Source organism: Pseudophryne corroboree, chromosome 3, assembly GCF_028390025.1.
Source record: "Pseudophryne corroboree isolate aPseCor3 chromosome 3, aPseCor3.hap2, whole genome shotgun sequence".
NCBI classification, from domain to species: domain Eukaryota; kingdom Metazoa; phylum Chordata; class Amphibia; order Anura; family Myobatrachidae; genus Pseudophryne; species Pseudophryne corroboree.
The window spans coordinates 178,643,095-178,787,273 of NC_086446.1; the positions used below are offsets into that span (position 1 = coordinate 178,643,095).

General features: G+C 45.8%; 1 protein-coding gene across 5 annotated transcripts; it reads right to left on the reverse strand.

The window, feature by feature from the left end:
• Positions 1-6,840: 6,840 nt before the first annotated feature.
• On the reverse strand, positions 6,841-73,171 carry ERLIN1 (ER lipid raft associated 1). Of its 5 annotated transcripts, none has more exons than XM_063958637.1 (13): positions 72,962-73,167; positions 69,993-70,092; positions 37,347-37,460; positions 37,047-37,128; positions 35,844-35,890; positions 34,536-34,597; positions 30,618-30,743; positions 30,332-30,405; positions 30,188-30,246; positions 28,916-29,007; positions 12,816-12,905; positions 10,192-10,271; positions 6,841-9,593 (listed from the first exon to the last, which is right to left on the reverse strand). In XM_063958637.1, exons 3-13 carry the CDS (start codon positions 37,457-37,459, stop codon positions 9,399-9,401), a joined length of 1,020 nt encoding a protein of 339 aa, XP_063814707.1. In that variant the 5' UTR covers position 37,460; positions 69,993-70,092; positions 72,962-73,167; the 3' UTR covers positions 6,841-9,398. The 5 variants fall into 5 exon arrangements, with proteins under 5 accessions (XP_063814707.1, XP_063814708.1, XP_063814706.1 ...); XM_063958638.1 differs by lacking the exon at positions 72,962-73,167 and adding an exon at positions 72,925-72,941; XM_063958636.1 differs by lacking the exon at positions 69,993-70,092 and having other exon boundaries at positions 72,962-73,171.
• Positions 73,172-144,179: the final 71,008 nt, after the last annotated feature.

The following is a 144,179-nucleotide window of genomic DNA, read 5'->3' on the forward strand; positions in this document are numbered from 1 at the left end:
ACTGTGCCCGGACGAGCGTACACAATAAGGAAGGATCTTGAATCCCGGGTAAGACTCATACCAGCCACACCAATCACACCGTACAACTTGTGATCTGAACCCAGTTAACAGTATGATAACACAAACGAAGTAGCCTCTGAACAGATGGCTCACAACAACAGTAATAACCCGATTTTTGTAACAATAACTATGTACAAGCATTGCAGACAATCCGCACTTGGGATGGGCGCCCAGCATCCACTACGGACTATGAGAAATAGAATTATCGGTAAGTAAATTCTTATTTTCTCTAACGTCCTAGTGGATGCTGGGACTCCGTCAGGACCATGGGGATTATACCAAAGCTCCCAAACGGGCGGGAGAGTGCGGATGACTCTGCAGCACCGAATGAGAGAACTCCAGGTCCTCTTTAGCCAGAGTATCAAATTTGTAAAATTTTACAAACGTGTTCTCCCCTGACCACGTAGCTGCTCGGCAAAGTTGTAATGCCGAGACTCCTCGGGCAGCCGCCCAGGATGAGCCCACTTTCCTTGTGGAATGGGCCTTTACAGATTTAGGCTGTGGCAGGCCTGCCACAGAATGTGCAAGTTGGATTGTACTACATATCCAACGTGCAATCGTCTGTTTAGACGCAGGAGCACCCAACTTGTTGGGTGCATACAATGTAAACAACGAGTCAGATTTTCTGACTCCAGCTGTCCTTGAAATATATATTTTTAATGCTCTGACAACGTCCAGTAACTTGGAGTCCTCCAAGTCGCTAGTAGCCGCAGGCACCACAATAGGCTGGTTCAAGTGAAATGCCGAAACCACCTTAGGGAGAAATTGAGGACGTGTCCTCAATTCTGCCCTGTCCGAATGGAATATCAGATATGGGCTTTTGTATGACAAAGCTGCCAACTCCGAAACTCTCCTGGCTGAAGCCAGGGCCAACAGCATGGTTACCTTCCATGTAAGGTATTTTAAATCTACCGATTTTAAAGGCTCAAACCAATGAGATTTGAGAAAATTTAGAACCACGTTCAAATCCCACGGTGCCACTGGAGGCACTATTGGGGGTTGTATATGTAGTACACCTTTGACAAAAGTTTGTACTTCAGGCACTGACGCCAATTCCTTCTGGAAGAAAATTGATAAGGCCGAAATTTGAACTTTAATGGACCCCAATTTGAGGCCCATAGACAATCCTGCTTGCAGGAAATGTAAGAATCGACCCAATTGAAATTCTTCCGTTGGAGCCTTCTTGGCCTCACACCACGCAACATATTTTCTCCAAATGCGGTGATAATGTTGTGCGGTCACTTCTTTCCTGGCTTTAATTAAAGTAGGAATAACTTCCTCAGGAATGCCCTTCTCTTTTAGAATCCGGCGTTCAACCGCCATGCCGTCAAACGCAGCCGCGGTAAGTCTTGGAACATACAAGGTCCCTGCTGAAGCAGATCCCTTCTTAGAGGTAGAGGCCACGGATCCTCCGTGAGCATCTCTTGAAGTTCTGGATACCAAGTTCTTCTTGGCCAGTCCGGAGCTACCAGTATTGTTCTTACTCCTCTTTTCCGTATAATTCTCAGTACCTTTGGTATGAGAGGCAGAGGAGGGAACACATACACTGACTGGTACACCCACGGTGTTACCAGAGCGTCCACAGCTATTGCCTGAGGGTCTCTTGACCTGGCGCAATACCTGTCCAATTTTTTGTTGAGGCGAGACGCCATCATGTCCACCTTTGGTTTTTCCCAACGGTTCACAATCATGTGGAAAACTTCTGGATGAAGTCCCCACTCTCCCGGGTGAAGGTCGTGTCTGCTGAGGAAATCTGCTTCCCAGTTGTCCACTCCCGGGATGAACACTGCTGACAGTGCTACGACATGATTCTCCGCCCAGCGCAGAATCCTTGCAGCTTCTGCCATTGCACTCCTGCTTCTCGTGCCGCCTTGTCGGTTTACGTGGGCGACTGCCGTGATGTTGTCGGACTGGATCAACACCGGCTGACCCTGAAGCAGCGATTTTGCCAGGCTTAGAGCATTGTAGATCGCTCTTAGCTCCAGTATATTTATGTGAAGAGACTTCTCCAGGTTTGACCACACGCCCTGGAAGTTTCTTCCCTTTGTGACTGCTCCCCAACCTCGTAGGCTGGCATCCGTAGTCACCAGGACCCAGTCCTGTATGCCGAATCTGCGGCCCACTAACAGATGGGCAGTCTGCAACCACCACAGGAGAGACAACCTTGTTCTCGGTGACAGTGTTATCCGCTGATGCATGTGCAGATGCGATCCGGACCATTTGTCCAGCAGATCCCACTGAAATGTTCGTGCATGGAATCTGCCGAATGGAATCGCTTCGTACGAAGCCACCATCTTTCCCAGGACTCTTGTGCATTGATGTACTGACACAGTTCCTGGTTTTAGGAGGTTCTTGACAAGTTCGGATAACTCCCTTGCTTTCTCTTCCGGGAGAAATACCTTTTTCTGAACCGTGTCCAGAATCATGCCCAGGAACAGCAGATGTGTTGTCGGGGTCAATTGAGATTTTGGAAGATTTAGAATCCACCCGTGTTGCTGAAGCACTACTTGTGTTAGCGCTACACCGACTTCCAGCTGTTCTCTGGACTTTGCCCTTATCAGGAGATCGTCCAAGTAAGGGATAATTAATACGCCTTTTCTTCGTAGAAGAACCATCATTTCGGTCATTACCTTGGTAAAGACCCGAGGGGCCGTGGACAACCCAAACGGCAGCGTTTGAAACTGATAATGACAGTCTTGTATCACGAACCTGAGATACCCTTGGTGTGAGGGGTAAATCGGGACATGTAGATAAGCATCTTTTATGTCCAAGGACACCATGAAGTCTCCTTCTTCCAGATTCGCTATCACTGCTCTGAGTGACTCCATCTTGAACTTGAATTTCTTTATGTACAGGTTCAAGGATTTCAGATTTAGAATAGGCCTTACCGAACCGTCCGGTTTCGGTACCACAAATAGTGTGGAATAGTACCCCTTTCCCTGTTGTAGGAGGGGTACCTTGACTATCACCTGCTGAGAATACAGCTTGTGAATGGCTTCCAAAACCGACGTCCTTTCTGAGGGAGACGTTGGTAAAGCAGACTTTAGGAACCGGCGAGGGGGAGACCTTTCGAACTCCAGCATGTAACCCTGAGATACTATCTGCAGGACCCACGGGTCCACTTGTGAGTGAACCCATTGATTGCTGAAAATCTTGAGTCGACCCCCCACCGTTCCTGAGTCCGCTTGTAAAGCCCCAGCGTCATGCTGATGGCTTTGTAGAAGCCGGGGCGGGCTTCTGTTCCTGGGCAGGGGCTGCTTGCTGCCCTTTCTTACCCTTTCCTCTGCCTCGCGGCAGATAAGACTGTCCTTTTGGTCGCTTTTTATAGGAGCGAAAGGACTGCGGCTGAAAAGACGGTGTCTTTTTCTGTTGGGAGGGGGTCTGAGGTAAAAAAGTGGATTTGCCGGCAGTTGCCGTGGCCACCAGGTCCGAAAGACCGACCCCAAACAATTCCTCTCCTTTATATGGCAATACTTCCATATGCCTCTTGGAATCCGCATCACCTTGACCACTGTCGCGTCCATAAACTTCTTCTGGCAGATATGGACATCGCGCTTACTCTTGATGCTAGAGTACAAACATCCCTCTGAGCATCTCGCATATAAAGGAAAGCATCCTTTAATTGCTCTAGAGTCAATAAAATACTGTCCCTATCCAGGGTATCAATATTTTCAGTCAGAGAATCCAACCACACTACCCCAGCACTGCACATCCAGGCTGAGGCTATTGCCGGTCGCAGTAGAACACCAGTATGTGTGTATATACTCTTCAGTGTAGTTTCCAGCCTCCTATCTGCTGGATCCTTGAGGGCGGCCGTATCAGGAGACGGCAACGCCACTTGCTTTGATAAACGTGTGAGCGCCTTATCCACCCTAGGGGGTGTTTCCCAGCGCGCCCTAACCTCTGGTGGGAAAGGGTATAATGCCAATAACTTCTTGGAAATTAGCAGTTTTCTATCGGGGTTAACCCACGCTTCATCACACACGTCATTCAATTCCTCTGATTCTGGAAAAAATACAGGTAGTTTTTTCACCCCCCACATAATACCCCTTTTTGAGGTACCAGCAGTATCAGAGATCTGCAAAGCCTCCTTCATTGCCGTGATCATATAACGTGTGGCCCTATTGGAAAATACGTTTGTTTCTTCACCGTCGACACTAGATTCATCTGTGTCGGTACCCGTGTCGACTGACTGAGGTAAAGGACGTTTTACAGCCCCTGACGGTGTCTGAGACGCCTGAACCGGTACTAACTGGTTTGCCGGGCGTCTTATTTCGTCAACTGACTTTTGTAATGTGCTGACATTATCACGTAATTCCATAACTAAAGCCATCCATTCCGGTGTCGACTCCCTAGGGGGTGACATTACCATCATCGGCAATTGCTCTGCCTCCACACCAACATCGTCCTCATACATGTCGACACACACGTACCGACACACAGCAGCCACACAGGGAATGCTCTAATCGAAGACAGGACCCCCTAGCCCTTTGGGGAGACAGAGGGAGAGTTTGCCAGCACACACCAAAAGCGCTATAATTGTATATAAACAACCCTAGAAGGTGTTGTTTACTATATATGCGCTCTTAATATATAAATATCGCCAATTTATGCCCCCCTTCTCTTTGTTACCCTGTTTCTGTAGTGCAGTGCAGGGGAGAGACCTGGGAGCCTTCCTCACCAGCGGAGCTGTGCAGGAAAATGGCGCTGAGTGCTGAGGAGAATAAGCTCCGCCCCTTTTTCGGCGGGCTTTTCCCTGGTTTTTAAGAAACTGGCCTGGGTTAAAATACATACATATAGCCTTAATGGCTATATGTGATGTATTTATTTTGCCACTAAAGGTAATTATATTGCTGCCCAGGGCGCCCCCAGCAGCGCCCTGCACCCTCCGTGACTGAGTCAGTGAGCCGTGTGACAACAATGGCGCACAGCTGCCGTGCTGTGCGCTACCTTCAAGAAGACTGAGGAGTCTTCTGCCGCCTGCTTTCCGGACCTCCGTTCTGCCGTCTCTTCAGCGTCTGTAAGGGGGATCGGCGGCGCGGCTCCGGGACGAACCCCAGGCTGACCTGTGTTCCGACTCCCTCTGGAGCTAAGTGTCCAGTAGCCTAAGACTCCAATCCATCCTGCACGCAGGTGAGTTGGAAATCTCTCCCCTAAGTCCCTCGATGCAGTGATCCTGTTGCCAGCAGGAATCACTGAGATTGAAACCTAAAAAAAAACTTTTCTAAACAGCTCTTTAGGAGAGCCACCTAGATTGCACCCTCTCGGACGGGCACAAAAACCTAACTGAGGCTTGGAGGAGGGTCATAGGGGGAGGAGCCAGTACGCACCATGTGACCTAAAAGCTTTTTTAGATGTGCCCTGTCTCCTGCGGAGCCCGCTATTCCCCATGGTCCTGACGGAGTCCCAGCATCCACTAGGACGTTAGAGAAACTTTGTTTTCAGAGTTTGATGATTGAAAGTCCCCATACTACGAGTGTTATGGGGACTGCAGGCAGCAGAGGGGCTGCACAATAAGCAGGAGATAGCAGTTATAGCTCCTGCATTACCTATGTAACAATTATAAAAAAAAAACCCTGGCTTCTGAAAAAACTTTCTCTGCTTCCTGCACAAGAATGCACTGTGGGAAGAAAAGAGCACCCAGAGGGAACCCATAGAAAAATGGTGACAACATATAAACCACAGAGATAGTGCTATTGTCGGAATGAAACCCAAGATCCCAGAGCTGAGAGGCAGCAATACGTATCACTGTTCCACTGCCTGTTTTTGCCGATTAGTATACAAAAAAAAACCTTTTGGTGGTCAGTTAGAACTCCATTGTGGATGCTTGTGCTTACTTTAATGCAACGCAGTTTACTGTATATATGCGTATTTAAGGTATGCATTTAGCATGTCAACCAGGAGATAGATGGGACTATGTTGGCGGCACTATGTCGACAAGATTGAAATGCAACTTAAAGAATTTTAACACTGTCTGCAATATAACTGTAAACAGGTTGAATTACCAGTAGCTTTACAGTTATAGTGCCGACACCATTAAAATACTCTTAAACTTGCATTTTAACCTTGTCTTCATATTCCCACCTATCTCTCAATTGTTAAAATAATGTATAGTATGTATTCTAGATCTACACCTAATAAAAACACGCTGCCAACATCAGTTTTGCACATGTACACATACATGTACATCAGTGTACATGTATGTTCTTCCAAAAGTGTGACTAGTTTCAACATTCATTTTTTTTTCACATTTCTTTTTTTATACATCTTTCTTTTAAAGAATTAATGCATTTTACGCCCTCCCCCCATTTTTAACCATTCTTTAATACACCCCACACACACGTACCCGCATTGACAATACATATCATGTAGAGGGCACCATCCCCAACTCAAGGATACTGCATTTCCGAGACCCTGCAGAGACTTTGGATGGCCACAGCTGTTTCTCACAGGGTTTGTATTTGTTACTAGGAGGAAGGAGTGTAGTATGTTGGGTAACTCTATGCTACCCGCTGCTGGTGTAATATTTTATATAGAGCCACTTCACTCCTAATCCTTCACCTTCCTCACTCTTGTGATGCTGTTTGGTGTTGTTACACTTGAGCTTAATAGAACTGCTGTAAAACTGTATCTACCTTAGGTGTCCTGACTGAAACTGGTTACAAAACAAATCAAAAAAGGATAATTACATTTTTAATTTCTACACTCCTACAAAAAAAAAAAAAAAAAAAAGGAACTACATTATATAGGAAATCTATGATTACATGAAAAGACTCCATATTGGGTACCAAAATAATTACTTTATTTTCTAAGTCCAAAAATATTGGTTGCATATAAGTATCCTTCCCAATACATAAATGTCATAGAACTGTAATAAAAAATATGGTGGCACATACTGAAAATGGATGTTATTAGAGATCTATGGCAAGGCAGGCAGCGGATATTGCAGCCAGCTGTTTGGAAACAAGTAATGTTGTGACACCAGCCGCTTTACTGCAATACCGTGTAACAGAAACACAATCACATATATGCAATACAATTGCAATATGGACAAAAATCTCTTAATGAGAAATTCCACCATAAACATTTAGTTGCTTTGACTGTATAAAACAGGCGAGCAGTTACAGAACGCAGGAGCATGACGTAGCACTGCTTGGGTCACCGGAAACCATGGTAAATCAAGCACACCAAATGTAATCATTTTCTAGTAACTATTATTGTATTGGAACCATAACCATATTTTTAGTTTTGGGTGGATTTATCGGTTAATTAAATGAACAACAGATTAATAGAGTACGGCTGCCACAGACATACACAGAGTTAATAAACATCCAGAGCTTGTAATGTAATCCTTCTCCTGCACAACACTTTGGTATGGATTTAACACTAGTGATGCTAAGCCTGGACAAGTGACTGTCTTCACTTGTGGTAAAAGAGTGAGGTGGTCTTTATCAAAGTAATCAGTCAGAACACTGTGTCAACATTAATGCATTAATTAATACCCCCATAGGTAGCAATCATTATATTTGTACATACCAGTGGTAGGCAAGTTGTGGCAATCTAGATGATGTAGAACTACACATCCCAGCATTATATGACATAGTTTTACTGTTAGGGCAAGCTAAACCTATGTCAGGGCATGCTGGGATGTGTAGTTCGACAGCAGTTGGAGTGCCACAAGTTGCCTACCCCTGGTATATACTATTGGAATTATGGATTTACTTTGTCCATTCCATGTGTACAGCATATTTAACAAGAGGACATATACGTATATTTATCCTCCTCAAATAGCCACAGTCATAACCGGTGTGTGTTTCATATGACTGGAAAGGCCAGAATCTAGAAGTATAAATGCTGAATGCTGTAAGGATTGTTACATTCCTCATTCACTGCTAAGAGAGCATTACAGGCAGGTATTATTTCGTCTGAGACAAAACTGTTACTTACGTTTGCATAACACCGTTACTTCCCCAGTCATGTAATACAACAGTAATCTTACAATACTTCAAATTCACAGAAGAAAGCTTCTACTACCATCTTTTGAAGTTTTATACCACCAATTCCATCAATGTGTATTTAAGCCCGGCCTAAATAGTTTACCAAAAGAGTAGCAATTAAAAAAGTGATAATTAAAAAAAAAAAAAAAAAAAAAATCCTGAATACTAATCCCAAAGCAGTCACACCATATCTGTAATTGATCCTTAGACACCTCAGACACAGAAATATACATCAGTAAGTGGGTTCCTCTAAATGATAGATGCTTTATGCCACATACAATGTAGTGCTATATATGGTACAACAATGATGGGACTTCTCAAATAACTGCTGTTACTCTTTTTGGTAAGAGTTTTTCTGTATTTCTTTTAGAGTGAACGAGAGTACAGATTAACAACAAGTAGTAGGCTGGACACAGTAGAAATGTTCTTAAATCAAAATAGGTAAAAGGTTATTTACTGGGGGACAAGCACCAAAAGGTTTGTAGGATACTCAGAGTAGGTAAGAATTTTGATTAACAGAAGAAAAAACATTCAAGATAATTTGTGGCCAAACAATCAGCACAGACCAGGAACTTTTGCTGAACATCCATTCAGAAAAGCGGCTCTAGAAGACTTGACGCCAGAAACCTTTCACAACGTTCCCAATAAGGTTAGGCCAGTTTACAATTAGAAAAGTCAGTTCATGTGATCTTTCTGGCAGACATCACATATAAGTCATTAGTTAAGATCTAGGGTTGTATCACCTTTTTTTTTTTTTCCAGAGAGACTATCTTTCAGTCACGTAATCTCTGAAGAGATGAAAAGGTCAATGTAGTGCAGTGGTATTGTGCAACATTTTAGCTTCTGATCCATCTGGTTATATTTGAATGCGGTCTTTTTTCTTCCTTTAACTAACAGAAAACAGTATTTATTACCCCTCTATATGCAGCAATAGCAGGGAGCCTTTGACAATAAATCCCTGGATCCCCGAAAACGCATGTTAAAAAATATAAAGAGTATTAGAACAAGAGCCAGTGCCTGCTTCCAATGAAACTGCTCACGGAACTCGGCACAGAGCAACAGATTTCAACATGTTGGCTTCATCTATATCCACGATCAAGAATGCTGAAGTTCATGTTTCTCAACCGGAAAATGAAAAAACTACTGGAAGCACAAATCAAAAGGCCTGAGGAAACTTCTAAAGAAAAACATAAAAAGGGGGTAGGGGAAAGAGGAGCATATTGAGTGGCAGTTGATGCTTTATGGTTGCTCTCCAGAAAACTCTTGTGCTTGTTCGGGATACATCCCCACAGCTTCTGTTTCTGGTCCAGGAGACTGTACATATGTTCATTAATCAGAACTTCATACTTTCCTGTCGCTTTTCTTTTGAGATGTATCTTCGCTGTCTGCCAGGCGTGCATCCTGCTGCATGAGCGGCACTTTAAGAGAGGGGGAATCCAAAAACATACTAGGGATGTCACTTCCAAAATAGATCTTATTATTCGCTGATATAGCCTGAAACTTCATGAGTTCCAGATACTGTGGTGTCAACTTTATCTGCAAAGGAATGTGTGAAAAGGGCAAATTAAAAGAAGCTTACTTCATGTGAATATGAATATTTAAAAATAAAAAGTGTACATTTTTAGACATCCATTAGTACATAAATGTGTATAGTAGATCCCTGCCCTATCCCTATATTCAACATTTGGTTAAATACATTCTCTGAGGGCATCTAATAGGTACCTTAATGCAGGAATCTCCAACTTCAGGATTTAAAGGAGTGATCAAATTCTGAAAGTTTGTGAAATGAATCACAAATCATGCAATAAGAGGTACATACTAGATTTCTATCCACAGAAAGCTGGTAGATGCCATGTCAATAGGAACTCGCCATTGTAGGAAGAGAACTGTATAAGCCCCCTTCCCAAACATGGAAACAATGTACTAATTTCAGAGTACAAACACAAGTCCAGGCAGGTCAAAATCCCTAAAGGTTAAGTTAAAAATTGTTTTTTAAACTTCTTCCAAATTAATTTTGTTTACCACTTTCATATACAAATGTTAAAGTATTTTATGTATCCATTAAACAATAACCAGTGATGTGGATAAAGTAGTTATGTAGGAATGTTGCCACCTAATATATTCCAGTACGCACCTTATTAGATTCTGCAAACTTCTGAGCTGTGTAATATTCAGCATCAGCTCTGGCTCTTTCCCGGGCAAGGTAAGCTGAATCTGAGGCCAAAACACAAAAGTCAGTGTATAGTTAAGATTAGTTCAATGCATGGCAAATGTACATCCCTGAGTGTTCAGTGTGGGCACAGATGGACATCAAGGACTTCAGCTGATTCCAGTAGGTGCTGAAAGCCTACATACAGTGCATCTGGAAAGTATTCACAGCGCTTCACTTTATCCACATTTTGTTATGTTACAGCCTTATTTCAAAATGGAATAAATTATTTTTTTTCCTCAAAATTCTACACACAATACCCCATAATGACAATGTGAAAAAAGTGAGATTTTTGCAAATTTATTAAAAATAAAAAACTAAGTATTCACAGCCTTTGATCAATACTTTGTTGATGCACCTTTGGCAGCAATTACAGCCTCAAGTCTTCTTGAATATGATGCCACAAGCTTGGCACACCTATCTTGGGCAGTTTCCTCTTTGCAGCACCTCTCAAGCTCCATCAGGTTGGATGGGAAGCGTCGGTGCACAGCCATTTTCAGATCTCTCCAGAGATGTTCAATCGGATTCAAGTCTGGGCTCTAGCTGGGCCACTCAAGGACATTCACAGAGTTGTCCTGAAGCCACTCTTGGCTGTGTGCTTAGGGTCATTGTCCTGCTGAAAGATAAACCGTCGCCTCAGTCTGAGGTCAAGAGCGCTCTGGAGCAGGTTTTCATCCAGGATGTCTGTACATTTCTGCATTCATCTTTCCCTCTTTCCTGACTAGCCTACCAGTTCCTGCTGCTGAAAAACATCCCCACAGCATGATGCTGCTACCACCATGCTTCACTGTAGGGATGGTATTGGCCTGGTGATGAGCGGTGGCTGGTTTCCTCCAAACATGACACCTGGCATTCACGTTCAATCTTTGTCTCATCACACCAGATAATTTTGTTTCTCATGGTCTGAGTCGCCTTCAGGTGAAATTTGGCAAACTCCAGACGGGCTGCCATGTGCTTTTTACTAAGGAGTGGCTTCCGTCTGGCCACTCTACCATACAGGCCTGATTGGTGGATTGCTGCAGATATGATTGTCCTTCTGGAAGGTTCTCCTCTCTCCACAGAGGAATGCTGTAGCTCTGACAGAGTGACCATTGGGTTCTTGATCACCTCCCTGACTAGGGCCCTTCTCCCCCAATCGCTCAGTTTAGACGGCCGGCCAGCACTAGGATCAGTCCTGGTGGTTCCAAACTTCTTCCATTTACGGATGATGGAAGCCACTGTGCTCATTGGAGCCTTCAAAGCAGCAGATATTTTTCTGTACTCTTCCCCAGATTTGTGCCTCGAGACAACCATGTTTCGGAGGTCTACAGACAACTACTTTGACCTCACGCTTGGTTTGTGCTGAGACATGCACTGTCAAGTGTGGGACCTTATACAGACAGGAGTGTGCCTTTGCAAATCATGTCCAATCAACTGAATTTACCACAGGTGGACTCCAATTAAGCTGAAGGAACATCAAGGATAATCAGTGGAAACAGGATGCAAATGAGCTCAATTTTGAGCTTCATGGCAAAGGCTGAGAATACTTAAGGGCCCTACACATTTAAAGATCCGCCGCCGAGCTGCCCGACGGCGGATACGACCGACCCGGCGGCGGGGGGCAGTGACAGGGGGAGTGAAGTTTCTTCACTCCCCCCATCACTTGGCTCCATAGAAGTGCAAGCAAATATGGACGAGATCATCCATACTGGCCTGCATGCACAGCCGACAGGGCACCAGCGATGAACGAGCGCGGGGCCGCGTATCGTTCATCGCTGGAGCCTCCACACTCAAAGATATGAACGGTATCTCGTTCATTAATGAACGAGATCGTTCATATCTTTGACGATTATCGGCCAGTGTGTAGGGCCTATTATGTACATTTGATTTCTTAGTTTAAAAAAAAAAAATTTTTTTGCAAAAAACTCTCAAAAAAACTTTTTATACGTTGTCATTATGGGGTATTGTGTGTAGAATTTTGAGGGAAAATTTTAATTTATTCCATTTTGGAATAAAGCTGTAACATAAAATGTGGAAAAAGTGAAGCGCTGTGAATACTTTCCGGATGCACTGTAAAGAGTAGAAGTGGTCATGGCTTTCTGCTTGAATTTCCATACCACTTCCATTTATTAAGGAAATGTCATCTTCTCCCACTTTACTGGATGGTTTGGTCTTTCAATAATGGTCAGAGCATAAAAATAATACCCCTTTCACACAGAAAATTAAAATTCCCGAGTGAAGAAGTTCTACCCTGTAATTTGCAGAAAAACACGGGTTCTTTTTCTCTATGAAAGGGTCAACTCGGGTTGAAAGACACGGGACTTTGACCTAGGAATTAACCAGGGTTGAAGACCCGGGAATTTGAACCTGGGTTGACCTTTTCATACATACAAAATACCCAGTTTGATCCACAAATTACAGGGTAGAAATTCTTGACCTGGTAATTTGCTTCTCTGTGTGAAGGAAGGAGGAGGGGGTGTCAGGCAGAGACCAGCAAAACGACCTGGCACTGAAATGCCGGGTAATTGCCGGGATTTCTGTCTGAAAAGGGTATATGTGACGATACTGACCTTCAATCTCAGAGATACGTTTCTCAGTCTCTTTCTCCATGACTTTTTGCTGGTACTGGATTTTGGCCACTTGTGCCACTTTTTCTGCCTCTGTCAATTAGGAATAAAACATCACTATCTGCAAATTGTATAATCAATACGCACCGATCAACAAGTTCATTTTTCCAGAAGTAGATCATCTGACCAACACAAATTCTTTTAAATAAGTAGCACATAAAACTATTCACACTGGACAGTTCACATCGGACATTGGGGGCACTGCAGTGGGAGAGGAGTACATACAGATTAGTAAATGTTGATAGTTTTGTTACTGTATATAAAAAAATACACATACAAATGATTTAGCCGTAATTCCAATGTGTTGCTCCAGGTGGTGCTATATGCTTTGCCAAGTAAAGATGGGTCCACATCTAAAGATATCTCCCAATACTTTCTGGTGGAACAAAAATCTGGTAATATATAGGAGCTAATGACAAGACCATTTGCTTCCAAACACTGGAAAACAGACAATTGTCTTTCAGACAAATTGGTTATATCAGTTTGATTTAACAAATTTATCTGAACCATCATTTTTGTTGGTTTTCCAGTATTTGGGAGCAAATGGTTGATTGCCATTTGCTCCCATACATTATGAGATTTTTGTTACCACCAGGCAGATTGGAAAGAAAAATCTTTAGATGTGTATAAAGCTGGGTACACACCAAACAGACATGCTGGTGGACCCACCATCGCACCGACAGAGCGGCCAATTCAGGTAAGTATCCACACTTAACGATCGCCCATTCGATGTGTCAGTCAGGACTTCCAGCTCTGGGCGGGATTTTAAATTTGCCTGCCGTGCTGTGACGTCAGCCATGCATCAAGTGTACGGGTGGTCAGACGATAATTGTTTTAACCTGGAAACGGCATAAGAAAGTGATAAGTGCAAGGTGATAAACGCACCAGCCAATCAGCTCCAATATGCAAATTGACAGTTAGGAGCTGACTGGCTCGTGCGTTTATCACCTTGCACTTATCACTGGTTTATCACTTCCTTATGCCGTCTCCAGGTTAATACATCTGCCCCAATATATCTTTGAACAACATCGTTAACAGAGACATCATGTGTACTCACGCACCAACAGTCTTGCAATATATCAACCATTTGCTCGAACAGCCGATATATCACCTAGTGTGTACCCATCTTAAGGAACAGTGCAAGACTAAAACATTTGGACACCCTTTCTCATTAGTGTGTTTGGCCACAGCAGCCACATTGCTAAAAACCAAACATATGGCCATGCAATCTCTAAAGTCAAGCTTTAGTAGTAGAAAGGGTTGTGGTGACTCAATGACTTGGCACTGTTATGTTTCCAACAAGTGAGATTGCAAAAATGTAATAAAAATCTGTACTTGGTTGCAACACTAAGGGCAGTATTCAAATGATACATCACGCCCAATCTCCTTTCTAAAGTGATCCCGGATATCACATATATCGCGCCCATAGTAATCAAGTTTAGCTGCGTAAAGGGTTGGGCGCCCTCGCTACCCCGGGGGTAGCAAGCTGAAATTATTATACCATGCCCGTCAGCAGAAACAGAACGGGTGTGAAAGGGGGTGAAAAAATAAGAATTTACTTACCGATAATTCTATTTCTCGTAGTCCGTAGTGGATGCTGGGAACTCCGTAAGGACCATGGGGAATAGCGGCTCCGCAGGAGTCTGGGCACATCTAAAGAAAGCTTTAGGATCACCTGGTGTGCACTGGCTCCTCCCCCTATGACCCTCCTTCAAGCCTCAGTTAGGATACTGTGCCCGGACGAGCGTACACAATAAGGAAGGATTTTGAATCCCGGGTAAGACTCATACCAGCCACACCAATCACACTGTACAACTTGTGATCTGAACCCAGTTAACAGCATGATAATAGAGGAGCCTCTAGAAAAGATGGCTCACTGCAGCAATAACCCAAATTTTTTGGTAACAATAATTATGTACCAGTATTGCAGACAATCCGCACTTGGGATGGGCGCCCAGCATCCACTACGGACTACGAGAAATAGAATTATCGGTAAGTAAATTCTTATTTTCTCTGACGTCCTAGTGGATGCTGGGAACTCCGTAAGGACCATGGGGATTATACCAAAGCTCCCAAATGGGCGGGAGAGTGCGGATGACTCTGCAGCACCCAATGAGAGAACTCCCGGTCCTCCTCAGCCAGGGTATCAAATTTGTAGAATTTTACAAACGTATTTGCTCCTGACCAAGTAACTGCTCGGCAAAGTTGTAAAGCCGAGACCCCTCGGGCAGCTGCTCAAGATGAGCCCACCTTCCTTGTGGAGTGGGCATTTACAGATTTTTTGGCTGTGGCAGGCCTGCCACAGAATGTGCAAGCTGAATTGTACTACAAATCCAACGAGCAATAGTCTGCTTAGAAGCAGGAGCACCCAGCTAGTTGGGTGCATACAGGATAAACAGCGAGTCAGATTTCCTGACTCCAGCCGTCCTGGAAACATATATTTTCCGGGTCCTGACAACGTCTAGCAACTTGGAGTCCTCCAAGTCCCTAGTAGCCGCAGGCACCACAATAGGTTTGGTTCAGGTGAACGCTGAAACCACCTTAGGGAGAAACTGAGGACGAGTCCTCAATTCCGCCCTGTCCGAATGGAAAATCAGATAAGGGCTTTTACAGGATAAAGCCACCAATTCTGACACGCGCCTGGCCCAGGCCAGAGCCAACAGCATGACCACTTTTTTTGTGAGATATTTTAACTCCACAGATTTAAGTGGGTCAAACCAATGTGACTTTTGGAACCCAAAAACCACCTTGAGATCCCAAAGTGCCACTGAAGGCACAAAAGGAGGCTGTATATGCAGTACCCCTTTAACAAACGTCTGAACTTCAGGGACTGAAGCTAGTTCTTTTTTGGAAGAAAATCGACAGAGCCGAAATTTGAACCTTAATGGACCCCAATTTCAGGCCCATAGATACTCCTGTTTTCAGGAAATGTAGGAATCGACCCAGTTGAATTTCCTCCGTCGAGCCTTACTGGCCTCGCACCACGCAACATATTTTCGCCAAATGCGGTGATAATATTTTGCGGTTACATCCTTCCCGGCCTTGATCAGGATAGGGATGACTTCATCCGGAATGCCTTTTTCCTTCAGGATCCGGCGTTCAACCGCCATGCCGTCAACGCAGCCGCGGCAAGTCTTTGAACAGACAAGGTCCCCGCTGAAGCAGGTCCCTTCTTAGAGGTAGAGGCCACGGATCCTCCGTGAGCATCTCTTGAAGTTCCGGTTACCAAGTCCTTCTTGGCCAATCCGGAGCCACTAATATAGTGCTTACTCCTCTCCATCTTATCAATCTCAGTACCTTGGGTATGAGAGGCAGAAGAGGGAACCCATACACTGATTGGTACACCCACAGTGTTACCAGAGCATCTACAGCTATTGCCTGAGGGTCCCTTGACCTGGCGCAATACCTGTCGAGTTTTTCCCAACGGTTTATAATCATGTGGAAGACTTCTGGGTGAAGTCCCTACTCTCCCGGGTGGAGGTCGTGCTGAGGAAATCTGCTTCCCAGTTGTCCACTCCCGGAATGAAAACTGCTGACAGTGCTATCACATGGTTTTTCGCCCAGCGAAGAATCCTTGCAGCTTCTGCCATTGCCCTCCTGCTTCTTGTGGCACCCTGTCTGTTTACGTGGGTGACTGCCGTAATGTTGTCCGACTGGATCAACACCGGCTGACCTTGAAGCAGAGGTCTTGCTAAGCTTAGAGCATTGTAAATGGCCCTTAGCTTCAGGATATTTATGTGAAGTGATGTCTCCAGGCTTGACCATAAGCCCTGGATATTCCTTCCCTGTGTGACTGCTCCCCAGCCTCGCAGGCTGGCATCCGTGGTCACCAGGACCCAGTCCTGAATGCCGAATCTGCGGCCCTCTAGAAGATGAGCACTCTGCAACCACCACAGGAGGGATACCCTTGTCCCTGGTGACAGGGTTATCCGCTGATGCATCTGAAGATGCGACCCGGACCATTTGTCCAGTAGGTTCCACTGGAAAGTCTTGCGTGGAATCTGCCGAATGGGATTGCTTCGTAGGAAGCCACCATTTTTACCCAGAACCCTTGTGCATTGATGCACTGAGACTTGGTTCGGTTTTAGGAGGTTCCTGACTAGCTCGGATAACTCCCTGGCTTTCTCCTCCGGGAGAAACACCTTCTTTCTGGACTGTGTCCAGGATCATCCCTAGGAACAGAAGACAAGTCGTCGGAACCAGCTGCGATTTTGGAATATTGAGAATCCAATCGTGCTGCCGCAACACTACCTGAGATAGTGCTACACCGATCTCCAACTGTTCCCTGGATCTTACCCTTATCAGGGAATCGTCCAAGTAAAGGATAACTAAAATTCCCTTCCTTCGAAGGAATATCATCATTTCGGTCATTACTTCAGTAAAGACCCGGGGTGCCGTGGACCATCCCTACGGCAGCGTCTGAACTGATAGTGACAGTTCTGTACCATAACCTGAGATACCCTTGGTGAGAAGGGTAAATTTTGACATGAAGGTAAGCATCCTTGATGTCCCGAGACATCATGTAGTCCCCTTCTTCCAGGTTTGCAATCACTGCTCTGAGTGACTCAATTTTGAATTTGAACCTCTGTATGTAAGTGTTCAAAGATTTTAGATTTTAAAATCAGTCTCACCGAGCCGTCTGGCTTCGGTACCACAATAGTGTGGAATAATACCCCGTTCCCTGTTGCAGGAGGGGTACCTTAATTATCACCTGCTGGGAATACAGCTTGTGAATGGCTTCCAAAACTGCCTCCCTGTCAGCGGGAGACGTCGGTAAAACTGACTTTTGGAAACGGCGAGGGGAATACGTCTCGAATTCCAATTTGTACCCCTGAAAATATTACCTGAAGGATCCAGGGGTCTACTTGCGAGTGAGCCCACTGCGCACTGAAATTCATTGAGAACGGGCCCCCACCGTGCCTGAACTTGTAAAGCCCTAGCGTCATACTGAGGGCTTGGCAGAGGCAGAAAAGGGTTTCTGTTCCTGGGAACTGGCTGATCTCTGCAGCCATTTTCCTCTCCCTCTGTCACGTGCAGAAAAGAGGAACCCTTTTGTTCGCTTGCCAACCAGGACTGCGCCTGATAATACGGCGTCTTATTTTGAGAGGCGACCAGGGGTACATCCCCTTTTTTTTAAGGCAATACTTCCAAATGCCGTTTGGAATCCGCATCACCTGACCACTTTACTGGTAGAATTGGACAACGCACTTATACTTGATGCCAGTCGGCAAATATTCCGCTGTGCATCATGCATATATAGAAATGCATCTTTTAATTGCTCTATAGGCAATAATATACTGTCCTTATCTAGGATATCAATATTTCCAGTCAGGGAATCCGACCACGCCAACCCAGCACTGCACATCCAGGCTGAGGCGATTGCTGGTCGCAGTATAACACCAGTATGTGTGTAAATACATTTTAGGATACCCTCCTGCTTTCTATCAGCAGGATCCTTAAGGGCGGCCATCTCAGGAGAGGATAGAGCCCTTGTTCTTACAAGCGTGTGAGCGCCTTATCCCCCCTAGGGGGTGTTTCCCAACGCACCCTAACCTCTGGCGGGAAAAGGTATACTGCCAATAACTTTTTAGAAATTATCAATTGTTATCGGGGGGAAACCCACGCATCATCACACACCTCATTTTATTTCTGAGATTCAGGAAAACTACAGGAAGTTTTTCCTCACCAAACATAATACCCCTTTTTTTGGTGGTATTCATATTATCATAAAAGTGTAAACATTTTCCATTGCCTCAATCATGCAATGTGTGGCCCTATTGGAAATCACGGTTGTCTCTTCACCGTCGACACAGGAGTCAGTATCCGTGTCGGCGTCTGTATCTGAGGTAACGGGCGCTTTAGAGCCCCTGTATGAGACATCTGGACATGCACAAGCTGAGTAGCCGGCTGTCTCATGTCAACCACTGTCTTTAATACAAAGTTGACACTGTCACGCAATTTCAACAGTACATCCACTCAGGTGTCGACCCCCTAGGGGGTGACAACACTATTACAGACACTCTACTCCGTCTCCACATCATTTTTCTCCTCATACATGTCGACACAAACGTACCGACACACAGCACACACACAGGGAATGCTCTGACAGAGGACAGGACCCCACTAGCCCTTTGGGGAGACAGAGGGAGAGTTTGCCAGCACACACCAGAGCGCTATATATATATACAGGGATAACCTTATATAAGTGTTTTTCCCTTTATAGCTGCTGTATTGTTTATACTGCGCCTAATTTGTGCCCCCCTCTCTTTTTTAACCCCTTTCTGTAGTGTAGTGACTGCAGGGGAGAGCCAGGGAGCTTCCCTCCAACTGAGCTGTGAGGGAAAATGGCGCCAGTGTGCTGAGGAGATAGGCTCCGCCCCTTTCTCGGCGTCCTTATCATCCGTTTTTCTGTATGTTTTGGCAGGGGTTAAATGCATCCATATAGCCCAGGAGTTATATGTGATGCATTTATTTTAGCCATATAAGGTTTTTATCGATTTATTGCGTCTCAGGGCGCTGCCCCCCCAGCGCCCTGCACCCTCAGTGACCGGAGTGTGAAGTGTGCTGAGAGCAATGGCGCACAGCTGCGGTGCTGTGCGCTACCTTATCTGAAGACAGGATCGTCTTCTGCCGCCGATTTTCCGGACCTCTTCGCTCTTCTGGCTCTGTAAGGGGGCCGGCGGCGCGGCTCCGGGACCCATCCAGGCTGAACCTGTGATCGTCCCTCTGGAGCTAATGTCCAGTAGCCAAGAAGCCCAATCCACTCTGCACGCAGGTGAGTTCGCTTCTTCTCCCCTTAGTCCCTCGATGCAGTGAGCCTGTTGCCAGCAGGTCTCACTGAAAATAATAAACCTAAACTAAAACTTTCACAAAGAGCTCAGGAGAGCCCCTAGTGTGCACCCTTCTCGTTCGGGCACAGAGATCTAACTGAGGCTTGGAGGAGGGTCATAGGGGGAGGAGCCAGTGCACACCAGGTGATCCTAAAGCTTTCTTTAGATGTGCCCAGACTCCTGCGGAGCCGCTATTCCCCATGGTCCTTACGGAGTTCCCAGCATCCACTAGGACGTCAGAGAAATAATAGAAAACCGCCCTAACCGTCATAACTCGACGCCATGTCAGGGTGTACTTTTTGCCAGCCTGTTTCTGCATTCTGTATGCAAGTCCAGGATGCAGGATATAACAGAGTTTTACTCCTACAGCCCACTGCCTGCATTCTCAATGGAGGTGTGTATCCCATACTAATGTGGACATTAACAGGACAGTATATTGTATAGCCTGGTGACTCCCTCATGCTATATAAGTGTTTGTGCCTGTCAGGTAATATATGTCCTCCCCTGATAGGTTTCCTACAAAATGCCTATGACATGTATATGTGTGATTGTACTGTATTGCACTAATGGGTGTAAGGGCTTGTTGTCAAGTGTGTGCCCAGCCAGGTAAGCTGTTCTAGGACATCTGGCTGTGTGATGTACAGGAGGTCCAAGCTGACAACCCACACAGCCCCCCTCTCTACTCCCTCACAGGAAACCCTGAATTGCCTCTGACATCACACATGGGTTAAAATTGACTCCGGTTATGGCCCCAGGGCAGTCAACCTTCTTATCTCCATAATTAGTGCCTGGATGGCCTTTCAGCAGACGACCTGGCAGCATCCCCACGGGGGGTCCACTGGTGTCCCTGGACACGTTTAAATATTAGGAATGAAAATCTCACCAATCCCAGAGGTAGAGGTGTGCCCTATCTCAGGCAGAGGTTTTATAAAGTGATGTGCAAAGATTTTGGGAGAGAGTGGAGTGAAGCTCCTGCCTTGTGAGCAGGTTTGGAACGAGGCTGTTGTCAGGAGTCGGGAGATCCTGTCAACCCGTTTATCTGGAGACCTGGCTATGCTAAGAGGGTCAAGTATACGCAGCTAAGCGTTTGCTCCATCAGGTGCTGGCACAGTCGTGTGGCTGTTGTACCGGCTGGAGCCAGGTGATTAGTCAGCACGCCCTACCTTTGGCAGGTGGAGGACCATCAGGCCAAAAGTGGTCGGGATCAGCAAATCATGCAGATCGCCCAGCGGAGCCTAATAGCCGTGCAAAGGATCATGCTCAAGTGTCCTGAGAGGTGACTATTTACTGCTTAGGTCGGTGGAGGGTCCCTTTGTGTGGTTTTTCTCTTATATAATCTTAACTGTAATTGTTATTAATGCTACCTGTATATATTGTACATATTGTGGTTACAGTTTTATGTGTATGTTTAGCGTGTATAAAATAAAGGTGCTCTTGTACCTTGCTATTGCGTGCTTACTGCTGTGATCTCAGAACCCATAGCTACCCCGGGCCCATGCAGAGCTGTGAAAGCTGCCTTTCTCAAGGCGGAGATGAGCGATAGGCGAAAACAATGCCCATATAAACCCGGGGTCCTCACACTAACAGCCAGGGTACAAACTGACTCCAGAATGCTATAACAAGAGTCATGAAAGGTTCACGTTTCACCATATAGGTGGTTTTGGAATCTCGGTTAGGGCTACATTTCATAGTTTGACCAGATCCATTTAGCTCCAGTGATGATACATCACAATGCTACAGCATAAAATTGCATACAGAATTGTGGACTTCCAATTTTAAGGCATAAATTTGGGAAGGCCCTCTCCTGTTTCAGCACGAGAGTAGACCCTTGCACAAAACACTATCAAAAAATGGTTTGCCCAGTTTGGTGTGGAAACAATTGACTGGCCTGCACAGTCTAGCCTCTACCCAATTGAACAGCTTTGGGATGAACTGGAATGCAGAGTGTCAGTCAGGCCTTCCATAATCAGTGCCGACCCAACTAATGCTCTTGTGGTTGAATGGATGCAAATTCCCACAGCCATTTTCTGGCACCTACTGGACAGCCTTCCCAGAAAAGTGAAGGCTGTTACAGCAGCAAATGAGAGACCAACTTCATAAAGATGCAATGGTTTTATTTATTAACAGTTTCTTATATAGCACAGCAAATTCCGTTGCGCTTTAAAATGGTTTTGGAATAAGATGTTTAAGATGCACACGGCTGTCCACATAGCTTTGGTCATGTCGTGTAGCTTTGTAGCAAAAACTATTAAGGAAATCACTGTATACTCCATAAGAAAAAGATTAGCAGAAACTTTTACAAATAACTAAATTAAAAACATAACCATTACTGTTTTTTAATGACCCATTACCTTTTCATCTACCCAACCTCTTGTAATATATTAAACAAAAAGATTGTGGTTACAAAACGCACCCCCCCCCCCCCCCCCCACACCCAAAAAAAACAAAAACTCTGAACTGCAGTGAAAATAAAGCAAAACTGGCAAGACAACAGACTCCTCCATTGAATATTTTATAAATCCCATCGAGTGATTACAAAGTTACTCTACATTACACACTCAAATTACCCTTCTCCTTAATAGCTCCTAGACCACTAAAGGAGGTATCACTTTTTGGAACAGGTTTATCCTCTTATCCAAACCAGAAAAATTCTTAACACAAAATACAATGGAAAAAGAAGATCAAATGTTATAAATGGCATGTCTACAGTACTGTACTAGATGCTGGAAAGGTTTACCTCTCAAACTGCTTTTTTATTACTTAAACCAGATGTGCATTTACCTTTTGCTCCTTTGCCAGATGGAAATCCATTACTATAAGAAAGTGATTATGACATGCCTCATTTTTGTCTTCCTTTTAAACTATTATTGCCTCTGCAACCCCGATTTGTGTCTTCTTGTGTTGTGCTACAATTGTTATAAATGTTCTTTTTATCATAACCTATGTTTCATATCTTACATATCTTCTATCCTTTCCCTCTATTCAATATCTTTTTTCTAATACAGAAAACAAAACAAAGTAAGTGTTTGTGCATGCCCTCTTCTCTGTATCCAGACTTTCCCTTCCGTTTCTGTGATGGTAACAGATGCATTAAAAAGAAAAAAATAGGACTTCCGGTTCCGGCTCCCATGTGATCGGGAGCCTGGCGTGAGAGCTCCGTTGCTACCCCGGCCAGCACAGCAAGCAGAGCCGCGCTCGCGGACACATACCCGGCGGTTCCCGCAGCCTCAGTGAGGGGAAGGTCTCCTCCACCATATGGAGAAGTTTCTCACCTCTTCCATGCCGGCAAAGCAGCAAAGATCCCGCTCTGAGCGGCGCCGGGCAGAATCCAATATGGCCGCCGCACCGGACACACAGGATGGTCCGCAGCTGGATGATGGGTCTCGGCCTGCCTCTCCCGACCCTGCAGCCCTAGTCTCATATGAGGATGTCGTCAAAACTATCAAGGTAACGATGGGGCCCCTCATTGACACACACGCTGCTAAGTTAACGCAGGTGGCACAGGACATTAAGTCTCAGATGAAACAGCTGTCCTAGAGGGTATTAGTCACGGAGCAGAGATTGGGGGAAGTGTTCCAAGATGTAGCAGAATTGAAAACGAACGCTGACACTATGCAGAAATCTTATTACCAAGTTATGAATAAATTAGACGACCTGGAGAACAGATCGAGGAGGAATAACCTCAGGGTCATGGGCCTAGCAGAATCTCTTAAAGGGCCAGACCTATACCGGTTTCTACAGGAGTCTCTTCCGGAGTTGCTGGACATTGAGGATACATGTGCAGACATGGTAGTGGAGAGGGCCCATCGTCTCGGACCGCCCAGGACGGGTCAGAAAGCGAGGACACGCGTGGTAATTTTTTGTTGTTTAAACTTTCTGCATAAAGAAGCTATTTGGTCTGCTTCCAGGAGACATAGGAGCTCTGGCATGGGATGGTAGGGACATTCGTCTCTTTCAGGATTACTCCGCAGAAGTCTCCCGAGCCCGCAAGGATTTCTCCCAGATTTGTTCCCGCCTGGTCCAGGAGGGCAAGAAATTTGCACTGCTGTACCCTGCACGATTACGGCTCTTTGAAGGGGATTCATTTCGTGACTTTTCTAATGCGGCTGACGCAGCTGGCTCCCTGTCTGAAGGAAGAAAGTCGAAACACTCATCCTCTCCTGCTTCTCCACGTTCCGCATCATGGGCCCTGTGCTGAGAGATTCACGCGTCACTTGATGAAAGGCCTGGAGGTTCCGGATGGGACTGCTTGCATGCCTGCTATTTGTATGGTATCCATATGCGGGGAAAAAATTGCTTAAGTGATATTCATCCAGTTTACAAGTACTAAACACCCTCTTTTCCTTAATCTCTGTTTAGTTTGCTCAGTTGGGCTGGGGGGAAGCTGGGAGTTTCATTTTTTCATTGAAGGTTGCTATTGACCGGGGTGTGCTAGGGGTAAGCACGCCATGTTTGAAGTTAACCTTACGGATTTCTAAATGGCTGGAAGTCCTTATTTCTTGGATGATGGTGGCGAGTTGCAGCCTCCTGCCCTGTTCTGCTTTTTTGTTTCTATATGTTGTTACCCTCTTTGTGTCTTGTCTAGTCCCCCCTGTATGTTTGCTCAAGTAGCGTGGTGGGTGGAACAGCGGTGGCTGGACCGCCATTGCCTTTATGTGCTCGTCATTACTTCACTGGGTCTATTTAGATTGGCTGCATGTCGTTTTTAACGATTAGCACATGGAACGTGGGGGGTATTAACTCCCCGGCTAAGAGGAAAAAAATTCTTATGTATATGAACAAGCTCCGTATGGATATAGCTTTCCTGCAGGAAACGCATCTCCTTCCTCTAGAGATGGCCAAACTTAACACACTTCAGTGGTCAGTGTTGGCCTCGATCCCATACTCCTCTAAGGCACGGGGGGTAGCCATATTGATTAGACAGTCTCTTTCTTATACTGTTCATTCTGTAAAGGTGGACCCGCAGGGTCGGTATATTATTGCAGACGTCACAGTAGACTGCACACGCCTATTGCAATGTAACATATATGTTCCGAATAATCGCCCCAAAGGGTTTTTTCTAGAAATGCTGAACAAACTGTATGGTCATATAGATTCCAACATTGTGTTAGGGGGGGATTTCAATGTGGTTTCGTCTCATGTTATGGATAGGAATGTGGCTTCCAGTCGAGGGCTTAGTGACCCTAAAGTGGGTGTTAACTATATAACCCGCCGGCTGCGGGTGGTGGATGTGTGGAGGGCGTGCTATCCGCTAGAACGGGATTATACTTGCCCGTCAGCTGCATATGGTACGCTTTCCCGCATTGATTACTTGCTGTTGTCAGAACATATGTTCCCTAAGGTTATGGATGCTGGGATCGAAGCTATAAGTATCTCGGATCATGCCTTATGTTGGATTAAGCTGGCGGTGCAGGTGGATAAGGGTCCGATGCGGCAGTGGCGGCTCCCGCCACATCTGGCTAATTCATTGAAATTTTGTAACATGTTGGAGGCGGCGTGGCTAGATTATAAGAGTAATAACGCAAGTTATGAGTCCGAGAAGCCTGACATTCTGGCAGGCATCTAAACCCGTCATGAGAGGGGTAATTATGTCTTACTGCGCACACAGGGATAGGCAATTAGACGGCTCATACTTGGAAGCCCAGGCAAACTTAACGACTTCCTTTCAGAGGTTTAAGCATTCACCTACTCCAACTAATAGGGCTGATTATAATAACAAAAAGGCAGTTTTTGATAATATTCTGAATCACTTAGAAGCCAAGCACACTTTCTATAGGTCTGCTTCTTTTCACAGATATGCTAATAAACCGGGGAAATTAATGTCCTTCTTATTGAAAGGGCGCCATTCTTCCTCAGTAATTAAATCCCTCCGCACTAGTGATGGTACTACGGTCAGGTCTAATGCCAAAATAACGGAGGTGCAGAGTTCTTTTTATGCCCAACTGTATTCTCAGTCTCCTAGTAATCTGCCCAATAAAGAGGCCTTTTGGGCTAATATGAGTTTACCTCAGATGTCTGACAGCCAGGCCTCATCCCTTATGACACCCATCTCGGGGGAGGAGGTGGAGAGGGTGATTAAGGCACTGAAGACTGGAAAGGCACCGGGACCGGACGGCCTCTCCAATGATTATTATAAAATCCTAATGCCCCATATCCGGGACACATTGCAGGTATCTTTTAATGAATTACTCTCCGGTCGGGCCCTGCCTGGTTTCTTTAACTCAGCGTTCCTCAGGGTGTTGCCGAAGCCTGGCAGGGATCCGGAACTCCCGGAATCTTATAGGCCTATTTCCCTGCTTAATACGGACTAGAAGCTGTTTACCAAGATATTGTCTGACAGGTTAAAACTCGTATTGCTCTCCATTGTCCACCCAGATCAGTCGGGATTCATTTGGGGCCGCCAGGCGGTGGTTAATATAAGAAAAGTCTTAACAGTAATGCAGAGGTTACAGTCTTCCTCAGATACGGGCACCAATGTAATTTTATCACTTGACGCCGAAAAGGCATTTGATATGGTGACTTGGGACCATTTATTTGATACCCTACATAGGTTCGGGGCCCCGTCAGCCTTTGTAGAAATGTTGGTCCGCCTATACACAGACCCGGCCACGCAAGTATTAGGCAATGGCTATATTTCTTCCCCCTTCTACATCCAGAGAGGCACCCGTCAGGGCTGTCCTCTATCCCCTCTACTATTCGCCCTGGAGCCACTGGCGATATCCCTCCGTGGCGCGTCTTCCTTTAGAGGCATTTTGGTGGGCAGGCTGGAGGTTAAGATAGCGTTGTTTGCTGACGATATGTTGCTATTTATCGCTGACCCCAGCAGGTCGATAGGACCTATAGTCTCCATCATTGATAGCTTTGGATCCTTTGCGGGTTACAAGGTTAATCTTTCCAAATCAGAACTCATGCCTCTATCGGGAGATGCGTCCTTCTTTAATAGGCACCTGATATTGTCCCAGTTCCCTAGGATCCAGAGGGCTCTTAAGTATTTGGGGATAATGATACCCACATCACTGGAAATGTTGTATACAGTTAACGTTGCCCCGGTCCTGACAGCTGTCCGGGCTCTCCTAGACGGGTCGGTTAATTTGCCCTTGTCCTTGCTGGGAAGGGCCACGGTCCTTAAAAGTGTAGTGTTCCCGAAACTCTCATATATTTTGCAGATGCTGCCATTACGCCTTACAAAAAAAAGACTGTAGGTCTGTAAATTCCATGTTCTCTAAATTCTTATGGGGGGGAGGAAACCAAGGATTTCTTATGCTAAACTTCAGATGCCAAGGGCGGAGGGGGGGCTGGGGATTCCAGACTTGGAAGCGTTTAGTAGAGCGGTGATGTTCCGCTATGTCACAGACTGGTTATGGCAGCGTTCTTGTTTTACCAATTATACATTGGAGGAGGAACTGTTTGCCCCCTTCTCTCCCAGCGCCCTCCTTCACACCCCAAGGAACAAGCTGCCGGCATCACTCAAGGCGAATATTATCCTTTCAGATACTCATGGAGCCTGGCACTATTCCAACTCAAAATTACATAGAAACCCGGCCTCCTCCCGTTACACAACTTTCTGGGGGAATCCCTGCTTCAGTCCTGGGCTGGAAAATGCTAACTTTAAGCAGTGGCGGGAGCGGGGAATTTCGTCTATTAGAGACGTATTTGACCCTGGGGGAAGGCATATGCTCTCCTTTGAGGAATTAAAGTCCAAATATGGTATAGCAAACTCAAATTTCTATATGTACCTGCAAGCCCGACATTTTGTCATTACTATGGCTGTCCCTATGACCTCGCCAGACAAACAGGATCCGATAGCCACTCTCCTCACTCTCACGAATGCCTCGGCTTATCGTTTATCTTATTATTATGACCATTTACGGGTGATACAGACGGAAAAGCTATGGAAACGTACGGTTTCTAATTGGGAGGGGTATGTACCGGACTTCCCGGCGCAACCAATTCTACTGAAATCCTGTCAGTATACATTTAAATATCTACACTCGGCTCAGCTTCAGGAAGTGTACTTTAAGTTATTACACAGGGCTTACATAGCCCCGGCCCAAAGAGTGCATATGATCCCGGATGGGAATAGTGAATGTTTAAAATGCCACATGTCAAGGGCCTCCTTTTTTCATTGTTTTTGGACATGTAGGAAGATTGCCACGTTTTGGAACAAAGTTATTGTATTCATTAATAGAACTCTCTCATTGAGGGTCGCCAGAGACCCCATAGCTTGTTTATGCAACTGTTTTGAGGGTTGGCCTCTTGGCCCGGATAGGAAGAGAGTTACGCCCATTCTCACGGTCATCCTCACGGTGGCTAATAAGGTTATTTTGAACCATTGGACGAAGAAGTCATCTCCCTCTTTGGGGGAATTAAAAAAAATTCTTTTACGGGTTCTCTATTTCGAGCGCCAAGCCACCTTGCCACACATTGAGAGGGGAGTCGCTCGCTTTTACTCGAAATGGGAGCCTTACATTGACAGTCTAGACATTGATACACAGGGCCACATTGAAAAGCTCTTTGAAAATACCTCCTGGGTTCTTCACAAACATGTAGATGCTAATTGATATGAGTTAATACCTTGCTATATTGAGGTTGATGGGCACATGGAATGGGGTAATGTATGTATGTATGTATGCCACGCGACTAAGGAGTGAACTGTCTTGTCTTGTCCCCCCCCCCTTCCCTTTTCCCTTCTTGTGTTCTCCCTTATTATTTTATGATGTTTATAAGTGGGTGATGACAGTTTACAGTGTATAAGTATAGGATATGCGAAATTAAGTGGCACGAGTTGCAAGGCACAGAGACACTCGCAGTACTATTAATGCTGAAATGTATGTATGTATCTTGGCCACTCCTATCTTTTTTCATTTTGACTCACCACTGTATGTAAAATTTTATATTATAAAAATGAGAAAATAAAAACAGTTTTACAAAAAGAAAAAAAAAAAAGAAAAAAAATAGTCTGATAGATTGTTCTTTAAATGCATATGGATGTTTTGGACATTTTTCTCTTGTTTTCTTTTCTCCACAAAGTCACTACAATTGCAGGTTACATGGGCAGGAAAACATTGATAATCTTTGCTTGCACTCCATAAAGGTGCGATCAAAAATGAGCAAGGTTTTCCCTGGAGTAATTACTGTGCTGCTGACTGAATTCCCCAATGTAACATGGTGTCTGTGTTCTCTTTTTGCTGTATTATATAAAGACTTAATTACCTATTACAGCTTTTTTCCTCTCAGTCTCGGCTTCCTTCTCCACCACTTTTTGTGTCTGTGCAGCAATCAAGAGCTTGGTCTTCTCACCCTCCCTATGAAGCAGATGAAATATGTAGATATGTAATCTTGGTTAAATTAACATTTTATTTAGGTTATACACATTGGTTATCCAAATATTTACCGCATGTCACAGTGTAATCCACAGGCGTTTCTATAATGGGTGCAGCGTGTGCCACACTGCACCCATATAGTATACTTACCCCTACAGAGAACCGAGGTGGCAGCCCTACAGTACGGGCACAAATCACTTGGAAATTGTCTGCCGCATTATGCAAGAGTCTACTAGCTGCCAGAGAGGAGGCAGCATGCGGGTCCCCTCCTCTCTTATAACGCCCCTGGTGTAATCATTAATGTTGCAGCAGCTTTCCCAAAGTTTTTCGATTAGAATCCACTAGCTCCAATGCATTCTTCCATGTTCACATTATAGAAAATGGAGAGAGAGCCTTTGTTGTAAACTACTACACAGATAAAGCTTTAGCAAACGGTTCACATTCTCAGCTATTTCATGCCATTTGAAACTCCAAAATATCAAGGCATGAAGAAACTTGCTTCTGTTCAGTGGCTGACAAAAAAACATAACTAAATAGAGAAACTGATGAATTGACAAAGTCCCTCTAAATCAAGGAATTGTAAACTATGGCCCTGCTGCAATCCGGCCTCCATGTTCTAGCAGGGCACCCATTGTGTGAGCTGTGGAAAGTACCCTGTGCAGGTTGTCATGCTGAGCTCTGGGAGTTATTAGAGCCAAGGACTACAATAGACTTGTGCTGTACCACCTACTGTACTCTGGTGAGACACTGGGGGGTTGGGCTCTTCCACCCATCTGTGCACTCTGTAGAATCTCAGTAATCTGCACGACTCCACAACAACCTGGTCTTACATGTGTTATGACATTGGGGATACTCCTGTGTAGCATATTTTGAATTGGGGACACTGCTCTGATGCCCATTATCAATTGTAGACGTTACTGTGTGGCATATTATCAATTTGGGGCAAAGTAGCGAGTCACATAAGTAATGGGAGCACTTGAGGCATATTAATAATTGGGGGCACTTCTGTGTGGCATTATCAGTTGAGTGCACTACATGAAAGAAAAAAAGCTTGGCCTCCCCTACTCTAAATTATACACAACAGACAACTGTGCAAGTTCTTTTGCCACGTTCTAAAGACACCATAGTCACAATAATTCTCCGGTACAACTACGTTACTTACATTAGCTCAAAGTTTCTTCGAATAGCTTCTGGGATTTTTGGCTTTGTAACACGTACTGCCTTGAGGACAAATAGAAGTCTTAGTGTCAGTTTACCTAATTTGGTCTCATAAATATCAAGGAACAATTTGGAAAGCAGGACTTACTTGTATGGTGAGTCCCGGAGCCATGAAATTCAGCTCCATCTGTAGTGATAGTTTTAGGTTCTCATCTATTTGATCTATATAGACAAACATTGGGAATGTACTTAATACATTTTTTAAGTTTTATAAAGCCGGGATTGCTTTATTGGCTTTGAGAATTCCAAATACATTACATGGGATTTTAATGGATAACTAAAACCTACTGCATTTTTTCTGTTCTTGGAATGATGAAATTGAAATAACTTTTCTTCACATGACAGAAATATGTACTCTAGTTCATGACACTCACCAAACAATTCGATGTATACTTCCTGCAAGGTGTGTGAACTGCAGAACTGATTCAGCTCATGGTGAATCTTGTTAAAGATTAACGTTTTGTCATAATCTGCTGTGTAGTTCCGTACAACATCATACACTGTAAAATTCAACAAGAAAGCGGTGTAAGTTGGGTCACCAGGCAGACCGAGACCTCACAGTGTATGAAGCCCTAGCAGAGACGGCCATTGGGGACTAACCAAAAGTGTACCCACAAGTAGGATGATTTTATGAATTTTACACACTCTAATAATTGGATCATTTGCTCACAAGCAGAACAAACTAAAGCTAATAAACCTAATATTTGGAAATATCTTATGACAAGGTGCTGGCTCCACATACACATAAATCATAATTGGAATATCCTATCAAATATGAGAAACCACTGTTGTATAAGGGGTATAAGATTTGTAGAATGGTCTTCATGTAGAGAAGTTTTAAGCAAATTGCAGTTGTTCAGCTTTTGCAGAACATGCTAGGAAATGTAGTTACTGCACACCAATACGTCGTCTTCCTCAGATACAGGATGTAGAAGCTGCCAAAGTGAGTATCAAGGTGGCGGGGTCTATCAGCAACACGTGTTTGTGAGGAGTTAACTGCACCTTATTGCAAAAGCAGTTATTATCATTCATAGAAAGTCAATGTTTTTGTCCCTTTCTGTGAAGTAATATTTCCCCTGAACCTCCAGTTTCAGTGCATGTCCTCATGTTCTAATACTCCTTGTTAAAACACTTGGTATATTTGAAAGTTTCTATCGTGGCCGCTCTTTCCATTCTCAACTATACATATTAAGATATTTTAGTATTTCCTGATAAGTTTTGGGATGTAGGCAATGTACCATTTTAGTTGGCCTTCTTTGTACAGCCTCTAGTGTATTTCTATCCTTTTGGAGAAAAGGTCTCCAGAACTGTAACCAGTATTCTAGATGAGGCCATACTAATGACTTATACAATGGCTTTTTTACTTTTTTTTCACCGCTACTGATTCCTCTCCCTATGCAACCAAGTATCCGACTTGCCTTCCTCATTGCTCTGTTACACTGTTTACCTGCCTTCAAGTCATCTGAAATGGTGACTCCTAAATTCCTTTCCTCCTCAGTAGTTACCATTATAATGCCCTTTATACTATATTTAGCCTTTGGGTTTTTGAGAACCAAGTGCATAATTTTGCATTGTTTGACATTAAACTGTAGTTGCCACGCTCTTGCCCATTCCTCTCGTCTACATAGATCCTTAATCATTTGTTTTACCACTACTGGTGTGCCTACCCTGTGTCATCTGCAAACAGGAATACTATCCCTTCAATACCATTTGCAATGTCACAGACAACTGTGGATTAAAAGATCTAGCGTAAATTGGTCTACAGTCATTAGGTCGACCTCGTATGTTGACGTGCATAAGGTTGACAGGGTCAAAAGATCGACAAGTGGTATTTTTGTGTATTGAACCATATGTGACCCCAATTAGTGGAAACGTGTATGCTCGCCATGCTTTGGCCAAGGTGGCTCGCTCCATTACCACTGCGCTCGCCACAGGTTACTATTCCCAACTACGGTACATGTGGATAGTAAATAAAGCCAAAATTGTAAAACCATGAAAAAAGTGTCTACCTTTGACCCGGTCAACCTTTTTTACCGTTTACCTTTTACACGTCAACCTTTTGAACCTGTCGGCCATATGGTATCGACCTATCAACCGGATATAGTCACCAACAAAGATATTAAAAAGCACTAGTGCACGTACAGGTCCCTGTGGTACTCCACTGGGGATGCGGTCTGGATGCAGCTGGTCAAAATCTCAACATACGGCTAAAAATGCTGGAGCCAAAACTCCAACATCACTTGGAATGCAGACCCAGAATCCTGACCGCCGACATCCAGAATCTAAGTATGCTGAGGTCTACTAGGTTTTAGCCGCCGACATCCCGTATTACATTTCTCCACTGGTAATCTTTCCTCCTGTGAATGCACTCCATTTACTACAACTCTCTGTTTCCTAACCTGCAACCAAGATCTTATCCAATCAGCCATCTTAGAATCCAACCCCAAGCTTTCCAGTTTATTTAGCAGTCTGTGATATGGGGCCTTGTCACATGCTTTACTGAAGTCTAGATAAGCTATATGTATGGCTCCCCTTTGAGCTATTATTTTAGTCACCCAGTCAAAAAAAGTCAGTAAAATCTGTTTGACATGATCTCCCCCCAGAGTAAATCCATGCTGTTTGGGATACTGTAAATTGCTGGATTTGATATATTCCACAACTCTTTCTTTTAAGAGTGTTTGTTTCCATTATTTTACCTACTACTGATGTAAGGCTCACTAGTCGGTAGTTACTTGCCTCTTTATTGCTTCCCCTTTTGTGCAGTGGGATTACATTTGCTCTTTTCCAGTCCTCTGGAATTAGTGCTGTAGCTAGCAACTGACTGAATAATTATATTTTTGGTGTTATCAAAACCCCTTTAAGCTCTTTTTGTATCCTTAGATGTAGCCCATCTGGCTCCATTGATTTCTCCACTTTCAGTTTTGAAAGTTCTGTAAAGGTCCATACACACTTAACGATATAATGAGCGACGTCGCTCATTTTCCCCCTCCTTGAGCGACGTCGCTCATTATATCGTTAAGTGTGTATGCCGCCAGCGACGATCGATGTGCGGCCCCGCGGGTCGGCAACGATCGTCGCTGTCAGTAGGGCATGCATGAAGGATGTGGACTGTCGTCCACGACCTTCATGCAGGGCTGGCGGGGGCGTGACGTCACTGAGCGATATGAGCGGTCATATCGCTCAGTGCGTACAGGCGGCCGCCGACCGGCCGGCCCGGGAGGGGGAAACGTTAGACGATGTCGCTCACAGAGCGACATCGTCTAATGTGTATGGGCCTTTATGACCTTCTCACCATGTTAACTCTGTCTAAGATTTGAGAAGACCATGGCAAACCTGTAGCAACATTAGGCTAATTTCATCTGGATTTAATCTTTTTTAAAGTCCAATTCTTATTCTGAAAAGCAATCCTTCCACTCCAATGTAGGAAGCCAGAAATTATACAATGAGTGAGCTGAAGGCAGGCTTGACCCTCTACTTTAGAACCAAACACTCCATCTTAGGGGTACAAATTTCATCATATTCTCCATTTCGTAGAAGAAGTGGCTGCCCTAGAAGGGACCCTACAAACTCCTACAAAGGGGAGCAAAGTGGGCCGTTTTTTTTTGTTTTGTTTACATTCTAAATAAAAAGGTGAAATGCCACTTAAAGCTTTGAAACACATTTCTCAGACAAATCTAATATGGTGAGGAGATGGAGATAAACCACAAAACACTAGACAATTTCTATAAATAAAACATCTCTCTCTCATCACAAAGGTTTAAGCTGGTTTTCCTCTCCGTGACGATAAGATCTATTTCAAATGAAGAAACATTTTACAAAAAGAAAGAATACATATAAAAAAAATATTAACCTACCAGAATTACTGATGTCACAATAGGTAAAGAGAGATAAAATGTACCGGCCAATTAGCTTCTAACTGTCATTTTACAGGCTGTACGAAGCTGATTGGCTGGAAATGTACAGTATCTCTCCAAGGTTTGATCCATCTACCCCTATATCTTTAAACCGTGTGTGCCCAAAATCTCCTTAATGGGTTATTTTTCACCATGTTCAACCAATAAATGGAAACCTCTAAAACATCTCTCTATGATTTTCAAAATGAATTTTTCCGCCGATACCCTAACTGGAAAAACGTGTGGCTGTTGTCTAATGGAGCTTATAGGAAATTTATGCTGGCACTGCCCAATTTTTCAGAGCCTCTAGCAGACACCATAAAAACTAGTACATGCCACCAATCAATTTTCAGGAGTTGCTTTGCCCACAATTTCTCAATATTAGAAAGTAACACTGACCTGCAGAAGGGAGCAACATATTAACAACCTCAATCCGGTCAAAGTAAATCATAACACCCCCACTGAAACACAGAAAACAAAGATTTGCAAAAGTTACAAAGTTAGCATACATTAATGCAGCAAATGTTACTCTTTAAAAATATATATATAGCATGTGGTCTCCATTGTGTGTAATGGAGAGCAGAACTACATGTACTACTGTATATATTCAGAATACTAGACTGCGAGGCAGCAAGGCCAGTCACAGAGAATCAATAATAAAAAAAATAATAATAATAAACGTAATATTTAAATGGGTCTTTGTTTCAATATTCATGACCAAATATGGTTAGTTTCTGAAGATAAAGCATCACTGAATTATAATGAAACATAGAGCAATGTGGAGTGATGGTGGTTATTTTGTATTAACTTTCTCTTACATCCATTGCAAGATGTGAGATTCATATTAGTGTCTACACATATATATGTCCTTCTATAAATATATGCAAAATATCAGCTTTTCTGCTAACAGCTCACTGGGTACATGGACAGGCAGTTACTGCTGATCATTAAATTTACAGAAGATTCCTGTATGAAGTTGTATTGGGAAGGTCCAGCAGTAATCGTAGTGAATACTTTTGGTTCTTTCAAATACAATTTCAGGTGTATTTTAGGACTCACAAGGAAAACACCAACAGGACTCTATTTGGGCATAGTTTGCCTATGCTGACATATTCTGGTTTCCCATTATGTACATCAGTATATTCTCTCCCTCTATAGCTAGCTATATATATATATATATATATATATATACACACACACACACACACATATATATATATATATATATATATATATATATATATGTACACACATACATACACACACACATATCTCCTGTGCAGGAAACTGCTGCTTTTATTACAAAATATTCCCTGTATGGTCAGGTAGATTGTTGGGGAGTTAATTTAGATCCAGCTACATTGGGGAGTTCATTTAGATCCAGCTACGTTGGAGCTACACATTCCAGCATGCCTTGCCACAGTTTTAGCATGCCCTAATAGCAAACTGTGGCAGTGCATGCTGGGATGTGTAGTTTGACGGCAGCTGGAGGGACACTTGTGTAATACCCCTGCTATAACCTGTCCTCTGATGTGCTGTGCTATTTACTCTTTAAAACAGGTTGCCTACTGATCGTCTATACACATTGTGATTTCATATATTGCACTGAGATTTTCTGTGCAATTCTACAGTACTGGCCTAAGAATATGATTAAACCAGGGAGACTTAGGATAAATTGTTACTCTAGTATATGATTAACAGACATACCTGGTACCACAGGGTACATTTTTCACTTCATCCGTTTGCAATGTTGTCTTTAAAAAAATAAAAATAAAATCACACACAAATAGCAGTTAGGCACATTGTTGATGAACAAACTCTTGCTTAAAGGAGGCCTTTCATTTTTATAAATGTTTAAGATTTTCCTTATCACGGAGTATTTAATTTGGCCTTTTTTTGCATCTTACTGTGGACTTCAGTCCTGCATCCTACTACAGATTTGTTTGTTTTTAAACTCTCTTTAATATATTAAATCTTATTATCCTCTTATTCACATCCAGACACGCATAACTCAATCAACAATCGCTATGTCATAGCCCTTCTCTGTCCTAGAGCTAGTGGGGGAGGGCTAAGGAAGAAATGTATTATCCAGCCAACTCCATTTCCTGATTTACTAGTAAAGCATGATATTACTGGCTTCTTGTAGGATAAAGGTGTACTAAGCAGTGTGAATGCAAATTTATCACTGAACCTTGAGACATTATAAACCAGTATACTGCATCTCCTCCGCTACAGTACAAGATCTACCCTGTGTTCCAGATAATCTGACTTAACCCAACTACCCCTGGCAGTTTTCCTATTACACTGTATTCATAGATACAGTCTAACTGCTACTATAAACGTACCCCGCTGTAACAGAATAATATACAGGCAAGCCTATGTTATTATATACATCTCACAGTGGCCACTTTGTACCACACATAAAGCTATTACTTGCTGAGTAATAATCACTTTTTGCTTCCTCATCTTTACAGAGAAGACGTTTTAGGTAAAACAAAAGCTTTTTTTCCCTGGTAGACACAGCTAGAATGCCTACCATTTTGAGATCATTGATCGCTATGGTAAATGCTATTTCCATACTCAAAAATTCTGTTAAGGACACACCACATATTATACACTGTATTTCAGGAGCATCCTACTATACATATGTATAGAAGACTCAATTATTAATTCATTTCCTTGATGGCTGATTCTCTAGCTGCATCTACCAGATGTAGCTCACTGCACTTGATTACTCAGTAGGTAAAAGGCATGTGTGTACGCTTTATCCAGTGTCTCCAAAATGTTCTTCAGCTGATTACTTAGAACATTAAAATACAACATTTAAATGTTGCCATGATGGCTTATCTGCATTTAAATACACAAAACACACTTTTATAGTAATTAGTATATGAAGTCAGTGCCACTTACCTGCACCGATCGAAAGGAAGTGATGAAAGGGAACATGATATGGTACCCAGGTCCGCTGGGAGTACTTAGTAATGCTCCCCCTCTAGGAAACAAAGCAAACAGAATGCTTAAAATAACCCGGAGCTAAGAGCACATGTGATGAGAAAAGCAAGGGACACAAATACTTCATTTAAGAACAACTTAAATAACACAAAAGAAAAAACAAACAATGAAATTATATACTATAAAAATAATTGTCATGTCTGGAACTAACTGGGGTCACCATTTCTGAGTCACCAAGTTCCATGTGTTAGGAATTACCTGTAATACACAGCCAGGTGACCTTCTTCCACCATATGTATGGATGAATGTAAAAGCAGAGCAACCAGGACAGTCACCACTCCTACCACCACTCCCAACTGTGCCATGGTCATGCTGGAGAGAACAAAGGAGTTATGTATTAGGACACACAACACCACTGCAATATAATGGCCTTGTAATCATTTGCAGGAATGTTTTAAACAACTATTTACTCAATATGCTAATTTCCCCCATCAGTACAAATAAAACGCATCACATACATGAATATTTCCGTAAGTAAAAACAGCAGGTTACAAGTACAACTTAATTTCCTAGAAAGGGGTGTTACAGGTAGTTTACATGCAGCAGTGTGCCATATCTGCCTGATCTCTATTCACCATAAGGTCAATGCAGGACAGACTGCACTGTATATAGGAATAATTCATTTCTAGCAGTGCAAATAAACAGAAGTGTACAAACTGTATGCTGAGGGACATGTCACTTTGCTTTGTTACTGTCCCACGTGTATCAGCCCTTAATGGGAGGTTCCAACAGGTTCCAAAGTGGAGAAGGGACGAGTAAGCGCTTGCTGGAGGACTCATGAGAACGGGATGTAGTGGGGACATAGACATTCAACTTATCGACCGCATACCTAACCCATGAAAACATCAAAGTGACACACATGCTTCTGATATACAGTTCACGCTCTCACAAGGAGTGTTTCACTAAAATGTGTAACATGTCCCATGCAGGCACCGTTCTAAGTTGAAGCACGGACAACAGACTCCTTGACAAAAAAAAAAAATACACATTTGTAGAAAATAGAAGACTTATCTAGTTCACTGGTTCCAAACCTGCTGCCTATTTAGCGGCTTCCCTTCGCCTGTAGTTTTAAACCTCATTTAGATTGGTCATTTGGTCTCCGAAGAAGCCACAGTATGGAGCGGATAAGGGGAAAAAATATACTTTCTGAAGTACTTCAGTTGAGCTTGTAGTCAATGAGCATATGTACAGAGAGAATATGAAGCTGTTATGCAGAGCTGGAAATGCGATTAACTATTGTCCTTTGGCAAAAGCCTGATGTGAGTTAGCACTGCCAAGTGTGCATTCCATATTATTTTTAATGTTCCTTTAGTGTTCTAATCATTTCCTTGTCAAAGCATGTAAAGCTTTGCCAAATCCTGTACCCAAACCAATAATAGCACATAACTGAAAATAATTCAAACTTGACCACACACAATTTGTTGGTTACTTCTAGTTACAACTACATCCTCATAATATTTACAATATTACCCTTAATTTGCATACACACGGTGCGATTTTCCGGGCGCTATGGACTATATAGTCTATATCGCATGGAAACATAGTGCATATCGCACCGTGTGTAAGCACTTGCGATGCCAATGCGCAGTCCCGCGGTATCAGCATTGCAAGAAAATATAGTGTGTGCAGGCGGGGCCGATACGGACTACATGCCTCCGGGCACAATATGGTCTGTATCGGCCATTAGCCTGCATCTGTGCATGTGTACACACCTTTACTGTAAAATAAACCATATTTCCACTCACATGGAGAGGGCATGGCCATATAGTTGTGTCACATATTATGTGGTGCACTAATAAGTTTCAAGAAACACAAGGACGGAAACACATTTGTTTTATTTTGCCCTATGTGCAGTCTTTTTACTCTTTAAGAAGCCCCACACGGGCCAATGGCATACATACGTATTCCTGGCGGTTGGGATGCCGGCTGTCAGTATCACGACGGCAGCATCCCAGCGGTCAGAATGCAGGCAGTGGGGTGAGTGCAAAGAGTCCCCTTGTGGGCTCAGCGGCTCGCTGCACTAGCCACAGGCTCTCTTCCCACTCTATGGTGTTGTGGACACCCACGAGTGGGAACAGCCCCGATGCGCCGGGATTCCGGCTGTCGGCATTGTTGGCTGGCGGGATTCCAGTGTTTGAATCCTGGCCGCCAGGATCCCGACAGCCGGCAAATAAACTGCATCTCGGGCCAACATCCTGCACAATAGCTGTAAACTTAGGCAAATAGCCTGGACAATATAAAGCTGCACAACGAACGGATCAAATTCATTTGAACTATTATTATTAATTCCAATTGGGGAATAACTGGTTAATGGCTTGCCTTGTATACAAGGAAGTTTATCATGGAAGCTGTAAAATAGGATGATGCAACCTAGCCCTTTGAACACACACACAGTTTTGGGCGTTTCTGAAAAATCATCCAAGCTATGTAAGCAAGTAAATTTATTTTCAGACTACTGCTTTCTCAAATCGCAATACTGCTCATTCAAGCTCTCCATTACAGCATGCACCTTTTCTAACAGGTCTTATCAAATATGCAAAGTACGGTTACTGCACATTGTTAGTCAGATGAGAAAATTGGGCTCCACAGTAATACTGCATGCACAAACGACTATTAAGCCCAGTACCCACGGGCCGATGCAGGAGAGATGTGTGCTGAGCGAACCGCTCAGCACACATCTCTCCTGCCGCTCAGCACAGCGCGATCTGTGCTGAGCGTGTGGGGGGAGACGGGGGGGGGGCCGCTCACTTCACCCAGCGGGTGAAGTGAGCGACCCGCTAGATTGGCCTGCATGCAGGCCAATCTAGCAGCAGCGATAGCGATGTGCGGGGCCGCGCATCGCTATCGCCGACGGGGCTACACATGGAGCGATCATGCTGATATTCTAAGCAATCTAGTCAGATTGCTTAGAATATCGCTCCGTGAGTACCCCCCTTTACTGTACCACATCAGACAGTTTGGCAGATCAGAAGTAAAGCAAACACTGCTCCTATTTGTTTACATTCTTCTTAACTGTTTGTGTATGTGGATTACAAGATAAATGCTTAAAAAAAAGCAGATATGGAAGAAAGAGGGTTGGCTGGTTTAAAAAAATAAAATAAATCCCCACTGTTTTTATTATGCTGTGACTTTCAGCACGGCGCCGTGACATAAAAAGCCTATTATACTAAAAACTACAGTAGTGTTTATATTCAATGGGGGAGATGCAAATGTTTGAAAGGTCAGTTGGGAGTCTTTTTTTCCCTATCTAATAGACAGGAAAAAACAGACACCCAACCGACTTTTCAAACATTTGAATTCCCCTCAAAATGTTTAATGCAAGTGGCATGCCCAGAGCTAATGCTTAACGTACGTACGTACGTACGTACGTACGTACGTACGTACGTACGTGTGTTTTCTCTGAAAAAGTGCTTTTGCATTTTTCATTTTGTATTACTATTCAAATTAATTTAATTGTAATAAGTAGGACTGATGCTTAACAAAATCTTGTTCTTTTCAATTTCATCTATCTCTGAATATACTTTGTATGTATTAATGTGTTTAGTCTAGCTACATATATTCAGATGTAAAAGGAACAATTAAGCTGTTAAAAATTAACATTAATATTAGAAAGTCTTAAAACATGGTTGATCAAGGTTTCTAATACATGATTCCATTTTGTTTTCATTAAAAAATAAAAAAACTAGCTGTTCTACCTGTTTTTCGCATGGGAGTTCGACTTGTAAATCTAAATGAGTGTTAAAAAATTGGGTAAATCTATAGAGCTGTAAAATTTGAGACGTCTTAATGTAAGTAAATAATAATCCATGGTTCTTGGTGCTACCTGAGGAGCACCCATAGCAGATACGGTAAAAAGTGACAAGGCCATCTTTGTAGTTTATTAAATTCCACACACTTGAAGTACAATCCAAATTTTGATCCAACTGTCCATTTGGACGTTATCGTTCACGCAACGCAAGCCATGCATGATGCATCGGTAATGACGTCATTATGTCAACCCCCTTTTCATCCCCTTAGGATGAAAGTCAGTCAGTGAGTGAGTGAGGGCTTTCGTATATATATATATATATATATATATATATATATATATATATATATATATATATATATATATATATATTGATATATATATATATATATTGATATATATATATTGATATATAGATATACTGCAACAAAAGCTTGGCACTCTGGATAACGTGAACATAAATGTGGTGCCCTCCCCACATGCATAGATAGTCACAAGGTTCTTATAAATAAGAATTCAGGGCGGCACTCCAGTTTTTTCCATATAAATAAGTTTTTAGTGAAAATTCATATATAATGGTCGTCAACGTTTCAAGGCCTCCCGGCCTTTTCGTCAGGACGCAATCACAAAAAGTGCAATGTGGTGAATATACAGCATTGTATAGTAGTAGCTAAACCCTACCTCTATGAACTATTTGCCGCTGGAACCCTACCTCTATGAACTATATGCCACTGGAAATCAATCATTTTTACCCGTAACCCTTTCTGAGGATAGGAGCATCCACATTTAGAAATAAGGACATTTGAGAATTGTGGATTTAAGGAACTTCACACATTGGACTATATTATTCATTGTTGTATGGTATTTTCTTTTTTGGATAAGCACAGAAAAGGTTGTATATTTTGTTCATGTTTGATATTCCCCTTGGAGATAGAGTGACATCTCCTTATATATACCCTTTGCAGCTATCCAGGAGCGCAGCTCTTCTTCCCTTCCCCCTTTTTTCAAAATCTTAAGGAAAGTTAGTGCAGATCTCAAGGTGTTAGGCAGCTTGCGATACCGAGTCGATCCCCATGCGCACTCCCGTGGGGTCGGTATCGTAAGGCTAGATAGACTGTGCAGGCAAGTCAATCTTGACTATCTAGTACAAAGTATAGTCAAAATTGGCACTTATTCAAAATCATACATAGACAAAATCTCAAGCACAGATAGTCAAAATCTGTACTATCTGTGCTATCTGGGCTCTGGGGGAGTTCAAAGGGAAATCGCATAGTCAAAATCGGGGATAGCAAGGATCTCACTGTGTGTGTGTATGGACCTTTAGAACCCTCAAAATACATAGTGTAAACTAATGCTGAGCAGGCGGATTTTTTAACCGCAGCACAGGTATAGTACGAGGGGTGATTGATAAGTACCCGCGTTTGAAGACAGATGGTGCCACCAACGTCAAACCTGTATATCGTTTAGTGTCATCTGTCAAACGATAAATTCATTGTGTACTTTTGTTTTGGTAGCTGTTGGAAGTGAGCAAGTTTGAGTTTTTTCTAACGATAAAGTGCAGTACCGATTGGTGATTAGATTCTGGTTTTTGGATGGGAAGACGTGTGAGGAAATCAAAGAAAAGTTGGAAGCCGTTTATGGGGACCTTTCACCTTTGACGACCATCAAATATTGGTTCAATGAATTTAAGCGTGGTCGTACATCCGTCCTCGATGAAGAGCGTCCAGGTCGCCCAATTGAGGTGACTACTGGTGAAATGGTCAATAACATCCATGATATTGTATTGGCAGACCAGCGAGTGAAGATCAGAGAGATTGTTGAGATCGTAGGCATCTCATTTGAACTTGTGCAGAATATCCTGCATGAACATTTGAGCATGACAAAGCTATCGGCAAGATGGTTTGGTCACTGTGGACAACAAGCGGAATCGAATGACCACTTCGAAGCAGTGTTTGGACCTGTTTAAGCGCAATTCGAAGTAGTTTCTGCACCGTTTCGTACTGTTGATGAAACATGGATCCATCACTCCATGCCAGAAATGAAGGGACAGTCAAAACAGTGGACTTCACCCGGCAAACGTGCACCAAAGGCGGCGAAGACGGTTCCATCGGCCGGAAAGGTCATGGCCACCATTTTCTGGGAATCGAAAGGCATAACCTTCATTGACTATCTGGAAAAGGGAAGAACAATCACAGCGCAGTATTATGCTCAATTATTGGGCAGATTCTACGATGCATTAAAGAGAAAATGACCCCACTTGGCGAAGAAAAAAGTGCTGTTCCACCACGACAATGCACCGGCACACTCGACCCATGTCGCCACAGCGAAATTGGTGGAATTGGGCTACGAATTGCTGCCACATTCTCCAGATTTGGCCCCATGTGACTTCTTCTTGTTTCCAAACATCAAATAATGGGTAATTCAATTCTGCGCCATGAACACACAAGTTTTTCCTAGCACCACAGGGCTTAAATCCAGCACCACAGGGCTTAAATCCAGCACATGGATGTATTGCTGAAACAACATGCTCCCAGGGCTGCACAACTCCTAGGAGTAAGGAAGCTAATACAAATCTGAAAAGAAAAAAATACTACATTGTAAATACTAAAATAAAATAAAATAATTTCTTTATGTCAAAAATAAAAAAAATTAGCTGAGCTATGTAGTAGGAAAAGTACAAGGCGAACATAGTGATTTTTTTTTCTTTGCAACTGGTAGGTCATAGGCCCTCATTCCGAGTTGATCGCTCGCTAGCTGCTTTTAGCAGCAGTGCACACGCTAAGCCGCCACCCTCTGGGAGTGTATCTTAGCTTAGCAGAAGTGCGATCGAAAGAGTAGCAGAATTGCTACTAAAAAATTTCATGCCGTTTCTGAGTAGCTCCAGACCTACTCTTGACAGCAGTCTGTTCAGTTCCTGGTCTGACGTCACAAACACGCCCTGCGTTCGGCCAGCCACTCCCCCGTTTCTCCAGCCACTCCTGCGTTTTTATCTGGCACGCTTGCATTTTTTAGCACACTCCCTGAAAACGCCATGTTGCCGCCCAGAAACACCCACTTCCTGTCAATCGTACTACGAACACTCGAGCGATTGAAAAACGTCGCTCGAGCTTCTGTAAAACTGAAACTTTTGTGTGAAAGTACTTAGCGCATGCGCGCTGCGTACCATGCGCATAAATGCTGATTTTTCACCTGATCGCTGCGCTGCGAAAAACGGCAACTCGGAATGAGGGCCATAAGCTTTGACACAACTCAACAATGGGCCAATTACAATCCTGCTTTACCAATACTAGTCAAGCCTGTCTCACAACTAGAAAGAACCCACACCGTGGCTGTCAGGATTTCGACGTCGGAAATGAAACGGATCCCCCCCACACCCATCCTAATAGGCCCTACACACATGCCGATTTTTTTGAAAGATATGAACGATCTCGTTCATAAATGAACGAGAACTCGTTCATATCTTTCAGTGTGGAGGCTCCAGCGATGAACGATGCGCGGCCCCGCGCTCGTTCATCGCTGGTCCCCCGTCGGCTGTGCATGCAGGCCAATATGGACGATCTCGTCCATATATGCCTGCACTTCAATGGAGCCGCGTGACGGGAGGAGTGAAGAAACTTCACTCCCCCCGTCACTGCCCCCCCCCCGCCGCCGGGTCGCTCGTCGGCCGTATCCGCCGTCGGGCAGCTCGGCATGTCTGTAGGGCCCATAAGAGCCTTCCCCTCTGACCATCTACTGCAATTTCAAAGATGGCCCTTTTTGCATTTTATAAAATTCAAATTTCTATTATTATTATTATTATTATTATTATTATTATTATACTTAAATACAGAAACATCCAAATTTTTTACTCAACAGTGTGTCCTTTTTGCTTGATCTCAGTCCATGGAAACATTTTCAAGATGACTTTTAATAGCGTGAAAATCAAATAACAATGTTAGTTATCCATTGCCATTTCCACAAGATGAGGCACAACATGTTTTGTAGTGCACGCATACACTACAACTAGAGGGCGAATTCAATTAGCCGTGGGCTCCGTAGTGTGACTTCCCACATTACATTAATAATGCACACTTCACAGGATATTGTTAACCTGCGCAATTTACTTAAACGGCAAATAGTGACATCACAGCAACGACAGGTGGTAATTCTGCAGTGTATGACCTATGTGAAGTAAATAAAAGTGTGGGGATATTATCGAGAACCCCCAAAAATGTGGAAAATAAGATAGCAGGGCATTGTAGAAGGCTGTTAGGGGCCGTACGCAAAGTATTGGAAGTAGTTAAATAGCGTCAAATGGTTGATTTTTTTTTTTAACTTTGATAAGTGATGGAAAAATATGAGCCAGCATGTTTATTTAAGCATGGTTGGCATAGTGGATAGCATTTCTGTCTCACAGAAATAATGTAATGGATTTAATTGCCTTCCATGAATATGTGTGGAGTTTCGTATTGAAAAATTTACAAATAAATATTAAATTAAGAAAATTGTGTTAATGTCATCCTTACGTTCAATTGTGTACTGAGGGACAAGATTTGCTTCTGTTTGTCCACATATTTTATGACTGACAGCCACCAGCACTGGTTTTGGCTATTTCATTGGCCATAATAATTTGCATTAATAATAATAATAATAATTTTATTTATATAGCGGTCTTTCTCCATTAGGACTCAAGGCGCTTCACAGATACGTAGAATAATATAGTACAGAAAATAATGAAGTACAGAACAGCTTTTCATAAAATACAGAAGCATGGAGATACTAAAGGGACATTTATGGGAATGCTTGAGTAAAAAGGAAAGTCTTGAGTCTACTTTTGAAGGATTCTATAGTTGGGCTCTCTCGCACTGTGCGGGGAAGTGAGTTCCACAGAGTCGGAGCAGCATGACTGAAAGCTCGACCACCAGATGACTTACGGGAGATTCTAGGTACTTCTAAAAGTCCTTCATCTACAGATCGCAGTAATCGAGTGGGGCAGTATGGGTTCAGTAGCTGCTTCAGGTATCTTGGGCCTGGTCATGTAGTGCTTTGAAACTCAGTAAGCCAATCTTGAAGATGATTCGTCATCTTACAGGCAGCCAGTGAAGGGCGTAGAGTATGGGTGTTATGTGGCTAGAACAGGGCTGGTCGGTTAACAGCCTGGCAGCTGTGTTTTGCACCAGCTGTAAGCGGTGCAATTCTTTTGCTGGGAGACCAAGGTAGTGGGCATTACAGTAGTCTAATCGAGATGATACAAATGCATGGATGACTTTTGGCAGATCATCTGAGGGAATTAAGTGCCTGATTCTGGCTATGTTCCTCAGGTGAAAGAATGAGGATTTGATTGTGGCTGATATCTTTTTTTTAAGTGTCAAGCCACCATCCAGGACAACGCCACACGATCAGTGGTTTGTAATTCTGAATCCCCGAGTGTAAGTCCAGTTGGTTGGCTACGCTGCAGTTTTGTCCTTTGATGTTGCGGTCCTATCATAAAGACCTCTGTTTTATCCGGGTTCAGTTGCAGCCAACTGGCACTCGACGACTCCTGGAGTTCAGCTAGACAGCCATTTAGGGTTGCTATTGGGTTATCAGTGCCCGGACTGTACAGTTGTGTATCAAGTACAAGTACAGTTGTGTATCATCTGCATAGCAGTGGTAGACTAGCCCATGGCGCCCGATTATTTCACCCAGCGGGAGCATGCATACTGGGGGATAGTATAGAACCTTGTGGGACACCACATGGCAATGGCACTGGTGGTGATGAGTATACAGTAATCCAGACGATAATTTCTCCCAGACAGGTCACAGAGAGTATTTGAACCAGCTTAGAACTGTGCCATCCAGTCCACAAAAATGTATCAGTCGCTCAATCAGAAGCCCATAGTATACGGTATCAAATGCTGCAGAGAGATCCAGAAGGATTAATATTGAACAGTCACCTCTGTCTCTTGCCATCAGAAGATTTAACACACACACACACCAGGGCTGTTTCAGTGCTATGTCTTCTCCTGAATCCTGAATGGATCATAGATATCATGGGTTGTCAGGTGAGTTTCCAGTTGATTTGCAACCACTTTCTCAATAACCTTTCCTAGAAAAGGAAGGTTTGATACCGGTCTATAGTTGGTCATGCAGTCGGGATCTAAATTAGGATTTTTAAGAAGAGGTCTAACAATTGCTTCCTTTAGGGGTCCAGGAAATATGCTTGTCTGCAAGGAGCATTAAACAATTTTTGCAAAGACAGGACCAATTATATCCATACAACCTATTAGAAGCTTGGTTTAGGCAGGGTCCAGATCACAGGTGGTGGGTGGGACGCAAAATCCGAGCAATTTCAGCAATGTCCTTTACATCTACTGGGTTAAAGCTGGTCCATGAAGGCAGGTGGCTTATATTGGCAGGTTTTGTAGTTTGACACTCCTTTGATGGCACTGTGGAGATTCCAGCCCGAATGGTGGATATTTTATCTGCAAAGAAGTTTGCAAACTCGTTGCATCTTGCCTGGGAGAGGGTTTCATCAGTCTGCAGGCATGCTGGCTTGCAAAGCATCTCCACTGTGCGGAAAAGTTGAGCTGGCCTATTGTTTGCTGCCGCGATCTCTTTTGACAGAAACTGTGATTTCTTACGGGCGATTATTGATTGATATTCTTCGTTATGCTTTATTAGTTTTATTTTGTCATACACTAGGTTAGTCTTCCTCCATCGTCTTTCCAGTATACGCCCCTTTTCTTGAGCTCACTAACACTGTTGTCGAACCAGGGAGCTCGACGTTGTGTTTTACGAGGTCTTATACGCACAGGGGAGATACAGGTTGAGTATCCCTTATCCAAAATGCTTGGGACCAGAGGTATTTTGGATACCGGATTTTTCCGTATTTTGGAATAAATGCATACAATAATGAGATATCATGGTGATGTTACCTAAATCTAAGCACAGAAGGCATTCATGTTACAAATACACCTTGTACACACAGCCTGAAGGTAGTTTTAGACAATATTTTTTTATAACTTTGTGCATTAAACAAAGTGTGTGTACATTCACACAATTCATTTATGTTTCACATACACCTTATATACACAGCCTGAAGGTCATTTAATACAATAGTTTTAATAACTTTGTGTATTAAACAAAGTTTGTGTACATTGAGCCATCAAAAAACAAAGGTTTCACTATCTCACTCTCGCTCAAAAAAGTCCGTATTTCGGAATATTCCGTATTTCGGAATATTTGGATATGGGATACTCAACCTGTAATATCAATTGCAGCCATAACATCCCTATTATATTAACACACTAGGGAACAGGGATCTTCACAGGCACCCAGTATAGCAGAGAGATCCAGATTTGCTGTTAGAGCCTGGGGAGTCATACCCCTCCTTGGACGATAACTGGTCAACTCCACGGGCAGAGATTTTATTTGAGGGGTTGCAACTGAGAACCAAAGGGAGTCTTGGTCTGACCAGATGACTGGGTTTATTTTTAGGTCAGTGACTTCTAATCCAATCTGAAAGACAAGATCAAGAGTGTGACCACTTTTATGTGTGGCAGAAGGAATGACCTGTGTGAAGCCCAGCCCATTCATTGTGCACAGGAGGTCTTGGCCAAGGCGTGAGAGCTTATCATCCACCCATGTATTGAAATCCCAGAGGTCCTGGTCCACCAATCCAAGGCACCCGTGCAAGTGTACCGAGGCACCCCAGGGTGCCACAGCACACAGTTTGAGAACTACTGCCCTAGTTTATGTGTTTATGCGTATGGTAGGGACTATAAGGGAGGCACTCGATATCCCGGCTGTTGGGATCCTGGCGCCGGGAACCAGACAACTATTCTACCTCTTGGGGTGTCCACGACACTCCTGGAGGGAGAATAAATAGTGTACCGTGCCCGCAAGGGGCTCTTTTACGACCGCCCCACTGCCGGCATTTCGGCGGTCTGGATCCCAGCGCCAGTATGGTCCTGAGCATCGGTATGGTGTAAGGTAGTACACCCGGAATATAACACAGGGGTGATGTGATTGACTGAAATATTCTCTGTTCAGTGCTGCTTAACAAATTGTGTGCACTATAAAAATGTTAATACGTTTTTGGAGTATATTAAATGTCCCTAAAAGTAATATTTTGAGTTTTTATATGAAAGTTTGTAAAAAGTTTAACCCCCCCCCCCCCCCCCAAAAAAAAAAAACCACTAGCAAATCCCATCTACAAGTTCAAAAACTCATTTCCCATCCGATTAATGCCCCAACCAACATGTCCCACATCATTTACCCCCAATTTTCTGCTTTATAGAGGAAATAACACATCATTATTGGATATACTCTCCTAATTATCCTTTTTACAAAACTCTAATTGCATTAAACATTGGGAGGTGTATCCCAGAGGTACTACATTGTGTCCTTTTATTTCTACATTAAAATAAGGAGTCGTCCATAGTTTTCACCCTGTCTGAAGGTGCGAACAAAAAATTGGTAACTCACACTGAAATATATGTTAAAATAGATTTGTAATCGAATAGCAAAGAGTCACGCATGTTGGTTTTAGCTATGGTTAAACATTGTGCAACCAAGTTCGCAGGAAATTAAATTCATCCCTAAGTGCTTTGGGGTATCTGCAAGTGTCCCAAATTTCCAAGAATAGGTGGCCACTGTTTTAGACCAAATTATCTATATAATAATGATGATGATGGTGGTAAGAGCAGTTGCTCCAGAACACAAAAATTGATTTTCAGTGCACTTTAAATGGTTATGTTTATCCCAGAAAGTGTGACATCTCTTCATTCACAATGGCCTGCAATGCTATGCAGCATAATTATATAATTAGTTGCTGTCTCTTATCCTAAAACATGCTGTTATATAATAGACAGGATTCTCAACAGAAGGATAAAGCCACATCTTTGTGGAATCATCTCTCATATATACCGAGAAGAACCACGAGTCACATAACTGAGGAATATACTATCCATGCAATAAGTAAGAACAATTATGAACCATTAATACCCGTTTTGTCATCATTAAGGAATGTCAAAAAAGGAAATTACTAACTGGTAAATTGTTTATAATATTTAAGTAAGATTGAATAAATGTTAGGCCTACGGAAATGTTAGTGCTTACTGTACAATGCAAATGTATTTAAAAAAAATAAATCAGAATGAATATGGTCATGATGCTCTTTTGCCAGAACTTTCTTTTTTTAACCATGAAGGGGTAATTGTTTCATGAAATATTAATGAAAGTTACAGATGGAAAAGCTCCATGTAAACTCACATTTACACACCAGATGCATAACAAAAATAGGATTTTGGTACTTACCAGGTAAATCCTTTTCTTTGAATCCATAGGGGGCACTGGAGTACTCTTGGGATATGGACGGCTTAGCAGAAACAAAGGCACTGAATATTTAAATTTAGAACTCTCCACCCCTCCATATCCCAGAGTACCTCAGTGTACGACCTCAGTGTTTTTTACTGAGCGAACAAGAACTATAGAGAGGTTGACAATGGAGAATTCCTATAATATAACGGACAACAACAAAGTTGACCCATAACGTTACTGTCAACTAAACAGTTGACACCATAACCGATAGACCTTTATAATTTTAACCAATCGGTGAAAAATTGTTACCATAAGCTCCTCTGAGCTTAATACAACCCCGGTAAAATGTGTTACCATAAGCTCATCTGAGCTTAAAACAACCCAGGTAAAACTGCTCTGGGTGGGCGTCCAGTGCCCCCTATGGATTCAAAGAAAAGGATTTACCTGGTAAGTACCAAAATCCTATTTTCTTTTTCATCCACTAGGGGTCACTGGAGTACTCTTGGGACGTACCAAAGCTTCCCTCGTGGGCGGGAGAGCTGTTTGACACCTGTAACAGTAGACGGCCAAAGCTAGATGCTGATGCCGCAACCGTTTCATAACGAGTAAACGCGCACAAACGTGTGCACTGAAGGCTATGTAGCCGCGTCGTAGACGCTCCACGACCAGCTGGTCATGACATTCCCACAGAACCTATGGGATGAGCTATTACTGACATAGGCGACTAACTTAGCCTTAAAGTAAGCCTGACTTGTAGTCATTTTTATCCAACTGGATAATGTCTGCTGAGAAACTGGCTAACCCCAGTTGGCAGCATCATAGATAACAAACAACGTATACGTATTACGTATTGTAGACGTTCGGGACATATAGACGCGTAATGCGTGTACCACATTCAGAATTCTAGAATGTGCTGTCAACACAGGAACCACTATTGGTTTATTGATGTGAAGAATAAGAAATCGGAATTGGTCCGAAGTTCTGCTTTGTTATGAGAAAACTCAAATACGGTGGCTTGGAATACAAGGCACCCAAATATGAAAACAAAACCCTTGCCGAAGCTACGGCTAGAAGAAAAACGTTTTCCAAGTGAGAAACTTAATCCCCATTTGTTGTAAGGGTTCAAAATATGAAAACTGTAAGAAATCTGAACCCAGCTTCAAGGCGCATGGCGCTGTAGGTGGGATAAATGGAGGCTGCACTTTGATGACACCTTGTAAAAAAGGTGTGTACCGACGCAATAGATTCAAACGTCTGTGAAAATAAATTGACCACATAAATACCTGCACCCTCAGTGCAGATAAACGCAGTTCTCCATCCCACCCCGTCTGTAAATAACAGAATACGGGTAACTTGAAAGATGATGTCGGAAACTTCTGAGCTTCACACCCACATATATAGGCACACCCAATTGTGTAATAATGAGCTGCCGTAAGCGGCTTTCTAGCTCGTAACATGGTTGGTATAACCGATACTGTAATGCCCTATATCTTTTCTTAAGAGGGCGGTCTGAACCCCCCACCCCGTCAACCGCAGCCGCGGTACATAGGTAAATAGGGGTAAAAGAACGGTCCCTGTTGTAACAGGTTGGTCGTATTATGAGGGGCCAAGATCGTGTGCAAGTATTCCTTGGAGCTTCGAGAAGCAATTTCTCCGAAACCCATGAGATATCACTAGTATGACTGTGACGAACTGTCTTATGATCCGTTTTAGCAACGGAGAGAGAGAGAGCAGCGGAAAATGGTGAAGCCAGATACACGAGGCTGTATGACCACACGAATGTGAGAACCTCCACCGCCACTGCCCTTGTGATCTGTCGTTCTGTACACATACTGAGCGTTTGTAATTGTGGCGAGATGCCATCATGTATACCTGAGGGTAACCCCAAGTGTGGATTCACATATGAAACACCTCTGGATTTAATGCCCAGTTTTATGGATAAAAATCCCGACGGGTGAGATCATCTGTCTAACAGATGACCACTCCCGTCGTAAACAACATCACCTAATGGTGTTCTGGGTAATTGAGGATTCGAGCTACCTGCCGCATTGCCATGCGGCTTTTTGGTCCTCCCTGGTTGTTGTGTATGCAACTCCCGTTGCGTTGTCTGACTGCACTTGGACAGACTGAAAGCGAAGCATGTAGTGCATTGTAAATTGCACGGAGTTCCAGGACATTTATAGACAGCAATCTGTCGTGATCCGTTTTAGAACCCCTGTCGCTGATATTTTTAACTACAACTCCTCAACCTCTGAGACTCTCGTCTAGAGTATATACACCCTCGCCCTGAAACCCGGCGAACTAAAGCGCTTTGAAAACACATCATTGTTCCTAAAAGGCGAATACACCAATGTACCCCTAGTGTGCGTGGCTTTTGCACTAATTGTACTAGATGGTATATTTTATTTCTGGTGTAGTAGGTAAATCTCTTTAATTTACCGTATTTATAATCTTACCTAGGAACTGAAGTCGTTCAGACGGAATTAGATGCGATTGTTTTTGAACTTGACCTGCCACCGTGGTGTACGTTAGTAGCGCAAGTAAGAGGAACTTCTGTTGAAACAGAGTTCTTATGAGCAGATCGTCTAAGTATGGAACGATTGTCACCGCCAGGGCTCTGAAATGAGCTATTGTCACCAACATCACTTTGGTGAATACCCGAGGCGTTGACAAGAGGCCAAACGGTAGAACCTGAAATGGTTAATGGTTGTGGCGTATTGCAAAACGCAAGAACCTGTGATGCGGTGACCAAACCGGAATGGGTAAATACGCATTGTAAAGATCAAGCGCAAGCATGCAATCTTGTGGCTTGAAATATGCAAGTACTAACTGGAGTAAATCCATTTCCAACTGTAGTAAGTGACTTGCTGATTGAGACTGCGACGGAGCCCTCCGGCTTCGGTACCCCAAACAGAGGGGAATAAGTAACCCTGACTCTGTTGGTGTACCAGGTGTGGAAATAAAAACAGGTGAAACCAGCAGATGTAAATAGCCGATACATCCATGAGTGGATGTTTGGAAACCGGCAAATGTCACGTGTAAAGGGGCGCTTCCACAATTGGAAATTATAGATGGCCTGAGAGGCCGTTAAGCCACTGGCTTGTTGACTTTAGCACCCTGGCGTTACAAGTCGTGACTGTTTTTGTACCACAGCCTTGAAAAGACTGAAGTCTAAAGGGATTATTAAACGTCGGCCAAAGTATTTTTGTTTGAATATCAAATTTAGGACCAAACAACTTCTGGCCTTGTTTTGGTGACACTAGCGACGATGAAAAGCGAGAATCGTGTCAGCAGAAGCTTTACAGAGATACTCTGCAGCTTTTTATTAACAGTGATCGTCATTGTTTCCATACATAGAGCGTCTAGTGACCCAAATGTATCCTGTTTATAATGTTTGTCACAGACGAATTCACCAATGACGGATTGTCCCATTTAGATGTGGAAACGGGTAAATAGAGTTAACTGTTAGTCAGATATTTTAAATAATAACTCATTGAAAATCTGTTGTTTATGAAAATTGACAGATTAGATGTTAGAGTCTACATAATGTCTGTAAAATTTGAGACACTGACTCACTGTTATTAGCAATGTATGGTTGTCAAAACCCCGCACTATCTGACTGCTGGTCTAATGTACCCTTCTCAGTCGTAGGTACCGCTGTGAGGTTTGACATATAATTGTCAGATTAAATTATAAGACCAGTTAAATTAACACCCTGATACCCAAAGGGAAATTGGACCTTTGGAAAGACTGAGAATCCTTTGTTAGAGCAGGCGGAGTAACTTTTGAGACTCCGATTTTACCGCTCCTGTCGAGCGGAATTATGCTTAACATAGGATCTGGGACTGACCCTGCTTCCGGAGTGGAAACGTACAAACCAACAGAATTTGTTTATGTACAGACATTATAGTAAACCTTCTATTTAGTCTGTGTTGGAGGCTTACTCCTTATACAGACAGACACCACAATAGCCAAAGGACAGACACTTGCACTAATTAGTAAAATGTGTACTTAAAGTGCGTAATAAATATATATATATATATATATATATATATATATATATATATTTATGGCTAAATATATTTATGGCTAAATACAGTTTACATGGCCCTATGTGAAACCTGAACCAAATTTCCCACTAACACCCCTGCGCCTCCGGTGGCGAAGAGATGTAGTGTAGGAATGTTCTGGAATTATGGCAGAAACAGGAAACATGAATAAAAATGGCCCCCATGCCATTCTTACATTGTAACTTATAGGAGAAATTACAATACCCGCTGCCCCTGATAATCACAGTCTAGTATACACTGATAATCACAGCCAGTTGATAATCACATGCAGGCTACAATACAATCACAGGCAGGTGACATTTAATATAAGCTCTGCCTTTAATATCTTCTATAGATATCTGTTAATATTAATAACTTCTATAGATAAATATATATAGGCTAAACAGCCTATTACACTTGTAGCATCTGGCAGCTGCAGCCACGCAGTAATCTGCCAGATCCCCCACTCCCTCCCCCTTCCCTGTACTCCCTGTAGCGCTGTGTCTCAGCGGGGAGCTGGGAAGCTTATTGCAGGGAGGCGGAGGACCATAGCCCCGAGCAGCAGAGATCGCTGGCCGGAGCGCGGCGTTGCTACCGGGTCTGTGAGAGCACCGCTGTTGTCTGTGCGGCGGGTGTCCGTCCCTCCCCCTGTCTGTACTCCCTGTAGTGTTAGCGGTGAGCCGGGACGCTCACTGCAGGGAGGCGAGAGACATTGCAAAGTAGCGGAGGACGGTTGCCGGGCCGCTGTCGCTAGCCAAGCTGCAGCGGGTCTCCCCTCTGGGCGCTGCACTTCCTATACAGCGCTGACGGCGCGCCTGGCGCCTAGGTCGGGAGAACGAAGCGGCAGACGGAGTGCTGGACGGAGCGGCTGCTAAACGGGCACATCTAACGGACCCCACACAGCGGGGCGGCCGCCTGCGCTGACCGCCCCGTTTTCCCCAGCATACCTTATGCGACGGGCTTCTACGCTCAGAGCTCTCTGGTCGTAGCTGCGACGGGCTTCTATGTGTAAGCTCCGTCCAGCTGCTTGATCCCTTCTTCATGGCTGTGACGGGGCTTCTTTCTGTAAGCTCCGTCCAGCTCTTTGATCACTTTTTTATGGCTGTGACGGGGCTTCTTTATGTAAGTTCTGTCCAGCTGTTGCAGGCCAGTGGGCCTGTGGCTGTGAGGGTGCTCTTTGTGAGGACCGACACGCCATGCGCTGTGCTGCAGCGGCACTATCCCGGACCCATGTTTTTCAATAAACTGGGAAGGGATGTGCTATAATAAAAAGTAAAAAGTAAAAATGAAAAATTAATAAAAATCTTCCACAAAGTGTGGGAACTCCCACAAGCCGTTGTTAGTGCTTTGAGCACGGAAAAAACACTGAGGTCGTACACTGAGGTACTCTGGGATATGGAGGGGTGGAGAGTTCTAAATTTAAATATTCAGTGCCTTTGTTTCTGCTAAGCCGTCCATATCCCAAGAGTACTCCAGTGACCCCTAGTGGATGAAAAAGAAATATAAATAGGTACATACATACCGAAACATAAACAGGCAATATTTATTTTTTAATATAAAAGTGAACTGGAAAAGATTATTAAACACAACATGTTTAATATCTTTAATTTACGTTTTAATGCCTTTTCATTATCTTACTAGAGATACTTCTGCAGAACTGGTATTTTGCAATACAATGCATGTTTCAGCTATCTTGCCAAGCAGCTGGGTGCCGAGGCCCAACCTCTTGTATGCAAACTTTCTACCCGAGCAAACAGTATTGAAGACCAGACAAAATCCTTACCTAATACATTTAAATGGAAGTGCAGCTACATTTTTAGGTTTATTGACACCACATTTTCAAATTCAGGGACATACAACATTGTACAGTAAGTACTAAAATTTTCATGGACCTTGGGTAGCTTTATATTGTTCAGCCTTAATAATATGTTTACTCAGTAAACGCTACCACTCTATTCAAGATGCATTGTCTGTAAATTTCGGTTTAGAAAACATGGCCGAACACACTTGTATTTAGAAGAGATTAAGAACCTGAGCTGTTGCTTCATGGATGCTGTAAACTGTGACACACAAAGTATTGCTTATACATAAATGTAAACACATGCACTGTGGGCTAGATTATTATTTGTAAGTAAAGAAAAAACAACAACTAACTTTCTGTCTGGAACAAACCACGTTGCCATGCAAGGGAGGCAAATACATTTGTATTGAGTCTGTGCAGTATAAACACTGGCTGATTTTGCATGTAGCCAAGAAATGGTAATACCCTTTTTTTAACATTTGGAACATGGTTCTAAGCCGGGTCAGACCCGGTACTTAACCTGTACCCACTGTGGCGCCTACCCATCAATATCCACCATTCACACTAAGTATGGGTGCAGTCCATTTTGTCGGGACCCAAGGGCGTGGCCTCCCATTAGGTCAAGCCCTCTCACTGGCGCTGCTCCACATCACAATGGTGGCAAGCCCAGCACTCTGGCCTCCTCTGTGCATTAAATGGACGCCACGCACATTCATCAATTCACTGTTACCTGCACTGCTGCTTAGTCTGTGCAATACATCGCCACATGCTGACAGCCTGTCCCCCAACCTCAGTGTAATCGGGGCTAACCTGGGAATAACTTGGGTCGAAGGTGCAGTCTAAATGGAGTCTTACCTGGATTGAAATAGTGTACGGAAACCCAGGTCAGCTTTGAGTTTTTGATGGAAAAGTGGTATTGCTTGCTTGTTTTTGCTTTACTTACAAGTCAGAATCAGGCCCTGTGTTCCTAAGATTTCCCCAGGAGACACACAAAGTATGTAGCTTTAAATACTTACCTTTCTTGTGTGTATTAAAGTATATGTAAAAGGTATTCTATTTTTGAATGGGCACATTTATTAATTATTGAGTTTTAGACCAGATAATTATACTTTCTTATCGTAGCAATAAGAACTTAAGGTCTGTCAAGATGTTTTACAAAACAAATCCACAGACAGGAGAGGAGCATATGAAATATGTATGCGATTACTTTATTTTCAGGTCCGGGCAGCAGACGCACTACGGTGCATGCGCAGTCATCCTATGGATACATCTCATGGTAAACTTTGCTATTTGTAGCCCAAAGACTAAAACAGCTAACACCATCTGTAGATTAATTAGTAAATTCAGCACTTTAGCAGCACCAACAGAAACCTATGGGGGCTACTTTTGCAATTAAAAATGGAGGATCTCTGATATCTGCTGCGGTCCTCCATACATATACTCGAGTATATACGGTACCACTCGGATGTAAGTCGACCCGAATATAAGCTGAGGCACCTAATTTTACCACAAAAACCTGGGAAAATTTATTGACTCGAGTGTAAGCCTAGAGTGGGAAATGCAGCTCTAGCAGTACACAGCCCTCAGTGCCAGATATGCTCTCATACTGCCAGATATGCCCCACAGTGCCAGATATGCCCTCATACTGCCAGATATGCCCCACAGTGCCAGATATGCCCTCATACTGCCAGATATGCCCCACAGTGCCTGATGTGCCAGATATGCCCTCATGCTGCCAGATATGCCCCACAGTGCCAGATATGCCCTCATACTGCCAGATATGCCCCCACAGTGCCAGATATGCCCCCACAGTGCCTGATGTGCCAGATATGCCCCACAGTGCCAGATATGCCCTCATGCTGCCAGATATGCCCCACAGTGCCAGATATGCCCCCACAGTGCCTGATGTGCCAGATATGCCCTCATGCTGCCAGATATGCCCCCTCATAGTGCCAGATAAGTCCCCTCAGTGCCACATATGCCCCCCCCCCCCCCAAGTGCCTGTTACTTACCCTCCGTCGCTGTCTTCTGTAGGTGGGACACAGAGCGCACAGCACGCGCTTCTCCTGTGTCCCTCCTGCATCTCCGGCGGGTCTATTAAAGGAAGTGCCAGTTCGTGAGCCAATCAGAGCTCACGAACAGGTACTTCCTTTAATAGACCCGCGGCTGCCGCCGGAGATGCAGGAGGGACACAGGAGAGGCACACGCTGTGCGCTCCGTGTCCCTCCTTCACACTGCTCTCCCTGCACTGACTCGAGTATAAGCCGAGGGGGCTTTTTCAGCACAAAAAAAAAGTGCTGAAAAAGTCGGCTTATACTCGAGTATATAAGGTACTTAATATTTGTGTGTACCCCTGGGTATTTTCGGCAGATATCCTGCAAATATTCATAGATAAATATGCCCCATAAGGAGATCTCTCTCTTCCACTCACACTCCCCAATTCACTAAAAAGGCTCTTACATATTAATCTGTGGTGATAACATAGAGCCTAATTCAGATCTGATCGCTGCTGTGTGATTTCGCTTAGAGGGCGATCAGATAAGAGTTGCGCATGCACCGCAATGCGCAGGCGCGTCGGACGGCTACAACAGGCATCGGTGGACAGCGACGGGATGGTGCAAATTATCCATTCGCATGGGCGTTTGCAAGGTGATTGACAGGAGGAGGCCGTCTGTGGGTGTAAACTGACCGTTTTCAGGGAATGTCCGGAAAAACGCAGGATGGCTCAAGCGTTTTCAGGGAGGGTGTCTGACGTCAGCTCCGGCCCCTATCAGGATTCAATCGCACTGGAAGAGTAAGTCCTGGGCTGCGCAGAGACTGCACAAACTGATTTTGTCTGATAAGAAAGTGGAAAAGGAGGGTGCTAGACAGCGTTTCCACTTACCGCCTTCTTTCGTAAATTTTGGAGATATCAGACCCTTATAAGTTTTAATTTGAACTAAAAGGGGAGGGAAAAAAACAAACAATCCACAAACATGGCTCCTGCCAAGCTTCAAAGTCTATCATCATGACCACCCTCAAGACAAGAAAATAAGAATTTACTTACCGATAATTCTATTTCTCGTAGTCCGTAGTGGATGCTGGGGACTCCGTCAGGACCATGGGGAATAGCGGCTCCGCAGGAGACAGGGCACAAAAATAAAGCTTTAGGATCAGGTGGTGTGTACTGGCTCCTCCCCCTATGACCCTCCTCCAAGCCTCAGTTAGGACACTGTGCCCGGACGAGCGTACACAATAAGGAAGGATATTGAACCCCGGGTAAGACTCATACCAGCCACACCAATCACACCGTATAACTTGTGATCTGAACCCAGTTAACAGTATGACAAACGTAGGAGCCTCTGAACAGACGGCTCACAACAAATAACAACCCGATTTTTTTGTAACAATCACTATGTACAAGTATTGCAGACAATCCGCACTTGGGATGGGCGCCCAGCATCCACTACGGACTACGAGAAATAGAATTATCGGTAAGTAAATTCTTATTTTCTCTAACGTCCTAAGTGGATGCTGGGGACTCCGTCAGGACCATGGGGATTATACCAAAGCTCCCAAACGGGCGGGAGAGTGCGGATGACTCTGCAGCACCGAATGAGAGAACTCAAGGTCCTCCTCAGCCAGGGTATCAAATTTGTAGAATTTTGCAAACGTATTTGCCCCTGACCAAGTAGCAGCTCGGCAGAGTTGTAATGCCGAGACTCCCCGGGCAGCCGCCCAGGATGAGCCCACTTTCCTTGTGGAATGGGCCTTGACAGATTTAGGCTGTGGCAGGCCTGCCACAGAATGTGCAAGTTGAATTGTGCTACAAATCCAACGAGCAATTGTCTGCTTAGAAGCAGGAGCACCCATCTTGTTGGGTGCATACAATATAAGCAGTGAGTCAGACTTTCTGACTCCCGCCGTTCTTGAAAATAAGAATTTACTTACCGATAATTCTATTTCTCGGAGTCCGTAGTGGATGCTGGGGTTCCTGAAAGGACCATGGGGAATAGCGGCTCCGCAGGAGACAGGGCACAAAAAAGTAAAGCTTTACTAGGTCAGGTGGTGTGCACTGGCTCCTCCCCCTATGACCCTCCTCCAGACTCCAGTTAGGTACTGTGCCCGGACGAGCATACACAATAAGGGAGGCATTTTGAATCCCGGGTAAGACTCATACCAGCCACACCAATCACACCGTACAACTTGTGATCTAAACCCAGTTAACAGTATGACAACAGAAAGGGCCTCTTAAAGATGGCTCCTTAACAATAACCCGAATTAGTTAACAATAACTATGTACAAGTATTGCAGATAATCCGCACTTGGGATGGGCGCCCAGCATCCACTACGGACTCCGAGAAATAGAATTATCGGTAAGTAAATTCTTATTTTCTCTATCGTCCTAAGTGGATGCTGGGGTTCCTGAAAGGACCATGGGGATTATACCAAAGCTCCCAAACGGGCGGGAGAGTGCGGATGACTCTGCAGCACCGAATGAGAGAACTCCAGGTCCTCCTTTGCCAGGGTATCAAATTTGTAAAATTTTACAAACGTGTTCTCCCCCGACCACGTAGCTGCTCGGCAGAGTTGTAATGCCGAGACCCCTCGGGCAGCCGCCCAAGATGAGCCCACCTTCCTTGTGGAGTGGGCTTTTACAGTTTTAGGCTGTGGCAGGCCTGCCACAGAATGTGCAAGTTGAATTGTGTTACAAATCCAACGAGCAATCGACTGCTTAGAAGCAGGTGCGCCCAACTTGTTGGGTGCATACAATATAAACAGCGAGTCAGATTTTCTGACTCCAGCCGTCCTTGCAATGTATATTTTTAAGGCTCTGACAACGTCCAACAACTTGGAGTCCTCCAAGTCGCTAGTGGCCGCAGGCACCACAATAGGTTGGTTCAGATGAAATGCTGATACCACTTTAGGGAGAAAATGCGGACGAGTCCGCAGTTCTGCCCTATCCGAATGGAAGATTAGATAAGGACTTTTATAAGATAAAGCCGCCAATTCAGATACTCTCCTGGCAGAGGCCAGGGCTAGTAACATAGTCACTTTCAATGTGAGATATTTCAAATCCACCTTTTTCAATGGTTCAAACCAATGGGATTTGAGGAAATCTAAAACTACATTTAGATCCCACGGTGCCACCGGAGGCACCACAGGAGGCTGTATATGCAGTACTCCCTTGACAAAAGTCTGGACCTCAGGGACAGAGGCCAATTCTTTTTGGAAGAATATTGACAGGGCCGAAATTTGAACCTTAATGGATCCCAATTTGAGACCCATAGATAATCCTGATTGCAGGAAATGTAGGAAACGACCCAGTTGGAATTCCTCCGTCGGAACCTTCCGATCCTCGCACCACGCTACATATTTTCGCCAAATGCGGTGATAATGTTTCACGGTGACTTCCTTCCGTGCCTTAATCAAGGTAGGAATGACTTCTTCTGGAATGCCTTTCCCTTTTAGGATCTGGCGTTCAACCGCCATGCCGTCAAACGCAGCCGCGGTAAGTCTTGAAAAAGACAGGGACCCTGCTGTAGCAGGTCCCTTCTCAGAGGTAGAGGCCACGGTTCGTCCGTGAGCATCTCTTGAAGTTCCGGATACCAAGTCCTTCTCGGCCAATCCGGAACCACTAGTATTGTTCTTACTCTTCTTTGCCGTATGATCTTCAATACCTTTGGTATGAGCGGCAGAGGAGGAAACACATACACTGACTGGTACACCCAAGGAGTTACCAGTGCGTCCACAGCTATTGCCTGTGGATCTCTTGACCTGGCGCAATATTTGTCCAGTTTCTTGTTGAGGCGAGACGCCATCATGTCTACAATTGGTCTTTCCCAACGGTCTATTAACATGTTGAAGACTTCTGGATGTAGACCCCACTCTCCCGGATGAAGATCGTGTCTGCTGAGGAAGTCTGCTTCCCAGTTGTCCACGCCCGGGATGAACACTGCTGACAGTGCTATCACGTGATTCTCCGCCCAGCGAAGAATCTTGGCAGCTTCTGCCATTGCACTCCTGCTTCTTGTGCCGCCCTGCCTGTTTACATGGGCGACCGCCGTGATGTTGTCCGACTGAATCAACACCGGCTTTCCTTGCAGGAGAAGTTCCGCCTGGCTTAGAGCATTGTAGATTGCTCTTAGTTCCAGAATGTTTATGTGAAGAGACTTTTCCAGACTCGTCCATACTCCCTGGAAGTTTCTTCCTTGTGTGACTGCTCCCCAGCCTCTCAGGCTGGCGTCCGTGGTCACCAGGATCCAATCCTGAATGCCGAATCTGCGGCCTTCTAATAGGTGAGCCTTCTGCAACCACCACAGAAGTGACACCCTTGTCTTTGGTGACAGGGTTATTCGCAGGTGCATCTGCAGATGCGACCCTGACCATTTGTCCAACAGATCCCTTTGGAATATTCTTGCATGGAATCTGCCGAATGGAATTGCTTCGTAAGAAGCCACCATTTTTCCCAGGACTCTTGTGCATTGATGTACTGACACTTTTCCTGGTTTTAGGAGGTTCCTGACCAGATCGGATAACTCCTTGGCTTTTTCCTCTGGAAGGAAAACCTTTTTCTGAACCGTGTCCAGAATCATTCCTAGGAACAGCAGACGAGTTGTCGGGATTAAATGGGATTTTGGAATATTCAGAATCCACCCGTGTTGTCTTAGCACCTCTTGAGATAGTGCTAAAGCTGTCTCCAGCTGTTCTCTGGACCTTGCCCTTATTAGGAGATCGTCCAAGTATGGGATAACTAATACGCCTTTTCTTCGAAGAAGAATCATCATCTCGGCCATTACCTTGGTAAAGACCCGAGGCGCCGTGGACAATCCGAACGGCAGCGTCTGAAACTGATAGTGACAGTTTTGAACAATGAACCTGAGGTACCCCTGGTGTGCGGGGTAAATCGGAACGTGTAGATACGCATCCTTGATGTCCAAGGATACCATAAAGTCCCCTTCTTCCAGGTTCGCTATCACTGCTCTGAGTGACTCCATCTTGAACTTGAACTTTTTTATGTAGAGGTTCAAGGACTTCAGATTTAGAATAGGCCTTACCGAGCCATCCGGCTTCGGTACCACAAATAGAGTGGAATAATACCCCTTTCCTTGTTGTAATAGGGGTACTTTGACTATCACCTGCTGAGCGTACAGCTTGTGAATGGCTTCCAACACCCTCTCCCTTTCGGAAGAGACGGTTGGTAAGGCAGACTTCAGGAAACGATGAGGAGGATCCGTCTCTAATTCCAACCTGTACCCCTGAGATATTATCTGCAGGATCCAGGGGTCTACCTGCGAGTGAGCCCACTGCGCGCTGTAATTTTTGAGACGGCCCCCCACTGTCCCCGAGTCCGCTTGAGAGGCCCCAGCGTCATGCTGAGGTTTTTGCAGGAGCCGGGGAGGGCTTCTGTTCCTGGGAAGGAGCTGCCTGTTGGTGTCTCTTCCCTCTTCCTCTGCCTCGTGGCAGGTACGACAAGCCCTTTGCTCTCTTATTTTTGTAGGAGCGAAAAGGCTGCGGTTGAAAAGTCGGTGCCTTTCTCTGTTGGGGAGTGACTTGAGGTAAAAAAGTGGATTTCCCGGCAGTAGCCGTGGCCACCAAGTCTGATAGACCAACTCCAAATAACTCCTCCCCTTTATACGGCAAAACCTCCATGTGACGTTTTGAATCCGCATCGCCTGTCCACTGTCGTGTCCATAAGGCTCTTCTGGCTGAAATGGACATAGCACTCACCCGAGATGCCAGTGTGCAAATATCCCTCTGTGCATCACGCATATAGATAAATGCATCCTTTATTTGTTCTAACGACAGTAAAACATTGTCCCTATCTAGGGTATCAATATTTTCAATCAGGGATTCTGACCAAACTACTCCAGCACTGCACATCCAGGCAGTTGCTATAGCTGGTCGTAGTATAACACCTGCATGTGTGTATATATTCTTTTGAATAACTTCCATCTTTCTATCTGATGGATCCTTAAGTGCGGCCGTCTCAGGAGAGGGTAACGCCACTTGTTTGGATAAGCGTGTGAGCGCCTTGTCCACCTTAGGGGGTGTTTCCCAGCGCGCCCTAACCTCTGGCGGGAAAGGGTATAATGCCAATAACTTTTTTGAAATTATCAACTTTTTATCAGGAGCAACCCACGCTTCATCACACACGTCATTTAATTCTTCTGATTCAGGAAAAACTGTTTGTAGTTTTTTCACACCATACATAATACCCTGTTTTACGGTATCTGTAGTATCAGCTAAATGTAACGTCTCCTTCATTGCCAAAATCATATAACGTGTGGCCCTACTGGAAAATACGTTTGAATTTCTACCGTCGTCACTGGAATCAGTGCCCGTGTCTGGGTCTGTGTCGACCGACTGAGACAAAGGGCGTTTTACAGCCCCTGACGGTGTTTGAGGCGCCTGGACAGGCATTAATTGATTGTCCGGCCGCCTCATGTCCTCAACTGACTGTTTAAGGGAAGATAAACCATCACGTAATTCCACAAATAAAGGCATCCATTCTGGTGTCGACCCCCTGGGGGGTGACATCTGCATATTTGGCAATTGCTCCGCCTCCACACCAATATCGTCCTCATACATGTCGACACCACGTACCGACACACACCGCAAACTCACAGGGAATGCTCTAATGAAGACAGGACCCACTAGCCCTTTTGGGGAGACAGAGGGAGAGTCTGCCAGCACACACCACAAAGCGCTATATATACAAGGGATATCCTTATATTAAGTGCTCCCTTATAGCTGCTTTAATATATATATATATATAGCCATTAATGTGCCCCCCCTCTCTGTTTTACCCTGTTTCTGTAGTGCAGTGCAGGGGAGAGACCTGGGAGCCGTTCTGACCAGCGGAGCTGTGACAGAAAATGGCGCCGTGTGCTGAGGAGATAGGCCCCGCCCCTTTTTCGGCGGGTTCTTCTCCCGCTATTTTTCCAGTCAGGCAGGGGTTAAATATCTCCATATAGCCCCTATGGGCTATATGTGAGGTATTTTTAGCCTTGTATAAGGTTTATATTTGCCTCTCAGAGCGCCCCCCCCCAGCGCTCTGCACCCTCAGTGACTGCCCAGTGAAGTGTGCTGAGAGGAAAATGGCGCACAGCTGCAGTGCTGTGCGCTACCTTATGAAGACTGAGGAGTCTTCAGCCGCCGGTTTCCGGACCTCTTCACGCTTCAGCATCTGCAAGGGGGTCGGCGGCGCGGCTCCGGGACCGGACTCCACGGCTGGGCCTGTGTTCGATCCCTCTGGAGCTAATGGTGTCCAGTAGCCAAGCAGCAAATCCACTCTGCATGCAGGTGAGTTTACTACTTTCCCCCTAAGTCCCACGTTGCAGTGATCCTGTTGCCAGCAGGACTCACTGTAAAGAAAAAAACCTAAACTAAACTTTCTCTAAGCAGCTCTTTAGGAGAGCCACCTAGATTGCACCCTTCTCGTTCGGGCACAAAATCTAACTGGAGTCTGGAGGAGGGTCATAGGGGGAGGAGCCAGTGCACACCACCTGACCTAGTAAAGCTTTACTTTTTTGTGCCCTGTCTCCTGCGGAGCCGCTATTCCCCATGGTCCTTTCAGGAACCCCAGCATCCACTTAGGACGATAGAGAAATATATATTTTTCAATGCCCGGACCACGTCCAACAACTTGGAATCCTCCAACTCGTTAGTAGCCGCAGGCACCACAATAGGCTGGTTCAGGTGAAACGCTGACACCACCTTAGGCAGAAAATGAGGACGGGTCCGCAGTTCTGCCCTGTCCGTATGGAAAATCAGATATGGGCACTTATATGATAAAGCCGCCAATTCTGATACTCTCCTGGCTGAAGCCAGGGCCAGTAGCATGGTTACTTTCCATGTGAGATACTTCAGCTCCACCGATTTGAGCGGCTCAAACCAATGGGATTTGAGAAAATCCAAGACTACATTAAGATCCCACGGTGCCACTGGGGGCACAACCGGGGGCTGTATATGTAGTACTCCTTTTACAAAAGTCTGGACTTCAGGAACTGAAGCCAATTCTTTCTGGAAGAAAATCGACAGGGCCGAAATTTGAACCTTAATGGACCCCAATTTGAGGCCCATAGACAATCCTGTTTGCAGGAAATGTAGGAATCGACCCAGTTGAAATTCCTCCGTGGGGGCCTTCCTGGCCTCACACCACGCAACATATTTTCTCCAAATGCGGTGATAATGTTGTGCAGTCACCTCCTTCCTGGCTTTTACCAGTGTAGGAATGACCTCTTCCGGAATGCCTTTTTCCTTTAGAATTCGGCGTTCAACCGCCATGCCGTCAAACGCAGCCGCGGTAAGTCTTGGAATAGACACGGTCCCTGCTGAAGCAGGTCCCGTCTTAGAGGTAGAGGCCACGGATCCTCCGTGAGCATCTCTTGAAGTTCCGGGTACCAAGTTCTTCTTGGCCAATCCGGAGCCACTAGTATTGTTCTTACTCCCTTCTGCCGTATAATTCTCAGTACTTTTGGTATGAGAGGCAGAGGAGGGAACACATACACTGACTGGAACACCCACGGTGTTACCAGAGCGTCCACAGCTATTGCCTGAGGATCTCTTGACCTGGCGCAATACCTGTCCAGTTTTTTGTTGAGGCGGGACGCCATCATATCCACCATTGGTTTTTCCCAACGGTTCACAATCATGTGGAAGACTTCTGGATGAAGTCCCCACTCTCCCGGGTGTAGATCGTGTCTGCTGAGGAAGTCTGCTTCCCAGTTGTCCACTCCCGGAATGAATACTGCTGACAGTGCTATCACATGATCTTCCGCCCAGCGAAGAATCCTTGCAGCTTCTGCCATTGCTGTCCTGCTTCTTGTGCCGCCCTGTCTGTTTACGTGGGCGACTGCCATGATGTTGTCCGACTGGATCAACACCGGCTGACCCTGAAGCAGGGGTTTTGCCAGGCTTAGAGCATTGTAAATCGCTCTTAGCTCCAGTATATTTATGTGAAGAGACATCTCCAGGCTTGACCATACTCCCTGGAAGTTCCTTCCTTGTGTGACCGCTCCCCAGCCTCTCAGACTGGCATCCGTGGTCACCAGGACCCAGTCCTGTATGCCGAATCTGCGGCCCTCTAACAGATGAGCACTCTGCAACCACCACAGAAGAGACATCCTTGTCCGTGGCGATAAGGTTATCCGCTGATGCATCTGCAGATGCGATCCGGACCATTTGTCCAGCAGATCCCACTGAAAAGTTCGTGCGTGGAATCTGCCGAATGGAATCGCTTCGTAAGAAGCCACCATCTTTCCCAGGACTCTTGTGCATTGATGTACAGACACTGTCCCTGGTTTTAGGAGGTTCCTGACAAGTTCGGATAACTCCCTGGCTTTCTCCTCCGGAAGAAACACCTTTTTCTGAACCGTGTCCAGAATCATTCCCAGGAACAGCAGACGTGTTGTCGGGGTCAACTGAGATTTTGGAAAATTCAGAATCCACCCGTGTTGTTGCAGCACTACTTGGGTTAGTGCTACTCCGTCCTCCAGCTGTTCTCTGGACCTTGCCCTTATCAGGAGATCGTCCAAGTAAGGGATAATTAATACGCCTCTTCTTCGCAGAAGAATCATCATTTCGGCCATTACCTTGGTAAAGACCCGAGGTGCCGTGGACAATCCAAACGGCAGCGTCTGAAACTGATAATGACAGTTTTGCACCACGAACCTGAGGTACCCTTGATGTGAAGGGCAAATTGGGACATGCAGGTAAGCATCCTTTATGTCCAGGGACACCATAAAGTCCCCTTCTTCCAGATTCGCTATCACTGCTCTGAGTGACTCCATCTTGAACTTGAATTTTTGTATGTACAGGTTCAAAGATTTCAGATTTAGAATAGGTCTTACCGAGCCGTCCGGCTTCGGTACCACAAATAGCGTGGAGTAATACCCCTTTCCCTGTTGTAGGAGGGGTACCTTGACTATCACCTGCTGAGCAAACAGCTTGTGAATGGCTTCCAATACCGTCTCCCTGTCTGAGGGAGACGTTGGCAAAGCAGACTTTAGGAACCGGCGAGGGGGAGACTTCTCGAATTCCAATCTGTAACCCTGAGATACTACCTGCAGAATCCAGGGGTCCACCTGTGAGCAAGCCCACTGTGCGCTGAAATTCTTGAGTCGACCCCCCACCGTTCCTGAGTCCGCTTGTAAGGCCCCAGCGTCATGCTGAGGGCTTTGCAGAACCCTGGGAGGGCTTCTGTTCCTGGGCAGGGGCTGCTTGCTGCCCTCTCTTACCCCTTCCTCTGCCCCTAGGCAGATATGACTGTCCTTTTGTCCGCTTGTTCATATAGGACCGAAAGGACTGCGGCTGAAAAGACGGTGTCTTTTTCTGTTGGGAGGGGGTCTGAGGTAAAAAGGTGGATTTTCCGGCAGTTGCCGTGGCCACCAGATCCGATAGACCGACGCCAAATAATTCCTCCCCTTTATACGGCAATACTTCCATATGTCGTTTGGAATCCGCATCACCTGACCACTGTCGCGTCCATAAACTCCTTCTGGCAGATATGGACATCGCATTTACTCTCGATGCCAGAGTGCAAATATCTCTCTGCGCATCTCGCATATAAAGGAAAGCATCCTTTAATTGCTCTATAGTCAATAAAATACTGTCCCTATCCAGGGTATCAATATTTTCAGTCAGGGAATCCAACCAGACGACCCCAGCACTGCACATCCAGGCTGAGGGTGTCTGAGACGCCTGGGCAGGTACTAACTGGTTTGCCGGCCGTCTCATGTCGTCAACTGATTTTTGTAATGTGCTGACATTATCACGTAATTCCATAAACAAAGCCATCCATTCCGGTGTCGACTCCCTGGGGGGTGACATCACCATTATCGGCAATTGCTCTGCCTATACGCCAACATCGTCCTCATACATGTCGACACACACGTACCGACACACAGCAGACACACAGGGAATGCTCTTATCGAAGACAGGACCCCACTAGCCCTTTGGGGAGACAGAGGGAGAGTTTGCCAGCACACACCCAAGCGCTATAATATATATGGGAACAACCTTATATAAGTGTTGTTCCTTATAGCAGCTTAAATATATCCAGTATATCGCCAAAAAATGCCCCCCCCTCTCTGTTTTACCCTGTTTCTGTAGTGCAGTGCAGGGGAGAGTCCTGCGAGCCTTCCTCACAGCGGAGCTGAGCAGGAAAATGGCGCTGTGTGCTGAGGAGAATAAGCCCCGCCCCCTATTTCGGCGGGCTTTCCTCCCGTGGATTTAGATAAGTGGCATGGGTTAAATACATACATATAGCCTTAATGGCTATATGTGATGTATTCTTTTGCCTTAAGGTAATAAAATATTGCTGCCCAGGGCGCCCCCAGCAGCGCCCTGCACCCTCCGTGACCGCTTGGTGTGAAGTGTGTGACAACAATGGCGCACAGCTGCAGTGCTGTGCGCTACCTTCATGAAGACTGAAAAGCCTTCTGCCGCCTGTTTCCGGACCTTCAATCTTCAGCATCTGTAAGGGGGGTCGGCGGCGCGGCTCCGGGACGAACCCCAGGGCGAGACCTGTGTTCCGACTCCCTCTGGAGCTAATGGTGTCCAGTAGCCTAAGAATCCAATCCATCCTGCACGCAGGTGAGTTGAAATTCTCTCCCCTAAGTCCCTCGATGCAGTGAGCCTGTTGCCAGCAGGACTCACTGAAAATAAAAAACCTAAAAAACTTTTTCTAAGCAGCTCTTTAAGAGAGCCACCTAGATTGCACCCTGCTCGGACGGGCACAAAAACCTAACTGAGGCTTGGAGGAGGGTCATAGGGGGAGGAGCCAGTACACACCACCTGATCCTAAAGCTTTATTTTTGTGCCCTGTCTCCTGCGGAGCCGCTATTCCCCATGGTCCTGACGGAGTCCCCAGCATCCACTTAGGACGTTAGAGAAATTAGTTTAGTTAGTTATCTTGTTAAAATGTATAATCTCAGGCGTGTACCCTCCAGCGTTTTAACTATGCATTCTAAATGTTTTACCGGGAATTTTGAGTTGTTCACCAGGAATTTTCAGATTGAAACCAGGAAATCCAGAATGTGAAAGTGGAAAGGCTGGCGCTAGAGGTGCTGGTCTGAATGTCTGCAAAGTCAAGAACAATAGTGATGTTTCTATTGAGCTGTTTAAGGTCATGTTACAGAATGTCAGTAGATCCATTTATGCACACATGTGCACATACAGTATACACTGATGCCCATTTCCTTCACCTCTCCATAGTGTCATCTGCTCCTAATGTGGTGCCTGCCAAGCCGAGATCGTTGTCATGTGCCAGAAAGCAAAGTCCTGTTCTGCAGATAACACTATTGGGACGGTGAGAGATAAATCTCCGTGTGACAGCACTACGTAAATAAGAGAGGCAGGGGCGGAACTCTGGGAGGCAGTGGAGTCGGCTGCCGCCGGGCTCCTGGCCTCAAGGGGGCGCATCTCCTCCACTGTCCCCAGTGCCGCTCACCGCGCTGCTGCTGCTGTCTGTGAGGGGAGGGGATCGCAGCGTGCGCCTCCCCTGCCCCTCACTCTCCGGCGGCGGCGCGCTTCAATTCAGCGCCGGTTCGTGAGCCAATCAGAGCTCGCGGACCGGCAGCTAAGGCTGCCGGTCCACGAGCTTTGATTGGCTCATGGACCGGTGCATAATTGAAGAGGGACACAGCCGCCGGAGAGTGAGGGGCAGGAGAGGCGCACGCTGCACTCTCCTCCCCTCACAGACAGCAGCAGCAGCGCGGTGAGCAGCACAAGGGATGGGGGGGAGGGTCATCTATATGTGGCACTGGGGGCATTGCTGGCACTGTGGGGACCTGTATACCTGGCACTGGGGGTCATATCTGGCACTGTGGGGACACTGGCATTGGGGGCATAGCTGGCACTGTGGGGACCTGTATACCTGGCACTGGGGGTCATATCTGGCACTGTGGGGACACTGGCATTGGGGGCATAGCTGACACTGTGGGGACCTGTATACCTGGCACTGGGGGTCATATCTGGCACTGTGGGGACACTGGCATTGGGGGCATAGCTGGCACTGTGGGGACCTGTATACCTGGCACTGGGGGTCATATCTGGCACTGTGGGGACACTGGCATTGGGGGCATAGCTGGCACTGTGGGGACCTGTATACCTGGCACTGGGGGTCATATCTGGCACTGTGGGGACACTGGCATTGGGGGCATAGCTGGCACTGTGGGGACCTGTATACCTGGCACTGGGGGTCATATCTGGCACTGTGGGGACACTGGCATTGGGGGCATAGCTGGCACTGTGGGGACCTGTATACCTGGCACTGGGGGTCATATCTGGCACTGTGGGGACACTGGCATTGGGGGCATAGCTGGCACTGTGGGGACCTGTATACCTGGCACTGGGGGTCATATCTGGCACTGTGGGGACACTGGCATTGGGGGCATAGCTGACACTGTGGGGACCTGTATACCTTGCACTGGGGGTCATATCTGGCACTGTGGGGACACTGGCATTGGGGGCATAGCTGGCACTGTGGGGACCTGTATACTTGGCACTGGGGATCATATCTGGCACTGTGGGGACACTGGCATTGGGGGCATAGCTGGCACTGTGGGGACATATATATCTGGCACTGGGGTCATATCTGGCACGGTGGGGACACTGGCAATAGGGGCATAGCTTGCACTGTGGGGACATATATATCTGGCACAGGGGGGCATATCTGACACTGGGAACACTGACATTGGGGGCAGAGCTGGCACTGGGGGGACACGTATATCTGGCACTGGGGGCAAAGCTGGCACTGTGTGGGGACATGTATATCTGGCACTGGGGCATATCTGGCACTGTGGGGACACTGGCATTAGGGGCATAGCTTGCACTGTGGGGACATATATATCTGGCACTGGGGCAGAGCTGGCACTGTGTGGGGACATGTATATCTGGCACTGGGGGGCATATATGGCACTGTGGGGACACTGCATTGGGGGCATAGCTGGCACTTTGGGGACATATATATCTGGTACTAGGGGCATAGCTGGCACCGGAGGCATATCTGGCACAGGAGCATAGCTGGCACTGGGGGGACACGTATATCTGACACTGGGTGCAGAGCTGGCACTATGTGGAGACGTATATCTGGCACTGTGGGGACACTGCATTGGGGGCATAGCTGGCACTTTGGGGACATATATATCTGGCACTAGGGGCATAGCTGGCACTTTTGGGACACTGGCATTGGGGGCATATCTGGCACTGGGGGGACAAGTATATCTGGCACTGGGGGTCATGTGTATCTGGCACTGTGAGGCATATATGTATCTGGCACTGTGGGGACATATGTTTCTGGCAGTGTGGAGGCACCCATTTTTTGACATTTTTATATGTATGTGGCACTGTACAGGGGCATTATAGGTGGTCTTCAGTTGCCAACTGTCGGGATCCCGGCGCACAGTATACCGTCGCCGGAATCCCGACAGCCGGCATACCGACAGTTTTTCTCCCTCGTGGGGGTCCACGACCCCCCCTGGAGGGAGAATAAATAGCGTGGCGCGCGTAGCGAGCCCGCAAGGGGCTCATTTGCGCTCACCACGCTGTCGTTATGCCGGCGATATGTAGGGGGGGCACCAACATTTATCATGCCTCCGGGCGACTGGGGCGAACTTACGCCACTGAAGAGAGGTAGCGCAGCGGCCGCACACAGCAGCGCTGTCCCCCACACATAGCGGAGCTGGCAGCACAATGAAGCCGCAGCTGCTATGGGTGCCGGGCAGTAGCTAGCATAGCCGGAATGCTACACGGCACAACATGCGTGCCCAGAGCGCTGCGCCATGCCCATGTAAAGAGAAAGGCATGCTGCAACACTGTGCCTCGTATTATAGCCAGCGGAGAAGAGGTCCCCAGCTACCACCTCTCTGTGACTGGCACTCACACTCCCACTCCCCCGACACTCGCACTCACGTCTGCCCTATTGCTCCGCGGTGCTGGCGTTACTCACTCAGAAACTCTCCGCCGGGTCTCACTCATGGTATGCGGCGTCCCGGCACTCCTCCAGCTACGGAAGCCCAAGTGGGCCTCGTTCACACTGTCACCATAGCAACCGTCCTTTAGAATCGCACGTAACTTCCGGGTAACCCTGCCTGGCTCAACCGAGCTGCGTGCTGGGCTCACACCCTCCCTCTAGTGCGGGCCCGGCTGGGACGATAGTGGCAGCTGGTGGACCGCGGGGACATGGCTGCTGCCTGCGGCTCCCACATACACTGTCATCGGTCTTGTTGCTGATGCAGCAGCGCACAGGGTCCTACCCACTATAGCTGCCCTGTGTCTGACATACACACTCAGTGCCAGTATCTGTGATGTGACTGTGTAGTTACTGCATGCACAGAATTACATCTGCATTGCATGCTCGGATTGCAGGGAAACATATTGTCATTTTTAAAACATTTTTCTTAATTCTTATTTTTTCAAATTGAAATGTATCACAATGTTATCTTTACAACTCCAGGATATAGATTTACTAAAGATTTTAAAGCAGACAAGTGGGGGTGTTGCCTATAGTAACCTATCAGAGGCTGTCTATCATTTTCTAGGCTGCAGTAGAGACAGCAGGGCCGTAACTAGGGGGGGGGGGGGGGGGGCTAAGGGGGCAAGCGCCCCGGGTGCTGGATTTGAGGGGGTGCCAAAAAGTTAAAGAGGAACAGGGTTTTCTTTTGTTTTTCTTTTACCGGCAGTGTTGAGCTGCTCACTGGAGCAGCTGGCTCCAACGCTGTGCCAGTGAGCTCCAGTACCTGGGATCTCTTCTATGCTGGCTACTGTTTTAAACTAGAGATGAGCGCCTGAAATTTTTCGGGTTTTGTGTTTTGGTTTTGGGTTCGGTTCCGCGGCCGTGTTTTGGGTTCGAACGCGTTTTGGCAAAACCTCACCGAATTTTTTTTGTCGGATTCGGGTGTGTTTTGGATTCGGGTGTTTTTTTCAAAAAACACTAAAAAACAGCTTAAATCATAGAATTTGGGGGTCATTTTGATCCCAAAGTATTATTAACCTCAAAAACCATAATTTACACTCATTTTCAGTCTATTCTGAATACCTCACACCTCACAATATTATTTTTAGTCCTAAAATTTGCACCGAGGTCGCTGTGTGAGTAAGATAAGCGACCCTAGTGGCCGACACAAACACCGGGCCCATCTAGGAGTGGCACTGCAGTGTCACGCAGGATGTCCCTTCCAAAAAACCCTCCCCAAACAGCACATGACGCAAAGAAAAAAAGAGGCGCAATGAGGTAGCTGTGTGAGTAAGATTAGCGACCCTAGTGGCCGACACAAACACCGGGCCCATCTAGGAGTGGCACTGCAGTGTCACGCAGGATGGCCCTTCCAAAAAACCCTCCCCAAACAGCACATGACGCAAAGAAAAAAAGAGGCGCAATGAGGTAGCTGTGTGAGTAAGATTAGCGACCCCAGTGGCCGACACAAACACCGGGCCCATCTAGGAGTGGCACTGCAGTGTCACGCAGGATGTCCCTTCCAAAAAACCCTCCCCAAACAGCACATGACGCAAAGAAAAAAAGAGGCGCAATGAGGTAGCTGACTGTGTGAGTAAGATTAGCGACCCTAGTGGCCGACACAAACACCGGGCCCATTTAGGAGTGGCACTGCAGTGTCACGCAGGATGTCCCTTCCAAAAAACCCTCCCCAATCAGCACATGATGCAAAGAAAAAGAAAAGAAAAAAGAGGTGCAAGATGGAATTGTCCTTGGGCCCTCCCACCCACCCTTATGTTGTATAAACAAAACAGGACATGCACACTTTAACCAACCCATCATTTCAGTGACAGGGTCTGCCACACGACTGTGACTGATATGACGGGTTGGTTTGGACCCCCCCCAAAAAAGAAGCAATTAATCTCTCCTTGCACAAACTGGCTCTACAGAGGCAAGATGTCCACCTCATCATCACCCTCCGATATATCACCGTGTACATCCCCCTCCTCACAGATTATCAATTCGTCCCCACTGGAATCCACCATCTCAGCTCCCTGTGTACTTTGTGGAGGCAATTGCTGCTGGTCAATGTCTCCGCGGAGGAATTGATTATAATTCATTTTAATGAACATCATCTTCTCCACATTTTCTGGATGTAACCTCGTACGCCGATTGCTGACAAGGTGAGCGGCGGCACTAAACACTCTTTCGGAGTACACACTTGTGGGAGGGCAACTTAGGTAGAATAAAGCCAGTTTGTGCAAGGGCCTCCAAATTGCCTCTTTTTCCTGCCAGTATAAGTACGGACTGTGTGACGTGCCTACTTGGATGCGGTCACTCATATAATCCTCCACCATTCTATCAATGTTGAGAGAATCATATGCAGTGACAGTAGACGACATGTCCGTAATCGTTGTCAGGTCCTTCAGTCCGGACCAGATGTCAGCATCAGCAGTCGCTCCAGACTGCCCTGCATCACCGCCAGCGGGTGGGCTCGGAATTCTGAGCCTTTTCCTCGCACCCCCAGTTGCGGGAGAATGTGAAGGAGGAGATGTTGACAGGTCGCGTTCCGCTTGACTTGACAATTTTGTCACCAGCAGGTCTTTCAACCCCAGCAGACTTGTGTCTGCCGGAAAGAGAGATCCAAGGTAGGCTTTAAATCTAGGATCGAGCACGGTGGCCAAAATGTAGTGCTCTGATTTCAACAGATTGACCACCCGTGAATCCTTGTTAAGCGAATTAAGGGCTCCATCCACAAGTCCCACATGCCTAGCGGAATCGCTCCGTGTTAGCTCCTCCTTCAATGTCTCCAGCTTCTTCTGCAAAAGCCTGATGAGGGGAATGACCTGACTCAGGCTGGCAGTGTCTGAACTGACTTCACGTGTGGCAAGTTCAAAGGGCATCAGAACCTTGCACAACGTTGAAATCATTCTCCACTGCGCTTGAGACAGGTGCATTCCACCTACTATATCGTGCTCAATTGTATAGGCTTGAATGGCCTTTTGCTGCTCCTCCAACCTCTGAAGCATATAGAGGGTTGAATTCCACCTCGTTACCACTTCTTGCTTCAGATGATGGCAGGGCAGGTTCAGTAGTTTTTGGTGGTGCTCCAGTCTTCTGTACGTGGTGCCTGTACGCCGAAAGTGTCCCGCAATTCTTCTGGCCACCGACAGCATCTCTTGCACGCCCCTGTCGTTTTTTAAAAAATTCTGCACCACCAAATTCAAGGTATGTGCAAAACATGGGACGTGCTGGAATTTGCCCATATTTAATGCACACACAATATTGCTGGCGTTGTCCGATGCCACAAATCCACAGGAGAGTCCAATTGGGGTAAGCCATTCCGCGATGATCTTCCTCAGTTGCCGTAAGAGGTTTTCAGCTGTGTGCGTATTCTGGAAAGCGGTGATACAAAGCGTAGCCTGCCTAGGAAAGAGTTGGCGTTTGCGAGATGCTGCTACTGGTGCCGCCGCTGCTGTTCTTGCGGCGGGAGTCCATACATCTACCCAGTGGGCTGTCACAGTCATATAGTCCTGACCCTGCCCTGCTCCACTTGTCCACATGTCCGTGGTTAAGTGGACATTGGGTACAACTGCATTTTTTAGGACACTGGTGAGTCTTTTTCTGACGTCCGTGTACATTCTCGGTATCGCCTGCCTAGAGAAGTGGAACCTAGATGGTATTTGGTAACGGGGGCACACTGCCTCAATAAATTGTCTAGTTCCCTGTGAACTAACGGCGGATACCGGACGCACGTCTAACACCAACATAGTTGTCAAGGCCTCAGTTATCCGCTTTGCAGCAGGATGACTGCTGTGATATTTCATCTTCCTCGCAAAGGACTGTTGGACAGTCAATTGCTTACTGGAAGTAGTACAAGTGGGCTTACGACTTCCCCTCTGGGATGACCATCGACTCCCAGCAGCAACAACAGCAGCGCCAGCAGCAGTAGGCGTTACACGCAAGGATGCATCGGAGGAATCCCAGGCAGGAGAGGACTCGTCAGAATTGCCAGTGACATGGCCTGCAGGACTATTGGCATTCCTGGGGAAGGAGGAAATTGACACTGAGGGAGTTGGTGGGGTGGTTTGCGTGAGCTTGGTTACAAGAGGAAGGGATTTACTGGTCAGTGGACTGCTTCCGCTGTCGCCCAAAGTTTTTGAACTTGTCACTGACTTATTATGAATGCGCTGCAGGTGACGTATAAGGGAGGATGTTCCGAGGTGGTTAACGTCCTTACCCCTACTTATTACAGCTTGACAAAGGCAACACACGGCTTGACACCTGTTGTCCGCTTTTCTGTTGAAATACCTCCACACTAAAGAGCTGATTTTTTTGGTATTTTCACCAGGCATGTCAACGGCCATATTCCTCCCACGGACAACAGGTGTCTCCCCGGGTGCCTGACTTAAACAAACCACCTCACCATCAGAATCCTCCTGGTCAATTTCCTCCCCAGCGCCAGCAACACCCATATCCTCCTCATCCTGGTGTACTTCAACATCTTCATCTTCAATCTGACTATCAGGAACTGGACTGCGGGTGCTCCTTCCAGCACTTGCAGGGGGCGTGCAAATGGTGGAAGGCGCATGCTCTTCACGTCCAGTGTTGGGAAGGTCAGGCATCGCAACCGACACAATTGGACTCTCCTTGTGGATTTGGGATTTCGAAGAACGCACAGTTCTTTGTGGTGCTTTTGCCAGCTTGAGTCTTTTCAGTTTTCTAGCGAGAGGCTGAGTGCTTCCATCCTCATGTGAAGCTGAACCACTAGCCATGAACATAGGCCAGGGCCTCAGCCGTTCCTTGCCACTCCGTGTGGTAAATGGCATATTGGCAAGTTTACGCTTCTCCTCCGACAATTTTATTTTAGGTTTTGGAGTCCTTTTTTTACTGATATTTGGTGTTTTGGATTTGACATGCTCTGTACTATGACATTGGGCATCGGCCTTGGCAGACGACGTTGCTGGCATTTCATCGTCTCGGCCATGACTAGTGGCAGCAGCTTCAGCACGAGGTGGAAGTGGATCTTGATCTTTCCCTAATTTTGGAACCTCAACATTTTTGTTCTCCATATTTTAATAGGCACAACTAAAAGGCACCTCAGGTAAACAATGGAGATGGATACTAGTATACAATTATGGACTGCCTGCCGAGTGCAGACACAGAGGTAGCCACAGCCGTGAACTACCGTACTGTACTGTGTCTGCTGCTAATATAGACTGGTTGATAAAGAGATGTCTATGTAACTATGTATGTATAAAGAAGAAAGAAAAAAAAACCACGGTTAGGTGGTATACAATTATGGACGGACTGCCTGCCGAGTGCAGACACAGAGGTAGCCACAGCCGTGAACTACCGTACTGTACTGTGTCTGCTGCTAATAATATAGACTGGTTGATAAAGAGATGTCGTAGTAGTATGTATGTATAAAGAAGAAAGAAAAAAAAACCACGGTTAGGTGGTATACAATTATGGACGGACTGCCTGCCGAGTGCAGACACAGAGGTAGCCACAGCCGTGAACTACCGTACTGTACTGTGTCTGCTGCTAATATAGACTGGTTGATAAAGAGATGTCTATGTAACTATGTATGTATAAAGAAGAAAGAAAAAAAAACCACGGTTAGGTGGTATACAATTATGGACGGACTGCCTGCCGAGTGCAGACACAGAGGTAGCCACAGCCGTGAACTACCGTACTGTACTGTGTCTGCTGCTAATATAGACTGGTTGATAAAGAGATGTCTATGTAACTATGTATGTATAAAGAAGAAAGAAAAAAAAAACACGGTTAGGTGGTATACAATTATGGACGGACTGCCTGCCGAGTGCAGACACAGAGGTAGCCACAGCCGTGAACTACCGTACTGTACTGTGTCTGCTGCTAATATAGACTGGTTGATAAAGAGATGTCTATGTAACTATGTATGTATAAAGAAGAAAGAAAAAAAAACCACGGTTAGGTGGTATACAATTATGGACGGACTGCCTGCCGAGTGCAGACACAGAGGTAGCCACAGCCGTGAACTACCGTACTGTACTGTGTCTGCTGCTAATATAGACTGGTTGATAAAGAGATGTCTATGTAACTATGTATGTATAAAGAAGAAAGAAAAAAAAACCACGGTTAGGTGGTATACAATTATGGACGGACTGCCTGCCGAGTGCAGACACAGAGGTAGCCACAGCCGTGAACTACCGTACTGTACTGTGTCTGCTGCTAATATAGACTGGTTGATAAAGAGATGTCTATGTAACTATGTATGTATAAAGAAGAAAGAAAAAAAAACCACGGTTAGGTGGTATACAATTATGGACGGACTGCCTGCCGAGTGCAGACACAGAGGTAGCCACAGCCGTGAACTACCATACTGTACTGTGTCTGCTGCTAATATAGACTGGTTGATAAAGAGATGTCTATGTAACTATGTATGTATAAAGAAGAAAGAAAAAAAAACCACGGTTAGGTGGTATACAATTATGGACGGACTGCCTGCCGAGTGCAGACACAGAGGTAGCCACAGCCGTGAACTACCGTACTGTACTGTGTCTGCTGCTAATATAGACTGGTTGATAAAGAGATGTCGTAGTAGTATGTATGTATAAAGAAGAAAAAAAAACCACGGTTAGGTGGTATACAATTATGGACGGACTGCCTGCCGAGTGCAGACACAGAGGTAGCCACAGCCGTGAACTACCGTACTGTGTCTGCTGCGACTGGATGATAAATGATATAAAAAATATATATATATCACTACTGCAGCCGGACAGGTATATATTATATATTATATAATGACGGACCTGCTGGACACTGTCTGTCAGCAGAATGAGTTTTATTTTTATAGAATAAAAAAAACAACAACACACAAGTGAAGTCACACGACGAGTGTTTAACTTTTTCAGGCAATCACAATATAAGTATACTACTAACTATACTGGTGGTCAGTGTGGTCAGGTCACTGGTCAGTCACACTGGCAGTGGCACTCCTGCAGCAAAAGTGTGCACTGTTTAATTTTAATATAATATTATGTACTCCTGGCTCCTGCTATAACCTATAACTGGCACTGCAGTGCTCCCCAGTCTCCCCCACAATTATAAGCTGTGTGAGCTGAGCAGTCAGACAGATATATAATATATATAGATGATGCAGCACACTGGGCTGAGCCTGAGCAGTGCACACAGATATGGTATGTGACTGAGTCACTGTGTGTATCGCTTTTTTCAGGCAGAGAACGGATATATTAAATAAACTGCACTGTCTGGTGGTCACTCACTATATAATATTATGTACTCCTGGCTCCTGCTATAACCTATAACTGGCACTGCAGTGCTCCCCAGTCTCCCCCACAATTATAAGCTGTGTGAGCTGAGCAGTCAGACAGATATATAATATATATAGATGATGCAGCACACTGGGCTGAGCCTGAGCAGTGCACACAGATATGGTATGTGACTGAGTCACTGTGTGTATCGCTTTTTTCAGGCAGAGAACGGATATATTAAATAAACTGCACTGTCTGGTGGTCACTCACTAGTAAACTCTCTGCACTCTCTACACTTCTACAGTACTCCTCCTAGTCCTAAACTCCAGTAAATCTCTCTCTCTTATAATCTAAATGGAGAGGACGCCAGCCACGTCCTCTCCCTATCAATCTCAATGCACGTGTGAAAATGGCGGCGACGCGCGGCTCCTTATATAGAATCCGAGTCTCGCGAGAATCCGACAGCGTCATGATGACGTTCGGGCGCGCTCGGGTTAACCGAGCAAGGCGGGAGGATCCGAGTCTGCTCGGACCCGTGAAAAAAACCATGAAGTTCGGGCGGGTTCGGATTCAGAGAAACCGAACCCGCTCATCTCTATTTTAAACTGTCTTCTTTGCAATGCAGTGCTGCGACTAGCGTGCGGTGCACTGTACAAGCTATAGAAGCGCACTGTGCTCTCAGCAGTATCAAGCTCCGCTTTGCCTCCCAGATGGAGGAATTTGATGTAGCTTATAGGGTGATGTAATGTAGTGATGTAGTGTACCATATAGGGCATGTAGTGTAGTAATGTATTGCAGTATATAGGGGCATGTAGTGCACTGACGTGGTGTAGCATATAAGGGGATGTAGTGCAGTGATGTAGTGTAGCATATAGGGTATGTAGTGCAGTGCATAGGGGCATGTAGTGTAGTGATGTAGTTCAGCGTGTAGGGGATTAGGGGATGTAGTATAGTGATGTAGTGCAGTGATGAAGTGTTATGATATAGGGGGTCATTCCGAGTTGTTCGCTCGCAAGTGGATTTTAGCAGATTTGCTCATGCTAAGCCGCCGCCTACTGGGAGTGAATCTTAGCATCTTAAAATTGCGAACGATGTATTCGCAATATTGCGATTACACTCGTAGCAGTTTCTGAGTAGCTCCAGACTTACTCGGCATCTGCGATCATTTCACTGCTTGTCGTTCCTGGTTTGACGTCACAAACACACCCAGCGTTCGCCCAGACACTCCCCCGTTTCTCCGGCCACTCCTGCGTTTTTTCCGGAAACGGTAGCGTTTTTTCCCACACGCCCATAAAACGGCCTGTTTCCGCCCAGTAACACCCATTTCCTGTCAATCACATTACGATCGCCAGAACGATGAAAATGCCGTGAGTAAAATTCCTAAGTGCATAGCAAATTTACTTGGCGCAGTCGCAGTGCGGACATTGCGCATGCGCATTAAGCGGAAAATCACTGCGATGCGAAGATTTTTACCGAGCGAACAACTCGGAATGACCCCCATAGTGCAATGTATGGGGATGCACAGTGGAGCATGAAGTTGAACACGCTGGTGAGGCATGTGACGCATACTGTAGGGCATTTGAGGCACATAGGGGAATATTGTCCAATAGTATCACCTTTTTCAAATTTCCTGGTAATCTGATATTTTAGTCTGACAGAGTTTGTTTTACTGTTGTTGTTGTTTTTTTTCTTTGGGGGGGGGGGCGCGCGCAAACTATTGCCCTGCCCCGGGTGACGAAAATCCTAGTTTCGGCCCTGGAGACAGTATAGCTAGAATGTAATTGGTTGCTGTAAACAATACCACTTTTACTTTTTAGAAGCTTTAGTGAATCTACCCCAAGGTTGCGATGACACTTGTTGTCAGTGCCTGTGAGAGGACATGCCCCCTTGCTGCTCCATCACCTGGGTGTCCTTTTTAATTTGTTAAGGTTTCGCCTGCAGAGAGATTAAATGCAATGTGTTGGGTGTGGCTGGTTTTTTTTTCATCTGTTGAGCTGGGGTGGGCATAACTGCTCATTATGATATGCGGGCATGAGTTGTTGTCCCAGGAACAATTTCACAGGCGCTCCATCCTGCTTTTCTCTGACGTCCTAAGTGGATGCTGGGACTCCGTAAGGACCATGGGGAATAGCGGCTCCGCAGGAGACTGGGCACAACTAAAGAAAGCTTTAGGACTACCTGGTGTGCACTGGCTCCTCCCACTATGACCCTCCTCCAGACCTCAGTTAGAATCTTGTGCCCTGCTGAGCTGGATGCACACTAGGGGCTCTCCTGAGCTCCTAGAAAGAAAGTATAATTTTAGGTTTTTTATTTTACAGTGAGATCTGCTGGCAACAGACTCACTGCTACGAGGGACTAAGGGGAGAAGAAGCGAACCTACCTGCTTGCAGCTAGCTTGGGCTTCTTAGGCTACTGGACACCATTAGCTCCAGAGGGATCGAACACAGGACCCGACCTCGATCGTTCGGTCCCGGAGCCGCGCCGCCGTCCCCCTTACAGAGCCAGAAGCAAGAAGTGGTCCGGAAAATCGGCGGCAGAAGACTTCGGTCTTCAACAAGGTAGCGCACAGCACTGCAGCTGTGCGCCATTGCTCCTCATGCACACCTCACACTCCGGTCACTGATGGGTGCAGGGCGCTGGGGGGGGGGGGGGGGCGCCCTGGGCAGCAATATTAACACCTTGGCTGGCTAAATATCACAATATATAGTCCCAGAGGCTATATATGTGAAAAATACCCCTGCCAGAATTCCTCAAAAAAGCGGGAGAAGTCAGCCGAAAAAGGGGCGGGGCTATCTCCCTCAGCACACTGGCGCCATTTTTCCCTCACAGCTCCGCTGGAAGGATCGCTCCCAGGCTCTCCCCTGCAGTTTCAAGCAACAAAGGGTAAAAAAGAGAGGGGGGGCACTAAATTTAGGCGCAGTATATTAATATTTCTCTAACGTCCTAAGTGGATGCTGGGGACTCCGTAAGGACCATGGGGAATAGCGGCTCCGCAGGAGACTGGGCACATCTAAAGAAAGCTTTAGGACTATCTGGTGTGCACTGGCTCCTCCCCCTATGACCCTCCTCCAAGCCTCAGTTTTATTTAGTCGCAGTATATTAATATATAGCAGCTATAAGGGGAAATCACTCAGTTATAGTGTTAATCCCTGTATTATATAGCGCTCTGGTGTGTGCTGGCATACTCTCTCTGTGTCTCCCCATAGGGCTTTGTGGGGTCCTGTCCTCAGTCAGAGCATTCCCCGTGTGTGTGCGGTGTGTCGGTACGGCTGTGTCGACATGTTTGATGAGGAGGCTTATGTGGAAGCGGAGCAGATGCCGATAAATGTGATGTCACCCCCTGCGGGGCAGACACCTGAGTGGATGGACTTGTGGAAGGAATTACGTGAAAGTGTCAACTCCTTACATAAAAAGTTTGACGACATACCAAATATGGGACAGCCGGCTTCTCAGCTCGTGCCTGCCCAGGCGTCTCAAAGGCCATCAGGGGCTCTAAAACGCCCGCTACCTCAGAAGGCAGACACAGATGTCGACACGGATACTGATTCCAGTGTCGACGACGATGAGACTAATGTTACTTCCAATAGGGCCACACGTTACATGATTGAGGCAATGAAAAATGTGTTGCACATTTCTGAAATTATCCCAGGTACCACAAAAAAGGGTATTATGTTTGGGGAGAAAAAACTACCAGTGGTTTTTCCCCCATCTGAGGAATTAAATGAAGTGTGTGAAGAAGCGTGGGCTTCCCCCGATAAGAAATTGGTAATTTCTAAAAGGTTACTAATGACGTACCCTTTCCCGCCAGAGGATAGGTCACGTTGGGAAACATCCCCTAGGGTGGATAAAGCGCTCACATGCTTGTCAAAGAAGGTGGCACTACCGTCGCCGGATACGGCCGCCCTAAAGGAGCCTGCTGATAGGAAGCAGGAGGCTATCCTGAAGTCTGTATATACACACACAGGTATTATACTGAGACCAGCTATTGCTTCAGCATGGATGTGCAGTGCTGCAGCTGCGTGGTCAGATTCCCTGTTGGAAAATATTGATACCCTAGACAGGGACACTATATTGCTAACCGTAGAGCATATTAAAGACGTAGTCTTATACATGAGAGATGCACCGAGGGATATTTGCCGGCTGGCATCTAAAATAAGTGCAATGTCCATTTCTGCCAGGAGAGGGTTATGGACTTGGCAGTGGACAGGTGATGCAGATTCTAAAAGGCACATGGAAGTTTTGCCTTATAAGGGTGAGGAGTTGTTCGGGGATGGTCACTCGGACCTAGTTTCCACAGCAACAGCTGGGAAGTCAGCATTTTTACCCCATGTACCCTCACAGCCAAAGAAAGCACCGTACTATCAGGTACAGTCCTTTCGGCCCCATAAGGGCAAGCGGGTTAAAGGCGCGTCCTTTCTGCCGAGAGGCAGAAGTAGAGGGAAAAGCTGCAGCATACAGCCAGTTCCCAGGAGCAAAAGCCCTCCCCCGCTTCCTCTAAGTCCACCGCATGACGCTGGGGCTCCACAGGCGGAGCCAGGTACGGTGGGGGCCCGTCTCAAAAACTTCAGCAATCAGTGGGCTCGCTCACGGGTGGATCCCTGGATCCTTCAAGTAGTATCTCAGGGGTACAAGCTGGAATTCGAGACGTCTCCCCCCCGCCGTTTCTTCAAATCTGCCTTGCCAACAACTCCCTCAGGCAGGGAGGCAGTGTTAGAGGCAATACACAAGCTGTATTCCCAGCAGGTGATAGTCAAGGTTCCCCTCCTTCAACAAGGACGGGGTTACTATTCCACAATGTTTGTGGTACCGAAACCGGACGGTTCGGTGAGACCCATTTTAAATTTGAAATCCTTGAACACATATATAAAAAAATTCAAGTTCAAGATGGAATCGCTCAGGGCGGTTATTGCAAGCCTGGACGAGGGGGATTACATGGTATCACTGGACATCAAGGATGCTTACCTGCATGTCCCCATTTACCATCCTCACCAGGAGTACCTCATATTTGTGGTACAGGATTGTCATTACCAATTCCAGACGTTGCCGTTCGGCCTGTCCATGGCACCAAGGGTATTTACCAAGGTAATGGCCGAAATGATGATACTCCTTCGAAAAAAGGGAGTTTTAATTATCCCGTACTTGGACGATCTCCTGATAAAGGCGAGGTCCAGGGAGCAGTTGTTGGTCGGCGTAGCACTATCTCAGGAGGTGCTACACCAGCACGGTTGGATCCTAAATATTCCAAAGTCACAGCTGGTCCCTACAACACGTCTACTGTTCCTGGGGATGGTTCTGGACACAGTCCAGAAAAAAGTGTTTCTCCCGGAGGAGAAAGCCAAGGAGCTGTCATCTCTAGTCAGAGGCCTCCTGAAATCAAAACAGGTGTCGGTGCATCACTGCACGCGAGTCCTGGGAAAGATGGTAGCTTCCTACGAAGCAATTCCATTCGGCAGGTTCCATGCAAGAACCTTTCAGTGGGACCTGTTGGACAAGTGGTCCGGATCGCATCTTCAGATGCATCGGTTGATAACCCTGTCTCCAAGGACCAGGGTGTCTCTGCTGTGGTGGCTGCAGAGTGCTCATCTCCAAGAGGGCCGCAGATTCGGCATACAGGACTGGGTCCTGGTGACCACGGATGCCAGCCTTCGAGGCTGGGGGGCAGTCACACAGGGAAGAAACTTCCAGGGACTATGGTCAAGTCAGGAGACTTCCCTACACATAAATATTCTGGAACTGAGGGCCATTTACAATGCCCTAAGTCAGGCAAAACCCCTACTTCAAAACCAGCCGGTACTGATCCAGTCAGACAACATCACGGCAGTCGCCCATGTAAACCGACAGGGCGGCACAAGAAGCAGGACGGCGATGGCAGAAGCCACAAGGATTCTCCGATGGGCGGAAAATCATGTGTTAGCACTGTCAGCAGTGTTCATTCCGGGAGTGGACAACTGGGAAGCAGACTTCCTCAGCAGGCACGACCTCCACCCGGGAGAGTGGGGACTTCATCCAGAAGTCTTCCAACTGATTGTAAATCGTTGGGAAAGGCCACAGGTGGACATGATGGCGTCCCCCCTAAACAAAAAGCTAGAAAAATATTGCGCCAGGTCAAGAGACCCTCAGGCGATAGCTGTGGATGCTCTAGTGACACCGTGGGTGTACCGGTCGGTTTATGTGTTCCCTCCTCTTCCTCTCATACCCAAGGTACTGAGGATAATAAGGAGAAGAGGAGTAAGAACTATACTCATTGTTCCGGATTGGCCAAGAAGAGCTTGGTACCCGGAACTTCAAGAAATGATCTCAGAGGACCCATGGCCTCTGCCGCTCAGACAGGACCTGCTGCAGCAGGGGCCCTGTCTGTTCCAAGACTTACCGCGGCTGCGTTTGACGGCATGGCGGTTGAACACCGGATCCTGAAGGAAAAGGGCATTCCGGAGGAAGTCATTCCTACGCTGATTAAAGCTAGGAAAGATGTGACCGCAAACCATTAACACCGCATTTGGCGAAAATATGTTGCGGAGGAGTTTCAGCTGGGTCGATTTCTGCACTTCCTACAGTCAGGAGTGACTATGGGCCTAAAATTGGGTTCCATTAAGGTCCAGATTTCAGCTCTGTCGATTTTCTTCCAGAAAGAACTGGCTTCACTGCCTGAAGTTCAGACATTTGTTAAGGGAGTGCTGCATATTCAGCCCCCTTTTGTGCCTCCAGTGGCACCTTGGGATCTCAACGTGGTGTTGGGTTTCCTAAAGTCACATTGGTTTGAGCCACTAAAAACCGTGGATTTGAAATATCTCACGTGGAAGGTGGTCATGCTGTTGGCCTTGGCTTCGGCCAGGCGTGTGTCAGAATTGGCGGCTTTGTCATGTAAAAGCCCTTATCTGATTTTCCATATGGATAGGGCAGAATTGAGGACTCGTCCCCAGTTTCTCCCTAAGGTGGTATCAGCTTTTCATTTGAACCAACCTATTGTGGTGCCTGCGGCTACTAGGGACTTGGAGGATTCCAAGTTACTGGACGTAGTCAGGGCCTTGAAAATATATGTTTCCAGGACGGCTGGAGTCAGGAAAACTGACTCGCTATTTATCCTGTATGCACCTAACAAGATGGGTGCTCCTGCTTCAAAGCAGACTATTGCTCGCTGGATCTGTAGCACAATTCAGCTTGCGCATTCTGCGGCTGGACTGCCGCATCCTAAATCTGTAAAAGCCCATTCCACGAGGAAGGTGGGCTCTTCTTGGGCGGCTGCCCGAGGGGTCTCGGCTCTACAACTTTGCCGAGCAGCTACTTGGTCGGGGTCAAATACATTTGCTAAATTCTACAAGTTTGACACCCTGGCTGAGGAGGACCTAGAGTTTGCCCATTCGGTGCTGCAGAGTCATCCGCACTCTCCCGCCCGTTTGGGAGCTTTGGTATAATCCCCATGGTCCTTACGGAGTCCCAGCATCCACTTAGGACGTCAGAGAAAAAAAGATTTTACTCAACGGTAATTCTATTTCTCGTAGTCCGTAGTGGATGCTGGGCGCCCATCCCAAGTGCGGATTGTCTGCAATACTTGTATATAGTTATTGTTTAACTAAAGGGTTATTGTTGAGCCATCTGTTAAGAGGTTCAGTTATTGTTCATACTGTTAACTGGGTATAGTATCACGAGTTATACGGTGTGATTGGTGTGGCTGGTATGAGTCTTACCCGGGATTCAAAATCCTTCCTTATTGTGTCAGCTCTTCCGGGCACAGTATCCTAACTGAGGTCTGGAGGAGGGTCATAGTGGGAGGAGCCAGTGCACACCAGGTAGTCCTAAAGCTTTCTTTAGTTGTGCCCAGTCTCCTGAGGAGCCGCTATTCCCCATGGTCCTTACGGAGTCCCAGCAACCACTACGGACTACGAGAAATAGATTTACCGGTGAGTAAAATCTTATTTTTTACATGCTTTTACATGTAATGTATGCGCGCTGCTCACATACATTACTGTGCCAGACACAGAAACAGAGATCCCTCCCCTTTCTTTAAGAGGCAGGGCTTGGTTTTATACCGCGGGAACATTTTAGAAAGGTTAGACGGAGATTGCAGATTTATACTGGGTCTCAGTGGGCAATAGGGGTGATTCATACCTGATCGCTGGGCTGCTAACTTTACTGTCCTGCATTCAGATAGTCGCCTCCTCCAAGGGGAGTGTAAATTCTCTGTGCAAGTGTGTGATCCAATTTGTACACCGAACTGCAAAAATCCACTGTGTGCAGTCTCTGCGCAGCCCAGGACTTACTCCTACAGTGCGATCAGAAGAGGCTGATCAGGCCGTAGCTGACATCAGACACACTCCCTGGAAACGCTTGCGCATGCCTGCGTTTTTCCGGACACTCCCAATAAACGGTCAGTTACCACCCACAAACAGCCTCCTCTTGTCAATCACCTTGCGAATGCCCGTGCAATCAAATTTTTCGCACCATCCTGTTGCTGACCGGTGATGCCGTTGTTGCTGTCCAGTGCATGTGTGCACCATATGTATGCGCAGTTAGGACTTGATCGCCCGCTGTGTGAAAACGCACAGCAGCGATCAGGAATGAATCCGGCCCAATATCTGTGTCCAGCCAGCATTGTGATCAATATGTACCACAGTCTTTAAAAATGTACGCCGGGATGTAATGGAGTCCAAGGTCATTGGAGGTGCGGGATGCCGGCCGATCGCAGACTTTTTTTTAAAGGGGCAATCACTTATAAGGCAAAACCATGCATTGTAAATAATTGGTGCTTTAAACAAATTCAGAGATCGGACGGCATCCCGCACCTCTGGCGATCTCAGACTCCATTACATCCTGCCCTAAGTGTCCAACTAGAAAGTGGACAATATCTGAAAAGCCCATACACGCTAGATGAGAAAATGAAAGATCTCGCTCAGAAGAGTCAATCTGAGCGAGATCTTTCACAATCTCGTCCAGTGTGTACACTCAGTGTGGGTAATTCCAAGTTGATCGCAGAAGGAAATTTTTTAGCAGTTGGGCAAAACCATGTGCACTGCAGGGGGGCAGATATAACATGTGCAGAAAGAGTTAGATTTGGGTGGGTTATTTTATTTCTGTGCAGGGTAAATACTGGCTGCTTTATTTTTACACTGCAAATTAGATTGCAGATTGAACACACCCCACCCAAATCTAACTCTCTCTGCACATGTTATATCTGCCTCCCCTGCAGTGCACATGGTTTTGCCCCACTGCTAAAAAATTTCCTGCTGCGATCAACTTGGAATTACCCCCAGTGTCGTTAATGATGCGCGCTCCCAGGCACAGGACACAAAAATGTGCAGTTACGTCACTGCCAAAATGTCTTTCTCTAACGTCCTAGAGGATGCCGGGGACTCCGTAAGGACCATGGGGATAGACGGGCTCCGCAGGAGACATGGGCACTTTAAGAAAGACTTTAGTTCTGGGTGTGCACTGGCTCCTCCCTCTATGCCCCCCCTCCAGACCTCAGTTAGTTTGATACAGTGCCCAGTGGAGACTGGGTGCTTTTCAGGAGCTCTCCTGAGCTTTCTGACAGAAAGTATTTTGTTAGGTTTTTTATTTTCAGGGAGCACTGCTGGCAACAGACTCCCTGCATCGAGGGACTGAGGGGAGAGAAGCAGCCCTACTCTCTGAGTTGCAAGGTCCTGCTTCTTAGGCTACTGGACACCATTAGCTCCAGAGGGATTGGTATGCAGGATCTCACCCTCGCCGTCCGTCCCAGAGCAGCGCCGCCGTCCCCCTCGCAGAGCCGGAAGATAGAAGCCGGGTGAGTATGAGAAGAAAAGAAGACTTCAGAGGCGGCAGAAGACTTCATGATCTTCACTGAGGTAACGCACAGCACTGCAGCTGTGCGCCATTGCTCCCATACACCTCACATACTCCGGTCACTGTAAGGGTGCAGGGCGCAGGGGGGGGGGGGGCACCCTGGGCAGCTATATAAACCTCTTTTTTGCAAAAATATAACATATATACAGCTGGGCACTGTATATATGTATGAGCCCCCGCCAATTTTACAGTTTAAGCGGCACAGAAGCCCACCGCCGAGGGGGCGGGGCTTCTCCCTCAGCATTCACCAGCGCCATTTTTTCTCCACAGCACCGCTGAGAGGAAGCTCCCCGGACACTCCCCTGCTTATACCACGGTAGACAAGAGGGTTGAAAAGAGAGGGGGGGCACATAATTTGGCGCAAATTACATACAGCAGCGCTACTGGGTAAACATTAAGTTACTGTGTTATTCCTGGGTTATATAGCGCTGGGGTGTGTGCTGGCATACTCTCTCTGCCTCTCCAAAGGGTCTTGTGGGGGAACTGTCTTCAGAAAGAGCATTCCCTGTGTGTGTGGTGTGTCGGTACGCATGTGTCGACATGTGTGAGGAAGAAGGCTATGTTAGAGAGGAGCGGGAGCAAATGAATGTGGTTTCTCCGCCGACAGCCCCGACACCTGACTGGATGGATATGTGGAATGTTTTAAATGCTAGTGTAAACTCATTGCACAAAAGATTAGACAAGGTTGAAGCTTTGGGACAGTCAGGGTCTCAACCCATGCCTGATCCTATGTCGCAGGGACCGTCAGGGTCTCATAAGCGCCCACTATCCCAGATTGTTGACACAAATACCGACACGGATTCTGACTCCAGTGTCGATTACGATGATGCAAAGTTACAGCCAAAATTGGCAAAATCCATTCAATATATGATTATGGCACTAAAAGATGTTTTGCACATCACAGAGGAACCCCCTGTCCCTGACAAGAGGGTACATATGTACAAGGGAAAGAAGCCTGAGGTAACCTTTCCCCCCTCACACAAGCTGAACGAGTTATGTGAAAAAGCTTGGGAATCTCCAGATAAAAGACTGCAGATTTCCAAAAGGATTCTTATGGCGTATCCTTTCCCGTCAACGGATAGGTTACGATGGGAATCCTCCCCTAGGGTGGACAAAGCATTAACACGCTTATCCAAGAAGGTAGCCCTCCCGTCCCAGGATACGGCTACCCTCAAAGATTCTGCTGACCGCAAACAGGAGATTACCCTGGAGCTCATTTATACACATTCAGGTACCTTACTCAGACCGGCAATTGCATCGGCCTGGGTGTGTAGTGCTGTAGCGGCATGGACGGATACCTTATCTGAGGGGATGGATACCCTAGATAAGGATACTATTTTATTGACCCTGGGGCATATAAGAGATGCTGTCCTATATATGAGAGATGCTCAAAGAGACATTAGTCTACTGGGTTCTAGAATAAACGCTATGTCGATTTCTGCCAGAAGAGCCCTATGGACACGGCAATGGACAGGTGATGCCGACTCAAAAAGGCATATGGAGGTTTTACCTTACAGGGGTGAGGAATTGTTTGGGGAAGGTCTCTTGGACCTAGTCTCCACAGCTACAGCTGGAAAATCAAATTTTTTACCTTATAGTCCCTCACAGCATAAGAAAGCTCCGCATTATCAAATGCAGTCCTTTCGGTCACAAAGAAACAAGAAAGTGCGAGGTGCGTCCTTTCTTGCCAGAGATAGGGGCAGAGGAAAAAAGCTGCACAACACAGCTAGTTCCCAGGAACAGAAGTCCTCCCTGGCCTCTACAAAATCTACCGCATGACGCTGGGGCTCCACTGGCGGAGTCCGGCCCAGTGGGGGCACATCTTCGGAGTTTCAGCCACATCTGAGTTCACTCCCAGGTGGATCCCTGGGCAATAGAAATTGTTTCTCAGGGTTACAAGCTGGAATTCGAAGAAGTGCCTCCTCGTCGATTTTTCAAATCGGCCCTACCAACTTCTCCCCAGGAAAAGGAGATAGTGTTATATGCAATACAAAAATTATATATTCAACAGGTAGTGGTCAAGATTCCCCTCCTCCAACAAGGAAAGGGATATTACTCGACCATGTTTGTAGTCCCGAATCCGGACGGTTCGGTCAGACCCATATTAAATTTGAAATCCCTGAACCTATACTTGAAAATGTTCAAGTTCAAGATGGAATCGCTAAGAGCGGTCATCGCAAGCCTGGAAGGGGGGGATTTTATGGTGTCCCTGGACATAAAGGATGCATACCTTCATGTCCCCATTTATCCACCTCATCAGGCGTACCTCAGATTTGCAGTACAGGATTGTCATTATCAATTTCAGACGTTGCCGTTTGGTCTCTCCACGGCCCCGAGAATTTTCACCAAGGTAATGGCGGAAATGATGGTGCTCCTGCGCAAGCAAGGTGTCACAATTATCCCGTACTTGGATGATCTCCTCATAAAAGCGAGATCAAGAGAGCAGTTGCTGAACAGCGTATCACTTTCACTGAAAGTGTTACAGCAACACGGCTGGATTCTCAATATCCCGAAGTCGCAGTTGGTTCCTACGACTCGTCTGTCTTTCTTGGGCATGATTCTGGACACGGACCAGAAGAGGGTTTATCTCCCGATAGAAAAGGCTCAGGAACTCATGACTCTTGTCAGGAACCTATTGAAACCAAAACAGGTGTCAGTGCATCACTGCACTTGAGTCCTGGGAAAGATGGTGGCATCATACGAGGCCATTCCCATCGGCAGGTTCCATGCAAGGACTTTCCAATGGGACCTACTGGACAAGTGGTCCGGGTCACATTTACAGATGCATCGGTTGATCACCCTGTCCCCCAGGGCCAGGGTATCACTCCTGTGGTGGCTGCAGAGTGCTCACCTTCTAGAGGGCCGCAGATTCGGCATTCAGGGCTGGATCCTGGTGACCACAGACGCAAGCCTCCGAGGTTGGGGAGCAGTCACACAGGGAAGAAATTTCCAAGGTCTTTGGTCAAGTCAAGAGACTTGTCTTCAGATCAACATCCTGGAACTAAGGGCCATATACAACGCCCTACGTCAAGCGGAGACCTTACTTCGCGACCAACCGGTTCTGATCCAGTCAGACAACGTCACCGCAGTGGCTCATGTAAACCGCCAAGGCGGCACAAGGAGCAGAGTGGCGATGGTAGAAGCCACCAGAATTCTTCGCTGGGCGGAGAATCACGTAAGCGCACTGTCAACAGTGTTCATTCCGGGAGTGGACAACTGGGAAGCAGACTTCCTCAGCAGACACGACCTACATCCGGGAGAGTGGGGACTTCATCAGGAAGTCTTCGCACAGATTACAAATCGGTGGGAACTTCCACAGATAGACATGATGGTGTCCCGCCTCAACAAAAAGCTACAGAGGTATTGCGCAAGGTCAAGAGACCCTCAGGCAGTAGCTGTAGACGCCCTAGTGACACCGTGGGTGTTCCGGACGGTCTATGTATTTCCTCCTCTTCCTCTCATACCCAAGGTGTTGAGGATAATAAGACAAAGAGGAGTGAGAACAATCCTCATTGTTCCAGATTGGCCACAGAGGACCTGGTATCCGGATCTGCAGGAAATGCTCACAGAAGATCCGTGGCCTCTTCCTCTAAGACAGGACCTGTTGCAGCAGGGGCCCTGTCTGTTCCAAGACTTACAGCGGCTGCGTTTGACGGCATGGCGGTTGAACGCCGGATCCTAGCAGAGAAAGGCATTCCAGTTGAGGTCATCCCTACGCTGATAAAGGCTAGGAAGGATGTAACGTCAAAACATTATCACCATATATGGCGAAAATTTGTTTCTTGGTGTGAGGCCAGGAATGGTCCTACGGAAGAATTCCATCTGGGCCGTTTCCTTCACTTCCTACAAACTGGAGTGAATTTGGGCCTAAAATTAGGCTCTATTAAGGTCCAGATTTCGGCCTTATCCATTTTCTTTCAAAAAGAGTTGGCTTCTCTTCCAGAAGTTCAGACTTTTGTAAAAGGAGTGCTGCATATTCAGCCTCCTTTTGTGCCTCCGGTGGCACCTTGGGACCTTAACGTGGTGTTAAGTTTTCTAAAATCACACTGGTTTGAACCACTTAAAACGGTGGAGTTGAAATATCTCACGTGGAAGGTGGTCATGTTGTTAGCCTTGGCTTCGGCTAGGCGAGTTTCGGAATTGGCGGCTTTATCACATAAAAGCCCATATCTGGTTTTCCATATGGATAGAGCGGAGTTGCGGACCCGTCCTCAATTCCTACCTAAGGTGGTCTCATCCTTTCATATGAACCAACCTATTGTGGTGCCTGTGGCTACGCGTGACTTGGAGGATCCGAGTTACTTGATGTGGTCAGGGCTTTGAAAATTTACGTGGCCAGGACGGCTAGAGTCAGGAAAACTGAAGCGCTGTTTGTCCTGTATGCAACCAACAAGATTGGTGCCCCTGCTTCAAAGCAGACTATTGCTCGCTGGATTTGTAACACGATTCAGCAAGTGCATTCTACGGCTGGATTGCCGTTACCGAAATCGGTCAAGGCCCATTCCACCAGGAAAGTGGGCTCTACTTGGGCGGCTGCCCGAGGGGTCTCGGCACTACAGCTGTGTCGAGCTGCTACTTGGTTGGGTTCAAACACCTTTGCAAAATACTATAAGTTTGATACCCTGGCTGAGGAGGACCTCATGATTGCTCAATCGGTGCTGCAGAGTCATCCGCACTCTCCCGCCCGTTTGGGAGCTTTGGTATAATCCCCATGGTCCTTACGGAGTCCCCAGCATCCTCTAGGACGTTAGAGAAAATAAGATTTTAAACCTACCGGTAAATCTTTTTCTCGTAGTCCGTAGAGGATGCTGGGCGCCCGTCCCAAGTGCGGACTATTTCTACAATAATTGTATATAGTTATTGCTTCAATAAGGGTTATGTTATAGTTGCATCGGTCCTGCACTGATGCTATGTTGTTTTTTCATACTGTTAACTGGGTAGTTTATCACAAGTTATACGGTGTGATTGATGTGGCTGGTATGAATCTTACCCTGGATTAACAAAATCCTTTCCTCGTACTGTCCATCTCCTCTGGGCACAGTTTCTCTAACTGAGGTCTGAAGGAGGGGCATAGAGGGAGGAGCCAGTGCACACCCAGAACTAAAGTCTTTCTTAAAGTGCCCATGTCTCCTGCGGAGCCCGTCTATCCCCATGGTCCTTACGGAGTCCCCAGCATCCTCTACGGACTACGAGAAAAAGATTTACCGGTAGGTTTAAAATCTTATTTTTAATGTCCTATTTCTTTTCTGTAACCCTGATTAGGGGTTAAAGTGCTATATGTGAGGTAAAAGATGTTGTAATTAAAGTCATAACTCTATACTGAGAGAAACAAATGTGCAGTTTGTATTTATAAATGGTTGGTTTGATGTATTTTCACCTCAGAGGATTATAAATGTATGTGTATGTTTGTTATAAATGTCGTGTAAGTACTTTATTTACACATAACTGATTTGTACCATTAAAATGTATGTATATACACAATGGTGGCCACTGACTGAGGGAACATTTTAGCAAATCCTCTCACTCCTAGCTGTCAATCACCCAGTTGGTGATTGCCAGTGGGAGGAGCTTATCACCCAGGCCTATCACTCAGAGTGAGATGGGGTGTTGGCCAATGGGTGGGGCTTGAGACGGGGTGATTGTCAGCGGGCAGGTCCTTGGTCTGTGGCTCTCTCCTGCTTTCACTGCAGCCACCTGGCTATCAGTACTGGGATACTCTGCTGCTTGCCTGTCACCTCCGCTCAGGCAGCCAGTATCAGCTCCCATCCTGGCACCAATCTCCCGTTGCTCTGTCCTGTATCAGCTCCCATCCTGGCACCATTCTCCCGTTGCTCTGTCCTGAAGCCAACCCGGGTGTCGGTGCATCTGTGCATTCGCCTTCTGGGGAAAATGGTGGCCTCTTACGAGGCTCTTCAATATGGAAGGTTTCACGCAAGACCCTTCCAGCTCTATCTGTTGGACAAATGGTCCGGATCGCATCTTCATATGCACCAGAGGATCCGTCTGTCGCCAAAAGCCCGGATCTCCCTTATGTGGTGGCTACAGACTTCTCACCTCGTCGAGGGTCGGAGGTTCGGAATTCAGAACTGGATTCTGTTAACCACAGATGCAAGCCTCAGAGGTTGGGGAGCAGTCACTCGGGGTGCAGTTTCAAGGAAGATGGTCAAGTCAGGAAGTCGTCCTTCCAATCAACATTCTGGAACTCAGGGCCATATACAACGCCCTTATGCAGGCCTCGCATCTTCTTCAAGATCGGGCCATTCAGGTCCAGTCGGACAATGTGACGGCAGTGGCGTACATAAACCAACAGGGACATTACCTGTACCCGGGGGAGTGGGGCCTTCACCCGGAAGTGTTCAGGTGCTTGACAAGTCGATGGTGATATCCACAAATCGACATGATGGCCTCTTGTCTCAACAAGAAGCTCAAGCGGTATTGTTCCAGGTCGAGAGACCCACAGGCAGTGGCGGTACACGCCTTGACGACTCCATGGTTCTATCAGATGGTGTACGTGTTTCCTCCACTTCTTGATCCCAAGAATTCTAAAGAGAATAAACAGGGAAAAGGTTCAAGCAATATTCATTGCTCCGGACTGGCCAGGAAGGGCTTGGTTCGCGGACCTTCTGGAGATGCTCCTTGAGGATCTGTGGCCTCTACCTCTTCGCGAGGATCTTCTGCAACAGGGCCCGTTTGTCTATCAGGACTTACCTCGGCTACGTTTGATGGCATGGAAGTTGAACGGCTGATTCTAGGCAGGAGAGGGATCCCTCACAAGGTTATCCCGACTATGATCCAAGTTAGGAAGGGGGTAACGTCTAAGCATTACCATCGTATTTGGAGAAATACGTCTCTTGTGTGAGAGCAGAAATTATTCTGTGGAGGAATTTCATCTAGGACGTTTCCTGCTTTTTCTGCAGGCAGGCGTGGATATGGGCCTGCGCCTGGGCTCCATAAAAGTCCAGATTTCAGCCTTACCCATTTTCTTTCAGAAACAATTGGCTTCTCTCCCTGAAGTCCAGACGTTCTTGAAAGGTGTTCTGCACATCCAACCTCCCTTTGTGCCTCCCACAGCACCTTGGGATCTCGATGTGGTGCTGCATTTCCTCCAATCAGACTGGTTTGAACCATTGCAGGAGGTGGACGTAAAATTTCTTACGTGGAAGACTGTCACACTGTTGGCCTTGGCTTCAGCAAGACGTGTGTCGGAGCTGGGGGCTTTGTCTCACAAAAGTCCCTATTTAATTTTCCATGAGGACAGAGCTGAACTCAGAACTCTTCAGCAATTCTTCCTAAAGTGGTGTCCGCTTTTCACATCAACCAACCTATTGTGGTTCCAGTTGTCACCGACACCTCTGCTACTTCAAAGTCTTTGGATGTTGTGAGGGCTTTGAAGGTGTATGTAAAGCGAACAGCTCGTCACAGAAAATCTAACTCGCTGTTTGTTCTTTATGATCCTAATAAAATTGTGTGTCCTGCTTTAAAGCAGTCCATTGCACGCTGGATCAGCTTACTCCATGGCAGGTTTGCTGTGTCCAAAATCTGTACAGGTCTACTCTACTAGGTCGGTGGGTTCTTCCTGGGTGGCTGCTTGGGTTGTCTCAGCTTTACATCTCTGCCGAGCAGCTACTTGGTCAGGTTCGAATACGTTTGCTAAGTTCTACAAGTTCGATAGACCTTCAGTTTGGTCAGTCAGTTCTGCGGGAACCTCAGCACTCTCCCACCCGGTTTGGGAGCTTTGGTACATCCCCATGGTGCTAAAAAACAACCCCAGTATCCTCTAGGATGTAAGAGAAAATAGGATTTCAATTACCTGCCGGTAAATCCTTTTCTCGTAGTCCATAGAGGATACTGGGCGCCCGCCCGGTACTTCGTTCTTCCTGCACTGTTACTTGGTTAAGTAATGTTGGTTCAGCCGTTGCTGTTCCTGTTTCAAGTTTGGTTAGCTTGGCTTTCCTCTTGTTGTGTGTGCTGGTTCGGAATCTCACCACTATCTTTATCTATCCTTCTCTCAAAGTATGTCCGTCTCCTCGGCACAGTTTCCTACACTGAGTCTGGTAGGAGGGGCATAGAGGGAGGAGCCAGCCCATACTCTCAAACTCTTAAAGTGCCAATGGCTCCTAGTGGACCCGTCTACTCCCCATGGTACTAAATGGAACCCCAGTATCCTCTACGGACTACGAGAAAAGGATTTACCGGTAGGTAATTAAAATCCTATTTCTGCTGCGGGGTACACTGGGCTCCACAAGGATTAACATCGGATTGTAGAGTAGGATCTTGATCCGAGGCACCAACATGCTCAAAGCTTTTGACTGTTCCCAAGATGCACAGCGCCGCCTCCTCTATAACCCCACCTCCATGCACAGGGATCTCAGTTTGTAAGTATGCAGGCACTTAACAGGAGGCTGCCTTAAGCACCTATTCAGAGCTTCATTTTACAGAAAAGAAGAAATTCTTGTACAAGAAGACTACAGGGCTGCTGCAGGCAAAGTCTCATAGACTTCCCTGCGTGCAGCTCCATCACCCCCAGCGGCGCTGTATACTCCCGAACCCTGGTTGCCGGGTCACTGCAGCGGAGGCGCCGGCTTCTTCTACAAGTGAGTCACACACACGCCGCCGTCTTCTGGATCGCGGGGCCGCAGACAAGGGGGAGGTAAGGGGCTCCTATGCCGCACTTTACCGCGATCCAGCGCGGCCATAGGAGGTGGGCCACGCGCTGGCGTGGACACTGAATACTGGGCAGCCGCCCCTCTAGCCACCAGGGTCGATTCATTGGCACAGGTAAGGGGGACATTTTATATAACACCCCATTTTTACACTGCCCGCACGCACCCGGTGGGGATGCCAGCAGGGGGAGCAGGTCGGACCTGAGGCCCCTCCCCCCAGCCCCAGGGCGCCATTTCAGCAATGTTCCCGCCCTGGAGCTGCTTCCCTCTCCCTCACTCCCGGTCAGCAGCCATTACAGACAGAGCCTTGGCCAGAGCTTCGGGCTGCTAGGGCAGATCCTCCTCTTTGTAACCGCCTGACTGCCAGTGCTGTGCTTCCTACAGGACACTTGAGTATTCTACCTGTCACTGGGACAGTGTTAGTTAAGAAAGAGTGCATACATTCAGGGTTGTGTGGTACAAACACCCTGTGATATACATTGTCAAAGTCGAAAAATATTGAAGCACACACACCAAGTACAAACCACACACACATGGCCCCTGCGCGCGCACTCGTTCTGCTGTGTGTGCATATATCCGCAATTTGCGTAAGGTCGCTCCCCGCGGTCATGCGCCTTAGCGCGTGGTATGCGTATTTAGGGTAGGGTTTGTGTGTGCATGGAGGGCTATCAAAACATTACATATTAACCCAAATAGTGCACATTGTACACATAGCCCCCTGCACCACATCAGAAAGAAATAGCTATTTAAAATGATAACAGAACAAAGGGATTCACCTTTACAGGATAGGAGGGGACAGAACAAGGGTACAAGGTGGTGTTTGGTATCCAGCTGTAGGGTATTTTAAGGGAAACATTCTGGTGTTGGTTTGAGAAAGATCGCTTGTTCCTGCGTATAGTTATGTGCAAAAGTAGAATATAGGTTTAAACTGTGTTTACTGTATATTATGTGTGCTGGGGGAATCCAGAGGAGACCACCCACAAGAGCAGTTGGGGAAAGACATCGCCCACCTATTCAAATCCACCTATGGCCTCTCCTGTAATGTAAATGACCATCCCTGTGTCCAATGGACAAAGAGATTACAGTATCCATTGTGTTATGTTTTGGATGAAGTGAATAAAGAGAGCCTACAGCAGGCTTAGTCAGACAGAAGGCTCACAACGCTATCTATCAGATGGCGGAGGACCGGACCAGGTTGCGCTTGCAAACATTCTCACGCATGTACATTCTCTGTATCCATTATTCTGTTTAGATTTACTTGTTAGCCTGTAGTGTATGATTTGTATTGTTTTACCTTTTGGAATTAATCCACTGAGGCCTTAGAACCCTGTGGTTGCAACTAGAAATCAGTGTTGTGTTTTCACTTTCCTGCATGGGCTTTATAGTGTATTAATCTGTATAAGGTGTATAAGCATTGATAAGGAGTACGCACTGCGGGTACTTTGCACCGCCAGTGCTACTTAAGGTTTAAAGGTATAACATCATTGCTGTACTTTACTGTTAAGGGTTTAAAGTATAAGCATATGATTACATTGTATCATTAACAAGGTTTAAAGGTTATCCATTGTGTGTGCGCACGCTGAGCGTACACTGTACACTCAGCGCGGCGTGTTTACGCCAAGTACGTATCACGTGCGGGACTCTGTACGCAAATAGCGTACAAAGTGCGTAGCACGTGTATTCAGTCTATTTAGAGGTATAGCATTGCGGTCTAAGATAATATCAGCATTATCAATTGGGAGCTCGTCCGGTTCCTTCTCATACCCGCAGCCTAGCAGAGTTTTCGCAGACTTTATCTATCAGCAAAGGGCGGAAAGGTATCCCCTGTAAACCTTCTCTTGGCCGGGGGATAAAATAAGTGCTGATTAGATAAGCGTCTGCCCTGCATGGTTTGAAGGGATGCTGGAGGGATCCGTAAGGTAAGAACGCAAAAGCTATTTTTCCTTTTTAAAATCTGTAAATTTCTGTTTTGGCGTCACATGCGCACGCAATACAAGCATACACCTGTACTCTGCATATCTGATCATATTGTTGCAAAACAAGGTTCAAATGAGTCATATTGTGTTTGATTCAGATTGGATTGCTTATCTGTTAAGTAGGGTAAAAGTACATTTAAAAGTTGCTGCAATAGCCTTGATATTGTGGGGTTTTTTTTAACTCAGGCCTAAAATAACTTCAGGGGCTTGCATGGTGTGTGATTTCTTTGTGACAAAGGAAGCCGCATGGTTTGTCCTCCATTTTGGACTAACCACATGGCCTGCCCACCATTTTGTGTAACCCTCATGGATGTGGAAGGGGGAGGAGCAGCAGCCATGTTGGGAAGGTCATTTTTCTAAATGGCTGATTTTCACTGCCCGGAATAATCAGCCGTCCTTGGTCAAAAATAAATCACCATTTATGAGTTACCAATGCATTTATTTAACCCATGCCATAGTCAATTACAAATAGTTTCAGATGGGGCTTAATGAAAGTTAATAGTAAGATGAATACTTGATGTAAGAACGACACACAGATATAAACAAAGTTGTTTTTTTTTCTTTTACCTCTAGGATTCAGTTAACTCTGCTTGCTGTAAGATAGCCATTGAAATGCAAATTAACCTGTGAAACTGCTTTTTCCTAACAGTGAAAAGAAAAAACACCTTTACAGGCAACCAATAGCACATAGCATTCATATGCAAATTAGAAGCACTTAATGGGTAAATGAGTCTCAGGAGACCAGTGAATGGTACATATATATAATATTATAATTATGTGTGTGTTTATATCAATGTATGTTCTGCAAGATGGCTATCCAATCTGAATCATACCATTTGAATTAGCGATTACTAGATTTATTTTGACCTGTACTGAAAAATTTGTTGCTATTTAGTTAAAATATAGAGTTAATATTTAAGGGAGAAAGTGTAAGACGCTCACACAGCCTGGCCTAGTTGTAAAGGTTGATACAGTGGAAACTGTGTGTAGTGTTAAGTGAGCGATTATAGTTAAATATCGCTTACATTTATAGAAGTGTGGGATTTGTAGTACTGCGGACGTACGGCCTTTGTACACGTGTCTCGGACAATGTTCGGGACTGCGTACGCAACGTAAAGGCCTACATGTGGCGTGTTTACGCAACGTGCGTACAGGTACGCCCACTAAATACAAATCGCACAATAGCATTGTTTTAGTTTAGGCGCAAAACGGTAGCCACGCGATAGTAGCACAAATTGATCAGTGTCCAATATTTCTCTAACGTCCTAGTGGATGCTGGGGACTCCGAAAGGACCATGGGGAATAGCGGCTCTGCAGGAGACTGGGCACAAAGTAAAAGCTTTAGGACTAGCTGGTGTGCACTGGCTCCTCCCCCTATGACCCTCCTCCAAGCCTCAGTTAGATTTTGTGCCCGAACGAGAAGGGTGCAATCTAGGTGGCTCTCCTGAGCTGCTTAGAGTAAAAGTTTAAATAGGTTTTTTATTTTCAGTGAGACCTGCTGGCAACAGGCTCACTGCATCGAGGGACTTAGGGGAGAGAAACGAACTCACCTGCGTGCAGAGTGGATTGGGTTTCTTAGGCTACTGGACATTAGCTCCAGAGGGACGATCACAGGCCCAGCCATGGATGGGTCCCGGAGCCGCGCCTCCGGCCCCCTTACAGATGCTGAAGCAAGAAGAGGTCCATAAATCGGCGGCAGAAGACTTTCCTGTCTTCATAAGGTAGCGCACAGCACTGCAGCTGTGCGCCATTGCTCTCAGCACACTTCACACTCCGGTCACTGAGGGTGCAGGACGCTGGGGGGGGGCGTCCTGGGAAGCAATGAATTTACCTTAGTTGGCGAAAAATACATCACATATAGCTCCTGGGCTATATGGATGTATTTAACCCCTGCCAGTTTTCCAGTAAAAAGCGGGAGAAGAGCCCGCCGTGAAGGGGGCGGGGCCTATCTCCTCAGCACACAGCGCCATTTTTCCCACACAGCTCCGCTGGTAGGAAGGCTCCCAGAATCTCCCCTGCATCCTGCAACTACAGAAACAGGGTAAAAAAGAGAGGGGGGCACTTATTTGGCAAAATAACAGATATAAGCAGCTATAAGGGATAGACACTTATTGTAAGGTTGTCCCTATACATATATAGCGCTCTGGTGTGTGCTGGCAAACTCTCCCTCTGTCTCCCCAAAGGGCTAAGTGGGTCCTGTCCTCTATCAGAGCATTCCCTGTGTGTGTGCTGGGTGTCGGTACGTGTGTGTCGACATGTATGAGGAGGAAAATGATGTGGAGGCGGAGCAGAGTGTCTGTAACAGTGATGTCACCCCCTAGGGGGTCGACACCTGAGTGGATGTACTGTTGAAAATTACGTGACAGTGTCAGCTCTATATAAAAAAACAGTGGTTGACATGAGACAGCCGGCTACTCAGCTTGTGCCTGTCCAGACGTCTCATAGGCCGTCAGGCAGATGGCAGATACAGACGCCGACACGGATACTGACTCCTGTGTCGACGGTGAAGAGACAACCGTGATTTCCAGTAGGGCCACACGTTACATGATTGAGACAATGGAAAATGTTTTATACATTTCTGATAATACGAGTACCACCAAAAAAGGGGTATTATGTTCGGTGAGGGAAAAACTACCTGTAGTTTTCCTGAATCTGAGAAATAAAATGTGTGATGATGCGTGGGTTTCCCCCCGATAACAATTAATAATTTCTTAAAAAGTATTGGCTGCATACCCTTTCCCGCCAGAGGTTAGGATGCATTGGGAAACACCCCCTAGGGGGGATAAGGCGCTCACACGCTTGTAAGAACAAGGGCTCTACCCTCTCATGAGATGGCCGCCCTTAAGGATCCTGCTGATAGAAAGCAGGAGGGTATCCAAAAAAAGGTATTTACACACATACTGGTGTTATACTGCGACCAGCTATCGCCTCAGCCTGGAGGTGCAGTGCTGGGTTGGCATGGTCGGATTCCCTGACTGGAAATATTGATATCCTAGATAAGGATAGTATATTATTGCCTATAGAGCATTTAAAAGATGCATTTCTATATATGCATGATGCACAGCGGAATAATTGCCGACTGGCATCAAGTATAAGTGCGTTGTCCAATTCTACCAGTAAAATGGTCAGGTGATGCGGATTCCAAACGTCATTTGGAAGTATTGCCTTTGAAAGGGGACATTTGGGGTCGGTCTTTTAGACCTGGTGGCCACGGCAACAGCTGGGAAATCCACGTTTGTACCCCAGGTCGCCTCTCAAAATAAGACGCCGTATTATCAGGCGCAGTCCTTTGTTGGCAAGCGGACAAAAGGTTCCTCTTTTCTGCTCGTGACAGTGGGAGAGGAAAAAGGCTGCAGAGATCAGCCAGTTCCCAGGAACAGAAACCCTTTCCAGCCTCTGCCAAGCCCTCAGTATGATGCTAGGGCTTTACAAGCTCAGGCACGGGGGGGGCCCGTTCTCAATGAATTTCAGTGCGCAGTGGGCTCACTCGCAAGTAGACCCCTGGATCCTTCAGGTAATATCTCAGGGGTACATATTGGAATTCGAGACGTCTCCCCCTCGCCGTTTCCAAAAGTCGACTTTACCGACGTCTCCCTCGGACAGGGAGGCAGTTTTGGAAGCCATTCACAAGCTGTATTCCCAGCAGGTGATAATCAAGGTACCCCTCCTGCAACAGGGAACGGGGTATTATTCCACACTATTGTGGTACCGAAGCCAGATGGCTCGGTGAGACCGATTCTAAAATCTAAAATCTTTGAACACTTACATACAGAGGTTCAAATTCAAGATTGAGTCACTCAGAGCAGTGATTGCGAACCTGGAAGAAGGGGACTACATGATGTCTCGGGACATCAAGGATGCTTACCTTCATGTCAAAATTTACCCTTCTCACCAAGGGTACCTCAGGTTCATGGTACAGAACTGTCACTATCAGTTCAGACGCTGCCGTAGGGATGGTCCACGGCACCCCGGGTCTTTACCAAGGTAATGGCCGAAATGATGATGTTCCTTCGAAGGAAGGGAATTTTAGTTATCCCTTACTTGGACGATTCCCTGATAAGGGTAAGATCCAGGGAACAGTTGGAGGTCGGTGTAGCACTATCTCAGATAGTGTTGCGGCAGCACGATTGGATTCTCAATATTCCAAAATCGCAGCTGGTTCCGTCGACGTGTCTTCTGTTCCTAGGGATGATCCTGGACACAGTCCAGAAAAAGGTGTTTCTCCCGGAGGAGAAAGCCAGGGAGTTATCCGAGCTAGTCAGGAACCTCCTCAAACCGAGCCAAGTCTCAGTGCATCAATGCACAAGGGTTCTGGGTAAAATGGGGGCTTCCTACGAAGCAATCCCATTTGGCAGATTCCACGCAAGAACTTTCCAGTGGGACCTGCTGGACAAATGGTCCGGGTCGCATCTTCAGATGCATCAGCGGATAACCCTGTCACCAAGGACAAGGGTGTCCCTCCTGTGGTGGTTGCAGAGTGCTCATCTTCTAGAGGGCCGCAGATTCGGCATTCAGGACTGGGTCCTGGTAACCACGGATGCCAGCCTGCGAGGCTGGGGAGCAGTCACACAGGGAAGGAATATCCAGGACTTATGGTCAAGCCTGGAGACATCACTTCACACAATGACAGAAGCTGCAAGGATTCTTCGCTGGGTGGAAAATCATGGGATAGCACTGTCAGCAGTATTCATTCCGGGAGTGGACAACTGGGAAGCAGACTTCCTCAGCACGACCTCCACCCGGGGAGAGTGGGGACTTCACCCAGAAGTCTTCCACAGGATTATAAACCGTTGGGAAAAACTCGACAGGTATTGCGCCAGGTCCAGGGACCCTCAGGCAATAGCTGTAGACGCTCTGGTAACACCGTGGGTGTACCAGTCAGGGTATGTGTTTCCTCCTCTGCCTCTCATACCCAAGGTACTGAGATTGATAAGATGGTGAGGAGTAAGCACTATATTCGTGGCTCCGGATTGGCCAAGAAGGACTTGGTAACCGGAACTTCAAGAGATGCTCACGGAGGATCCGTGGCCTCTACCTCTAAGAAGGGACCTGCTCCAGCAAGGACCCTGTCTGTTCCAAGACTTACCGCGGCTGCGTTTGACGGCATGGCGGTTGAACGCCGGATCCTGAAGGAAAAAGGGCATTCCGGATGAAGTCATCCCTATCCTGATCAAAGCCAGGAAGGATGTAACCGCAAAAACATTATCACCGCAATTGGCGAAAATATGTTGCGTGGTGCGAGGCCAGTAAGGCCCGACGGTGGAAATTCGACTGGGTCGATTCCTACATTTCCTGCAAACAGGAGTATCTATGGGCCTGAAATTGGGGTCCATTAAGGTTCAAATTTCGGCCCTGTCAATTTTCTTCCAAAAAGAACTAGCTTCAGTCCCTGAAGTTCAGACGTTTGTAAAAGGGGTACTGCATATACAGCCTCCTTTTGTGCCTCCAGTGGCACTTGGGATCTCAATGTAGTTTTTTTTTTTTTTGGATTCCAAAAGTCACATTGGTTTGAACCACTTAAATCTGTGGAGTTAAAATATCTCACATGGAAAGTGGTCATGCTGTTGGCCCTGGCCTGGGCCAGGCGCGTGTCAGAATTGGCGGCTTTATCCTGTAAAAGCCCTTATCTGATTTTCCATTCGGACAGGGCGTAATTGAGGACTCGTCCTCAATTTCTCCCTAAGGTGTTTTCAGCATTTCACTTAAACCAACCTATTGTGGTGCCTGCGGCTACTAGGGACTTGGAGGATTCCAAGTTGCTGGACGTAGTCAGGGCCCTGAAAATATATGTTTCCAGGACGGCTGGAGTCAGAAAATCTGACTCGCTGTTTATCCTGTATGCACCCAACAAGCTGGGTGCTCCTGCTTCTAAGCAGACGATTGCTCGTTGGATTTGCAGTACAATTCAGCTTGCACATTCTGTGGCAGGCCTGCCACAGCCAAAATCTGTAAAAGCCCATTCCACACGGAAAGTGGGCTCATCTTGGGCGGCTGCCCGAGGGGTCTCGGCTTTACAACTTTGCCGAGCAGCTACTTGGTCAGGGGCAAACACGTTTGCTAAATTCTACAAATTTGATACCCTGGCTGAGGAGGACCTGGAGTTCTCTCATTCGGTGCTGCAGAGTCATCCGCACTCTACCGCCCGTTTGGGAGCTTTGGTATAATCCCCATGGTCCTTTCGGAGTCCCCAGCATCCACTAGGACGTTAGAGAAAATAAGAATTTACTTACCGATAATTCTATTTCTCATAGTCCGTAGTGGATGCTGGGCGCCCATCCCAAGTGCGGATTGTCTGCATTACTTGTACATAGTTATTGTTACAAAAATCGGGTTATTGTTGTTGTGAGCCATCTTTTCAGAGGCTCCTTCTGTTATCATGCTGTTAACTGGGTTCAGATCACAAGTTGTACGGTGTGATTGGTGTGGCTGGTAATGAGTCTTACCCGGGATTCAAAATCCTTCCTTATTGTGTACGCTCGTCCGGGCACAGTATCCTAACTGAGGCTTGGAGGAGGGTCATAGGGGGAGGAGCCAGTGCACACCAGCTAGTCCTAAAGCTTTTACTTTGTGCCCAGTCTCCTGCGGAGCCGCTATTCCCCATGGTCCTTTCGGAGTCCCCAGCATCCACTACGGACTATGAGAAATAGAATTATCGGTAAGTAAATTCTTATTTTAGTTTAAATACCTTTTTTACTGTATCACCTCTGGAATTGGGGCTGTTTTCCTGAATGAAAGTTAATTTTCTGTACAGAAAAAACCAAAGTGTATATGAGTGAACGAGCGTGAGTGTGCAAACAATAAAGGTTTTGTGGACCTAGGGAATTCGGGATCCCGTAGGAGACCACATCAGGTGAGTGGACACTTGGTGGCGTGGGAGTGGCTTTCTCACGTTAACATTGATTAGAGTACAAAGGAGCAATTAGTATAACAGCAGACCAAGAGGTCAGCGAAGTCAGAAAACCGCTGACAAAGTCACGCGAAGCTCTGAATACCGTGGCCTAAAAGGTCAGCGGTGAGTTGTATAGAGAGCGCAGCCCCGGGGGTTGGCGTAGTACCCATATAGGCCTCTTCTGAAAAGCTCCGGCTGAGGTTTCGCAGCCTGAAAAAACTATTCCATTGGTTGTACAGCGGATAAGTAACAGTTACCTATACGCCGTGCGATTGTACCGCGTGTTAGTGTGTGCAATACTTAGCCCACCGTGATACCCTGTTATGACATTTGCGTAAAATCGCGGGATCATTGGCACTAGGTGTAGCACACGCAATGTGATTTGTGTAACAATTTTTTTGTTTTAAGGGAGTTTCGCTGGTCACTCAGGAAATCTCCAACGACCAACATTTACTGGGAAGGGTAAGTCACTCCCACACACTCTCAGTAAATAGAGGTTACACAGGGCCCTAGGTTGGGTACGACCGGCGCTGACGACAGTGTTTAGGTGTATTGGCCAACGTGGGCGTGAGTGGGTGAGAGCGCTCGGAGAACTTTCACCGTTGCCTTACCACTGAGTATTTTGGTTTTTTGTAGGAATTTGCTGAGAAGGCAATACCTGCAAAAGATGGGGGCTAGTTGCTCAAGTAAGGGACGATCAACCAGGGTTCAGGTTGATATTTTCGCGGCCCAAAGGGTCGGCGAGGTACATAATGTGTGAGAAATATGGCTCACACACAGAGGTTTTATGCAATGAATGGGAACGTATGACTGCGGAAGATAGGGAACCATTCCCTAAGGTAGGCAGTTTTAATCCAGAGATGTTGCAGAATTTAAGGATTAGGATATGTCTGTTAAAATCCCGAAAAGAAAGGATCAGACACTCAAACTTTTTACATTTATGGCAATGAGAGAGTGATATGCAAAGGGATCTAGCTCACGCAGCTGGTTCCAACCCTAGCAACTGATTGCAACTGCACCACCACCACCGTATATTACAGGGGAGAAAGTGGCTACAGACAATGACATACTGATATATGCTAAGAGTAAAATTGATAAATGTAGTAATGATAATAAGAATGAACTTAATAAATGTATTAATGCTAACCCGTGCAAGTTGTATCCCATCTTAAACTTCCCTCAGGAATACGAGCAAGAAGATGAACCCAGCACGATATCGGCACTTTCTCAGCAGCCACCGTACAGGACACCCAGGTGGGCACGGCCCAACCGGTAAGAGCAGTAGTAAAGCCCCCTAGCGGAGGGACAGGTGAGGTCGTGTCCACAGGTAAGTATGGTACAGTACATTATGCAGAGACAATTGCACCTCACATTGTTGAAGCAACCCAGAACGATGTAATTGAACTAAATCCTGTCAGGGTGATCACAGTCCCCAATGGGAAGACTGACGCTCAGGGAATCATTCCCGTCAGGAACATTGCTATGCATTGTCCCTGGTCCAGGACAGAATTGAGGACAATTATGTCTGAATTTCCCGATCCCAGAAAAGATCTAGCCGCATGTCAGAGGTTTATTAGAGAACTAGGTAACGCCACCGAACCCACAAACAAAGATTGGCGGACAGTGCTACGGGCATGTTTGCCCTCCAATATGGACCCTGTGAAATTCATTGCTGATTGTAAATTAGACGCAGAAGTACCTCTCACTGATGAATACACTCAGGAGAATGTACGACAGATCAACCTGCAATTAGGCGTATATTTCCCAACTGTTGTCAAGTGGAATAAAATCTTCTCCATTAGACAAAAAGAAGGTGAAACGGCTTCTGAATATTTCCATCGAGCACTGCAGGAAATGGCTAGATACACTGGGATCGAAGACATTAAGGAAAATGTACATCATAGAGAGGTAGCTGTGTCCGTATTAATGGACGGTTTGAAAGAAACGTTGAGAACAAGGGTACAAACCACAACCTAACTGGAAAGGTATTTCGGTGGCTGCATTAAGAGAGTCCGCTATCGAGCACGATTGGAACATCATTAAGCACAGGGAGTCACAGGGGGATAAGCTGATGACCGTAAGTATCAAAGCCCTGACAACGAAGCCACATCAGCCTAAACCCCAGACCCCTGATGGTAAGTCTTATGTAGTAAAATGTTATAATTGCCAGAGGGAAGGACATTACGCACGAAACTGTAATTATAAAAACAATGTATATAGACCCCCTAGACAAGAACACGAGCAAAGTTATGATACACGTAATTGGGATCAGGGATCACATAGGAAAATTTTTGGGCCACACCTGTAGTCTGCAGCCAGTGAAGTTGATTGCTAGCCTTGGTAGTGAACCTGAGGTCACAGTTGATGTAGTTGGTAGATCATTTCTTGTAGATACAGGGGCGGCCAGGTAAACTCTGTGATTTATCTTTAAAAGTTTCCTCTTCATCTCTGACGTTCACCGACAAATTTACAGCTCAAATGTCACATATCTGCTCGGTCTTTTCAGAGGTCTGCCTGTCAAAGTCGAAAAATATCATGCTACACGTTGCCATATATTCACCCCATGCGCTTGCCCGCTGCACGTGCACATTCTCTCCCGTGCGTGCGCATATTCGCAGCTGCGTAATGAAGCTTCTACGGCCGTGCGCATTGGCGCGTGGTATGCGCATTTACGGTAGAGTCTGTGTGCGTCTAGCGGGCGACTCAATCGTTACATAGTAAATCCAAATAGTATGTTTTATAGGTAATGTTCCCCTTAATAATAACTGTAAGTCTGTTTAGTGTAACTGGTCGCTGGACAGAGGAATTCCTCTTTGCATGATACGAAGGGTCAGACAGGGTTTGAGCAGTGGTGTTTGGTACCTAACTAAAGAACATTTTATTAGAAACAATCCGGTGCTGGTTAGGTAAAGATTAATCGCTCCTGCGTATAGTTATGTCTATTAGTAGTTTCTGGACATTTACTATATTTGCGGTTCATTATCCATGCGGCGGGAATCCTGAGATTCCCTCCCACCTGAGCAGTTCGATATAGTCACAGCCCACCTGTTCAAACTTACCTATGACCTTTTGTTATAATGCGGGGAGACATTCCTGTGTCCAATGAACAATGAGATTATAGGTCCCTTTGTAGTGTACTGTACGCAGTGTATGTAAGAACAGCCAGCCTGGCCAGCTCAGTCTTCTCTGGAGAGCTGGTGACCAGGACTGCGCAGCGATCATCCCCCAGTGTGTAAGTTTCTCTCTGTGACCACCCTTATTCTCTGACCGTATTTTGCCACGTTCTCTTTCTCTCTCTCATTGTATGTTATTGTTTGCGATTGTGCCGCTATTGTATATTTATGTGTAGTTATTCTGCTTAGATATTGATGTTAGTCTGTAGTGTATGAACTGTTAACTGTTTTCCCCTTTTTACATAGCTAAATATTGTTAGTAAAGGTGTTGGAACCTTAGCAAGGTATTGTGTGTTTATTACATTACTGAGGGTATTTGGAGTGTCTCAATCGCTCAAACAGCTTTCACATTAACAAGGTTAAGCAGCGTTATATCGCTACAGTATTTCAGTAGTAAGGTTTACAGTACAAACTCAATCTTTCAGTGTGTTGCATACAAGGTTTACTGAGTGTCATCCCGTGAGCGTCTGCGCCGCTCGTGTTCCCCTCGTGGTCACGAGCGTCCGCTACGCTGGTTGCGTAGCATTACGGTAGTCGGCCGCCTATAGCGTGCTCGACACCAAGGGTTAAGCTGTGAGCGAGCGTGCCGCATGTGCGTCTCGACCACGGCTAAGCGTCTGCTACGCTAAGTGCGTACCCTTACGGTACTCCATACGCCAATTGCGTACTGAGTCTCTTACCCACATATAGTGAATGTTATAAGGTAATAAATCGGCATTATCTATTGGGGCCTCGTCCGTCCTCCACATATCCTCACTAGCGAACACAGACTTTATCTGTCAGCAAAGGGCGGGAAAGCAGTATCCCTTCGTATCCGTATTGGTGGTGAGGGATACAGTGGTGCTGACTAGATAAGCGTCTGCATCGCTACGCTGTAGGAGTGCTGGTGGAATCCGGAACCGGAAGGTAAGAACAGTACGCTATTGTCTTTTAAAACTGTTTCATTTCTGTTTGGTACACATTGCGTACGCAACACACGCACACACCTGCATTTTTTTTCATTTGTGTCATTTTCACATCTCGCCTTCCTGTTTGCCATTTATCATTGATAACGTGCTGAGAAAGATTTGTTGCTATTGGTAGTTAAAAGTAATATTAATACGTTAAGGAGTAATTTGTAAAACACGCACACGGCTTTGCCTAAGGATACAAGGAAAGATCTGTGTGGTGCTCAGTAAATGATTACAGTTAAAGATCATTTACATTGATATAAACGTGTTAGTTGTATTTCTGTGGATATACCTGGCTTGCGTACACGTGTCTCTAACAAAGGGCGGGACTAGCGTACGCGACGCAAGGGCCAACGCACGGAGCGTATATTACGCAACGGAGCGTCTGGGTACGCCCACGTAATACAAATCACACGATAGTATTGTTTTAGTAGGCGATACGGAGGCAACACGATAATAGCGCAAGTCAAGCTCAGTGTCCAAAATTTTAAGCTAATAGATCCTTCTCTAGTTGTAACTCCTTTCGGGATTAGCCTGCGATACTGAATGAAAGGGATTTCTGCGCAGAAATGAAAGTAAAGACTATATGAGGTGAAAGTGTGTGTATACATATATATAAGTTTCTAATTTTTGGGTGGAACCACAGGAAATCATCGAGTTCTCGTGAGGTACATACGTGAAAGTGACGGCACGGTGGCTTGGGAGGCATTCCTTGTTAAACATATTAAAATAAGAGCATTAGAGTATAGCAGACCAGGAAGTCTACTGTAGCACAGACCAGGAGGTCCAGGTACAGCAGACTAGGAAGTCCGCTATAGATAAGAGTCAAGAAGCACAACACCAGGAAGGGTTGGTGCGGTACCCATATAGGCCATTAAGCTCTGGCTGAAGGAATTCGCAGCCACAATTTTCGATTCCACTGGTCGCTCCGCACATAAGATTAGTTGCTTATGTGCAGAACGATTGTACCGCATGTAATTGTGTGCATTAGTTAGTAACTTGACCCAGTACCATTTGCGTACGCAAGAGGGGTCATAAATGCTATTTGTACATTCTAACGTGATTTGTGTAATTTTTTTTATTTTAAGGGAGGTTCGCTGGTCACTCGGGAATTCTCTAACAACCAATAGTTACTGGAAAGGGTTAAGTGCTCTTCGGATCACACCCACATGTTCCAGTAAATAGAGGTTCAGGTCGCAGGGGCCCTAGGTTGAGTACGCCAGCTAAGACAGTGTGTGGGCGTATTGGTCGACGTGGGCGAGTGAGTGGAGGTACTCCATAAACTTCCACCGCCGGCCTACCCCGGACATCTTGGTTTTTGTAAGGGTTCGCTGAAGACCCTGATTTGAAGGTCAGAGGTAGTGAAAGCAACACCTGCAAAGATGGGGGCCAGTTGTTCAGGTAGGGGGCGATCAACCTCGGTTCGGGTTGACTTAGTAGACCGGCCAATAGGGTCGGTAAGGTATATCATGTGTGAGAAATACGGTTCACACACAGAGGTTTTGTGCAATGAATGGGAAAGAATGACTGTGCATGATGGGGAAAAGTTCCCACAAGTAGGCAGTTTAGCCCCGAGGTGTTACAAAATCTAAGGAGAAGGATATGTCACATTAAATCTGCAAAGAGACGGATCAAATATTATGGTTGTTTACAGTTATGGCAACAGGAAGGTGAAATACAAGGAGGATTAGCTTATACAGCTGACTCTCACTGTGGTAAGAAAAGTATGGCAACAAGAGAGAGGGTGGTTACAGAGAGTGGCACACTGGGGTGTGATAAACATGCACTTAGCAACTGTATTATTGATGATAAAAGTAACAAATGTAACGATGATAAAAGTAACAAATGTAACAATGATAAAAGTAACAAATGTAACAAAGATAAAAGTAAAACTGTTAAATGTACAACTGTTAACCCGTGCAAGTTGCACCCCATGTTAAACTTCCCTCAGGATTACAAGCAAGAAAGTGAGCCCAGCACGATGTCGGCACCTTCTCCAGCAGTCACCATACAAGACATCCAGGTGGACGCGACCAAATCGGTAAAGGCAGTAATCAAACCCCCTAAAGGAGGGTCAGGTGAGGTCGTGTCCACAGGTACGTAAGGTATTATATATCACGCACAAACAAATGTACCTCATATTGTAGAACCAACACAAGATGATGTAATTGAATTTAATCCTGTCAGGGTGATCACAGTCCCCAATGGGAAGACTGACGCTCAGGGAATCATTCCCGTCAAGGACAGTGCAATGCGCCGTCCCTGATCCCGGATGGAATTGAGAGCAATTATGTCCGAATTCCCTGATCCTAGGAAAGATCTAGTTGCATGTCAGAGGTTTGTTAAAGACCGCTGTTGGGCATGAGCAAAACATCAGCAAGCACAGGGAGGTAAGAAGCCTCAGATCCCTGTGGGTAAGTCAAAGGTGATAAGGTGATATAATTGCCAGAAGGAAGGTCATTATGCACGAGATTGTATGTTCAAAGATTTACAGAAGGCATATCAACCCCCTAGACAACGACATAACCATGGTATCCAAGGAATCAGGGAAGTACAGGGAAAGCGGTTGATGGTGATGAGCATCCAAGCGTTTGAGGAGGCATCAAATCAACCAAGACCCCAGGTCACTGGCACTTATAGGAATCCAAGGGTTTGTTATCTTTGTAAAAGAGAAGGGCATTATGCCAGCAACTGTAACAGCCCACATAAAGTCAGACCCCCTAGACAAGAACATGAGCAGAGTCAGGATACACAAAATTGTAATCAGGTACCACATATGTAAAATTTTGATCTACACCCATAAGATGCAGTCAGGAAAGGTGATCATTAGGACTGATAGTAAGCCTGAGGGTACAGTTAATGATATTGGGAGGTCAGTTCCTTGTAGACACAGGAACGGCCGGGTAAAACGTTGTAATTTATCTGTAAATGTTTCTTTTTCCCCATCTCTGACGTTCATCGGCAGAACTCAAACATCACATAGCTACTTGGTCTCTGCAGAAGTCTACCTAACCCCAGTGTGACCTACCGACATCGGTGTGTCCTGGCCAGGCACAAAAGGGTGGAGTGTGGAAATACTTGTGGGGAGCGGACTGCGCAAAGATACCAATGGATGTGTTGGTGTGACAGCCTGATGGTGAACGGAAGATCTGACAATGTTTTTTGTTTGTTGTTTAATGTAAAATGTGAAGAATTGTTCTCTCCCTCGTTTGTTTTTTTCCCTCTTCTCTCTCATGTTCTTATGTTTTAAAGATGGTATGTCACACATCAGTTAGACAAATGGTAATGCAAGATTTTTGCTCCTTACAGAAAGATCGCAGATTTGGAAGGAATATTGTATCACCCGAGTGTTCGTTTTGAAGACTGAGAGACAGCACCTTTGAGATGACAACAGAGCAAGAAGAACAACAAGACTAGAGGACATAAGACATCGTAACATTTTTCTTTCCCCTCAAAGTATTTTTTTTGTATCCCCATTACAAATTTCTCTTTCTCCTCCTGTAAGATGGACTTGCCCCAAGAGACTGTGATCCGGAGTTTCCTGTTAACCATGATGTTGACCAGAGCAGTCTGTTCCGGTGAGAGTACCATGGAGGTCGAGAAAGAATCTGGAATGGGTTCTGATGACCAGGATGGAGGCGTAAATTTCCAAGAGCAACATAATCTCAGAGTAAAGGCGAGTATCAGAAAACGATCTGGTAGCATTGACAATAGAAGGAATTGTGAAGGATTGTTAGCTGAAGAGAACTGCATCTGTAGGCATTGTGACAATATAGTTGAGGATGGGTGCATCAAGAAATGTCAGTCCAGTTTTAATATCCACATGGACCGGCATCCATTGAGTGACTATCACTCCTTAGTGGGTAAAGTGTTAAACCAGACAGACTGTTGGGTATGCTCTCAAGTACCTCAAGGTCATAGCAAATCAGGACTAGTACCATTTCCTTTTAACTGTAGGAGAGGTACTTGAGCTAAGTGGTGGGAGGCCGGTGGACAAGAGGTTTAATATCTCTAGTCCTCCTAGTTTGAAGCTCCACCAGTATCATGTGGATAGGTCTTTAGTATGCTTTAACATTTCCAATCCCCGAAAGCCGGGAAATTGGGAAGTGTCATGGAGTAATCAAACCATGACATTTTCACACAGAGCCGACAGAATGTCTATAGACACAGAACTTATACGCCAGATAGTCGAGAATAGAAAATTTTTCCGGTATAGGTACACTCTAGGAAGTAGGACCATGCGAGTTGGAGAAGTATCACCAGGATACTGTGCACATATCGTACAACCGTATACGTGTACTAGACAGATGGGAGAGTTAGGGTTAGGAGATTTCACATGGAAAGTTTGTAACATGGTAATGTCATACTCAGTCCCATATGTTCTCCCCGATGATGCATATTTCATATGCGGGAGGAAGGCGTATAAGTGGCTTGCCCCAAACTCAGAGGGATTGTGTTATATTGGAAAAGTACTGCCTGAAGTAATGACTGTATCCCATACCAAAATGAAAGACATTCACCGCGGTGCCCAAGCTCCTTATACTCACACTCATTACGAGCACGTCGTTAAACGGCACCTGATAGAGAGGACAGAGCATTCGGCCTCTGATCTGATCCATGAATCCACCGGGATTCAATTCCTACTCGCGTTAGATATCACTCGTACCGCCAGAGGAGTGATAAATTATAGATATATATCTGCGCTTGCAAATTTATTAGACAATATCACCGAAATGTATGACGACACGTTCAGGTACACTGGGAAAGAGTTACAAGCCTACAAAACAGAACTGGTTCAGCATAGGATGATTCTCAATTACCTCCCAGCTGTGACAGGCGGGTATTGTGTTACCCTAGCAACTCAATATGGAATAAAGTGCTGCACGTATATCACAAACAGCACTGAGGACCCGGCCGAGGTCATAGACCAAAAGATGGATGACATTTTGCAATTAAAATGGAAGTTCCGAAGGAGACATAATCTCACTCTCGCCGCTGTGGGTAATGAGCTGACCGGTTGGGTGTCATGGTTGAACCCACGAAATTGGTTCTCTGGTTTAGGAGAGTGGGCCCAAGGTATTATAATGGACGTAGGGAAATTTCTCTTGTGTATTCTGGGAGTCGTCATATTGGTTGGACTGAAATTTAGATGCGTTCGGGCTTTAACGAAGTGTAAAGGTAGTACTAGAGTGATGAGTCTGAGGAGCGAGGACACTGTAATAACAACAACTAATTTTATTTATGACCCAACGGTAGAGACAATGTTGTGATGAAAATGTGATTCCACGGTCCGTTTCTTTCACCCGTTTCTCCTTTGTTTTCCTCCAAGGTACAAAGACATCCGCTTGGAAGAAGAATTTGACAACCTCTTTTATACAGACCATTGATGGACTATGCCACAGACCCCCAATATCCCTAGTGACTTTAACTTTTACGATAGCCCAACACTTTAGAGACTGTAATTTTCTGGACAATGGAAAAGCTTTTGTCGCCATTTATAACAAAAGCATCGAGAGACATCAGACAACATGTACATCAAGACAAGACACAAGACAAGACCTCAATCGGCGAATGCATATTTAACTCACATAGTTTATGACTGCATTTATAATAATTGTTTCTTATCTTCATCTCTATAACCTTCAGGTAATGACACACATAGTCGATAGGGAATATAGACAGATATCAGCACTCACATATTCCCCCATTCATGTATCATCAACTAAATGTGCTCCCCCATTCGTTGCAACCAAAAGCCGAAAAGAGCTCGGTAAAGTTTGACAGCCCATCCACAGACCCTTAATACGGGATAAGAAGGAATTCAAATGTATACTTCGCAATACCTCGAAGCTTGATTTAAAACACGTACGGCACGATGATACATGACCCCTCAAACATGGATTCATACACACATGCTTCTACTATCTCACTAGGTCATACTTTTCCCACCTTCTCCTCTCCTCCCTTTACCCAATCATAAAAAGGTATTTACATGATGACATATATTTTTCTGTTTGAACTGTTTTAGGAAGTGGCAGTTATTGATGACTGCCAAAGGGTGGACTGTCAAAGTCGAAAAATATCATGCTACACGTTGCCATATATTCACCCCATGCGCTTGCCCGCTGCACGTGCACATTCTCTCCCGTGCGTGCGCATATTCGCAACTGCGTAATGAAGCTTCTACGGCCGTGCGCATTGGCGCGTGGTATGCGCATTTACGGTAGAGTTTGTGTGCATCTAGCGGGCGACTCAATCGTTACATAGTAAATCCAAATAGTATGTTTTATAGGTAATGTTCCCCTTAATAATAACTGTAAGTCTGTTTAGTGTAACTGGTCGCTGGACAGAGGAATTCCTCTTTGCATGATACGAAGGGTCAGACAGGGTTTGAGCAGTGGTGTTTGGTACCTAACTAAAGAACATTTTATTAGAAACAATCCGGTGCTGGTTAGGTAAAGATTAATCGCTCCTGCGTATAGTTATGTCTATTAGTAGTTTCTGGACATTTACTATATTTGCGGTTCATTATCCATGCGGCGGGAATCCTGAGATTCCCTCCCACCTGAGCAGTTCGATATAGTCACAGCCCACCTGTTCAAATTAACCTATGACCTTTTGTTATAATGCAGGGAGACATTCCTGTGTCCAATGAACAATGAGATTATAGGTCCCTTTGTAGTGTACTGTACGCAGTGTATATAAGAACAGCCAGCCTGGCCAGCTCAGTCTTCTCTGGAGAGCTGGTGACCAGGACTGCGCAGCGATCATCCCCCAGTGTGTAAGTTTCTCTCTGTGACCACCCTTATTCTCTGACCGTATTTTGCCACGTTCTCTTTCTCTCTCTCATTGTATGTTATTGTTTGCGATTGTGCCACTATTGTATATTTATGTGTAGTTATTCTGCTTAGCTATTGATGTTAGTCTGTAGTGTATGAACTGTTAACTGTTTTCCCCTTTTTACATAGCTAAATATTGTTAGTAAAGGTGTTGAACCTTAGCAAGGTATTGTGTGTTTATTACATTACTGAGGGTATTTGGAGCGTCTCAATCGCTCAAACAGCTTTCACATTAACAAGGTTAAGCAGCGTTATATCGCTACAGTATTTCAGTAGTAAGGTTTACAGTACAAACTCAATCTTTCAGTGTGTTGCATACAAGGTTTACTGAGTGTCATCCCGTGAGCGTCTGCGCCGCTCATGTTCCCCTCGTGGTCACGAGCGTCCGCTACGCTGGTTGCGTAGCATTACGGTAGTCGGCCGCCTATGGCATGCTCGACACCAAGCGTTAAGCTGTGAGCGAGCGTGCCGCATGTGCGTCTCGACCACGGCTAAGCGTCTGCTACGCTAAGTGCGTACCCTTACGGTACTCCATACGCCAATTGCGTACTGAGTCTCTTACCCACATATAGTGAATGTTATAAGGTAATAAATCGGCATTATCATGCCCAACCCCAGTATATCTCACCAGCATCATTGTGCCTGGCCATGCACAGAGGGTGGAGAGTGGAAATACTGGTGGAGGGAGACTGTGCAGAGATACCGATAGACATGTTGGTGTGACAGCCTGATGGTGAACGCAAATCTGACAAATTTTCTTTTTTTGTTTTTTTCTCTCTCTCTCTCTCTCTCTCTTTTTTTTCATTTTCCATGGATGGTTTATTTCACACAACAGTTAAACACATTGTAATGCAGGATTTATGTTCCATACAGAAAGGTCGCTGACTTGGAAAGAATATCGTATCACTGGAGCGTCTGTTCCGGGAAGACTGAGAGGCAGCACTGTTGAGACGGTATCTGAGCACGGAGAACAACAAGACTAGAGGCGGTTGTCGTACCAGTTTTCTTTTTCCTTTTTATTATTTTCTCCATCTCCCATTACCCTCCTTTCCTCCCCCTTCTTGTTTCCTTTTCTCTCCCCTTAACAAGATGTACTTACCCCAAGAGACTGCATTCCGGGTTTTCCTGTTGACCCTGTTGTTGACCAGAGCAGTCTGTTTCGGTGAGAGTACCAGAGAGGTCGAGAAAGGATCTGGAATGGGTTCTGATGACAAGGACGGATTTGTAGAATTCCAAGAGCAGCACACCCACCGAGCAAAGGCGAGTATCAGAAAACGATCTGGTAGTCAAGAAACTAGGAGACACTGTGAAGGGTTATTGGCTGAGGAAAATTGTATCTGTAGAAATTGTGAAAACATAGTTGAGGATGGGTGCATCCAGCGATGTCAGTCCAGCCTTAATATCAACATGGACCATCATCCAATGAGTGATTATCACTCATTAGTGGGTAAGGTTTTAAACCAAACAGAATGCTGGGTGTGCTCACAAGTACCTCAAGGTCAGAGCAAGTCAGGACTAGTACCGTATCCATTAACAATAGATGAGGTACTTGAATTAAGGGGTGGGAGACCGGTGGACAAGAAATTTAATATTTCTAAGCCCCCTAGTTTGAAGCTCCACCAATATCATGTGGATAGATCCTTAGTATGTTTCAACATTTCCAATCCCCGAAAGCCGGGAAATTGGGAAGTGACATGGAATAACCAAACCATGGCATTTTCACACAGAGCTGACAGAATGCCCGTAGACCCTGAACTTATACGCCAAATAGCCGACAGTGGGAGGTATTTTCGGTACAGGTATACTCTAGGAAGTAGGACCATGCGGGTTGGAGAAGTATCTCCAGGGTACTGTGCGCATATCATACAGCCTGATACGTGTACTGACCAGATGAGAAAGATAGGGATAGGATTTTTCACTTGGAAAGTTTGCAATATGGTAATGTCATATTCTGTCCCATATGTTCTCCCCGATGATGCATATTTCATATGCGGGAGGAAGGCGTATAAGTGGCTTGCCCCAAACTCAGAGGGATTGTGTTACATTGGAAGAGTGTTGCCAGAAGTTATGACCATAACCCATAATAAGATGAAAGACGTTCACCGCAATGCTCAAGCTCCTTACACTCACACTCACTATGAACACATCGTTAAGAGACACCTTATAGATAGAACAGAGCACGCAGCCTCTGATTTGATCCACGAATCCACCGGGATTCAATTCCTTCTCGCGTTAGATATCACCCGTACCGCCAGAGGAATTATAAATTATAGGTATATTCATGCGCTAGCGAACCTGATAGATAATATCACCGAGATGTATGATGACACCTTCAGGTATACAGGGAGGGAGTTGCAAGCTTACAAAACGGAACTGATCCAGCACAGGATGGTCCTCAATTATATCACAGCGGTGACAGGCGGGTACTGTGTCACCTTAGCAACTCAGTATGGTGTGAAGTGCTGCACGTATATTACAAACAGCACTGATGACCCGACCGAGGTCATAAATCAAAAGATGGACGATATCTTACAGTTGAAGTGGGAGTTCCGAAGGAGACACAGCCTTACCCTTACTGCTGTGAGTAATGAACTGACCGGCTGGGTCTCATGGTTGAACCCACGCAATTGGTTCTCAGGTTTAGGAGAATGGGCTCAAAATGTTATCGTGAGTGTAGGAAAGTTTCTCCTTTGTATCCTGAGAGTTGTCATAATGATTGGCTTGATATTTAGGTGTGTTCGAGTTTTAACGCGGCGCAAGCACGGTACCAAAGTGATGAGTTTAAAGAGCGGGGGCATTGTTACAACAACTGATTTAATTTATGACCCATCAATAGAGACAATGTTGTGATAAGACGTGATTCCACGGTCCGTTTCTTTCACCCGTTTCTCTTTTGTTTTCCCTCAAGCAAAAATACATCCATTTGGAAAAGACTTTGATGAACAATACATCCATCCGGAAAAGACTTTAATGGACACTCTAAAGACTTTAATGGACACTCTAAAGACTTTAATGGACACTCATAGCAAAGATACACCCACACGGACAAAACTTCAATCAACACCCAAGAACGATTGCACAAATGTTATGTGAATGTATTTGTGATACGTGTCTTATCTTCATCTCTACAACCTTCAGGTAGTGTCACACATAGTCGCAGACCCTCCAACATGACCCGCCCCACTAGGTATAAAATGCTCTGTTCCTGGACTACCCTCTTAATTTATGATTTCCATCTGCTGTGTGCACATATCCGCAATTTGCGTACGGTCGCTCCCCGCGGTCATGCGCCTTAGCGCGTGGTATGCGTATTTAGGGTTTGTGTGCGCATGGAGGGCTATCAGAACATTACATATTTAATCCAAATAGTGCACAATGTACACATAGCCTCCCTGCACCACATCAGAAAGAAATAGCTGTTTAAAATGATAACAGAACAAAGGGATTCACCTTTACAGGATAGGAGGGGACAGAACAAGGTTACAAGGTGGTGTTTGGTATCCAGCTGTAGGGTATTTTAAGGGAAACATTCTGGTGTTGGTTTGAGAAAGATCGCTTGTTCCTGCGTATAGTTATGTGCAAAAGTAGAATATAGGTTTAAACTGTGTTTACTGTATATTATGTGTGCGGGGGGAATCCAGAGGAGACCACCCACAAGAGCAGTTGGGGAAAGACATCGCCCACCTATTCAAATCCACCTATGGCCTCTCCTGTAATGTAAATGACCATCCCTGTGTCCAATGGACAAAGAGATTACAGTATCCATTGTGTTATGTTTTGGATGAAGTGAATAAAGAGCCTACAGCAGGCTTAGTCAGACAGAAGGCTCACAACGCTATCTATCAGATGGCGGAGGACCGGACCGGGTTGCGCTTGCAAACATTCTCACGTATGTACATTCTCTGTAGCCATTATTCTGTTTAGATTTACTTGTTAGCCTGTAGTGTATGATTTGTATTGTTTTACCTTTTGGAATTAATCCACTGAGGCCTTAGAACCCTGTGGTTGCAACTACAAATCAGTGTTGTGTTTTCACTTTCCTGCATGGGCTTTATAGTGTATTAATCTGTATAAGGTGTATAAGCATTGATAAGGTGTACGCACTGCGGGTATTTTGCACCGCCAGTGCTACTTAAGGTTTAAAGGTATAACATCATTGCTGTACTTTACTGTTAAGGGTTTAAAGTATAAGCATATGATTACATTGTATCATTAACAAGGTTTAAAGGTTATCCATTGTGTGTGCGCACGCTGAGCGTACACTGTACACTCAGCGCAGCGTGTGTACGCCAAGTACGTACCACGTGCGGGACTCTGTACGCAAATAGCGTACAAAGTGCGTAGCACGTGTATTCAATCTATTTAGAGGTATAGCATTGCGGTCTAAGATAATATCAGCATTATCAACATCCAGTGTTTACTGTGTATTGTTATATCTATTGTCATATAGCCATACTGAGTATTACTTTGTATTGCTAGTCCAGTACAGTTTATGGTACATAATTTCTGCATGGTATGCTTGTGACTATATACGTGTGTGTGCATGTAGCTGCTGCGTGGATGCCTTATTGCAGGGTATTTCACTCAGTGGGCTATTCCTATATTGCTATACCTGAGGGGACCAAGTGTTTCAGGTTTTTCTTTATGTTTTATAATAGGATTTTGATACCTACCGGTAAATCCTTTTCTCCTAGTCCGTAGAGGATGCTGGGGTCCACTTCATGACCATGGTGTATAGACGGTTCCGCAGGAGCCATGGGCACTTTAAGACTTTTCAAAGGGTGTGAACTGGCTCCTCCCTCTATGCCCCTCCTCCGGACCTCAGTTATAGGAACTGTGCCCAGGGAGACAAACATTTTGAGGAAAGGATTTACTTTAATACTAATGGTGAGATACATACCAGCTCACACCTCAACCATGCCGCACAACATGGCATTCAACATAACACACGCCAACAGGCATGAACCAAGTACAGGAACATGCTGAAACTAATATAACACAACATGTGTAATTCCAATAAACCAAACTGCAGGTAAAGTACGCACTGGGACGGGCGCCCAGCATCCTCTACAGACTAGGAGAAAAGGATTTACCGGTAGGTATCAAAATCCTATTTTCTCATAAGTCCTAGAGGATGCTGGGGTCCACTTCATGACCATGGGGTTTATACCAAAGCTCCAGTATGGGCGGGAGAGTGCGGATGACCCTGCAGCACCAATTGACCGAACTTGAGGTCCTCATCGGCAAAGGTGTCAAACTTGTAGAACTTTGCAAATGTGTTTGACCTTGACCAAGTAGCTGCTCGGCAAAGTTGCAATGCCGAGACCCCCCGAGGCAGCCCCCCAGGATGATCCCACCTTCCTAGTAGAATGGGCCTTCACCGACGTAGGCAACGGCAATCCAGCCGTAGAATGAGCATGCTGAATCGTTCCTCTGATCCAGCGCGCAATAGTCTGCTTGGAAGCAGGACACCCAACTTCTCCTACGTCCTAGAGGATGCTGGGGACACTTCAAGAACCATGGGGTATAGACGGGATCCGCAGGAGACATGGGCACTTTAAGACTTTAAAAGGGGTGTGAACTGGCTCCTCCCTCTATGCCCCTCCTCCAGACTCCAGTTAGATTCTGTGCCCAGTGAGACTGGATGCACTCTGAGGAGCTCTCCTGAGTTTCTCTGAAAAATACTTTTGTTAGGTTTATTATTTTCAGGGAGAACTGCTGGCAACAGTCTCCCTGCTTCGTGGGACTTAGGGGAGGGAAGCAGCCCTACTTCTGTGAGTTTCAAGGCTCTGCTTCTTTGGCTACAGGACACCATTAGCTCCTGAGGGTCTGAACGCTAGGTACGCCTAGATGCTCGTTCCCAGAGCCCTCCGTCACCTCCCTTACAGAGCCAGAAGTCAGAAGACGGGTGAGTAGAAGAAGATCTGAAGACTTCAGTGACGACTTTGAGGTACCGTACAGCGGGCGCGCTGCGCGCCATGCTCCCACACGCAGACGGCACTACAGGGCGCGCGGGGGGGCGCCCTGGGCAGCATAAAAATCCTCAATATGGACTGGCAATGTGGTTTTTAAGTGCCCAGGCAATAAATCCGAACCCCCGCCAGTATAAATATTTTTTTAAAATAGTGGGGCTGAAGCGCGCCATTAAGGGGGTGGGGCTTAGCCCTCACAGCTCTCATCAGCGCCATTTTCTCTTCACAGAGCTGCAGAGACGCTGGTCCTTCCTCTACACTGCCTTACAAGTAACGGTGCAAAACAAGGGGGGCACAGTTATTTTGGTGCTGTATATGTAATTATAAAAGCGCTAACGGGTCTGAGGCTTTATATAAGGGATTTCAGAACCAGGATAAGCGCCGGGTTGTGAGCTGGCAAACTCCCTCTGTGTTTCTCTGACAGGCTTTACTGTGGGTCTGTCCCCTATATGCCCAGTGTGTCTGTGGGTGTCGGTACACGTGTGTCGGCATGTCTGAGGCTTAGTGCTCTTCCCAGGAGGAGACTAAATTAGGGAAAGAAACGGCTGTGGGAGTGACCCTGTCGGCACCGCCGACTCCTGATTGTGTAAATGTTTTGAGTGCTTTGAATGCGAATGTGGCTTTGTTAAATAAGAGATTAGATAAATCTGAGTCTCAGAGCCAGGCATGGAAAAAATCCGTGGAGGATGTGTTGTCACAAGTTCAGACCCCCTCGGGGTCACAAAAGCGTTCATTTACCCAGTTAGCAGATACGGATACTGACACGGACTCTGTCTCCAGAGTCGACTATAGTGATGCCAGATTAAATCCAAAACTGTCTAAAAGCATTCAGTACATGATTGTGGCGATAAAAGACGTGTTACATATAACGGAGGACATAGAAACATAGAATTTGACGGCAGATAAGAACCACTTGGCCCATCTAGTCTGCCCATTTTTTTAATCCTTTATGTAATCGCAACCCTCTTTGAACCTTAATTCCTTGTAAGGATATTCACATGCCTATCCCAAGCATGTTTAAACTGCTCCACAGTCTTAGCCTCTACCACCTCTGATGGGAGGCTATTCCACTTATCCACTACCCTTTCTGTTCCTGATACAAGGGTCTATATGTTTAAAGGAAAGAAATCTAAGGTAACGTTTCCTCCCTCTCATGAACTGAATGCTCTTTTTGAAAAGGTTTGGGAAAATCCTGACAAGAAGTTTCAGATTCCCAAGAGAATTCCGGTGGCATATCCGTTTCCCTCTGGGGATAGGGAAAAGTGGGAGTCACCCCCCACTGTGGACAAAGCCCTATCACGGCTGTCCAAAAAGGTAGCGCTTCCGTCCCCTGACACGGCAGCCCTAAAGGAACCTGCGGATCGCAAGCAGGAAAATACATTGAAATCCATTTATGTCACTACAGGTACGCTGCTCAGACCTGCCGTTGCATCAGCGTGGGTGAGTAGCACTATTGAAAAATGGTCAGATAACTTGTCATCTGAGATAGATACCCTGGATAGGGATAGCATTCTTTTGACGCTGGGTTATATCAGGGACGCTGCAGCCTACCTAAAGGAAGCTGCGAGGGATATTGGCCTTTCTCTAACGTCCTAAGTGGATGCTGGGGACTCCGTCAGGACCATGGGGAATAGCGGCTCCGCAGGAGACAGGGCACAAAAATAAAGCTTTAGGATTAGGTGGTGTGTACTGGCTCCTCCCCCTATGACCCTCCTCCAAGCCTCAGTTAGGTTTTTGTGCCCGTCCGAGCAGGGTGCAATCTAGGTGGCTCTCCTAAAGAGCTGCTTAGAAAAAGTTTTTAGGTTTTTTATTTTCAGTGAGTCCTGCTGGCAACAGGCTCACTGCATCGAGGGACTTAGGGGAGATAATTTCAACTCACTTGCGTGCAGGATGGATTGGATTCTTAGGCTACTGGACACCATTAGCTCCAGAGGGAGTCGGAACACAGGTCTCACCCTGGGGTTCGTCCCGGAGCCGCGCCGCCGACCCCCCTTACAGATGCTGAAGATTGAAGGTCCGGAAACAGGCGGCAGAAGGCTCTTCAGTCTTCATGAAGGTAGCGCACAGCACTGCAGCTGTGCGCCATTGTTGTCACACACTTCACACCAAGCGGTCACGGAGGGTGCAGGGCGCTGCTGGGGGCGCCCTGGGCAGCAATATTTAATACCTTTATGGCAAAAGAATACATCACATATAGCCATTGAGGCTATATGTATGTATTTAACCCATGCCAGATATCTAAAACTCCGGGAGAAAAGCCCGCCGAAATAGGGGGCGGGGCTTATTCTCCTCAGCACACAGCGCCATTTTCCTGCTCAGCTCCGCTGTGAGGAAGGCTCCCAGGACTCTCCCCTGCACTGCACTACAGAAACAGGGTAAAACAGAGAGGGGGGGCATTTTTTGGCGATATTTTGATATATTTAAGCTGCTATAAGGAACAACACTTATATAAGGTTGTTCCCATATATATTATAGCGCTTGGGTGTGTGCTGGCAAACTCTCCCTCTGTCTCCCCAAAGGGCTAGTGGGGTCCTGTCTTCGATAAGAGCATTCCCTGTGTGTCTGCTGTGTGTCGGTACGTGTGTGTCGACATGTATGAGGACGATGTTGGTGTGGAGGCAGAGCAATTGCCGATAATGGTGATGTCACCCCCCAGGGAGTCGACACCGGAATGGATGGCTTTGTTTATGGAATTACGTGATAATGTCAGCACATTACAAAAATCAGTTGACGACATGAGACGGCCGGCAAACCAGTTAGTACCTGCCCAGGCGTCTCAGACACCGTCAGGGGCTGTAAAGTGCCCTTTACCTCAGTCGGTCGACACAGACCCAGACACAGACACTGAATCTAGTGTCGACGGTGATGAAACAAACATATTTTCAAGTAGGGCCACACGTTATATGATCACGGCAATGAAGGAGGCTTTGCATATCTCTGATACTGATACTACCTGTAGTTTTTCCTGAATCAGAGGAATTAAATGATGTATGTGATGAAGCGTGGGTTAACCCAGATAGAAAAGTGCTAATTTCAAAAAAGTTATTAGCATTATACCCTTTCCCGCCAGAGGTTAGGGCGCGCTGGGAAACACCCCCTAGGGTGGATAAGGCGCTCACACGCTTATCAAAACAAGTGGCGTTACCGTCTCCTGATACGGCCGCCCTCAGGGATCCAGCTGATAGGAGACTGGAAACTACCCTAAAAAGTATATACACACATACTGGTGTTCTACTGCGACCAGCCATCGCCTCAGCCTGGATGTGCAGTGCTGGGGTCGTCTGGTTGGATTCCCTGACTGAAAATATTGATACCCTGGATAGGGACAGTATTTTATTGACTATAGAGCAATTAAAGGATGCTTTCCTTTATATGCGAGATGCTCAGAGAGATATTTGCACTCTGGCATCAAGAGTAAATGCGATGTCCATATCTGCCAGAAGGAGCTTATGGACGCGACAGTGGTCAGGTGATGCGGATTCCAAACGACATATGGAAGTATTGCCGTATAAAGGGGAGGAATTATTTGGCGTCGGTCTATCGGATCTGGTGGCCACGGCAACAGCCGGAAAATCCACCTTTTTACCTCAGACCCCCTCCCAACAGAAAAAGACACCGTCTTTTCAGCCGCAGTCCTTTCGGTCCTATAAGAACAAGCGGACAAAAGGACAGTCATATCTGCCTCGGGGCAGAGGAAGGGGTAAGAGAGGGCAGCAAGCAGCCCCTGCCCAGGAACAGAAGCCCTCTCAGGGTTCTGCAAAGCCCTCAGCATGACGCTGGGGCCTTACAAGCGGACTCAGGAGCGGTGGGGGGTCGACTCAAGAATTTCAGCGCACAGTGGGCTTGCTCACAGGTGGACCCCTGGATCCTGCAGGTAGTATCTCAGGGTTACAGGTTGGAATTCGAGAAGTCTCCCCCTCGCAGGTTCCTAAAGTCTGCTTTGCCAACGTCTCCCTCAGACAGGGCGACGGTATTGGAAGCCATTCACAAGCTGTTTTCTCAGCAGGTGATAGTCAAGGTACCCCTCCTACAACAGGGAAAGGGGTATTACTCCACGCTATTTGTGGTACCGAAGCTGGACGGCTCGGTAAGACCTATTCTAAATCTGAAATCTTTGAACCTGTACATACAAAAATTCAAGTTCAAGATGGAGTCACTCAGAGCAGTGATAGCGAATCTGGAAGAAGGGGACTTTATGGTGTCCCTGGACATAAAGGATGCTTACCTGCATGTCCCAATTTGCCCTTCACATCAAGGGTACCTCAGGTTCGTGGTGCAAAACTGTCATTATCAGTTTCAGACGCTGCCGTTTGGATTGTCCACGGCACCTCGGGTCTTTACCAAGGTAATGGCCGAAATGATGATTCTTCTGCGAAGAAGAGGCGTATTAATTATCCCTTACTTGGACGATCTCCTGATAAGGGCAAGGTCCAGAGAACAGCTGGAGGACGGAGTAGCACTAACCCGACTAGTGCTGCAACAACACGGGTGGATTCTGAATTTTCCAAAATCTCAGTTGACCCCGACGACACGTCTGCTGTTCCTGGGAATGATTCTGGACACGGTTCAGAAAAAGGTGTTTCTTCCGGAGGAGAAAGCCAGGGAGTTATCCGAACTTGTCAGGAACCTCCTAAAACCAGGGAAAGTGTCTGTGCATCAATGCACAAGAGTCCTGGGAAAGATGGTGGCTTCTTACGAAGCGATTCCATTCGGCAGATTCCACGCACGAACTTTTCAGTGGGATCTGCTGGACAAATGGTCCGGATCACATCTGCAGATGCATCAGCGGATAACCTTATCGCCACGGACAAGGGTGTCTCTTCTGTGGTGGTTGCAGAGTGCTCATCTGTTAGAGGGCCGCAGATTCGGCATACAGGACTGGGTCCTGGTGACCACGGATGCCAGTCTGAGAGGCTGGGGAGCGGTCACACAGGGAAGAAACTTCCAGGGAGTATGGTCAAGCCTGGAGATGTCTCTTCACATAAATATACTGGAGCTAAGAGCGATTTACAATGCTCTAAGTCTGGCAAAACCCCTGCTTCAGGGTCAGCCGGTGTTGATCCAGTCGGACAACATCACGGCAGTCGCCCACGTAAAATGGCGTCCCGCCTCAACAAAAAACTGGACAGGTATTGCGCCAGGTCAAGAGACCCTCAGGCAATAACTGTGGACGCTCTGGTAACACCGTGGGTGTTCCAGTCAGTGTATGTGTTCCCTCCTCTGCCTCTCATACCAAAAGTACTGAGAATTATACGGCAAAAGGGAGTAAGAACGATACTAGTGGCTCCGGATTGGCCAAGAAGAACTTGGTACCCGGAACTTCAAGAGATGCTCACGGAGGATCCGTGGCCTCTACCTCTAAGACGGGACCTGCTTCAGCAGGGACCGTGTCTATTCCAAGACTTACCGCGGCTGCGTTTGACGGCATGGCGGTTGAACGCCGAATTCTAAGGGAAAAAGGCATTCCGGAAGAGGTCATTCCTACACTGGTAAAAGCCAGGAAGGAGGTGACTGCACAACATTATCACCGCATTTGGAGGAAATATGTTGCGTGGTGTGAGGCCAGGAAGGCCCCCACGGAGGAATTTCAACTGGGTCGATTCCTACATTTCCTGCAAACAGGATTGTCTATGGGCCTCAAATTGGGGTCCATTAAGGTTCAAATTTCGGCCCTGTCGATTTTCTTCCAGAAAGAATTGGCTTCAGTTCCTGAAGTCCAGACTTTTGTAAAAGGAGTACTACATATACAGCCCCCGGTTGTGCCCCCAGTGGCACCGTGGGATCTTAATGTAGTCTTGGATTTTCTCAAATCCCATTGGTTTGAGCCGCTCAAATCGGTGGAGTTGAAGTATCTTACATGGAAAGTAACCATGCTACTGGCCCTGGCTTCAGCCAGGAGAGTATCAGAATTGGCGGCTTTATCATATAAGAGCCCATATCTGATTTTCCATACGGACAGGGCAGAACTGCGGACGCGTCCTCATTTTCTGCCTAAGGTGGTGTCAGCGTTTCACCTGAACCAGCCTATTGTGGTGCCTGCGGCTACTAACGATTTGGAGGATTCCAAGTTGTTGGACGTGGTCCGGGCATTAAAAATATATATTTCAAGAACGGCGGGAGTCAGAAAGTCTGACTCACTGTTTATATTGTATGCACCCAACAAGATGGGTGCTCCTGCTTCTAAGCAGACCATTGCTCGTTGGATTTGTAGCACAATTCAACTTGCACATTCTGTGGCAGGCTTGCCACAACCTAAATCTGTCAAGGCCCATTCCACAAGGAAAGTGGGCTCATCCTGGGCGGCTGCCCGGGGGGTCTCGGCATTACAACTCTGCCGAGCTGCTACTTGGTCAGGGGCAAACACGTTTGCAAAATTCTACAAATTTGATACCCTGGCTGAGGAGGACCTTGAGTTCTCTCATTCGGTGCTGCAGAGTCATCCGCACTCTCCCGCCCGTTTGGGAGCTTTGGTATAATCCCCATGGTCCTGACGGAGTCCCCAGCATCCACTTAGGACGTTAGAGAAAATAAGAATTTACTTACCGATAATTCTATTTCTCGTAGTCCGTAGTGGATGCTGGGCGCCCATCCTAAGTGCGGATTGTCTGCAATACTTGTACATAGTTATTGTTACAAACAAATTCGGGTTGTTATTGTTGTGAGCCGTCTGTTCAGAGGCTCCTACGTTTGTCATACTGTTAACTGGGTTCAGATCACAAGTTATACGGTGTGATTGGTGTGGCTGGTATGAGTCTTACCCGGGATTCAATATTCTTCCTTATTGTGTACGCTCGTCCGGGCACAGTATCCTAACTGAGGCTTGGAGGAGGGTCATAGGGGGAGGAGCCAGTACACACCACCTAATCCTAAAGCTTTATTTTTGTGCCCTGTCTCCTGCGGAGCCGCTATTCCCCATGGTCCTGACGGAGTCCCCAGCATCCACTACGGACTACGAGAAATAGAATTATCGGTAAGTAAATTCTTATTTTTGGGATCAAGGGCCAATGCCATGGCAGTCTCAGCTAGGAGAGCATTGTGAATTCACCAATGGAATGCTGATGATGACTCTAAGAAGGCGATGGAGTCTCTGCCGTATAAAGGTGGTGTCTTGTTTGGTGATGGGCTCGCTGACCTGGTATCTACGGCTACCGCGGGTAAGTCATCCTTTTTACCTTATGTTCCTGCGCAACAAAAGAAACCGCACCACTATCAGATGCAGTCCTTTCGGCCCAATAAATTCAAAAAAGGCGAGGGTCTTCCTTCCTTGCTTCTAGAGGAAGAGGAAAGGGAAAGAGGTCACCGGCTGTGGCAAGTTCCCAAGAGCAGAAGTCCTCTCCGGCTTCTGCCAAATCCACCGCATGACGCTGGGGCTCCTCTGCGGGAGTCCGCACCGGTGGGGGCAAGTCTCAAACTCTTCAGTCAGGTCTGGGCTCGTTCGGCCCTAGACCCATGGGTTTTGGAAATAGTGTCCCAGGGGTACAAGCTAGAGTTTCAAGACGTTCCCCATCACCGATTTTTCAAATCGGCCTTACCAGCTTCTCCCCAGGGAAGTGGTATGCGAAGCAATACGGAATTCAAATTCAAGATGGAATCCCTCCGGGCAGTGATATCCAGTCTGGAGGAGGGGGATTTTATGGTGTTGGTAGACATAAAGGATGCCTATTTGCATGTTCCTATTTTTCCTCCACATCAGGCTTGCCTGAGGTTTGCAGTGCAGGATTGCCATTATCAGTTTCAGACGTTGCCTTTTGGTCTGTACACGACACCGAGAATTTTCACCAAAGTAATGGCGGAAATGATGATTCTCCTGCGCAAGCAAGGAGTCACAGTTATCCTGAACTTGAACGATCTCCTGATAAAAGCGAGGTCCAAGGAACAATTACTGCAGAACATTACGCTCTCCCTGACAATTCTGCAACAACATGGTTGGCTCCTAAACTTGCCAAAATCGCAGTTGGTTCCGACGACACATCTGTCGTTCTTGGGTATGATTCTGGACACGGAATTACAGAGAGTTTTTCTTCCAGTGGAAAAGGCTCTAGAAATTCAGAACCTAGTCAAACAGATTCTGAAACCAGCAAGAGTGTCGATTCATCAATGCACTCCATTCAGTTTGGCAGATTCCATGCCAGAGTGTTTCAGTGGGACCTGTTGGACAAGTGGTCTGGGTCCCATCTGCACATGCACCGACAGATAATCCTGTCTTCCAAGACCAGAATCTCACTCCTGTGGTGGCTGCACAGCTCTCACCTCCTAGAAGGACGCAGGTTCGGGATCGAGGACTGGATCCTGGTGACCACGGATGCGAGTCTCCAAGGCTGGGGTGCAGTCACACAGGGGGGAAATTTCCAGGGAAAATGGTCAAGCCAGGAAGCTTGTCTACACATAAACATTCTGGAATTAAGGGCTTTTTACAACGGCCTTCTACAAGCGGAACGTCTTCTTCCCGATCTGCCCGTCCTGATTTAGTCGGACAACATAACAGCAGTGGCGTGCATAAACCGCCAGGGCGGAACGAAGAGCAGAGCGGCAATGGCAGAGGCCACAAAAGTTTTCAGCTGGGCGGAAAGACATGTAAGCGCTCTGTCAGCGGTCTTCATTCCAGGTGTGGACAACTGGGAAGCAGACTTCCTCAGCAGACACGATCTCCATCCAGGAGAGTGGGGTCTTCATCAAGAGGTCTTTGCAAAAGTGACAAGTCGTTGGGGAATTCCTCAAATAGACATGATGGCGTCTCGCCTCAACAAGAAACTTCTGAGATATTGTTCCAGGTCGAGGGACCCTCAAGCAATAGCGGTGGACGCCCTAGTGACACCGTGGGTGTTTCAGTCTGTATATGTGTTCCCTCCGATTCCACTTATTCCAAAAGTGATAAAGATCATAAGAAGAACAAGGGTTCATGCAATCCTCATTGTTCCAGACTGGCCAAGGAGGGCCTGGTATTCAGATCTTCAGGAATTGCTCGTAGGAGATCCCTAGCCTCTTCCTCTATGAGAGGATCTGTTACAGCAGGGGCCGTGCGTGTACCAAGACTTACCGCGGCTTCGTTTGACGGCTTGGAGGTTGAACGCCGGATCCTAGCCCGAATGGGTTTTCCCAGTGAAGTCATTCCCACACTTTGGCAAAACATTATCACTGTATTTGGAGAAAATATGTGTCTTGGTGTGAATCAAAGAAGGCTTCTACGGAAGAATTTCAGCTGGGCCATTTTCTCCATTTTCTTCAAGCAGGTGTGGATGCGGGCTTAAAATTAGGCTCAATTAAAGTACAAATTTCGGCCTTGTCAATTTTCTTTCAAAAAGAATTGGCCTCCCTTCCGGAAGTTCAGACTTTCGTGAAAGGCGGGCTGCACATCCAACCTCCCTTTGTGCCCCCGGTGGCACCATGGGATCTTAACGTGGTGTTGCAGTTCCTGCAATCTCATTGGTTTGAACCTTTACGTAAGGTAGAGTTGAAATTCATCACTTGGAAAGTGATCATGCTGTTGGCCTTGGCCTCTGCAAGGCGGGTATCTGAATTAGCGGCTTTGTCTCACAAGAGCCCCTATTTGATCTTCCATGAAGATAGAGCAGAGTTGAGAACTCGTCAGCAATTTCTGCTGAAAGTGGTGTCATCGTTTCACATGAACCATCCAATTGTGGTGCCAGTGGCTACTGACGCCTTAGCGGAATCGAAGTCTCTAGATGTGGTCAGAGCTTTGAAAATTTATGTAGCCAGAACGGCTCAGATTAGGAAAACGGAGGCTCTGTTTGTCCTGTATGATCCCAACAAGATTGGGTCTCCTGCTTCCAAGCAGACTATTGCACGCTGGATCTGTAATACGATTCAGCAAGCTCATTCTATGGCTTGATTGCCATTACCGAAATCGGTAAAGGCCCATTCTACCAGAAAGGTGGGCTCATCCTGGGCGGCTGCCAGGGGGGTCTCGGCATTACAGCTTTGCCGAGCAGCTACTTGGTCGGGTTCAAACACTTTTGCAAAGTTTTACAAGTTTGATACCCTGGCTAAGGAGGACCTCTTGTTTGGTCAATCGGTGCTGCAGAGTCATCTGCACTCTCCCGCCCGTTCTTGAGCTTTGAATTGTCCCCAGCATCCTCTAGGACGTAGGAGAAAATAGGATTTTAATACCTACTGGTAAATCCTTTTCTCTTAGTCCGTAGAGGATGCTGGGCGCCCGTCCCAGTGCGTACTGTATCTGCAGTTATTGGTTATGGTTACACACATATTGTGTTGCGTTTATAGTCAAAAAAGAAAAAAACTAAGCGCTTAGGTGAGAAGCACTGCACTTTGATTGTCAGCAGCCTCCTGATAAAGGGAATTGCCAGTCCCTTGAAACAAACACTAACCAACAAATAACAAGTGGCGCTTGACAATCAGATAAATTAAAAAACATTTATTTGTATACAATGTGTAAAAATTACAACAATCTCCCGGGAGAATAAAATAATGATATAGATTTCACAGCAATAACAATGTGCACTGTTTTATAACTTCATTATCAATTACTCAAAAAACCATTAGTAATAGGTGAACCTATTTGCACATGCTTATTTGGTAACTGCACCTGGGAGATTTTCAACCGTGTTGGGTTCACTTGGTACACACAAAATTTTGATGGAGAATGTATGTAACTAATAGATATTGTATCTATACAAGAGTCACTTACGGCTAGGTATGCCAGAAGAGATTGCGTGCATCACAGATCCATTGCAGTGAGTTGCTGGTTTAAAAGTAAATGAAAGAATTACCTCCGCTGGGCAGGAGCCTGTTCTATCCTTGCTCCCTGGTGTCGTCTCACCAACCCGTCAGAGACACACACCAGAGCCTCAGCGGGTATGACTGATGCTGCGCCGTGCAGGGAGCCCCAACGAGCCGTTCCAGATGGTCCGCGCCACCTCCGGTACCTCCGCACTTGCAGACGGGAGGCTGTTTAGCTGGTGATCCGGAGTTTACCGGTCTGCGCCGGGATGAGAAGGAGCGGCACCCGTTGTTTTCGCTTCCCCAGGTTACGTAGTCGGCTGTGGCCACGGGGACTGGAGCTGCAGTGCAAGTGCTCCCGATGGCGGTAATGAATTACCGGGCTCCTATGCACGGATGAAAGATTCCAACGGCAGCTGATAACAGTGTGGATCCTTGCAGGGAGAAAGCCTGTATCCTTAACGCGTTTCAACGCCAGCAGGGCGTCTTTTTCGAAAGGCAGGTATACCTGGGAATAGGAGTGGTCTATTCTTATACCTGTTCCCCAGGTGCAGCTATTTTTCAGCAATTGGATTCAGCCGTCTCTTATGTCATTAATTAGTATATAGTATAGTGAACTCCTGACATTATGAGACAGACGAGTATATTTAAAAAGGACATCACCATAGTGGTATCATTTAAGTAACTTGATCTGATACATAGTATCACAGCATAAATCACATTTAGTACATAAAAAAATAATAATGATAATAAATCCAAATAGAGTATAATATATGAGACTGGGAATATTAATACTTATTTTAAAAGGTTGCTAGTGCAATCTACAGATATCATGCTAATTTCATGTTTTTCGGTGTATATATTAAGATGGATATGTTTTCTAAAATTGTCATGGTATTAGTTTACATGACTTTAATAGGAAAAATTGATTTTCTTTAGTATAGTCTTTACTTATATTTGTGCTTAAAATCTGTGCTAGCAATCGCACAGATGAAGATATTTTAAGCGTGGAAACACCCCAATGGCCTTACCAATTATATTGTATTGGGCCACAGAAAACGAAGGGAGGGAAAGAGAGGAATATGGAAAGAGAAACAGTGGGACTGATTTGCAAGATGCAAATTGAAAAACAAAAAAATTTATTTATATAAAAAACGCAATGAAAAGTTTTTTAATAGATGATAGATAAATGAATACGTGTATATCCATGTGCATATGTGCACGCGCACACATAAACTGTGCACACCCACACACATCCACATGGACACAGGCACACATGTCATTCTTTTAGGAATGGTCCAGTGCCTTCAGAATTATTCCGTGAGAACCAGATAGCTGAGTGCAATGTGTACTGCATATTTTGCAGAGGGTATTTTTCATGGTGAAACTATGCAACCAGATCTGAATACTCCTATAAAGAGGTTTAAATTAAAAAATATGCATGTATCAGTATATACATATGTACCCGCATAAACATGCAGATACATATGTGCAGCCCAATACCAAAAAGCTAACATGGATTACAGATATTCAGCCATATTCTTCAAATGAACTCCAGATCGATTGTTTCATTCAAACCCTGAGGGTTTAGTGTCTGTAACTTTAAAATCCATGCTGCCTCCTGTCTACATAAGGTTCTAAAGCGATCACCACCTCTGCTGGTTGCTGGGATATGTTCCAGCCCAATCAGCAGAAGTCCTGTTGGATCGCCTCCATGAAGCTCAGAAAAATGCCGGGATACACTGTGGTTCATGATGTTATTGAGGATATTCCTTCTGTGTTCCATAAATCTGAGCTTCAGGGAACGTATCGTTCGACCCACATAGTATAATTGACAGGGACATATCAATAAATAAATAACATATTGGGTACTACAGTTGATAAATGTGTCAATTGTGTGCTCTTTTTTCGAGACATTTGATAACACACTTTTGGTTTTGTTCAGAGCAAACAAACACGTTGTACACCTCCTGTGATTGCAACGGAAAAAGCCTGTAACCTCTGGTACAATGAGCGTTCTTTGTGCATTTTTCAAGGATCGATCTGACTGTCCCTTAAAAAAACTAAGAGCTAGAATATTACGCAGATTTTTAGCCTTCTTAAAGACAATCATAGGTGTTTCATCTAGATGTTCCTTAAGGACAGAATCGGTAAATAATAATCTATAATTTTTATTGATTATACCCTTGATCTTACTGGCTGCTATATTAAATTTTGACTTAAATACCAAACTGTATTTGTCTTTGTTCATCTTTATTGTTTCGTTTTTATTTCTATTTTTATTATTTTTATTTTTATTTCTATTTATATTTTTATTTTTATTTGTAGCCTCCAGGCTTTCATCACTTTGGTGGCTGGATTCCTGTATATTAGTACAGTTCTCATTATGCATGGCGAGCGTATCTTTTCTCACGAGTTTGGAGGCATAAACCAAGGCCTCATCTAATACCACCTGTGGGTAATCACAACCCTTGAATGTATCCACCAATTCATTAACCTGTTCATGAAATTTTTTATCAAAAGTACAATTTCTCCTGATTCTATGTACCTGGCTTTTTGGTACATTCTTGAGCCAGTTTTTATTATGGTTACTGGAATAAGGAATGTAATTACATACATCCACTGATTTTTTAAAAGGTGATACTGTGACAATGTCCTCTACCACCTCCACCGTTACATCTAAAAAATTAATCTGTGAGGGATGGTGAGTGCACGTGAAGGTTAAACCATAAGTGTTGTTATTTAAATACCTAACGAACTCAATAACTGAAGCAGAATCCCCATTCCAAACAAAAAACAGGTCGTCGATGTAGCGACCATAGAGGACCAGGTTCGCACTGTAGGCGCCTCCCCAAATGTGGGTGTTTTCGAAGTCGCCCATATAAATATTGGCAAAACTTGGTGCGAACCTGGTCCCCATCGCCGTGCCGAGGACCTGGAGGTAATAACGGTGATCAAATAAAAAATAATTGTGAGACAAAATAAAAGCAATAGCAGAAAGAATGAATTGGCGTTTCCCCTCTGAGATACCCATATCCTCACACAGGCTTTTTGACACGCAGTCTATCCCTTTTGCATGTGGGATGTTAGTATAAAGAGCTTGGACGTCACATGTGACGAACATAAAATCAGAGCTCCATTGCAGACCTTCTACCAGTTTAATAAACTCAGTAGTGTCTCTAATATGGGATCTCAGAGAGGTAGCGCGTGGTTGTAAGAAGTGATCAACATAATAAGACAAATTTGATGTAAGACCATCGATCCCTGAAATAATAGGGCGACCTGGCGGTTCGTGCAGTGTTTTGTGTACTTTAGGGAGGTGATAATAAATCGGAGTGATTGGGTGGAGGGGGTAGAGGAACTCAAATTCATCACGAGTAATTATATCGTCGGCACAAGCTATTGTAAGCATGTTTTTTAGTTGCTTTTGATAATCAAGGGTTGGATCCTGTCCTAACGTTCTATAAAAAGTGGTGTCAGTGAGCTGCCTTTTGGCCTCTCTGATATAGTCTTCAGTATTCTGAACCACCACTCCTCCTCCCTTATCTGCAGATTTAATAGTGAGTGCCTGATTGTCAGAAAGTCTTTTAAGAACTTTTCTTTCATCAGGCTTCAAATTAAATAGACAGGGATGTATTTTCTGATCGCATAGATTGCGAAATTCTTCTAAGGTGGTATGATAGAAGGTATTTATAGCACTAGTTTTATGTTGGATGGGAAAAAATTGTGATTTTTTCTTGAAAGTGCCTCTATTAACGTCAAACACAGGTATTTTTGTCTGCTGCTCTAGATCGTCATGAGAAGCATTTTCCAGTAAGAGTTCATTAAGCATATTAAGTCCAGAAGTATCATCTTGATCTAATAAAACTTCAAAATTATTTGGGCGTATATTTTGTTCATCTGCCATCACAAAAAATCTTTTCCTACATAGTCCTCTAACAAAACGATTGAGTTCAATGAAGAGCTCAAAAAAATTGGGGCGTGTGGTGGGTGCAAAATTCATCCCTTTCGAAAGGATTTTTTCCTCAGTGTTTGTTAGAGTAACAGAGGAAAGATTAAAAATACCAACTGATTTTAACGGAACCTTTGATTTTTGTTGCCCCTTACCTCCTCTTCGACCTCTTGGTCGAAATCTCTTCCTCTTTTTGGTGTGCGTGTCAAGGGGTCGTAACGATTTTGTAGGAAGTGTCTGCTCCCTCTGGCATTTAATTCCATCCTGTTTCTCCTTCCCCTGTCTAAAAAATGGCGACGCTCTCGGGGAGAATCTCCATTCTCAGCTCTTGTAGAAGATTCTTGCTGTTGTGGAGTTTTTTTATGTGGTAAAGTTGACCACCCAGGTGACATTTGTGTATCATTAGAGAACTTTCTATTCTCTGGTAATTCGCGTGTTTTATACTGAGTGGGTCTATAATGATATCTACCTCTTTGAGATCTATTTTGATAGCTGGCATTTTCCCTATAGTTAGATTTTTGTCGTGTCTCTGATCTAGATTCCTCTCTTACTCTATTTATAATGTGATAACTTTTCGTAGTATTGGTCTTATAATCTCTTAAGTCACGTGAGAATTTTTTCTCCTTTCTATCAATAATTTCTTTCTCATAGTGTTCTAACCTCTTGTTCATTACCATTTCCCTCTCTTTATAATAATCCTCATCTTTATATTTCTGTAGTGCATCTTGCGTTTGTTTAATCTCATCCTCAATTTCAATCAATTTATTTCCCCTATAGTCAATTATTAATTGCATGAGCGCAAATGAACATTTGTCCAAAATTTTTTCCCATTGCTCCAATAAGTCAGGATCATTATTGAACGATGAGCTCTTGAAAATACGCAGACCACGGGGTATTTTATTATGTTCTAAGTATTTTGATAGAGACGTTTTGTCCCACCAATGTCTAGATTCAGATTTAAGCAACTCCTCAAGTCTGTTTGAATTTTTCAAGAACTCATCATGGGGTGTTTCCTCATTGATATAATTCCCAGTCTCATATTGCTTGAGAACTTCTTGTCTCCGTTGAATTCTATCTGTATAAAAATTCATATTACAGTGCTCTTCACCTTAGCTGCTATAGTATGGCAAGGTAGGTAAATACAAAAAAGAAAAAAACTAAGCGCTTAGGTGAGAAGCACTGCACTTTGATTGTCAGCAGCCTCCTGATAAAGGGAATTGCCAGTCCCTTGAAACAAACACTAACCAACAAATAACAAGTGGCGCTTGACAATCAGATAAATTAAAAAACATTTATTTGTATACAATGTGTAAAAATTACAACAATCTCCCGGGAGAATAAAATAATGATATAGATTTCACAGCAATAACAATGTGCACTGTTTTATAACTTCATTATCAATTACTCAAAAAACCATTAGTAATAGGTGAACCTATTTGCACATGCTTATTTGGTAACTGCACCTGGGAGATTTTCAACCGTGTTGGGTTCACTTGGTACACACAAAATTTTGATGGAGAATGTATGTAACTAATAGATATTGTATCTATACAAGAGTCACTTACGGCTAGGTATGCCAGAAGAGATTGCGTGCATCACAGATCCATTGCAGTGAGTTGCTGGTTTAAAAGTAAATGAAAGAATTACCTCCGCTGGGCAGGAGCCTGTTCTATCCTTGCTCCCTGGTGTCGTCTCACCAACCCGTCAGAGACACACACCAGAGCCTCAGCGGGTATGACTGATGCTGCGCCGTGCAGGGAGCCCCAACGAGCCGTTCCAGATGGTCCGCGCCACCTCCGGTACCTCCGCACTTGCAGACGGGAGGCTGTTTAGCTGGTGATCCGGAGTTTACCGGTCTGCGCCGGGATGAGAAGGAGCGGCATCCGTTGTTTTCGCTTCCCCAGGTTACGTAGTCGGCTGTGGCCACGGGGACTGGAGCTGCAGTGCAAGTGCTCCCGATGGCGGTAATGAATTACCGGGCTCCTATGCACGGATGAAAGATTCCAACGGCAGCTGATAACAGTGTGGATCCTTGCAGGGAGAAAGCCTGTATCCTTAACGCGTTTCAACGCCAGCAGGGCGTCTTTTTCGAAAGGCAGGTATACCTGGGAATAGGAGTGGTCTATTCTTATACCTGTTCCCCAGGTGCAGCTATTTTTCAGCAATTGGATTCAGCCGTCTCTTATGTCATTAATTAGTATATAGTATAGTGAACTCCTGACATTATGAGACAGACGAGTATATTTAAAAAGGACATCACCATAGTGGTATCATTTAAGTAACTTGATCTGATACATAGTATCACAGCATAAATCACATTTAGTACATAAAAAAATAATAATGATAATAAATCCAAATAGAGTATAATATATGAGACTGGGAATATTAATACTTATTTTAAAAGGTTGCTAGTGCAATCTACAGATATCATGCTAATTTCATGTTTTTCGGTGTATATATTAAGATGGATATGTTTTCTAAAATTGTCATGGTATTAGTTTACATGACTTTAATAGGAAAAATTGATTTTCTTTAGTATAGTCTTTACTTATATTTGTGCTTAAAATCTGTGCTAGCAATCGCACAGATGAAGATATTTTAAGCGTGGAAACACCCCAATGGCCTTACCAATTATATTGTATTGGGCCACAGAAAACGAAGGGAGGGAAAGAGAGGAATATGGAAAGAGAAACAGTGGGACTGATTTGCAAGATGCAAATTGAAAAACAAAAAATTTTATTTATATAAAAAACGCAATGAAAAGTTTTTTAATAGATGATAGATAAATGAATACGTGTATATCCATGTGCATATGTGCACGCGCACACATAAACTGTGCACACCCACACACATCCACATGGACACAGGCACACATGTCATTCTTTTAGGAATGGTCCAGTGCCTTCAGAATTATTCCGTGAGAACCAGATAGCTGAGTGCAATGTGTACTGCATATTTTGCAGAGGGTATTTTTCATGGTGAAACTATGCAACCAGATCTGAATACTCCTATAAAGAGGTTTAAATTAAAAAATATGCATGTATCAGTATATACATATGTACCCGCATAAACATGCAGATACATATGTGCAGCCCAATACCAAAAAGCTAACATGGATTACAGATATTCAGCCATATTCTTCAAATGAACTCCAGATCGATTGTTTCATTCAAACCCTGAGGGTTTAGTGTCTGTAACTTTAAAATCCATGCTGCCTCCTGTCTACATAAGGTTCTAAAGCGATCACCACCTCTGCTGGTTGCTGGGATATGTTCCAGCCCAATCAGCAGAAGTCCTGTTGGATCGCCTCCATGAAGCTCAGAAAAATGCCGGGATACACTGTGGTTCATGATGTTATTGAGGATATTCCTTCTGTGTTCCATAAATCTGAGCTTCAGGGAACGTATCGTTCGACCCACATAGTATAATTGACAGGGACATATCAATAAATAAATAACATATTGGGTACTACAGTTGATAAATGTGTCAATTGTGTGCTCTTTTTTCGAGACATTTGATAACACACTTTTGGTTTTGTTCAGAGCAAACAAACATGTTGTACACCTCCTGTGATTGCAACGGAAAAAGCCTGTAACCTCTGGTCCAATGAGCGTTCTTTGTGCATTTTTCAAGGATCGATCTGACTGTCCCTTAAAAAAACTAGGAGCTAGAATTAGAGATGAGCGCCTGAAATTTTTCGGGTTTTGTGTTTTGGTTTTGGGTTCGGTTCCGCGGCCGTGTTTTGGGTTCGAACGCGTTTTGGCAAAACCTCACCGAATTTTTTTTGTCGGATTCGGGTGTGTTTTGGATTCGGGTGTTTTTTTCCAAAAACACTAAAAAACAGCTTAAATCATAGAATTTGGGGGTCATTTTGATCCCAAAGTATTATTAACCTCAAAAACCATAATTTACACTCATTTTCAGTCTATTCTGAATACCTCACACCTCACAATATTATTTTTAGTCCTAAAATTTGCACCGAGGTCGCTGTGTGAGTAAGATAAGCGACCCTAGTGGCCGACACAAACACCGGGCCCATCTAGGAGTGGCACTGCAGTGTCACGCAGGATGTCCCTTCCAAAAAACCCTCCCCAAACAGCACATGACGCAAAGAAAAAAAGAGGCGCAATGAGGTAGCTGTGTGAGTAAGATTAGCGACCCTAGTGGCCGACACAAACACCGGGCCCATCTAGGAGTGGCACTGCAGTGTCACGCAGGATGGCCCTTCCAAAAAACCCTCCCCAAACAGCACATGACGCAAAGAAAAAAAGAGGCGCAATGAGGTAGCTGTGTGAGTAAGATTAGCGACCCTAGTGGCCGACACAAACACCGGGCCCATCTAGGAGTGGCACTGCAGTGTCACGCAGGATGGCCCTTCCAAAAACCCTCCCCAAACAGCACATGACGCAAAGAAAAAAAGAGGCGCAATGAGGTAGCTGACTGTGTGAGTAAGATTAGCGACCCTAGTGGCCGACACAAACACCGGGCCCATCTAGGAGTGGCACTGCAGTGTCACGCAGGATGTCCCTTCCAAAAAACCCTCCCCAAACAGCACATGACGCAAAGAAAAAAAGAGGCGCAATGAGGTAGCTGTGTGAGTAAGATTAGCGACCCTAGTGGCCGACACAAACACCGGGCCCATCTAGGAGTGGCACTGCAGTGTCACGCAGGATGGCCCTTCCAAAAAACCCTCCCCAAACAGCACATGACGCAAAGAAAAAAAGAGGCGCAATGAGGTAGCTGTGTGAGTAAGATTAGCGACCCTAGTGGCCGACACAAACACCGGGCACATCTAGGAGTGGCACTGCAGTGTCACGCAGGATGTCCCTTCCAAAAAACCCTCCCCAAACAGCACATGACGCAAAGAAAAAAAGAGGCGCAATGAGGTAGCTGACTGTGTGAGTAAGATTAGCGACCCTAGTGGCCGACACAAACACCGGGCCCATCTAGGAGTGGCACTGCAGTGTCACGCAGGATGTCCCTTCCAAAAAACCCTCCCCAAACAGCACATGACGCAAAGAAAAAAAGAGGCGCAATGAG

Excerpts from the sequence above, each read along its gene's own strand:
- ERLIN1 (XM_063958636.1), bottom strand. The coding sequence starts at position 72,990 with ATGAGTGAGACCCGGCGGAGAGTTTCTGA. Across the intron at positions 37,461-72,961 it reads ACCCGGCGGAGAGTTTCTGA|CATGACCATGGCACAGTTGG; the intron begins GTGAGTAACGCC and ends TGTTCTCTCCAG. Across the intron at positions 12,906-28,915 it reads GAGGAAAAAAGCTGTAATAG|AGGCAGAAAAAGTGGCACAA; the intron begins GTAATTAAGTCT and ends CCTAATTGACAG.